This window comes from Mixophyes fleayi, chromosome 2 (genome assembly GCF_038048845.1).
Source record: "Mixophyes fleayi isolate aMixFle1 chromosome 2, aMixFle1.hap1, whole genome shotgun sequence".
Classification (NCBI taxonomy): Eukaryota; Metazoa; Chordata; class Amphibia; order Anura; family Limnodynastidae; genus Mixophyes; species Mixophyes fleayi.
The window spans coordinates 277,222,299-277,366,477 of record NC_134403.1 but is presented as its reverse complement, the minus strand read 5'-3'; the positions used below and the strand labels follow the sequence as shown (position 1 = coordinate 277,366,477).

At 39.1% G+C, this 144,179-nt stretch overlaps 1 protein-coding gene across 1 annotated transcript; it reads right to left on the bottom strand.

The window, feature by feature from the left end:
• Nucleotides 1–29,775: 29,775 nt before the first annotated feature.
• CTTNBP2NL (CTTNBP2 N-terminal like) lies at nt 29,776–99,480 on the bottom strand. Its single transcript, XM_075196251.1, has 5 exons — nt 99,314–99,480; nt 65,835–65,942; nt 41,802–42,032; nt 39,354–39,461; nt 29,776–38,529 (listed from the first exon to the last, which is right to left on the bottom strand). Exons 2-5 carry the CDS (start codon nt 65,931–65,933, stop codon nt 37,066–37,068), a joined length of 1,902 nt encoding a protein of 633 aa, XP_075052352.1. The 5' UTR covers nt 65,934–65,942; nt 99,314–99,480; the 3' UTR covers nt 29,776–37,065.
• Between the last annotated feature and the right edge of the window lie 44,699 nt (nt 99,481–144,179).

Below are 144,179 nucleotides of genomic sequence, written 5' to 3'. Positions count from 1 at the left end.
AATATAAAGGTTAATGTATTGAAAGGTAACATCTCCTTGAAAAAGCACTTCAGGGGTTAAATTCCCCCTCCATGGGGAACACTCAGGAGTTGAGTGAATTAAACTACCATTGTTTCTTCTGTTTGCTCCCTATTGTCCACTAGTGAGATTTACAAACAGCCAGGAGTCGGACCCAGCAGGGGTCACCTGAGGGAAGACACCTGGGGAAGGCAGGGGATGGGGCTGGATAGTGTGAGAAGCCCACAAATAAAGACTTTTTGCAACTCCCCTGGGCAGGAGTTCCCAAGGGGGGATTATAAAGTGATAAAAGAAGCTACCCTGGGAGCTGGACATGTATGTGACTGACTTTGGCCAAGAGGTGATGTTTTGCCAGAGATTCGCTATGGAACATTTCCCACTGGATTTATTTGGACTGAGTTCTTCACTTGTTGGACCTGCTATTGTTAAGGAAGCTGTGCTGTGAAACATACAGTCAAGTCCATAAATATTGGGACATCGACACAATTCTCATATTTTGGGCTCTATACACCACCACAATGGATTTGAAATGAAACTAACAAGATGTGCTTTAACTGCAGACTTTCAGCTTTAATTTGAGGGTATTTACATCTAAATCAGATGAACAGTGTAGGAAGTACAACAGTTTCTATATGTGCCTCACACTTTTTAAGGGACCAAAAGTAATGGGACAAACTAAACAATCCTACATCAAACTTTCACTTTTTAATACTTTGTTGCAAATCCTTTGCAGTCAATTACAGCCTGAAGTCTGAAACGCATAGACATCATCAGACGCTGGGTTTCATCCCTGGTGATGGTCTGCCAGGCCTCTACTGCAAATGTCTTCAGTTCCTGTTTGTTCTTGGGGCATTTTCCCTTCAGTTTTGTCTTCATCAAGTGAAATGCATGCTCAATCGGATTCAGATCAGGTGATTGACTTGGTCATTAAAAAACTCTGGTTGCTTTTGCAGTATGCTTCAGGTCATTGTCCATCTGCACTGTGAAGCGCCGTCCAATGAGTTCTGAAACATTTGACCAAATATGAGCAGATAATATTGCCCGAAACACTTCAGAATTCATCCTGCTTCTTTTGTCAGCAGTCACATCATCAATAAATACAAGGGAACCAGTTCCATTGGCAGTCATACATGCCCACACCATGACACTACCACCACCATGCTTCACTGATGAGGTGGTATGTTTTGGATCATGACCAGTTCCTTTCCTTCTCTATACTCTTCTCTTCCCATCACTCTGGTACAAGTTGATCTTTGTCTCATCTGTCCATAGGATGTTGTTCCAGAACTGTAATGGCTTTTTTAGATGTTGTTTGGCAATCTGGTCTTCCTGTTTTTGTGTCTCACAAATGGTTTACATCTTGTGGTGAGCCCTCTATATTCACTCCTGTGAAGTCTTCTCTTGATTGTTGACTTTGACACATATACACCTACCTCCTGGAGAGTGTTCTTGATTTGGCCAATTGTTGTGAAGGGGTTTTTCTTCACCGGGGAAAATTTCTTCTGTCATCCACCACAGTTGTTTTCTGTGGTCTTCCGGGTCTTTTGGTGTTGCTGAGCTCTCCGGTGCATTCTTTCTTTTTAAGAATGTTCCAAACAGTTGATTTGGCCATACCTAATGTTTTTGCTATCTCTCTGATTGGTTTGTTTTTATTTTTCAGCCTAATGATGGCTTGCTTCACTGATAGTGACAGCTCTTTGGATCTCATATTGAGAGTCGACAGCAAGATTCCAAATACAAATGTCACACCTAGAATAAACTCCAGACCTTTTACCTGCTTACTTGATGATGAAATAATGAGGGAATAGCCCACACATGTCCATGAAATAGCTTTTGAGTCGATTGTCCCATTACTTTGGGTCCCTTAAAAAGTGAGAGGCACATATAGAAACCGTTGTAATTCCTACACTGTTCACCTGATTTGGATGTAAATACCCTCAAATTAAAGTTGAAAGTCTGCAGTTAAAGCACATCTTGTTAGTTTCATTTCAAATCCATTGTGGTGGTGTAGAGCCCAAAATATGAGCATTGTGTCGATGTCCCAATATTTATGGACCTGACTGTATCTCATTGGATTTATTTGAACTGATTTCCTCACTTGTTGGACCGGCTATTGTTAAGGGTGCCGTGTTGTATTTATTCCTGTTCTGCAGAATATTTTTTCTCTAATACCGTGTCTGAGTGATTTGGGAACCACGTATCTTCACAAGCAGTTTAATAAATATACCCCAAGGTGCTTTCGTCAGACCTTTTGATATGAGACCCAGTTATTCTTACAGGATTCTATGATCTGTATATAACCTTCCCCAATCCTGATCTCCCTGTACCTCAAGGCATGGCATTTAAAAGCACCAAGAACTGCCCCATAGTAATTGGTGTTTATGATACCAGTTAATATCCAAACAAAAACACAATGGACACAATATTATACTTTAAATGAACTTTATTTAACAGATTTACGAAAAACAAATAATATTCTATTTCTATAACACTTTTCATAGTTACAACACTGTAAATGGTATTTGAAAATATCTGAACACTCAATAAAAAAGTTGCAAAAAGAATTCCCCCAAAGCTCCCTCATTTAAAACAATAGATGAAATCTTCTTTCTCTATACTTCCCTTTCATGTGCTTATGTGTCTTGATCAGTTGTGATTATAGTTTGAGATGAAAATACTGTATCACGCGCCCTAGAAAATGTATCAATTTTCCTTGAAGTATGTACCCGTTATCCTTGTAGCTTGCTGGTCCCTTTACTGCCTTTCCTTGTAATCTCTGTTAGTAAAATAAAAACTCCCCCAAACTCCTTGTTTATCTCTTCAGTAGACTCTTAAATCAAGAGGGAATATCTTTCTTCTTTCTCAATACTTACCCTTCCTGTGCTTAAATGTTTTAAGTCGTTGTGGCTGTACTTGGAGATCAAGAAAACTGTGTCACCGGCCCTAGAAAATGTACCAATTTTCCTTGAAGTATGTACCCGTTATCCTTGTAGCTTGTTGTTCAGCCTGGTCCCTTTGCTGCTTTTCCTTGAAGTCTGTTAGAAAACAAAAAACTCCCCCAAAATCCTTGTGTATGTCTTCAGTAGACTCTTAATTATAGATGGAATATCTTTCTTCTTTCTCTATTCTTACATTTCCTGTGCTTAATTCAATGTTTTGAGCAGTTGTGGTTGGTTGTACTTGGAGATGAACCGGCCCTAGAAAATGTACCAATTTTCCTTGAAGTATGTACCCGTTATCCTTGTAGCTTGTTGTTCAGCCTGGACCCTTTGCTGCTTTTCGCACTTCCATAGGGCTCAACTACAATTTTGAAATTGGCTCCTTCCTCTAAACCCACCCAGCTGCTGGAGCCCGCTAAAAACACCCCTGCCCTTATTGCTTCATACCGTATGCTTTCTTCCTCCTCCGCCATCTGCACACGTCTAACCTATCCCTCTTTTAGACCTATCTCACCATTCTACCTCCACAACCTCCCTCCTCCCACCAGTTTACACACTACCTTCATCCCCTTCTCCCCAGCCCCCCACCAACACCTCCCTCCCCTTCTCACCCCACCTACACCTACACCTCCCTCCCCTTCCCACCCTGCCCCCCACCAACACCTCCCTCCCATTCTCACTCCGCCCCCCACCAACATCTCCCTCCCCTTCTCACTCTCCGCCCCCCACCTACACCTCCCTCCCCTTCCCATCCTGCCCCCCACCAACACCTCCCTCCCCTTCTCACTCCGCCCCCCCACCTACACCTTCCTCCCCTTCTCACCCGGCCCCCACCTACATCTCCCTCCCCTTCTCCCCAGCCTCCCACCAACACCTTCTTCCCCTTCTCACCCGGCTCACTAAGACCTATTTTCAAAATCCTATGTTCAGTAACTGCTGCAGGGTAACCTCCTCCTTTCCTCAGAGCCTTCAGGCTGGCAGGTCTTGCTGCTTTCATCCTGTAGTAGGGAGTGATGTCTTGTGATCAGAAGCTTCCCTTTATATAGGCCAGTGCTTACCATGTTACAATGGCTGTCCTTATGTCAGACATTTGTGATGAAATGGGTGTGGCTGGTGGGTGTGGCCAACATCTTAGATGTCATATGGGTGGGGCTGTTTGAGGTGAGCCCCACCCAAGTTATGTAAGAATAACTTATAGGCTCTTTTAATTGGATAAGGAAGCAGGGAGGGACAAAACCAGAAGGCAAGACTGCACCTTAAAGCAGAAATACCACATAGGTTGTGTTTTTTTTAAAGGTACCTTTAAAACTTGCATCTGGAAAAACATGTTCATTGTATTTCATACATGAATAACTTTCAGAAATTGTTATAGCAGGTGCTCTCTGTATTGTATATTTATCATTGATATGGTCACTATGATGGTTTTTGTATTGAAATGTCAGGTGGTGGTTTTCCCTTATTGACCTTTTCCTTAATTCTCATTGCAGCTGCTCACCTCTGTTTTATATACAGAGAAATCCCATCTGATTGACTGACCCTCTTCTCAAGTGGCAAATAGTGAGCAAATAGAGTCTAAGGGCTAGATTTACTAAGCTGCGGGTTTTAAAAAGTGGAGATGTTGCCTATAGCAACCAATCAGATTCTAGCTGTCATTTTGTAAAAGGTACTAAATAAATGAAAGCTAGAATCTGATTGGTTGCTATTGGCAACATCCCTACTTTTTCAAACCCGCAGCTTAGTAAATCTAGCCCTAATAAAGAAGGGTAAACGAGGGCTGTTGGCTGAATTTTTATTTCAAGAGTTTATTAGTAATGTAAACAACCTGCAGGAATACCAGGTACTTGCTTCAAGGATAAGTGATACATTTTCTAGTCCTCGTGATACATTGTTTAACTTCACTACAACTCTTCAAAACATATAAGCACGGGAAGGGTAAGTGTAGAGAAAGAAGAAAGATATTCCCTCTTGATTTAAGAGTCTAATAAATAAGTAAACATTGGGTTTGGGGGAATTTTATTTTATTAACAGAACCTACAAGGATAAGTAGCAAAAAGACCTGACTGAAGAACAAGCTACAAGGATAACGGGTACATACATCAAGGATCATTTATACATTTTCCAGGATTCGTGACACATTTTTCTTCTTCAATCACATCTCAAAACATTTAAGCACAGGAAGGGTAAGTATAGAGAAAAGATATTCCCTATTGATTTAAGAGTTTAATAAAGAGGTAAATCACGACTTTAGAAAGGAATTTTTCCCCACTTTTTATAGATCTTCAAATATTTATAAAAGGAAAAAAATTAGAAGAACAGTTGTCATGTACAATTACCGACAAGTTTCCAGACAACACGAGGTTCATGATGTGAATGAAGTAAAAAACTAAAAGTAAAATGTAATTTACAGCATTGTAACCTAAGATTGGTTTTACAGAAATATTATGTTATTTGTATTGTGAACCTATTCAATAAAGTCAATTTAAAGTATTATATTGAGTCTATTGTGTGTTTCTTTAGGCATTAAATGGTATCATACTGTGCAGAACAATTACTATTGGGCAGTTGTTGGTGCATGTAAATGTCATATTTTGAGGTACAGGGAGATCAGTATGCAGTGAAGGGGGGGGGGGGGGGAACCAGGCGACCGTCCCGGAGGAGGGACCGCGCCTGACACCATCCTCTCACTCTTTTGAAGACACTACCCTCTCCTCTGTTCCTCTGCTATCTGGGTGTTATCCATGCCTCTTCCTTCTACTGCCACTTGTGCAACATCTTCAGGATCAGACCCTTCCATCGTTCCTCTGCCTCCTCTCTCTACCAGTCACTACACTGGCTCATTTTACCCTGTTCAAACTCCTCACCCTCACCTGTAAAGCCCTTAACCACCCCCTTCATCCCTACATCATCAACCTCATCACCATCAACACACCCTCCTATCCTCTCCACTCTGTCAACGACTGCTGACTCACCTCTCCATTGATTAACTCTTCTCACTCCTACCTAACTTTCCCATGCTAGTGCATTCCACTCCCAGAAAGACTTTCTCAGTGTATTCCCCATCCATTCCGGTTGCCGGAATGGAGTGCTGAGTGCATTCCCCATCCATTTTGGCTGCCAGAAAGGACGGTTGAGTGCATTCCACTTCGGGAATGGCTTTCTCAGTGCATTCCCCATCCATTCCGGCTGCCGGAATGGATGGCCGAGTGCATTCCACTCCCGGAATGGAGTGCTGAGTGCATTCCCCATCCATCCCGGCTGCCAGAATGATGTACTGAGTGCATTCCCCATCCATTTCGGTAGCCGGAACGGAGTGCTGAGTGCATTCCCCATCCATTCCGGCTGCTGGAATGGATGGCTGAGTGCATTCCGCTCCCGAAAATGCTTTCTCAGTGCATTCCCCATCAATTCCGGTTGCCGGAATGTAGTGCTGAGTGCATTCCCCATCCATTTCGGCTGCCGGAAAGGACGGTTGAGTGCATTCCACTTCCGGAATGGCTTTCTCAGTGCATTCCCCATCCATTCCGGCTGCCGGAATGGATGGCTGAGTGCATTCCACTCCCGGAATGGAGTGCTGAGTGCATTCCCCATCCATCCCGGCTGCCAGAATGATGTGCTGAGTGCATTCCTCATCCATTCCGGTAGCCGCAACGGAGTGCTGAGTGCATTCCCCATCCATTCCGGCTGCTGGAATGGATGGCTGAGTGCATTCCACTCCCTTAATGGCTTTCTCAGTGCATTCCCCATCCATTCTGGCTGCCGGAATGGATGGCTGAGTGCATTCCACTCCCGTAATGGAGTGCTGAGAGCATTCCCCATCCATTCCGGCTGCCGGAATAGAGTGCTGAGTGCATTCCCCATCCATTCCGGCAGCCGGAATGGTGTGCTGAGTGCATTCCCCATCCATTCCGGCAGCTGGAATGGAGTGCTGAGTGCATTCCCCATCCACTCGGCTGCCGGAATAGATGGCTGAGTGCATTCCACTCCCGGAATGGCTTTCTCAGTACTTTCCCCATCCATTCTGGCTGCCGGAATGGATGGCAGAGTGCATTCCACTTCCGGAATGGATTGCTGAATGCATTCCCCATCCAGTCCGGCTGCCGGAATGGAGTGCTGAGTGCATTCCCCATCCATTCCTCTGGCATCGCTCTGAGGGATAAACTTTGAAATAAAAGCGGTGCCAGGGCTAAAAATTATACAGTGTGCCCCCCCTCAGACCCAAAACACTAACTAGCCCACCTACAGCCAGTAAATATCTGTAATTTGTTTGTAGTTTACAAATCAAAATCGGTATGCGGGGGAACACACAGCCATATTTGTGCTCCCAAGTGAAGCCACATATACTACATCCAGCACAAGACTCTATCTGACATGTGCAATGTTATGAAGTTTTCTGAAATCCCCTATCTTTAAAATGGGGCATGTTTTACCAAATTGTAAAAAAACTGTAACTTTCTCAAACTTGTGAACCCTCAAAGGCACTCCTCAGCACTAATAGCTTTCTAACAAAACTTACCGAGTGTCTTTAAACGCCCTGTACACCGACTTACGCTCTCCCCAATAAAACAGAAAAATGGCGACTTTTGCGAAACAGGAAGTGGAAAAAAAACGGCGAGATTTTGAATTTTAGATTGTTCCTAAATTGTCGTTTTTTATTCTTTTTTTTCTGAAATTTCACATAGGCACCTGTGGACAGTTCTCCATTCGCATGTCAAATTTCAGTTTAACAGCTTTAATATGTTTTAAGCTGTAGACCCTCAAACACCATGCCCCCCCTCTCACAGATTCCCTATGGCAAAATGATGTTTTTTACATGTAACCTTAATATAAGGGCACGACTGTGCCCTTATAATATAGTGAAAAGCACGCTCAACAAACAATGCTGACACAGGTATGCTGAATAGAGATGTTTACTTACACCCGTGTTTTGGTTTTGATTTTGGCAAAACCGCCCTCGCATGTTTTGGTTGTGGAGCTATATTTTTTAGAAAAATTGCTAAAACATGCTAAAATCACATAATTTTGCTCTTTTTTTTTTGTTCCCGCATTATTATTAACCTCAATAACACTAATTTCCAGGCAATATTGACCACCTCACAGGTCACAATATTATTTTCATGCACTTTCGGACAAAGACTGCAGTGAGCTGGCTGGATGATAACAGACAGAGCAAAAACACAGCAGTTTATAGCACATCTAGGAAACATTAGCACACAGCAGTGGCAGAAAAAAAAGAATAATGGCGCAAGATGGAATTATCCTCCCTCCCACCCTTATGTAAGATATTGAAGAGGACATGTACAGTTTAACAAAGCAAAACAAGGAGTGCCACTTATGTGGCTGAAGTGCTTGGTTTGTTTGGTCCCCCACAAAATAAGCTACCAATAGCATAGCTGCCTTAAGCTCAACAGTGCTGTCAATGAACTTTACATTATTAAACCATGTCTGCTCGTGCTGCATCTTTAATCTCCTCATCTGTGGATACCTCCCTCTCATCCCTGAAGAACTGCCAAACTTATGTAGACACAGGAATGGATATTACAACTGGAGTGGCATTAGATCTTCTTCAGACAGACTGTGACACGGAACATGTAGGCAGCATGGAATACGTCATGTTGGAATACACTGCATTGAACAGATGTTTAAACCAATTTATAGATGCAGTTAAGGAGACCGTACTTAAATTAAAACACCGGATGAGATCCCAGATTTAAGAAAGCTTGCACACGAGAGATACACTGCACTTCAGCAGAATAATACAGAGGAGGCCCTAAAGCAGGATGATAAATATGTCCAGTTTAAAGAACAGCTAAGAGACCAGAGAAAACAAATGGGTGTGTCATCGGCCCCTGCAGACGAAGATCTGAAAGATGAAGACAAGGAGATCGCCGTCACCCAGAGCACTGCAAATTTCTCTTGTCCTATAACATAGTTGTCACGGGCACTAGGAGTCTTTACCCAGGGATCACCAGGTGATAGGCTTACCAGAGCAGTATAGATGGTAATATGGTACTCTGGTAGCAGGGTGATCACGGAACAGGAAATAGTAGATGATAGAGATGCTCAGGAAAGTCTATGACTAGCAGCACTGGTAATATGGATGTAGTAATACACGAGGAACTGTATGGACAAAGGACACGTGAGGGTAGTCAGTGGTCTGCGGTAGCAAGTTGTACCACTGCTATAGTGAGGAGGAATGTCCAACAGAAACGAGGAGGTGATGAGAGTCAGCGGTCTGCGAATAGCAAGTTGTACCGCTGTCTGAGTGAAGGAATGAAATCCAAGTGGAGGTATCCGGGGAGTCAGTGGTCTGCGTTAGCAAGTTGTACCACTGCTATGTGAGAGGATACTGGAACAGGTGACACAGGAAACAGGGATCAGTGGTCTGCCTCTAGCAAGTTGTACCACTGAATATATATGTGAGGAGGAGCACGGGGAGAGACTGCAATACAGGGGATACACGGGCACCTTAAACTTGATCCACAATAACATGCACAATATATTAATGACTGAACAGCACTGCAATAATAGAAAGTCACTTGAGGTAATCCGGCACAAGATAACACAGTCAATGATGGCAATAGTCTCAGCGGATAGTAAACTCCAGAGGAGAACAAACTCAGTCCAGCAAGATATGCAATACACCAGCACAGTCAATGAGAAGTATGCATACCGTGGTTCAGAAGCAGGCTATCAGACAGGAGTGCAGAGATACCTGAACGGCTGGAGGCCGGCAGGATGCGAAGTCCCTGGAGGGGTGAAGCGGTAATCAAGTAGGTGCAGCGCACAGGTAGGTAGACCAGCAGGGGAACAAATACTCAGGAAGCAGTAGTATGTAGGACTGGACTCCTGGAGGACCCTGAAGAGTAGCGATGATCTAGATGAGATGAAAACAGTGAGGCGCAGATCCGATGCAGACTGGCGAGTAGAGACCAGCGGGAACACGAAGAAGCACGGAGAGCGGGTCAGCTGTTGTAGGACGAGTAGAACTGAGAAGTAGCAGCAGCAGGACTCTGCAGATACACGGAGGTAGCGGATAGCAACCAGCAGGTGCAGCAACGATGAAACACGGGAGAGCAGAGCTGAGCTGGAACTGTTGAGCACGGAGAGTAGCGGATAGGAATCAGCTGTAGCAGTCTCGAGGAAACACGGGAGAGATGAGATGAGCTGAAGACTGAAGCGCACGGAGGCAGCGGATAGGAATCAGCCAAACAGTCACGATGAAACACAGGCGAGTTGAAGTAGATTGAAGACTGTAGTGCACGGAGGCAGCGGATAGGAATCAGCTAACAGTCATGATGGCACACAGGTGAGTTGAAGTAGATTGAAGACTGTAGTGCACGGAGGCAGCGGATAGGAATCAGCTAACAGTCACGATGATACATAGCAGAGTTGAAGTGGCTTGAAGACTGTAGTGCACGGAGGCAGCGGATAGGAATCAGCAACAGTCACGATGATACACAGGAGGGTTGAAGTGGTTAGGAAACCACAGGAGTAGAAGTGGTATGGAAACCACAGGGGTAGAAGTGGTCTGGAAACCACAGGGGTAGAAGTGGTTTGGAAACCACAGGAATCAGCAGCGCTGAATACACGAGGAAACACAGGAACACCTTCAGAGGCTCATGGGGAATGAGACTCCAAGATCAGGCCACGTGGTATTGACCACAGGTGCTTAATATAGGGAGTGTTGCCTGATCTGCCAATTAAGTTAAAGGAACAGGTACTGAAGGGTTTGAAAGGGCTGCGCATGCGCAGACCCTCAGGATGGAGGACGACCACGGTTCCTAAATATACGGGAAGAAGCACTCACAGTCCGGTGAGTGACAATAGTCTTCAATATCTTACTGAGCTTCTAATCAGCCCCAATCCCAAGAAATTTAAATATAGCTAGGTACCCTTGATGGAAAGTGCAGATTACAAACACTTTGTGCAATACTGATGAAACAGCAGCAAAGTGGAAGGTTCGAGTAATACATATACATCTTGTGATCTGGGACAGTTGGAAATAAAGAGTAGGCACCTGTGAAGTGAGTTCAGACACTTCTAGCCTGAGTCAAGTGATTTCCTTAAACTTTTGGAAAAGTAGCTAGAGAAATTAAAGTAGGAGATGAAACCAAGCAATTACGCTATGTAGGACTTGTAGTTCAATTACTTTATTCGCTTCGCCAGGATCTGAGAATTATCAACATATTGAAATCAGATCACTACATTTTGGCAACTGTTTTTTTTTTGGCAAAGGTTTAAGAGCTATGTCTTCTCTTTCTTTCCAACTGACCCAGATCTCAAGAAATGCAATGAGCTCCTGGTCAGCAACCTGACAGCTCAAATGGTACATGACACGACAATGTCTCTTCCCTCTGTTTTTTTGGCAACTGCTGCTAGGAAAAAAACTTAGTTTTCCCAAGACACCCAGTGGTGATGCAGATGAGTCAGCACAAAATTTTGACATTTGGTCTGGTCTAAAAGAATTAGCCAGAAATTGTGATAGCTCTGTCGTAAAAAAGAACTACAAATTCCACAAGGAAGGCCATTACCGGCAATTACATCAGTACAAAGACTTCTGTAATGGTGGATTCCAGCGGGGATGAATTAGTTTTGTATGAGGATGATGTACACAGATGAGGGTGAGGATGATGACAGTGTAGATTGGTAGATTGCAGGTACTGGGATCTAGCTGACATGCAGCAGATGCTGTCTGTGTCCCGAAAAATTTAGGGTAATTTTTGGGAATATGCAACAGCATGTAGGAGAATGCAGCAGCTGCAAGAAAATAGAATTTGAGGGGGAATGTACTTTTGTCCAGCGAAGTAGTCACCTGTGAAAAGAGTGCAGACACGGTTAGTTTGAGTCAAATTATTGCCTTAATTATACTTTTTGAGAAGCAGCTAGAGATATTAAAGGAGGAAATTAAACTAAACAAATCCGCTAACTATATTGTAATTGTAGATTAAGTACTTAATTCACTTCGCCAGGATCAAAGAGCTATCAACATATTGCAATGACTTCTCCTCCTTCAGTTTCTCTGGCAACTGCTTCTAGGAAAAAACTTAGCTTCCCCAAGACAACCAGTGGTGATGCAGATGATTCAGCACAACATTTTGACATTTGCTCTGCTCTAAAAAAATTGCCCAAAAATCGTGACAAATTACATGAGGAAGGCCATTATCAGCAATTACATCAAAGTACACAGACTTCTGTGATGGTGGATTCCAACGGGGATGAATTAGTATTGTTTGATTAAGATGTACACAATGATGAGGGTGAATATGATGACAGTGTGACAGTGCTGAAATCTAGCTCAGAGAAGGGAGCTAGCTGATGCTGGTATGCTTGGAAATATTTTGGGTAGAATGGCATGTGGCAATTTTATGTTTTTCTACAGTAAACTTTCACCTTTATTAGCGAGGTGTTCTTTAAAAAGGTAAAATCTTTTTTTTTACATTTTTGTTTCCCTGATTTAAAACCACTATGCACTCGAACATAGGCTTTAGCAGATGACATAGAGGGATTAGTATCATCATGATGACTGGTGCCAGCAGCTGTTTGGTGCTCCTGGTCTTCTGTGGACTGATGTGAATCCATATCGATGGCACAAAGCAATGTGACTGGAGACTGCAGAGTGGGTGAGCTATGGCACAGTACAATGTAACTGGAGACTTTTAGGAACACTGCCTGCCCTATTATTTCTGTTTCAGCATTGAACATTGCCACCTCTCCTGTTTCTGGGTGAGCTATGGCACAGTACAATGTCACTGGAGACTTTTTAGAACACTGCCAGCCATATTATTTCTGTTTCAGCTCTGAACACTGCCAACTCTCCTGTTTCTGGGCGAGCTATGGCACAGTAGAATGTCACTGGAGGTTTTTTTAGAACACTGCCAGCCTGCTTATTTCTGTTTCAGCACTGAACACTGCCACGTCTCATGCTTCTGGGTGAGCAATTGCACAGTAGAGTGTCACTGGAGACTTTTAAGAACACTGCTAGCCCTCCTCTTTTTCTTTCATTAATAACATTGTCCAACTGCACTAGAGACTGCCAAGAACCCTGCTACCCCTTCTGTGTCTGTCTGTGAAATGGCGCCAGATCTCCGTGGAGGACGGTACTTATAGAATCCAAAACTTGCGAGATCCGGCAATGCAACAATGACGTTTTACCTCGTTTTCAGTTCCGAGGGGGTTGCTCGGCTCGGTACTCGGATCTGCGATGTTCAGGAGGGCTTGGTTTTCCGAAAATCGAACCTGAGCATCTCTAATACTGAACAACTTTGCTGTAGTTTATTTAGGAATGTCAGGATGGTAGAAACAGCAATTCTTGTAGTTCTAGCAATCCACACAAACAAACCAGTTCTGTGCAACCCTGCTGCTAGCTAGACAAATAGTCCCCTCAATAGCCACTGGCCAGTGGCTGGCATTGGTCGCCCCACCAACAAGACAGGTCCAGCTATTTAAGCTTCCTCCACAGCACTAAGTAAATCACACCCCGGTGCTCCACCTGTAATCCTGTGATCTGTGTCTAGTGAAGTGGAAAGTTAACCCTGTAGGCAGCCTGAGCCTGCAGACTCCCTGTGGAACCATGAGTCTTTCCCTTCATGGACAATGGCAAACTGCCCTTTTCTGCCACAAATATCTATATTATTAAAGCATAAACTGGTTTACAATATATGCAGAGCTAGAAAGCCATTCTGCCATTACACTTGTCCAGATGTCAAAAGATGGCTTGATTCAGCATTATTTCAGGCTTATGGCCAACTTGACACTGAATCTTAGAACATGTGCTCCAGAAAATACTTAAGGAAATTTTACCAAGGATGACCATTTAGCAGTCAGAGGAGTTAATGACAATGATTGCATATTGTGACTATGTAACAAAGCAAGTGACATTTTGATACTAGCTAAATCTACATTGCTTAATTCCCTAAAGTGTACTTTTAGTGACTGGATTTGAAAATGTAGATTACATGTGAAACAAAGTTTGATGTGAGTTGTCAGCAGTGTATATTGAAGTTGTGCAAGTTCTCTGCACTCTACAACGTTCTTCATTCTGCATCAAGAGAACTTTTCCTGCAGTGAAACTTTAGAAGTTGGCAGGCTCCAACACACAATCTATGATATATATTATTGGAAGCACATGGCATGTTGTAATTAACCTTCAACTTGTCTCTTGAATGAAACAGCATAGAGAATATATTGCTATTTTTTCAATGAAAAATGCTGAATAGGAATCCTGCCAACTCGTGTAAATCTATGTCTTGTATTGTGGCATAACGATGACACATTTCCCCAGTTCTAATCCAGATGACTTTCTTAATGTATCCAGTATATGTAATGCAGGTAACCTGCCAGAAATATGTATCAGCTAGTGGGAAAGGCATTTATCTTGTAGGCGTAGCTGGAAATAGGCATTAGGCAGGTAAGGGGGCAGCATGACTATGGCGTTATGTTGCTTGCTTAGAATATTTTAGATGAAGCAACCATTATTGGTGCAGTAATCCATTTCAGGTGCATTACTGTGCCTGTTCTGCACAGTTTAGTGGCTACATGGATAAACTTTGTGTACCAAATAGACAAAAGCTGGCATAGATTCACTACATAATTCTGTACCATCTGTAGCTTGGGACACCTAAATCACATATAAATATATATATATATATATATATATATATATATATATATATATATATATATTCTGAAGGTATAACAGAAAACAGTTAGAGAATTAGGGCCTAATTTAGAATTAAGAGCAAATCCAGCTAAAGGATGCAAATTTGTACCATTGCAAATATGTTGCAATAAAAGGGGTATAAATCCACTTATGTATGCAGTGAACATCCCCTGCTTTATATAATATTGGGCAGCTTTATATTTTCATTGAGATTGTGAGTTGAGCTAAGACGAGCTAGCATGAGCTCCTATCGCAATGCTAAATCTGTCACATGGGGAGGCTTATTTATCATGGACAGTGGTGCAAATACTGAAATTGTCCTCAAATTGACAAAGCCTCGACAGGAAAAAAGGCTTTATTAGTCAAATAAATCAAGTATTTTTTTTACATTTCTTAAATTTCTGTTTTTTTTTAAATAAAATGTAATAATTATATTCTTCATTATATTACATTATTAATTTTATTGAATTTGGAACTGGAAGCCCATGGCCTGATTTCCAGTTCTAGTGCATATGCATAAAAAGACCCTGCACTGAACTGATGAGCAGTAAAACTCCTCTGTATGCTGCCGGCCAGGGAGCTATTGCTAAAGCTGGGTACACACTACAGAAATTTCGACCAACTATTTATGCCGAGCGATTTTACATGTGATCGATGGTCTCATCGCTCGGTCCATGGACTGCATACACACTAGCCTTGTTTAGGACGATAAAGGGAAGAGCGGACGTCCCTTTAGCGACTTTTTACAGCCATGTTGTCGTGAGCAATGACTGCAATTTCTTACTCACTGTTGTGGATCGGTCGGAAGTTTATACACACTACACAGCGGAAAGGAGATTGGAACGAAAACATTAAACGGTACGACCAACCAAATGAGGCAATAATCGTCCATTTGGGCAGACTTTCGACCATCATGTCACTGCACACACTGACCCGACTTTTGAACGAGCGGTCGTATGTCGGCTGTTTGAGCTGATTATTGGATGAAAACAGTGTAGTGCGTACCCAGCTTTAGTTGCCCTTGTGATATTTTTTGTTAAATTGCAGAATAGAAGATTTTCTATCCTTGCGATAAGCAGCAATAGAAAATGAGGGGATCTTGTTTCACCCCTTAATGTTTCACGGTATGTGTCTTTTTTATAGATTTGTGATATTGCTTTTTCTTTGGTTTGTACATGACCACTGATGGACATTCTTAAGTAAATTACAAATAGCTAATAGTCTAATAACTAAACTATGTAAAATTGTAAAGACAGCAGGACTCAGTTATGAACACTGCATTTAGGTGCAACATTTGCACTGAGCCACAGGAACCAATCAATTTGCTTGTATCTATTTATTGCATGTTGCATAACGATCTGATTGGTTATTGAGGCTTATTAGTTAGCTATTGATGAATATACAACTGTTAAAGTACATACGGAGCCAAATAGTATGGTAGTATAAGTTAAACATGCAGGATAGACCGTCCCAAGCTGAAGAGTTGAGAAAAATTCATATAAACAATGATGATAATAATATTACAGTAACATATATATATTATATATTATAAACCAGGTGCAAAAGATGCAAATAAAAATATCCCAAAGCATTGAAGACCTGGTTAATTTCTCTATGTGGGTGGAAAGTAGAGGGAAAAGACCAAATGGTCCATGTCTGCCATCAGTCTCTCTGGCTCTCGGCAGCCCTCCTGTGAAGGTTATCAGTGCTGACAGGGCGGCCCTCAGTGGGAAGAAGAGACAAGCAATCTGTGTGTGTTTTCTCATGCTAAGCCTGTTGTATGAAGACTTTTCACAACAACACTCTGGGTTTACATACTTCACAGGCCAAAAGTGTTTACTGTGAAAGGAAGACATTACATTCAGTGTGTCATCGTCACTCTATTCAAACAAACATCAGTGCTTGGCACTTACAGAGGCTTTTGTGGGAAAAACGCTTTTACTTTTTTTTTTTTTTTTGTATAAAGCAATTTCTTGAGAAAGAAGAAAAAAACAGTTTTTAGTGCTCTTAACTCACTTAATGCCGATGCGGTGAATCGTTCATGCACACGTGTCTTGTGAGGATGTACATGCTCCATGTACGTCTGGCAGAATTGTGATTATTACTCATTGTGGTTACTTGACCTAAAAAATGATTTTGTGCCTAATCCAGAATTCCTAAATGTCAAACAAGTCTTTGAGTGGTCTACAAACCTTTCTACATCACTGAAATCACTGCAACATTTTCCATAAATGTGTAATTACAACCTATATATGGTTAAGATAAGCACTGTTTGTTCTTGCTAAAACAAACTCTTTTACAACAAAGGATAATATTTATAAATAGCTATTCAAGTTCATTGGCTAAGGTTTTTTTCTTGAAATATCTTCCCAGGCATCCACTTAATTAAGTCATTTTCTCCTTATCTAACTGCCACAGCTTGAACACCTAATACCCCTGTGGATAGGTCATCTTATCTGTAACCATCCCAAATGTAACACTCAATCACTCACCCCTCACACACTGCAAGGTGACAAATATAAGCTCTCATGGCACTCTCATGTTCCTTCCCTCAAATCATTACTTCCCATTGCTGGCCTACTAATCCTCAGACTAAACAAGCAAAGGATGATGGTCTGCCCCAAAGAGATGGAAGAGGCTTGGTTGGCATTGACTAATTTGCTGTTGGAGACAATCACTTAACTGTTGGGATAAATTAGCCAGATATTGTCAATGCTTTCCTAAATAGTCTGATAGCAAAACTGGTAATTAATGTAGCATCATTAAAGTGTCTTGCTGATGAAATCTAGCATCTTGCAATGTTAAATATATTTTTTGCTCTTTAAAAGGTTTTTCTTTATCAAAAGCTCAAGCAAGTAAAACCTATTTTTAATATATATATTCCATAATAGCATGCATAAGAGAAACAGAAAAAGTTATACAAGTTATATACAAATTAATACAGCACCCATACAACACTGTATATTTAATGCTTATATGCTATAAAATATAATAGAAACAGCCATAATGTAAAAGACAAACGGAGCCCTGCTTAAAGCCAAGTGCTCACAGTTTCATCTGGAATCCACCTGCTCTGTAATAAGCATTGCCCAGGAGACCTGCAGTTACTTGCAGTGTCTAGTTCAAAGCCCGTTTCATTCCTTTGTTCCCAAATACGTTTTACAAGTATTTTATATGTGGCCTTACTCATTTAAATGCAACATCTTTGTAACATATTCACACTAAAGCTGCATTTGAGTGGACACCTATAATGGCTGAAAAGCACTCATGTGGTTTTTGTATGAAAAAAGCATTGGGTTAAAGGTAATGTTGCTTCAGGACAGTACCTTTGTAAAGTTGTTGCTCTGTTTGTCCTGTATACAAATGTTCATAGGTATGTAGCAAAGATTTCCATTTTAATGTCTGTTTACAACAAAGGACTCGGTCAGATTTGTAGTCAGGCCTTGGTATGTCTTACTAATTTTCAGATCACTACTGTATTTCAGTTGGTTCAGTAAACTGTACACATCATCATCATTAATTTATATAGCACCACTAATTCTGCAGCGCTGTACAGAGAACGCACTCATATCAGTCTCAGCCCCAAATAGAGCTTACAATCTAAATTCCCTACCACACACAGAGACTAGGGTCAATCTGATAGCAGCCAATTAACCTACTAGTATGCTCTTGGATTGGGGGAGGAAACCAGAGCACCCGGAGGAAACCCAGGCAAACATGGGGAGAACATACAAAACTCCACACAGATAAGGCCATGATCGGGAATCGAACTCATGACCCCAGTGCTGTGAGGCAGAAGTGCTAATCACTTAGCCACCGTGCTGCTCATAGTTCAGCACCAACCATAATCCACTGAAAACATGTCGGATTCAGTGCAACCAGGTTCCTGTAGATCATGCCCCATTTTTGTGCCAAAAATCCTTAATGTTAGCAGTGATGACATGCTGAATGGACATGCATTATTTGCCTATACAGAGCAGAACCCATACTAACCGTTCTAAACTTTGAACATTAGTCTGTCTACACGTGAAGTGAGAGCTTGAATTTGAATAGCAGCCCAGGTTCCATTGCAGCGGCCGTCAGTGGAGCCTGGGCTGTGTAGTGGGGTCAATATCATCATCATCATCACCACTGGGAGTCACTGCCTCACACTGTTTCTCCTCATAATGTCATAAGGAAAATCAGTGGGAGACAGTGTCACTTGGTCTTCCAAGACCCAGATGAGGTCTCCTAAAATATCATTATCATTATCACCATTTATTTATATAGCGCTGTACAGAGAACTCATTCACATCAGTCCCTGCCCCATTGGAGCTTACAGTCTAAATTCCCTAACATACACAGACAGACACACTAGGGTCAATTTTGATAGCAGCCAATTAACTTACTAGTATTTTTTTGGAGTGTGGGAGGAAACTGGAGCACCCGGAGGAAACCCACGCAAACACGGAAAGTACATACAAACTCCACACAGATAAGGCCGTGGTTGGGAATTGAACTCATGACCCCAGCGCTGTGAGGCAGAAGCGCTAACCACTTAGCCACCGTGCTGCCCAATAGCTTACATCTAAACTTATGTTATTGCATGAAATACCTTGCCCAGCAGGAACAAAAAATACAGATACTGCTTCCATATACGGAAGTAAAATAACTATAAAAAGTATATATATATATATATATAGTATATAGAGGCCAAATCCCCAATACTCTACACATTTAGTATTCCTATAAATCTGGCCAATACAGTATTGAAAACATTGCCAAGATGTTAAAGTAGAAATAAACCCTTGAAAAAATATTGTGACTTATTGTAGTCTCTAGTGTTGCTCTTACTCAAAATTATTCAGAATGTGCTCAATGGACCGTACAAAACTTTTGTGGAATTCTGCCTTATATCTTGTTTGCCTCCTTTTTTACACTGGAAAACTGCAGAAACCTTTGGTATTACCATAGATTTTCTTATCTCTTAATATATGCAGTTGCTCCCGTTCATCAAATTCTGAGAATGCAGAATTGATGTTAATCAGTAAAAAATACCTATTTATCACTTTCAAATATACATCTTACAGGGAGATTTAAAATAAGTGTCATCACTCACTAGCTGCTCCACCATACAGAAAGTCTGGCAAAGTTTCTTTACATGGCCAACACTGACCTCTTGTGGCAATTTAAGAGATATAATGATTTTACCACTTAAGTAAGAAGGTATTAACAGTGACCCAATCATTGTAATAAACCAAGATTTTCCCATTAAAGGGAACAAACGGTGTTGTAATGTAGTCATTAGTGTATATAATATATATATATATACTGTAAATTGTGTGTGTGTGTGGTGTGTAGCCCATTTGTTGGCCAGATAGGACCCACTGCTACTTTACCTCCTGAGTTTTTATGGGATATCATTCTAATTATTTCTCTAAATTTCTTGTGACTTTTATAGAATAATCACCTATGTTATGGTTGTCTATTGCCCTTTAAGTTACAGAGGCAAATTATATCTTTCTTGGATCTGATCCCCTAACATAGTATGTACACAGCTGCAGGCATCTTTCACAAGGTAGATTCTTTTTCTATACAGTCATATTCTCTTTGTACATCTATGTATAGCCACAGTACTGGCACAATAATATTATTTGCTTGTCACTTTTTCGCACTTATGGGATATGGTTTACAGTGCTGTGTACAACTTGACATTATTGACTAGTTTGGCTTATATAGTCCAGTCTATTCTAGAGGAAAAAATGAGGCTTCTTTTCCTTGTGAAACGACTCAAGGCCAATACAGAACTGAACTAGGATCTGTTCAATCGAGTTTCCCTATATTAGAATGTTTTCAGAAGCATGAGTTTCTAATTTTTGGGTCGAGTGCTTTTTAGGATGTGTCTTGTAAAACTTTGTGCTTACGTCCATGTTTGTAGAAACGTTGTTAAAGTAAAATAATTGGATGAAGGTGGTAAGTAATAATTACTGTACACTATAATTAGCTGCAATGCAATGAATACACAACCTAATTATAATCGCAATAATATTTAAAACTTTGTCTATTGTTTTATATAAAATAAAGTGGTAAAAAGGCTAAAATACGTTTTCAACTTACAAATTACATAGAGTTTGGTATGTATCTGTTCGCAATTACATGAGAATGTTTCCAGTGATATTTATGAAGCGTTTGCACTTTGCGAATGCTAGTTATGAATAATATTACTTTTCAAACACTAACAGCCAACTTACAAGGATCATAAGGAATCGGTTTAAACAGGTCCAGATGTGGGAATCTGAAAAAAGGACAAATGGCATAAGAACAATGACCAGAGGAATCCACCAATGCCACGTTGAGTACCTGGGAGTGCAAGACCCTTCACCCAATGAATGAAGACCTTACATCTATAACTGTGTGTCACTGGGGTGTTATTACTTTTAAAACTGCACAGTGTATAAATTGTTCAGACCCCAGAGCTTACTGATTGAAGCTTGTGTATGCGCATATGTATACCAAACTCTGCCTTCTTGCTCTTTGCTAATAAATCTTTTGGAACCATAGCAATCACATCGGAGAATCTTTATTACAGACAAATATACCTTGTTTCTTATGGTGTCTATTTTTACTCCCAAAAACTTCTTATGTTGTGTTGGAACAAGAGGATTTTCTTTCTTGTTCATGACCCATCTGTCTTGCTGCAGCACATTTTTCACCACTGCTAGAATATTGTCCAGATATAGCTATATATTGATGGCCTGTTTACTTAGGTCTGCTACTAAAGTCACTAGTTCTTTAGTGAATGTTCTTGGGGACATAGCCAGCTCAAAATGCAGGCAGATAAATTGAAGATGGTACCCCATTATCCAGAACCTGAGAAATTTCCTGTACTGCACTGCTACAGGAACATGAAAGTAGGCATACTATAGAGTGGGTCCAAACTTCTGAAAATTGCAAAATTCTGTTCCCTGTGTTATTGGGGTCTGCTCCTGATAATAGTCATTGTTGTGAACTTTGACTTGCCTTGCTATCCTTATGTCTGCATGGCCAAAAGGTCTGTTTAGGTGCAGTACAGCAATTCTGTCTGGTACATTGTCTTCTATGCCTATATCATCTTGCCTCCTTAAACTGTTGACGAGATGATGATGGTAGAAATTTCTAGCTCTCTTGTGGTAACCTATTTGATTTTCCACCAGATCTGTGTATCATGGTGTCCAAATTTTCTCCAAAAAGAAGTTTTTATAAGGAAGGCTAGCCAGGATAGTCTTTGACGGGGGTCCATTGCCCATGGCTTTAGCCAGAGGGCTCTCATTGCTATTGCTGCTGATGCCATGGCTCTTGCGAAAAAGAAAACAACAATAGAGTCTAAAGATGCCTCACATACGAATTTTATGCCTCTTTGCATAATTTCAACACTTTCATAATACTTTGGCGGATCACTTTTCCCTGAATATCTGTATTGAGATTTCCACTCCATAACCATAGTAACCACTCCTGACTTTACTGTGGTTCCAGATGAAACATGAGCCTTTATCAAAGAGCTCTCTGCTTTCCTACTCATATGATCCCTTAAAGGGCCACCATCTTCCAATAGAATGGTTGTTCTACTAGACTCACTGGCTATAGCTGCGTCTACTCTTTAGGATTGAGCTCCATTTCTGAGCTTTCTCATCTCCAAATACATCCGCTCTATTCTTCTAGAATTACACTGATGCTTTTCCACGGGTCCATTTTTTATAAATCAATTCATTTAGCTCTTGCTGTGCAAGAAAAAACATAATTTTCTTACCACGCTCTTTTGAAGGGAAAAGTATGAGTTGTGTAGAAACCAACATTTTAATTATTTCCATAGGCACATAGGGGCATATTCAATTGTGCGCGGAGTGCCTCTGGAATGAGTGCGAAGGCACTATGTGTTAGCGCAACATCGCGGATTTCCCTTCGCCCCACATAGGGTTGCCGTAAAACATGCGCAGCCGCAATATTTATTCGATCATCATGGGTAATTAAATATCCTAAGTGTTTAATTTCTCCTGACTTCTTACAAGAAGAATGTTCCAATATTCTTGGAGAATCCCACTCAGCCTATACTTGGTAGGGATTTAGTTCTGCATTGTATACAAATCCTCCTTAGTTAAAAATGACTCTTTGTATCCATGCAATAAGCTCCCTAATGTTATAAGTGGGCAGACTTCTCCCTTAGGTTTGGGAATTTCAGAAAGCACAAAACACTCCATCAGTTTCTGCTGTACAGGATTTTTCACAAGCTACACAAATTATGTGTTGTTGTGTCTAATTTTCATTCTTCCTTTCTCCGGGCTCTACAAGAGAACTGAGAATGGGGAACACCACTACAAAAAACTACACCCCTAACTTAGGGGTTTATCTGGAGTGGGCTTTCTTCAGTGTTTTGGGGTTGTGCTCAGGCTCCATTTTGCTGACAGACATACAGTTACTGTGTTCCAAAAAGACTACCATTGCGATATCCTCTTGTACAGGGAATGCTTTTGCAGCAGTCCCCAGATCCCACTGCCGTTTCCTGGTGCCCAGTGAGGATGCGGTAGGCATGCTTTTCAAAATGTACTTCACATACCAATGCCTCCTTTCAAGGTAGCAGTGCGGGGGTTCTCGGGTCACCAGCCTGACATCAGCTTACCTCATAAGTGGAATGTCACTGGAATCCAGAACTAGGTAATCCCTAGAAAAGTAAGAGACTTGTCCCTAGCTGACTATCAAGCTAGAGAGAAAAAAATATGTGGAGGAAGGAGAGAAGCTGGTTATATACTCAATAAGGGGAGTGTTTTTATAGAATATTAAAGACTATGCGCTCACCTCCTGATGTTGCAGGAGCTGCAATCAGGGCTAGGGATCCCTCCCTAGTAATAACCTAAACAAAGCAAATCCTAATGCGCTCACTGACTCAAGATATCTAAAATAATAATAAACTGTGTAAATATGTGGGATCTGGTGAATATATTAGTATCACAGCGATTGGATGCAACAATTGTTTATTTGTTATTCCCTATACTGATAACTAACATGTAATTACCTATACATAAAACACATCATGAGGATAATGATACAATATTATAAAAATTCCTTTTTAAAAGACATTAAACACTGTAAAATATACAAAAAATACTAACATGTATATATTATTAAAATACTGGCTCAACAATCAAATGATGAACCAGATATTACCATGAATGAGTATAAATAACACTTGAATTGGCTGACAGATTGATAAAACAATAAAAGTGCAATAAATGAATATATATATATATGTATATATATATATATATATATATATATATATATATATATATATGGCAGTCCCAGTAATATAATTGGAGAGTTGTTACAGACACACACAGCTGATTGAACTGTCAGTCCGTGTATCCGACTGGCTCCACATGGAATTGATATGGATACTTGCGTTTTGCTGTACAGAGTTCAGTATTAGATCAGTCCCAAAGTGTCCTGCTGCGTGGTTTTAGGAGTTGTTAGTGTACAGATGTTAAAGCGCTCACAATAGCGGGTGATCGGTCCCGCTATTGATAAGAGGTGGTGACAAGAGCAAGCGTGGAACACGCTTCCAGTACTGACTTCCGGGTGCGAGGTCACATCCGGAATATCCTATTGGCCAATAGATTGGTGTAGGAGGAGTCCCAACGCGTTTCGTCTGATAGACTTTTTCAAGGGAGATGATTCCAAGAGTGGTGGATGTTTATTTATACGGCTCTCAGTTGTTTTACTTGTCGCTGATTGGCTGACCGCATTGTCAATCAGTAAGTTACATAGAGTGTGCTGATGCACTAACTGCGGTAACCCGCTTGTCAATTAATCTGTGGAGCCATGGTGCAGAAATACTAGCCTGGATTCATAGGATTCTCCTTGGCATACATATCTTGATGAAATAGGATGCCTAGATGTTAGTTTGAAATATATGTTGATTGCACAATATGATTAAAGATAATAAGTATATTTTATATTTATCTGTTAAATGGTTGGAAAAGTATGATTCCAAAATTGTTAATATCACATATTTACCACATATATACACGTAATAATAACACATATATATACACATACATGTATCCAAAAAAGATTGCAGGTTTTCAATTAAGGTGTGTATTAATGATAAATACAAGAAAAAGGTGGTGAGCCAGAATGGATGCATATTCAAGTGCACAACGTAGGAAATGACTTTATGCTATATAGAGCACAACCTGGTGGGTATTTCGTAATTATTCTTGATGTATTACATATGGTGGCATCCATATTCTTGTCATGCTAATTGGTGATTAATTCTGTAGCCACCCAACCAATGGGACCAGAGCGGACAAATGGGAGAAAAACGAAGAAGGCGAGTCCTACTGTACTAGGTGTTCTCGGGTAGTCTCCTATCCCGTTACTTACCTAGCTCCGCCTTGCTTGGCTTCCAAGTTCGGATGGATTTGGGCATGGCCAGGGTGGTATGGCCGTAGGTCTCAAGCTATCATGTATCTCCAAATGTAGCGGCTCCAGGCCATCGGCAAGGTGGCACCCAAAAAAAACACCAGTATTCGGAATTTTTTATAGACTCAGGTCTTAGTGCAAGGTAAGATCTAGTTCTACATTAAGTCCATTGGGAGTCAGAGTTTTGTGATAATAAATAGCTTTGGATTCTTCTTTGTTCAGTTTTGTTATTATATTTCCTCCTCTCCAATTTCTAGTTACTTTCTTGATACCGAAAAAAATGGTGCCTAAGTGGTTGCAGTTGTGGATGTGTTTATAGTGACTGGATAGGTGATGGTTTTCAAATCCTATGAATCCAGGCTAGTATTTCTGCACCATGGCTCCACAGATTAATTGACAAGCGGGTTACCGCAGTTAGTGCATCAGCACACTCTATGTAACTTACTGATTGACAATGCGGTCAGCCAATCAGCGACAAGTAAAACAACTGAGAGCCGTATAAATAAACATCCACCACTCTTGGAATCATCTCCCTTGAAAAAGTCTATCAGACGAAACGGGTTGGGACTCCTCCTACACCAATCTATTGGCCAATAGGATATTCCGGATGTGACCTCGCACCCGGAAGTCAGTACTGGAAGCGTGTTCCACGCTTGCTCTTGTCACCACCTCTTATCAATAGCGGGACCGATCACCCGCTATTGTGAGCGCTTTAACATCTGTACACTAACAACTCCTAAAACCACGCAGCAGGACACTTTGGGACTGATCTAATACTGAACTCTGTACAGCAAAACGCAAGTATCCATATCAATTCCATGTGGAGCCAGTCGGATACACGGACTGACAGTTCAATCAGCTGTGTGTGTCTGTAACAACTCTCCAATTATATTACTGGGACTGCCATATATATATATATATATATATATATATATATATACATATATATATATATTCATTTATTGCACTTTTATTGTTTTATCAATCTGTCAGCCAATTCAAGTGTTATTTATACTCATTCATGGTAATATCTGGTTCATCATTTGATTGTTGAGCCAGTATTTTAATAATATATACATGTTAGTATTTTTTGTATATTTTACAGTGTTTAATGTCTTTTAAAAAGGAATTTTTATAATATTGTATCATTATCCTCATGATGTGTTTTATGTATAGGTAATTACATGTTAGTTATCAGTATAGGGAATAACAAATAAACAATTGTTGCATCCAATCGCTGTGATACTAATATATTCACCAGATCCCACATATTTACACAGTTTATTATTATTTTAGATATCTTGAGTCAGTGAGCGCATTAGGATTTGCTTTGTTAAGGGGAGTGTTTTTGTTTGACCAGTTTCTAGCTAAACAAATCAAAAGCAAACCCATGGTAAAGATTGCTATGGAGGAATGAATGTCAGGTGTATTACAGTTTCAAGGCTTTGAGAGGGAGGATATAGCCCAGGAAACAGCATGTATAATGCTCTACGATAGGATACTAGATCTTATACCTTTGACAAGGCCTAGCAAACTGTGAGCGGCTGTGATGTGTAAAAACGGGTGTCAGTGGGAGCAGTAACTACACTCATTTATTGACAGAATAAAACGTGCCCTGGATACTAAACCCTTATTGTTAATAGTAAATATATTATACTTTAGATATTTTCTGTATACATTACATCTATGTGACTGCTTTTGGAGCACTCATTTGGGATCCTGCATAAGAATGGCGAATCATATCCTCATAATGACCATTGACATCCTCTATTGAGTAAGCAGATTTACCTTAGAGAGTTACTCCTGAAGCTTTACCTCATCACAAATGGTGATAGATGTGGTACACACAAAAGAAAAAGTAGCGGAGTGTGAGTAACTAATACTACACGTTATTAGTTTTTCATATAAGTTTATTTTGTGTTGTTAAACACTCCATTGAAAAATACTACCCTATGGGCCTGATTCATTAAGGACTGACTGAAATTTAAAACTTGATCTAGGGCATGCCTTACCCCAACTGTAAATCTGCTATCATATTTTAAATTTACCTTCCCCTCCAATGCAACATGGTTTTGCCAAGGGGAAAAGTTACTCATTTTTTTCTTTACTTTCCTTAACGAATCAGGCCTTGATTATATCTACTTTTCGTTTATTGCATATTTCAAACACGAAAAATGTATTTTGAGACGACATCACGCTGTTCACAAGAGGAACTATATTGGATATGAACTTTGTTATAATTGAACACTTTTTCATTCGAGACTTTTTATGTTATTTTATATCACTTATATTCATTTGTTGTAATGGTGTAGAGCCCAGCTTTGTGTATCACTTTTTTGTATGTATTCAGTTTATTTATAGGGGAAAGTGAAAACCCCTGTCCTCATTGTAGGCTGTCACTCCTAAATAAAGCGCTCCACAATTGTTTTTCTTCTCGATATTACAGAAATGGGTATGTTATTCCTTTTAATGTGTTAAGCAAGCTGGTTTTTGAGAGATGGTGGCCATGAAAGAGGAAGGTTGAAGCTGAAAAGGTTGTCCCTGATAACCTCCATAAGGTTCAGGGCTGCGGAGATAGTCGCAGATTCAGCCCATTTTCTACAATTGCCACAAGTAGCAATAGTAATTTTGCATCCGGTTGTGTTAACTGATCTTGTGGGCACAGAGCTCAATTTGACTTCAAGCACATGAATAATGGTGATGGAAGATGTGTGCCTCATTTCTTCTGCATGTAGTTCACTATGCAGAAGGGTTAGTTGTCCAGATTGGTGGATGGATATTTTGCTTAAGCAAAATTATTTCCCAGACACTTCAAGTCTTTTTTTTTTTTTGCTCTACATTTTCTACACCTTTTTGTTATTACTTTTTGGCACTGTAGAGGTAAATGTGAAGTAAGCTGGAACAGATAAATCATGTTTTAAAATGTTACTGCCCCGTCTAACTTGTCTTTTTCTTCATGTATATATCTATGTTCCTGCATTACACCCTTGTTTGTCCCATGTAAGTTATCGAAATGTGTGTGTAATAAAGCTAGGCAACTAAGGACTGGAGGATTTCTTCCAACGAAAACAGGAGCTGTTATACAGGACTGTTAAATCAAATGATTCTAACCATCCAGTGGCTGTATTAATCCTATACTGGGGTACTTGGAAGACTGCACCATTAATGACAGTTTGAAACATGTTTCCTTCCTTCTACCTGCTGAGATGGATTATGGACAGCACATATGCTTTTTAAACAGTGAGACAATATTTATTTTTTGCTGGTATACACCATTATGTGTAGATTTGGATTTTAATCAGTGAAATAGTTTTTTCTGTGCAATCGTGAAGCCCATTTTCTCTCCCTTTTCTGGGAGAGACTGTGGGGTAAATTTATCAAGCTGATGGTTTGAAAAAGTGGAGATTTTGCTTATAGCAACTAATCAGATTATAGTTATCATTTATTTAGTACATTTTACAAAATGACATCTAGAATCATATTGGTTGCTATAGGCAACATCTCCACTTTTTCAAACCCGAAGCTTGATAAATTTACCCCTGTAGGTTATCCATAAAGTTTTTTTTCTATGTGTTACAGATAATAGGTTCTGGCTTGTTATGTTTTCTTTTTTTTTTAAGGAACAAAAGTTATCTTAGTGTCTTAATTAAAAACCTCAGGTGGATATAGGTGTTCTAATAATAAAATAAATTACTGATATTTATTCCCGTGTCTAGTCAATCGACTATACCAGAATCAGTTTGATATATATTGTTTGAATTTATATAATATTATTTCCCGTTTGTATTATCCCGTTTGAGTTTGCAGTGCTGTGACCATTTATTTTTATTACCTATTATACAGAAGGCAAACACCCAAAGACTGAGTACCTTATTTCACATTTGTGCTTTGGGTAACTGTTATGATACATTTATTATCAGAAAAAAAAATGTTCTATGACATAAAGGTGGGGAATTCAATTAGCCACGATGTTCCTCTGAAAATCGCAGTTGCGCATCTTTTCCGTCACTACGGTACCGCAACATCGTGGCTTTCTCCTAGCACCCCTGATGGAGGGCGAAGAGAAATCCACGTTTTTGCGGTAACGCGGAGTGTCTTCACGACCATTCCAGAGGCATTCCGTGCTTAAGTGAATTTTCTCCAAAGAGCAATGTGACTCAAACAAACAGAAAACGGCTATTAAATCTGCTTTTTAACCACAAGACTCATATTTTTTATGTTTGTTAGGAACTATTTTGCTAAGGATATCTGAAAATATTAGGTTTAAATAATATGCATAAAAGTCTTGTTACTGTTTTAAATCTGTACAACCATAGGTTCTCTTTGTAGCATATAAGAAGCCATTACATGTGCAACACTCACCATTTTGCCTCTCATAATACAGTCACCCGTGAAAGGAGTGATCCCCAGGGGTGGGCTGGCCCGGGTGGCATCGGTACCCCGGGCCGCTCAGTTTTAGCGCCCAGCCGCCCCTGGAATGGAAGATTACCTTACTTTGCCCCGCGGCCGCATTGTGTGTCATGTGATGCGGCCGCCTGTGCGCCCCCAGGGCTGGTATATGCCAGCCCGCGCCTGGTGATCCCTAAATGCAATATGTAAAAAGACCTTTTAGAAAGAAATGAGGAAAAAGTAGTAATTTACACTTTCTTGCTTATATTTCAGAGATGCTAATTAAAAACCCCACAATATCAACTAGAAAAATGTGTAAAATAAATAACAAATAGGTGAGATGGAAGAAAAAATCTTTATTGAGTAACGTTTGATGTATTGCTGTGAACAATTTACAATTATCTAGTGTTATATTTACATCTTGGCCATTACAAAAGGCACTTAACATAATTAATCTCAATATAAATTCACAAAAGCCAGCACAGAGGCAATGTATACTTACACCATCCACCTGGCCTTTATATAAGCCATTTCTATAAAGGCGGAGATAGTGTAATGTAGCATAAACATTTAGAAGAGCGAGTTTTTGTTTTCTAATAAAAATGACTTCTGTCATTGCATAAAGCAATGACGACTCTGAAGAATGACCCTGTATATTTCATAGGCTATTGCAGACTGGGTCTTAGTTCATGTGCTGCACTATTATCCTCGATAGACCAATACTTGGAAGCCAGGCTACCATTCCTAAACTTCTAAAAATACATAATGTGGCACTGCATTGGGTTACAGCATATTTCCAATACTAGGTATGGTAGTCCCAAGCCTGAAACTGCTAAGTGACAAGAATTTAGTATGGAAGGTCCAAGACACTCTATGCAGGTCTGCAATAATTTGGCAGAATTAGGTGAAGAAAACTGCACGTCCAAAGTTCAAATATTGCTATTTATTTCCTACTGTATGTATAGAAAAAACAAATATACAAGAAATACAGGCTGGTACTATATATACACATATCTTTATTATTTTATAACAGTACGTTAAGTGTTATATGTTCCTATACTGATTTTAAAGGTGCAATGCTCCCATTTTGGTGATAAATGTCCTTTTTTGGATCAATCCATATTCCTTCTACTCTGTGATGTGAAATCTTTGGGATACTCTTACAAGAAATGGGGTCCAATAATGCATAGTGCACGCCACTATAACACTGTGTTATGCAGCTTTGTGTACTAGTTATCCAGTTAATCCCCATTATTCCCACAGAATTCCAATTTTCCCAAAATATTAATGCACCTAGAATAACAGATTTAGTGGGAATAGAGTGATCTAAAAAGATCATGCCACATAAACTGGAGATTCATTTACTTACTGCAAAATCTCATCTAATGGTGCATAAGTAGAAAGATATTATGCAGCATAATACAATAGACGTAATTAAACAATGTGCCGCTTTGTGCCATAATTCTGTCCAACTGCTATGACTATTCTACCAAAATACTGGATTGTTGTGTCTGCTCAGTTGTCACCTCCTTTATATTTCTCTTACCTCACTATTCATTTGTCACTTCTTCATTTTTCCTAGTTCCTACTTTTCCCTGGCCAATATCTCAATGCTAAAAAAAAACATTGATGACTCAAAGCACCTTATAGACACATGTAAAAAATAAATAAACACAATTTAATTGTTTCCATTGATGTTTGGTATAAAATGGCAATTTGTATCTTCTCGTACACTCCCCTACATGGAACTGTAATTATTTGTTTGTAAATCACAAAAAGATGAGTACACACCCATATATATATATATATATATATATATATCAATTATTAAATAGACAATGTAATCAAAATTGTGTATATTTTATATTTAAACTTGTATCTAAAGTGCACTGGTCAGAATGTATTTTTTTTGATCATTTCAATTAAATGTAATGCTTAACATAATTTTTTTTAGCTTAGTATTTTCCGCATAATAAAACACATCCAATATGCAAATTGCTCAGCTACGAGCTTTTGAGTTTAGCTGGGCAGTACTCTTCTCTCTACAATATGGGTCCCATCCTCTAATGTACTCAGTATTTGCAAATGTGGGTGAAAGACCTGTACAGTGCACTCAACGTATGGGTGAGCAAGCGCGATATTCCAGTACTGGGATGGGCCTAACGTTTCTGAGGCGACAAATGAAATGACCCTTTCATTTCTTGTATAGACTACAATAAAAATTTGCACTCAAGTTGTGTACACTTCACAAATCTACATATATTTTGTAGAATTACTATATCTACCAATAAGGTAAAATATCATTAATTTATAGATTTGCGTCAAGAAGATTGTTATTGTTTGAATTGATTCCCTTTATTCTGCTGCTCTGTAAAACTTGCTACCTCAGACTCATTACAGATACACCCCTGGAAAGGTTTTCCTCTGATGTGATTTGTGGGGAAAGCCCAAGCAAATGGCAAGGGCTATATGTACAACATATTTTACATTAAGCATTTCCTTTATTTTAAACAATAAAAAGTAATTTTGTTTATAGGCCCATTTTTAGGATGATATCTATTTTATGTAGACTATAGGCCTCATTTAGAGTCGGACGCAATGTGTGTCTAAGATATACATGCAAGAGTAGGAGTGGGAGTGTGCACAAGCTTGCTAGGGTATTATGAGTGGCATGCCACCCCTGTTGCATCTCATTTGTAATACCCTACTGACCTGAGTTGCGTCTTGATCCGTCTAGGGTTGGTTTTGCGGGAAAATGCCCATAGTATCTAAATTATTAACGGTCACGCCTACATAACTCCGTGTTCCACCCATTCCCTCGTACTGAGACGCAAGCTGTCGCAAGTGTACACTGCTTCTGAAAAGCAGACGGAACTGATGCTTACTGCGCATCAGTGGAAATGTGCACAATGGGCCTAAAATGGACTTTACATCCGACTCTAAATGAGGCCCTATATTGGTAGAGCTGAAGTTGTTTTTACTGTGACTTCTCTGCATCAAGCTGTCTTTTCAAGTTTCACTATGCTGCAAAACAATAGCTAGCTGTGTTATATTAGCAGAGCAAGCATCAAGAGTAGAGATCTAGCTGCTGTGCTATAGAAACACACTACACCTGCACACACAGTGGTTCCAAATGAATTATATACTTGGGTTTGAATTGATAACATCCATTACTGAATACTGATCAGTATTTTAAAAACCTACAACAAATAAAATAAAGTTCCTTTAATAACTCCTGCCTTGCATGCTACTTCTGGTATTTTTGCATACATCACACTCATAATGGGTTGAAGACTACTAGAGCAACACAGAAGTGAAATTTAGGCAACATTTAGTAGGTTTCTATTAAAAGTAAGGATTTACACTTACTTCATGAATTAAAATAACATTTAAAATACAAGACATTTCTTATCCAATATTTCAGAAACATTTAACAAAAAAAAACAAAATAAAAGTTCCCTATGCTGCAACAGAGGCATACATAAATGTTCAGTGCATCTCCTAATATACATAATTTATATATTGATACGATCATATATACATATTTCTGTTTCTGCAATCATTTGGTTTGCAAATGTAGCTGTGATGTCATTCAGCAGGAACACACAGAAAGCAAAGGCTCTCCCAGAAAATACTATATGAAACTGAATTCCAACTGAGAATCCATAGCTGTCTGACTGTGAGAACACTTAGCAATATTGTATCCCCGTGACAACACAGTGGTTGTCCTTAGAACACACTTATCTTGGTCTAAATTAGAAATACACATTGTATTTTTGTGCAGTTATTTGGCTATAAAGATACAAAATAATTAATCTGTTTCTATACTTTCCAATTAATATTTATCTCAGTACATACATATATGTAGGTTCAAACTTGTACAGTGGCATATTTATTTTCTGGGAGGTCGTAATGTGGCCACTGCTGATACATCATTTTACATTATTCCCTTTGTGTCGGAGTGTTTTACCTGGTCTCCGAATAATAATAAACCACACAGCAATGGAATGTTAAAGAGGTTTATAGAATGCTTACGCAATATCTAATTTCACAAGATGATTTATATATATATATATATATATATATATATATATATATATATATATATATATATATATATAGTGACTTGCTGAGATTATGGAATGCATTGTTTCCATTAAACGGACATTAGTACGCTAATGAACCACACAGTTAGTATCATGGACCATTAGAGCTTTCTATAGCTTGTTTTCCCTTTTGTGGATAATTTAATCAAATTACTATTAAATTGTACTTTTTGATCTTCCATCTAGTGTTGAATGTAACACATATGGAGGCTGAAAGTAAAATAGACTTTCTATGGTGTTCCTAACACTTGTGTAACTTTTCTGATAGTCTAACTGACAATTTTGCTACAGTTGTTCCTGGGAATAAAGTAATAAAGTAGCAATAAATATGAAACTGTTTATACTACCTCTATGTCAATATTTTTGGAATATTAAAAAAATATATTGTAAATTTCATTTCACATGTCATTAAAATTGTAGCTCAAATTCCATTTTCCTATGATGACAATTCTATTGCTTAGTTAGCTGTGACCATAAAATCCTAAAAGATACTCAATCTAACAGAACCTTTGGATGAATCTATTCTGCTAACGTAATACAAACTTTAAATATCTTATCGTTGCTTTGAATATTACAAGTAGTATGGACATTTTATGATTTGGCATGTATTTTATACGACTTGGCAAATATTAGTAAATATTTAAAGCCATTTTTCCATACGGTAAAAGTACCACTATGGAAAAGCAAAGTCTTATTAAATTAACTACGTATACGATAGGAAACTCATTGCAGGTTACAAAGTCAGAAAGCAGTGACAGGGTGCTGAATGACCTTTCACCTCCAGCCCCGGTATCACATGATTATTCCGTATAGAAGAAACAATGAATTAGTAGGTGAAGTAGATTATGCATTGGTTTGTAAGCAATTTCAGCAAGATTGGTGAAAACACTGATAAAAGCGTGTGTGCATTTTTAAGTGGACCTGTCAGATCCATCATTTTAATAAACTTGATTCCACAAGAATAAATACTTTCTAACTAAACTTAATCTACAGTAAAAATGGCAAACCTCACCTACCTAGTCAATGTCAGCATCTGCTCTCTAATATGCAGTATTAGGTTTAAAATAGAAGAGTTTGGTTGCATGATTATGCATGAATCACTCAGCAATTACATCATCAAAAATTTTCTCATGTACAATGTTGATTATAAAGAAGAAAAAACAAGAGAAAATGTATAATGTGTTCATGCATCATTATACCAATGTGACAGGTCCCTTTTTTTAAAAAAAAATGCAGCTAATTGGATACTGTGTCTTTTCTGCAATAATGATTCATTTAAGGTAACAGTTATATATTCTTTAAGGCACTTGGGGATAACAATTCTTACATGTTATTGTGCAATTATTTCAGGATTTCAGTGCAGTAACCTGTAGTGCAATAATATGACTACAACAGATTTTGGGAAGGGGGTTGCAATTACTTCACATATTTGTTCCTGCATTTATCACTGCAATGGTTTGCCCCAGTCCCGATATGCAGCTAACCCAGCTCTGGTTAAAAACACGCCAGGAGTAGCATAAGCGAGTAAAGGCAGCCTACAGCACAAGAACTTTAGCTGTGAATGGGGCTCTCTCAGGTGTAGTTATCGTAAAAAGGACACAGTGGTAAACATGACCACCCAAGTACTGAATTGAACACTTGGCCTTTTTCAACTCAATCCTAGTCAATGCTAGTCCTGTTTGTCGCAAAACAAGAAGCAGACCTGTCCACTGGAATGTAGAACAAATATTCCAACAGACTACCAGCCACCAGATGTGTGCTGAATTGAAGCAGATCTAGAATTAACATGATTTCTGTCTCACATTTGGTTACTGGCATGGTTCGCCTCCCAAATTATGTAATGCGATGGCCAACAGCAGAACTAAATACATCCGAGACAACAAAATGGTCAATTGAATTTCTATCCTTTTGTCACCTGTCCATTATCCGTTAATGTATGACTGTGCTAAATTTATAGAGCGACCTGGCCACCTGTAATGTATTGTTTAATGAAAACTATTTTGAGTTGCATGCATGGCACATGGAATAAGTAATGGTGGGTTAAGAAATCACAAACTCAGGGTTTTATTTACTTACATGCAAAGGACTTGTGCCTAATGTATATTAATATTTGCCCTTTTTTTATTTTAACCTGGGTTTCTTTTACAAATCTGCAGGGATTAAAGCTGAAAATGTTCTTTTGAGTGCAAACTGCATATCTAGATGTATACAGTTCTTTGATATTAAAGCACCTTTTGTAATACCTTGGCGTAAACCATCACTTTCCCCAAAATATTTATATTATATGTCAGTCTGATAAATTAGATATTTGTTATCAGGTAAAATGTAGTCTTAAGCTCGGCATCAACTGCATGCAGAGCTATCCTTTCTAACTGGTTCCATTTCTCAGCCAACAGCACCACCCTGTGGACACTGGTGGAACTTCATTTACTAAACAAATTAATTTCTTTAAGCGCAACATTTACCTTAAAAAGCTGCAATCCCACGGTAAAAATATATATATTTTTTTTTACATAGATTACGCGTTACTTAGTTGTTCATTTTTCCTTGTTTTTTTCTCTAAGCTGCCATTAATGATTTACAGCTTGTTATAAGTGTCATGTCACCACAGGTACAAGTCATATCTAGTGAGCATACAGTCTTTGGATCGCCTCTCTTCTCAGCAGACACATTCTCATCACAGTCCCACCTCCTTCCTCTGCCATCACATGACCACTGAGGAGCATCCTGACTGGATCTGAATCAGAGATCAAGTTACATTCTCTTGAAAGGGCTTGGGAGCTGAAATCAAATGCTTCCAGCTGGGAGACACTATCTTATAGTGGCAGCCAAGTAGACAGCTACCGCAGAGCAAATTAGAGAAGGAAAAGTTATGAGTACATCCTGGAAAAATGTGAATGTACAGGTTACAAAATTTGCTGTTTTAAAAAAAAAAAAAAAAAAAATCATGTGGGATTGCAGCTTTATTAACAAATAATCTTAAAGGTGGATGACTTTGCCTTAAGTTACTATAAGTGCTTTAAACTCATTGGATAATATGACTTATCATTCAAGGTGAAAAGCCTGGCAATATAATCAATACTGCTTAGTAGCTAGCTTGTCAGAACTTGCTATTCACTTATATCATATATAAATTGAAAAAGCAGCACCACTTTCATTACACAAACACACCCAAACTGTGAAAATCAGGTAGCTGTTGTAAAAAAAAAATCTTCATTTTACCGCCTGTTTTGCACCATCACATTTTCTATCTTGATTTTATCAGCCTTGGTTTACAAAATAGGAAAAGGAAAAGTAAAACTGTATTTAGCTCTTACATGAAATTAAGACTAAAATTATTATGTAGTTTTCTGATAGTTTAAAAGGAAGATAACAAAAATAGTCACTACTTATCATATACCATGTTTTCTACTACCAAAATAAATAACTTAAGTTTGATCATCCTGACTGTATAGATCATCCAGGCATAAACTGGCAAGTTTGACAGCATTTTTAGGTCCACACAATGCAGTAAAAAAAACTAGCTACCAGAAGGTAACATTATTTCAATTTCCTTCCCATTTGTAATAATGCCGTTGTTAGAGCAGTGGTTACTGGACACATCCACTGAAGCTGCCAGTGATGATGGCTGGCTGATTGCTTTGGCTGGTGGAATAGGAGAGGCTGGGGACTGGGCTAGGCCTGGCTTCTTTGGAGGAATGGGTGGAGGGTTCCCTCTTTCCACCCTAGATATAGTAGGGGATTTTATCCCAGGAGACACAGGACTGAGAGGGCTGGAAACTTTAAGAGGGTTCGGAGAGTGGCTTCCATCATTCTTTTGATTGGAAGGATTGGCAAGGGTTCTATAGTCCGTGCCAAATGGTGAGCTGTTGGGAGGTACAGATTTTCCAGAGGTCTGCTGGCTGGTGAAACGGGACAACACCTGAGTGACTGTATTGCGTGCAAGTTGTTTTGCTGCAGAATTATCTGCCAAGGTGGGAGACAAATCCCTAGAAGGAGGGCTCTGGAGTCCAGAAACATGCTGATCGTGTTCAGCTTGAGACTGAAACTTATGGCGTGCAGCATGAAATCGATGGTTGATGCCAACTTGGTATGGTGACTGATAGCTCGGACTGCAAGCTGTACCAATCAGACGTCTTGAGAGGACTGGAGAAGAACATGGAGAAGATGTTAAGGATGAGGCTGCTGTACTGCTGGGAGAGGAGGAAGCTCCACTGGAAGGAACATGGCCTATCATGTGTAGAGGAGATTCTACTCTGACGGGTGAGCTTCCATTCTCAGATAGACTGTCATGACTTGCACCTTTCTCCTTCACACTCTCACCTATATTTAACTTTAAGGTGTGTTCGTTGCTCTGGGTTGATGTGCTACAGTGTCCATTTATTTTTGAGTATGGCTGAGGAATTTTACTAGGAGTTGACAGGGAAACGTTTGCTTTTGTTGAACCATCAGTATTACATTTTTCTTGTTGTACACTCTCTGTCTGGCATGATACTGATGATACCTGTGGCTTCTCCCCTGACACATTTGTGGATATCATCTCATCCAGGTTGGCCTGTAAAGTAGACTCTACGATCTCAGGAGCAGTTTTCAATTCTTTTAAGATTTTTTTTAAGGACTCAAGTTCTTCTTTCAGAGCCTTGGTGCGGTTTTCTTCACGGTTGAGCTTGGCTCTTAGCTGTTCCCTTTCAATGTCAAACTCTGAAAGCTGTTTCTCCACCTGGGCTTCCATTTGCAAGCCACGTTTCTTTTCCAGGGCTAGTTCTTCCTCAAGCTGGTTCACTTTGCTCCTCACCATCTCCAGCTTCATGTTTACGTCTTCCACCCTCTGACCTTCCTCCACGGCTCTGTTGTTCGCTTTTGTACACTCTTTCATAAGAACGGAGGACATCTTCTTGTGGCGAGCTTTCTCTTCATCCAGCTGAGCAGATAATTTTATCTGTTCTTTTTCAAGCTTCTTCACGTGTGACTTTTCAAATTCCAACTGAGGTTGGTGGTGTTCATAGAAAAATGGGGAAAAAACAAAAATAAGTGATTAATGATTTTCCTGACAATGTAATGGTTATGAAAAAATATTTAATTTTTTAGGTACAAAACACTATACAATTGCACATCAGCTGCAATCTTCAGCTCACATATAAATAGATGGCAAGCAACTTAAATATTAATCTAACGTATGTAGAAAAGTAAATAATAAAGTGCATGGAGATTCACATTTAATAACAAACATTTGCTAATCTATAGGTAGATATGTTTTTGAATGTGTATTCTGTCCTATTAATTATGATCGGCAGCTCAATGTGGTGACTGCACGCCATACCTGGACCCTGGCTGACAATGACAGACTCTGGTTCCAGTGGAGTTGCCTTTAGCCAGAACATACAGTTCCTGTGCATATGGTTCAAAGTGACACCTCTAAGGGGAAACCAAGGCTAGACATTTTCAATCGTTATGTGGAAACTAAAATACAGATGCAGCAGAGAGGCTGTAGATAAAGTGTGCCTCCATGCCCTTACACATAAATTATTATACGCGTACTAACAGGGCTTGAAGTAATGTAACCACACTACCATTATGGTCATATAAAGTCACTGTAAAGTCATTATAACAAAGGAAATCATAACCAGGAAGAGAAACAAGGTACGGTGGCACAATGATGAAAGGAGAAGCATAAGAGATGGTGGTTGCTCACAACTGTATTCAAATAATCAGAAAAACTTCTCTCAAATTAATATAACTAAATGCAATCTGATCTGTTCAAGGTCCCTCATCAATTACCTCCTCCTTAATGGAGGAGTTTGTGATTACCTGCTGAGCCAGTCTCTCTCTTTCTTTCTCCAACATGTATGTGACATCATCTCCATCAGCTGCATCCTGAGCATGTCTCCTCCGCTCTTCTTCAAGGTCTAGAATGACCTGCAACACACAAGAGAGAGGTTAAATAGAAACCGGTGTAGCTCTATAGTCCATTACATTTACAGCTTTGCAAATCAGGTAACACTAACAATTCAGTAATATTGTACAATATCTTGTACAAAGATCAGCCAGAAACATCTGGCTTGTATTACATTTATACAGGTTATATAGACATAGGCTATATAGACATTTATTAGATACATTTAGTGGCAGATTAAGACCACCATTGGTCTTGAGCGGCTCTGGGTGGTGTTCAAGCTCTGCAACACATACTTTTTCCCATGTCTAATCACCCACTTCAACTTCATTTTCTAATATATCAGTTTGATGTTGCTGGCATAACTTGCACTAGTGGAAATATACATGGAGCATGTTTCTTTGGAATAATCGAGATCTTGCTTGTGTCCATTATGTAAAATAAACAACTGTTTGCCTCTAAAAACCTAAACACTAGAAGCATTGAGTAACATAGTTATAATGGTTTATTAAGGTTATTACGGAACCTTTACATGTTGCAAAGAGACAATATAAATGCCCTTCAAACATCATTATCTCTGACTCTTATTTTAATATATCCACTGAGAGTCATTTCATAACATTGTACATAGGGGCACAGCAACCAATCAGACATTCACTTTCATAGCCTAAGTTGCACTAGACATATAATACCTAATCACTGATTGGTTGCTATTATTTTATTACAGCTTGGCATTTCTGAGCAATGTTAGCAAATAACCCGTAATGTGTTTTAATGTTTAAATGAAGTAAACTAGTAACTGATCATAAAATCATACACTACATTTATAGAATATAGCAATATATTTAAAAGCCACTAGAGGGACCTCTAATAGAAAAGGTTTGCAATACTGATACATTGAAAAATGAGAAATGTGGTCATTCTATTAGCATTGCTAGAGGGTATAACTAGAAGCTCCTTATGTCCTCATTTTCATACAAACTGTTCATTTTCAAACATTGCTTATTTATGTTCATTAACCCCTTTAGCACTGTAGATGCTTATAATGCATAAGATTAAATTTAATTGTCGCTGCCTGTTTGTGAAGGGGATGTGTTACCAATTTAATATCTTTTTGGTAGGTTTCCCCACTAAACAACTCCATTTAATGGATATGTGCCAACACCAAAGTGATCGGATCACAGAGGCTATTCAAAAAATTACTTCTTCATAAGTAATCTGCTCCAGATATCTGAGGGAGATCATGTGAGAAGACAAAAGATACCACCTCCCCTCACCCATATGCAAAAACCTAAAGGTAAATAAATATTATAGGACATTTTTTATGATTTTATATTTTATCACGAAAAACAAATGTCATTTTGAGAAAGATTAAAAAAACGCTGACATTTAAGTATGCCCTTTTAGATAAACGTTCTACTGTGCAGAGTTCATCTAAACCAAACGCCTCAGAAATAAACAAAGCTGGTTATGTGACATCATACAGTCCTTAACATTCCTTCTGACTTACAAAGCTGCTGAGAGACAAATTGTCAGACTGTGACTTTGAAGCACCAAAGATAGCTTTCTTTTCCCTTAGAGCAAAGAATACATAATACATGTACATATAATCTCAGACATATACACAGTTTTGTTTATTAATGTAGGGGTGAATGCACAGCACACTGATAAGACACAAAAACTCCCAAAAACAAATGGGGCAGATTCAATTCGGCCACATTAGTCTAGGACAGGGGTAGGCAACCTGCAGCTCTCCAGGTGTTGTGAAACTACAAGTCCCAGCATGCTTTACCAGCAGATAACCAGCAGATGGCAAGGCATTGCTGGGATTTGTAGTTTCACAACACCTGGAGAGCCGCAGGTTGCCTACCCCTGGTCTAGGATTAACGCAACGGAAATACTTGTACATTTAATACGGTAACTTTAACCCAGATTTTCACTCGCAGCCCCGAGAGGTGAGAGCAAAAATCAGTGTTAAAATTACCGTACTAACTGTAATACTGCTCACTTTTACCGTACTAATAGTAATACTGCTCACTTTTACCGTGCTAACGGTAATACAGCTCACTTTTACCGTACTAACGGTAAAACTGCTCACTTTTACCGTACTAACGGTAAAACTGCTCACTTTTACCGTACTAACGGTAATACTGCTCACTTTTACCGTACTAACGGTAATACTGCTCACTTTTATCGTACGAATGGTAATAGTACGCAGTATTACCGGCCAAACTGAATTGGCCCCATAGAGCATTTTCACAGATGCCCAAATAAGTTGTTTTTGAATCCTCAGAAAGTGAGACTTCCAGGATACCTAGGTGGAAAGCAGACAAAACAATCACAAATGCAAATTAAACCTTCACCTTTCTGTGTCTGCTTTCAGCAGCAGCCAACTGAGCCAGCATTCTTTCTTGCATGGTCTTGCATTGCTTCATCACCTCTTTCAAGATGAATAGGGGATTGGAACACACAGGGGGCCTCTGTCCATGATTGTCTTCCTTGAGGGTCTCATAATCCCTCTGCAGGGCAAGTAAGGGGTCGCTGATATTGAATTTGCCATAGCGTTCCTCAATGAATCTATCTTTATGCTTCGCCTGGGAAAATAATAATAAGGTATATATATATATATATAAGCAAATGAAAAAAAAACCCAAAAAGAACAAATAAGAACCTTGCACATGTTTAGTGCAGTATTTTCTACCAAGGTGATTCTTTACAACTGGGTGCAGACAGCAACAAGCCAAGACTAGGTATTACCTGACAGACAACACAGTAAGAGGACCCTGTTCACAAGCTTTCAATATTTAGGGAAATAAGAGTTTCATACATGAGGCTAGGGGTATATTTACTAAACTGCGGGTTTGAAAGTGGAGATGTTGCCTATAGCAACCAGATTCTAGCTGTCATTTTGTAGAATGCACTAAATAAATGAAAGCTAAAATATGATTGGTTGCTATAGGCAACATCTCCACTTTTTCAAACCCGCAGTTTAGTAAATATGCCCCTTAGTGTCACTTATTTATACAATAGCAGCTGATGTTGTGTTTGGTGTATCACTGCATGAACTCATGTTTACATTAAACAAGTTATGTCTTTCACTTATAATTAATGGTGTAAGCAATAGCTATTCAACATGTCAAATTGAAGCACTTTTTTTTATTGTATTTGGATTCAGACACATTCTCTATGGTAGTCTGAGAAAAAAAAATCCAGACTAGGAGGGACTGTGGTGAAGTTCTGCCATTAATGTATCATTTTTCCATAAACTCAAGTTACCAGGCTGCAACTTAACACCAAACAGACACATAAAAGTTTCTGTCACAACTACTAGATGAAGTTTTATAGTAATGTATTAAGCATTTAATTTGCGTGAGATTATTAACTTTACATAGGAAAGTCATGAGTATTCTGTGACTGACTAATTACAGTCAACATCACAGAGCAAAATCAGAGAGTTCTCATTTGTAAATGTGCAGTACAAGGCAATGAACACAGTTCCCAGAGTGCACTTCATCATTCATTAATAGCTCAAGATTAGGAATTATAAAAACATTTATCTGCTCTTGAGGCAGTATACATAGTTCCAATACTATGACAAAAATCTAATTTTCTGTTCTGACTGACTAACTATATCTTTTAGTATACTTAAAAGTGGATTTCCCCTTTATATTACTTTAGTTTCTTATTCATGCTATCCTGCAGCTTTTACTAAATATATAGTTTGTGTCAAGTAACTTCCTTCAGTATTTTTTAGCCACATATTTATAATGTGCAGAGTTGTTTATTTGTGTTACCTTGGATATGACACAAAGATAATCTATGGACAGAACTGTATCTAATGCAGAGAAAGCTTTTGTCACAACTCAGGGAACTACCACTGTGCCTGGTATTATAAATACATGGCTAAAACACAGATGGTAGCTATAAAGTAAATGCAATGCATTTATTAAAAGCTGCAGGGGGGCATGTAGAAACCAGTAAATAAAATAAATCAAAATGTGGACACTCTGTTCAATGGCAAGAAGTTGAAGGTTGTTTCCCTGCGATCAAAACTTCTATCAAATAAAAGTTGTAATGAGTCCTTGAAATCTATATTTGAGAAAAATATTAAAGCTACTTTTACATGAACATATTTGTATTTTAGGTTAAGTGGTGTGGTGAAGATGTGTTAACATAATTATTAAAGAACAAGAAAAGCCCTATCTTAGATTAATATATAGCAAAATTTGTGTATCACTGAACTAATAATATACATGAAATAACTGGAATACTCAACCAAATATCCCATGTTCTTTTTCACTTCACAGTAGTAAATTGGCAAGTTATGATGGAGGTGCTTCTTTAATTAAGTAGACAGTGTTTGAGAGACAGAAATGCACTGTATGGGTTGGGCAGTATAGTGGCAAAGTGGTTAGCATTGCTGATTCACAGTTCTGGGGTCATGGGTTCGACTAAAACCAACACACTCTCTGTGTGGAGTTTCTATGTTTTACTCATGTTTGTGTGGGTTTCCTCTGGGTACTCCATTTTCATTCTAGAGTCCAAAAATAAATAAATATATTGCCAATTGAGACTGACAAAATGGACCCTAGTGTGTGTGGTAGGGAATTTAGAATATAAGCTCCAATAGGGCAGGTACAGCTATTTATATGGCGCCACTAATTCGCAGTGCTATGCAGAGAACTCACTGACATCAGTCCCTGCCCCATTGGAGCTTACAGTCTATATTCCCTAACATACACACACACAGACAGAGAGAAAGAGACTAGGGCCAATTTTATACAAACTCCACAGAGATAAGGCCATGGTCAGGAAGCTTATCTCATGACCCCAGTGCTGTGAGGCAGAAGTGCTAACCACAAAGCCACCATGCTGCCCGGTTACTGTATATTCTCTTTACAGCACTGCATAATATAATTGGAGCTAAATAAAAAAGTGGAAATAATAATAATAATAATAATAATAATAATAATAATAATTCTTTGATTCATACACAGGGCCAGTGCCAGTGATGTAATAGTAATACAAGTGCCTGCAGGATAATCTTTTTAACATTTTTGAAATCTTTACCTCCATGGTTCACATCTAAAAATGATTTAGTTGTTCTTTAATGAAAAAATGTTTCAAGAACAAGATAACCGTACTGAGCATTTGTAATGAGTAATGTTTATTGGAACAGTCTTAAAAACAAATCAAAGTGTGTGTGTGTGTGTGTGTGTGTGTGTGTGTGTGTGTGTGTCACTCCACACCCTTATCTTCTCCTGCATTATACATATACTCATTAATTGTTGTTGGTATCCGCCCTGCTCAAATGTTGCATACAGAACTTTGGAACCTATCCTACTGTATTGGTGGGTGTGCCACACTTGTCTTTCATACAGTACATAGTTGTCCAATATACTCTGCTTCAGTATGCAGCTTTCACTTTCTGCCTGTTTTCCCATCTATCAGAGACTTACATTTAATTTTATAGCAGTCTGGTATATTTCACTATGGAGTAAGTTATTCTTTCTGACCAAGTGAACACAACATTAATTTTAAGTCTGAACACCACAATAGTATCAGCAAATAATAAAGGTCACACATTCAAAAGTAGACATTTTCCAGGGATGTGTGATAGTCAATCTGGCGCAAATCTCCCAAATAGTATAAATATTGATTTGTAAGATGCCACAGCGCTCCACAACAGTAAAGAATACCGGATAAAACAGGGACATACAAGGTACACATAATAAATGCACACATGAAAATAAAGGGTAGGGTGGGATCTGCTCCTGACGTTACATTCTGCAAGAGGGCACAGCTAAAACAAGAGGAGCGAGTGTGGCTCAGAATGGAGACCGGGACAGCTATAAGCAGGGCCGGCGGAACACAGTAATCCCCCTCTTACCAGGCTGCCCAGCCAGCCCATCCAGCGCAGGTGCCTTCCTCTTTAGTCTCAGAGAAGGGATCTGAATAGGAGCCTTGATGCGCGAGAACAGTAGAGGATGAGAAAAGAGCCTTTTCACACTGAACGGATAGTGGGAGTGGAGGGGAGAATGTTCCAGAAGTCAAACACTAAAGGAGCTTTTTAATAGGTAGGTAGTGAACCAGTAAAGAACTGTGTCATAAAGGTCAATGGCGTGAAGGCTATGAGGAGAAGAGAATGGGTATGGAGAAGTTACCTTTAGACACTTACTACAGCAATCTCAGTGGAATATTGGTGATATATAAAGATGTATATTATCTCTACATATATATCTGCATTAGAGTGGCAATCCTATTATTGTCCCATTTTTGCAACGTTTTCCCTGGGTGGGTCATGTCTGTTCAACACTGATCAAGACAAATACAATAAAAAATACAGAATAAAATTGAAATAATGGAGATGGCAGGGAGAGTTGGGGATTTCAGAAAAAATATAAAATCGTCATAACTGGCTCAACAGATGAGAAGCTTAGATATGGCATTTAGAGAGAAGAGAGAGAAAGAGATGAGATCTTGTGATTATGAGAACAGGAGAATGGAATGTACAGCAACCACATGCATACTTAGCTACAGTATTTTTTTAATTTAAATAATTGTTTGCATGAATTGATTTAGTAAGCTTGGAGTCTAAAGCAGGCTACATATTCTGCAATCCAGTAAGCCAATTTGTTTCTTGCCTTATTTTCCAATATTGACCATCATGATAACTCATGCCCTGCAAACAATCAGATATAACTAATTAAATCTTAAACAAGTATCACCAGGCCGCCCAATAACTTGTGTAGAGATACCATATTTTTGAAATCTAAAAACAAAAATAAATAAATATATATACACGTTAAAAAGTTAATCATTCCCAGTAGCAAACACTGTTAGTGTCCTTGCAAAATCAGGATGCATGAGAGCACTATTTTTGTGAGTGTCCAAACTGGTGATTGTCCTGGAAGCCCATGTCTGGCATGCTTAAGGATATTACTCAGTACTCTTACAGAGCAAGCATGGGTGTTTATCAGCCAGTTAGCTAGTGTCCATCCCCTTAGTTCTAGCTCTTTCACCACCTTGGGGTAAATGTATTAATGTCCGGATTCTTCAACTCCGGCGTGTTCAGCGTCTTCGGCGATTAAATTTAAAGCGGCGCTGCATTGTAAAGGGAAACTTCCCTTTACAATGCAGCACCGCTTTAAATTTAATCGCCGAAGACGCTGAACACGCCAGAGTTGAAGAATCCGGACATTAATACATTTACCCCCTGGTGGCTGATCCAAGTTCTGATGTGGGCACTTGGATTAAAGTCTCTTAGTAAGCAGTCAGTATAACTATGAACACACACATTGCGATTCTGCCTCTCAAACACCAAGCAAAAAAATCAGTGTCCAATATGGCTACTGTGGGTAGACAAACTGGAGAAGATCCAATGGTTGGCAGGTGATGCTTCTACATGGAAGGTTGGGGTGATTTGCCATGCTTTATTATTCTATCCACCGTAGTGGAACAGTGAGTCAACTAGACACTGAAATATGTATACTTTCCTATTTCCACATTTTTTCAATGCATTCCGTGCCTTTCTCTGATACTTGCAAACACACTATATGCAAGAAAGAATATTGGATGTATATAAAGATTAATGAAACATTATGGAACCTTTAAGTTAGAGTGTCAAGAGGATTTTATGCAACTATTGTTAAAAAAAAAAAATAGGAATTTGCTTTCCTTTTATTTAGTATTTGTTTCTATGTTCTCTACTCCTTATTTTTTTTATTTCATTATGAGATGTGTTTGCTTCGTTGTTTGCTTGCAAAAATAAAAATCAATAAAACCAACTTGATTTAAAAAATAAAATAAAACATTTGTTTTTTCTCGGGTTGAGTGAGCAGATCAGTGCAGGGGGTAAATGTATCAAGCTGAGAGTTTTCCGACCGGTTTGAAAAACCAATCAGATTCTAGCTATCATTTATATTTATCATTCTACAAAATGGCAACTAGAATCTGATTGGTTGCTATGGGTAACATCTCCACTTTTCAAACTCTCTGGAAAACTCTCAGCTTGATACATTTACCCCTAGGTGTCACCATGAGCTGTTAGCATGGTCGGAAGATGACCGCACACAGGCCGATAGCCGTTGTCATCTAATTACTGCTTAGCCTTAAAACCAATGTGGCGGGACACTATGATCATCTACGTAAAATAGTGGTCCTGCATAATTGGTAGATTGCAGTACATAAAGAGATACTAGTAATTAAATAAGGTTGACTGCATTCTATTAAAGATTGCAGTGTGTTTTAATGTTTACTGCTGGTGATACAAGCATAGCTTATCAATTACCATTAATTATTTTTAATGATATTCAAACTTTTTAGCTTCCTTAGTGTGCATAATTCTTACTTGGCATATTCCAAGAATGTTAATTACTGCATCAAATATAGTTGGTCTATGTTTCTGACATTTAATCTGATCCTTTACTATGTAGCATAAAATTAAAGTAATTTGGAATCTTCCCTGCAGAGACTTTTTTGGCCTTTACTGATAGAATTAGTAAGGTTCCTCTAAATCCCTGTGTAGAACAGCGGTGGGCTCAGTTTTCATATAGTGCCCATGACAGACACCCATATGACATGATTTTATCCTATGTATTATTATGGCACCAGGGCATTGTGTTCACACAGACCAAATAGCAAATTAACTCTTTTGCTGCATAGGGCAATATATGTCCTGCATAAACATTTTAAAAAGCACAGACCAGAAAGAAAACAGAAAAAAACAAAACAAAATGGGATCACTATGTTTTGCTTACCAACATAACATACAAGAATGAAGTTCAAGTTCAGCTAAGAGCAGTGACTTTAACTTCAATTACATAGCAGCAAAAAGGTTCATGGGCAGCACGGTGGCTAAGTGGTTAGCACTTCTGATTCACAGCACTTGGGTCATGAGTTCAATTCCCGTCCATGGTCTTATCTGTGTGGAGTTTGTATGTTCTCCCTGTGTTTGCGTGGGTTTCCTCCGGGTGCTCCAGTTTCCTCCCACACTCCAAAAACATACCAGTAGGTTAATTGGCTGCTATCAAAATTGACCCTTGTCTGTGTGTTAGGAAATTTAGACTGTAAGCTCCAATGGGGCAGGGACTGATGTGAGTGAGTTCTCTGTACAGCGCTGTGGTATTAGTGGCGCTATATAAATAAATGGTGATGATGATAATTGGCCAGTTGTGCTGGCAAGAAGGCATCACCCTGCATAGACTGTGATTGATCTGCCATCCATAAATAGTTAACTGCATAGAGATATATAATTAAGCGGTTAATGGAAATAATAAAAACAAATGAGGCCCTTCCCTTTGCATTGTTGAGATTTTTTTTGATAATCAGCAAGACTGGTTGCTCAACATTCTATAGACACTCCACCTTTATGACTTTAGAGTTCATTAACAGGATGAAATGAATCCTGTTTTATGAGTCATTCTACAAAGTTTACCTGCAGTCTGAAAATCCAGGTTGCTTTCTCTAAGCCTTGTAATAAGTTAGGTGGGTGGTGTAGCATCTGTGTATCAGTCATGTGTTCATATATATATAGGCAGTGTATTGGTATACAAACATAATTGTATTGGGATACATGGCCAGTGAATGTATAGACTTTAAGCAGGCAGGTCACCCCTAATTTGTGGACAAATGGCTACAAAAAAAGCTTAATTGCTCTGTCTTGCAATTAATAGAATTATTTTATGCTGCTAGCCAACAAAATCTCTCTTAGAACCAACTGAGAAATATGCACATACACATTTGTATGTATTGGAGCACTCTTGGTTATATATGGGAGAAAATGGGAAAACTATAGATTTATACTTAAGTTCAAAGCATTATGGGGATTATAACAACCACACTGCCTCACGGGTCATAACCACAGCAACAGTGTTAAAAACATTGTCACATGCAAAATAATCATTTAGAAGTGACTGGAGTTTATTGGTCAGTATTTTTATTTACAAACAAATTAATGTTGCTGCAAACCGCATCGTTTATTTAGTACTATGTTTCCAGTTTTTCGGCCCTTCTCAAGTGCACAACAGTAATGAGAATCAGGTGTTACATTCTAACAACTTACCGTCTGAGGTTATGAACCCATCATAACACTCACTGCATGTTCTAGGGTACAACAAACCAAAGCAGGGTTTTATATAATATATACATATATACACACATATATACAGAGAGAGAGAGATGATTCTTGTTTTCTCGTTATTGTTGTGTACTTGAGAAACATGGTGATTTGGAACACTTAAACACATTAACGTGTGGATTATTGGGGAGTACAGCAAAACTACTTTGTTTATACTTTAGTGGAAATGAAATAGCAGTATTACAATTCATTTGTTTATTTAGAATTTTTATTTACGCACAAAAATAATATTAGAATCATAAATTCCTTTGGATGCTGCCTACATTGCTGCAATACAGTAAGTGTGGGTACTTGGACCACTGCTGGAGTTTGGCCATTTGATGAAAAGAACCATACCACATTGCACATTATCCTAATTACCCTGTGGGCTTAAAGTGGAGTTTCCCTGCATTGATACCAATGTTTTTGTATCATGGGAACTGGCAAGCCTATTGAGGTCATGAGACCACAGATAAGTTCCAGATGTAGCTTGTTGTTTTAATAAATATCCTAATGTCTCTTCACTGCAACATACAGACCTACTTTTTAATAAGCCATTCCAGTAGCTCCAAAGTGCTCACCCTTCCCATAGTCATTTATTAGAACAGAACTGTATTCTAAACAATGGGAATTTATGTATAATATGGAACAGACTCAGAAAGATGTAGTTGGCTCGAGCTTTATTTTGGGAGAGACTTGCATTTTGATACACAGAAGGGGACATTACACAAACCTAACAACAGCCAAGGGTAGTTTTACTAAAGCTTCTAAAATAAATAGTGGAGGTGTTGCCCATAGCAACCAATCCAATTTTAACTACCATTTTCTAGAATGTACTAGATAAATGATAGCTAGAATTTGATTGGATGCTATGGGCAACACCTCCAATTTCCCATTTACAACGAGCTCAGTTCCTACTTTGGAATACACATGCTCATTGTGCATCATAAAAAAAAAGCATTTAAAATGCAAGTTCTTATGTGGCTGGCCTGTCATCAACATTATGCATTCTAAATGAGCATTCTAATTTTTGTCCATAATACCAGGAGCAACTACTCAAAATGTGTATCCCAGCAGCACTTTAGCAGTATGTGCTGTGAAGTTGCTTTTGTTCCATAAATAAGAGCAGGGAAGGAAACAAACACAGGTCCTGGAAATGGGAGCAGCACATGTTTCTGTATTATCAGAGAATGACAGGAAGCTACTGGAGATATGAGAAGTGGGAAATTACTTTCACAAGTAAAGTTCTGGGAAACAAACCCAAGCTGGCCTCTTTCTTTTGCCTCAAAGAATTGCTTAATACCCGCACTAGCTAATAAAATATATACACACATTATATATGTGTGTATATATATATATATATATATATATATATATATATATATATATATATATATATATATATATATACACACACATACACACATGCATATATATATATACTCACATATATACACACACACACACACACATACATACATACACACTATATGGACAAAAGTATTAGGACGCTTGACCATTACAACAGGGACTGTAATGACATTGGGCTGGATTTACTAAACTGCAGGTTTGAAAAATTGGAGATGTTGCCTATAGCAACCAATCAGATTCTAGCTGTCATTTATTTACTATATTCTGCAAAATGACAGCTAGAATCTGATCGGTTGCTATAGGCAACATCTCCACTTTTTCAAACCTGCAGTTTAGTAAATATACCCCATTGTGTTCAAATACATTACATGTACTTTAATATGGAGTTGGTCCCCCTTTTGCAGTGATAACAGCTTCTATTCTTCCTGGAAGGCTTTCCACAAGATGTAAAAGTGTTTCTGTGGGAATTTGTGCCCATTCATTCTGTAGAGCATTTATGAGGTCAGGCACTGATGTTAGACGAGAAGACCTGGCTCGTAATCTCTGTTCCAGTTCATCTCAAAGGTGTTCGATGGGGTTGAGGTCAGGGCTCTGTGTGGGCCGGTCAAGTTCTTCCACACCAAACCATGTCTTTGTAGTCCTTGCTTTGTGCACTGGGGCACAGTCTTGTTGGCATAGAAAAGGGCATTCCTCAAACTGTTGCCACAAAGTTGGAAGCATAGCATTGTCCAAAATGACTTGGTATGCTGAAACATTAGTCTTGCCCTTCACTGGAGATAAGGGGCCTAACTCAAACACTGAAAATCAGCCCCATACCATATCCCCCTTAACCAAACTTCACAGTTGGCATAATGCAGTCAGGCAAATAACGTTCTCTCGGCATCCCCAAACCCAGACTCACCCATGTGACTGCCAAACAGAGAGGCGTAATTTGTCAATCCACAAAACACGTTTTCACTACTCCATAGTCAGGTGTCGGTGTGCTTTACACCACTCCATCTGACGCTTGGCATTTGTCTTGGTGATGAGAGGCTTGCGTGCAGCTGCTCTGCCATGGAAACCCAATCCATTAAGTTTCCGCCGCACAGGTGTGTGCTTACATTAATGCCAGTGGAAGTTCAGAATTCTTCAACTATAGAATCAGCAGAGCATTGGCGACTATTACGCACCATGTGCTTTAGCAGTCGTTGACGCTGCTCTGTGATTTTATGTGGTCTTCTGCTTTGTGGCTGAGCTGCTGTTGTTCCTAAACGCTTCCACTTTCTAATAATATCACTTACAGATGACCATGAAATATACAGCAGGGATGAAACTTCATGAACCGTCTTTCTGTAAAGGTAGCATCCTATCACTGTAACACACATGAAGTTACTGAGCCCTTTAGAGCGACCCATTTTGTATCATAATGGAGACTGCATGCATAGGTGCTTGATTTTATACACTTCTGATAATGGGCCTGATTGAAACACCTCAAGGCCAAAACACCTTTGTCAATGCAGTGTGTGTCTGTCTATCTAATATATATATATATATATATATATATATATATATATATATATATATATATATATATATATACACACACACACACACACACACACACACACACACACACATACACATATATATATCTGTATGCATAGTGTAGAATTTTGGCCCTCAAGTTGTGTGAGAATGAGCGTGGTAGGGGTGGATACTGTAGTATTTGGCATTAAGAACAATGGGATTCCTGGCAATTACACTATTGGTTTCAGGTTTAATAGAGTAACCTGTTAAACTATTTAAGGTTTGGGGTTTTTTTCACACAGGAATGCAGCGTTTTAACCATTTGATCAACACAGGTATTTAGCAACATATTAAATCAGTTTGGATAAAACTGGCAGTGAACCAAATTTACTACAAGCGTCCATACATCCTCTATGTTGTAGGTTTCTGTACACAAAATATCAAGATTTATACATTAGTATGCCAATTTCACTAAATGGAAAATACCATGTCATACAGGAAGTATAATGTCAGTTTTGTATTGAATGGTAGCTGAAATACTAACCTGATGTAAAGGGATTGCTATTCAATGGTTAATTTGTTGAGTCCATATTAAATAACTCAATAAAAAAGTAAGTGGTAAGTGCATTAACAGGGAAAAGTCTGTACTCTGAAATGTATAATTTTGGCATACCTGTGTTCTGAAGCATTCGATATGGACCATTATATGGAGTATACTAATATAATTCTTTCTCAGTAAAGGTCACATTTTAGGAATTTAATGGAACTTTCAATATATTACATGTGTTTTACCACCCTTAAACCAATAAAAGGGGTTCAAGATATATTAACATTTCTGCAATCCCACAATGGTCAACTGTTTTTATAAGCTAACAGTATGCAGTACTAGGTATATAAGTGAACTGAGCTGCACACAGAGTCCTTACAAATCGGCTCGGGATAATTGGATAGGCAAGAGAAAATTAAAAAAACATATGGCCTTATGTGTTTGGGAAGGGGGTTGGGGTGACATTAACATAATGTAACTTGACTAATCATTATTGGCCTAACAAACAGAATCATGCTTGCCACATAATCATATGGTGATCTGTTCTACAATGGTACACAAATTATTATACAGGCTGTAGTTGTTACTTTTAGGTTAACATGGAGAAAATTTTGAGTTCCTTAATGGATTACCATGACATAAAATTTTACTGACATCACTATTAAAATAAAGGACTGTGTCCATGATGATGATTATGATGATGATGATGATGATTATGATAAAACTATTAAGATCAGGTTAGACTAAATTAGCCCATAATCCTATAAACATATAGGGCTAGATTTACTAAACTGCGGGTTTGAAAAAGTGGAGATGTTGCCTATAGCAACCAATCAGATTCTAGCTGTCATTTATTTAGTACATTCTGCAAAATGACAGCTTGAATATTTAGTAAATATACCCCATAGTGTTGTAAAACTTGTAATATACTCTCTTTAAAGAACATATCATTTCATAGTAGCATCTTTTTTTTTAACAGTGGAATGGCAAATCACATTATTATCATTTTTAAAAAACACAGTTTTTGTGGTACATTTAACAAACCTTCAAAAAAGAAAAAGTGGAAAAATTGCCCATAGCAACCAAACCAGATTCTAGCTTTCATTTTATAGAATGCACTAGATAAATAATGGGTACAATCTGATTGGTTGCTATTTGCAACATCGCCACTTTTCCTTTTTAGAAGGTGCAAGAAATCTACTTTTGTGTCTCATTTAGAGTTGTGTGTAAATGCATTTTTTCGATGTAAACTTGCACCCTGATGCAAAATAAATGCAATTTGCGTAGACATCATAATGTGGTCTTGATATGTACCTATAAATTAATCCTGGGTGCACATTTCGGAGTTGATGATAAGATAAAGACAAATGCATCTTGGGGTGCACACAGTGGTCAAAGTGGAGGTGAATATGGTGGTATGCCATACTACCACTTCTCCTATTGTCTTCATTGTAAAACTATCAAATTCCATACCCTTACATTCCCATTAAATCTTTCATACCGGCACTTCTAAATGTCTACTTTGACCACTAGGTGCACATAAATTAAAATGTGTGCAAATCACAAGTCAGATGTGGAAATGCAAGTGTTTAGAGTAAAATATGCTTTTCTTTTTTTTTTTACCTGCACATGAGAAATGTCTAAACCTACAACCATGTTACGCTATTTATATGACTGGCTTGCGCCTATTTATGTCCTTAGAGTCAGAACTGGGAACTGAATGGGCGGGTTAACATAGCTCAAGTACACAATAGGCGTGTTTACATACTCATGCTCTCCTTAGAGGCAGAGGCAGAGACAGTGGCAGATATGCCTGACAGGAGGTGTTATTTGTTCTGGGTGCTCTACACCAGGAGCAATTAAGCAGTTAAAATAAAACATATTAAATAAATAAACAACATGCCCCTCCCCAAATAACGCTCAACAAATTGATGATGATGGTGTCTCCATTATGATGCAACATTTACTGATTTATTTTGAATTGCATGCTCAAAACAAATAAGTGCACATATTTTACAACTGCACTTTTAGCTTAAATGTGGTCAACTCTAAGTGAGCCACTAAACAAAAACGAGGGTTCAATGGTTCATATTTGCGTAATGTTATGTTCTGTTCCATCTGTCCATAAAGTTAAAGGACCACAGAACGTAAAATGCAAGCTTATAAATTAAGATATTCGAGATAAATGTTCTGACCATGCGGCATCACTTTCACATTATTATATATCAGTGGACACGTATCTCTGAATAGAATAATATACATTATGCTACTGGAGTGTTTATGTCTACAATACTTTCTTTCACTCCTCTGCAGCAGGATGGCATGTTAAGAACAGTTGTTTCTCTAACACAGTTGCCTGACAGCTTGGCAGGTTCGCTTTGCAGAAATGCACTGTGTGATTCAATAGATTAATGCAAAGGGGCATGGCCAGTGATGTCACAGCAACTAAAATCACTGCATTCTCAGCTCCCTTACCTATATCAGATCCCTATGGTACGCTATCATAGATATTTTGGAGGAGTTGGCTGTAGTGAAGAGAGGAATAAACAGTTTCATTTTTTAAGAAGGCTGCAGCGCTTAGCATTGAACAATGTATTTTACTTTTTATCTCAAAATACCAAGTTTAGTCATCCTTTAAGAATACTGAAGAACACCTGTAGTGATCTACGCCAATAGGGGTCATGTACAAAGGTGTAAAAATGCGGCCCTGCAGCACAAATGCTGTTATGTGATGTCATACACCAATATTTGCAAGAATATGCTTGTATGAACAGAGTTTTGCAATGCTAAGAGTGTCAAGCTGGTGGCCTCTCCAATGCTGTAAAATAATGTTCCTTCTAGAGGGAGAAGCTGGGCAAATCAGGGTGTTTCTTGTGGAACACCTGCCAAATACAGTGTCTCACTCTGCTCTCACATGCAAAAACAAGATTTTCTACTGTGGGGCAATATATTTATGCAAGCTGTAAGCACTGGCAATTGTGCTTTAAGAGGGGATTTCCAGGGGGAAGCACAGTCTCTTTCCACCAGCAAAATTATTTTTACAATTTTGGAGGTGGCAGAGGTCAGGTCACTGCCTATACTTCTAAAAGAACAGCTTTTGCGCCAAGAAGGCTAAGTTTACACATGGAAACACATTTGAGGCACAAAAATATCAATGTAATAAAACATTGAAATGTACTATACACATGTACAAAGATAGCCTTACTGCTTCCTTACTCCTATGAATCCATAACCAAGCACGGACAAGCAGGGCCTGATTCATTGAGGAATGCAAAATTAATGTATTGTGCATTTTTTGTTTTAAAATCGTGGCCCCACGCGTCTGTATTTAGGTAAAAGCAGATCTCAGGAAATGTCTCATTTAATACTGGTCTAGATACACTGTTTAAAATGGTACTTGCCCTATTTAGACAGACACAATACACTGCAAGACACATCCGATACATGTGGAATATAATGTATAGGCAGAACGCACAGAAAAAAAAAGTATCCAATTATTGTTACATGTTGTTATAGTTTATCTCTGAGGAAACCACAAAACTACTGTGGAGAAACGCGTCACTTACTAATAAGAGACCCAAGAGTGTTCTATATCGCCGGATTGGCTGTATAAAAGTTTTTGATCTTATATTGGACCCAAGCATCAGATCTGTAAAACATTTTGGATCAAGTTTCAAAGAGGGTAAGATCACCATGGTGAGTGAATTTTTGTCCAATATCTAAAGACTTGTACTGCAGCTGTGGTAGGTGGTGTCAGAAGTCACCAACATGGACTGCAAGAGTCAGGCTTCTGAAGTTGACACACAACAACTTCCCATAAGGAGCAGCATTGACCCTCTCCCAAGTCCATAGGTGGTGGCTATATTATATTTATATGTATTCATGAAAAGTTTTGTAGTTTATATATAGATATAAACCTTTCTTTCTTTTGAGTTTGAGACGTACTAGGGGTCAGCGTCCGGTCATATCTTTTTTTGGGTATAGTATTTTGAAATTATTGTTACCTGTTAATAATATAGTAATTAATGACAAAATATCAAAAAAGTTTTTTTTTTCATGAAATGCATTTACTATAATGTTATTAATGTCTACTGTATATAAAATGCATTTTTACAGTTGCTCAAGAGCAAACACGTTATAGTATGCATACGCGACCTACATGACCTGTAGCTGGTGCAAGTGATACGATAGAAAAACAAGTACCTTAGAAACGGCCAAAAGCTTGAATCTGATGCTGCTGAGTGTGCTTCAGCTTGGCACTCCATTACTGTACATTGACTACGTGCATACGCCCCTTCTCCTCCCTGCTCCGCCCATGAAATAGTAGGCTGTCAGAAGTATCATTTGCGTTTGAAGATTAATTGGATGTTCTTGTGTTCACTAAGGTATAGTCTGATTCCGAGCATGCACTGTGCGATTTTTCCTTAGTGAATCAGGCCCATGGTGTTTCAAGAGACCACTTTTAAAGTTGAAACTAATTAAGGGGATGTACCTACAGTCAGAGTAGTCAAGACTTTCACATGGAAATTTTACTTTTTGCACAATGCACATTCACATTTCACATGCAATCTCGCAAGCAGACAGAGTACTTTCTAAACCGGAAAGTAGGCATATACCTCTCTATGCTCTAACAGATGATTAGGCATATTTGTTTATAATTAAACAAGCTGCACTTCTGCATATCATGCAGTTCGTAAATGACCCTTAACTTACTTCAGTTTTCCAAATAGAAAAATAGGACACATTAGGTGACAAATCCAATCTACCCAAAAAATCACAGCTAGGCTGCGCTCCTTCCAACTTCTAAAAATTGGGACCGTTCTCGCAAATCAATAAAATAAAATCAGGAGGTATGTCCTTATTGAGTCCAAAATGACTCTCAACCAGCTGCATAGCAAATTTAAATACAATGACATATCTGCCAATGTATGTGAATTTTAAATGTATATTTGTAAATGTTATTAGTTCTCACATGAATAATCTAATGTCTTAGGTTTAATGAGCTAACACCTGAAATGTTTATAAAATATAAATGTATATATAAAATGGTAAGGTTTTACAGAAGATTTAGGTACACAGCTATTGCAAGCAGTAATAGTAGGCTTTTCCTTGCCCATAACTTAAAAAAACACAATAATCTAAAACCAATAAACTGAATAAGACAAACCTTCTGTGAACCCTGGTGCATCATGGGACTAAAGGGGTGATTGTGGGGTTCAGCTGCTCTTAAATTAGGGGGCTTTAGTACAGGGGATCCCTGCTTATTTGGGGGAGGGATGTTCATTGCCATAACAAGTCTTTTTCATGAAGGTCTCCATAATTAATGTTTTTAGTGAACAGAGCTGTTTTGACAGCAAAAAAAAATGCCAAACAATGCAGTGAATATATCTGGATATTTGAAATCTTTAATCACCATACCTTTAGAAAGTAGTTACAGTGAACTCCTTTCTTTGAGCGTTACCTCCGCTTATTACAATCCGTAATCAGTTTGCAAACACTGATTTGAAATGAGCACTGATTCTACATTACATTTTAATATAAATAAATATGGCAACATATATTTTTTTAACACTACAATCATTTAAGAGCATTTCAATGACGTTAACTAGTGTTCTAAATACATGTAAAATGCCATTATAACAGGAAGAAACAAAAAATCTGTTTAGACAATTCAAAGTCTATATCTAGCCTAAGTGTTTGTCATACAATTTGGATAACTAGGTTGTTCTGAAGCACGGGTCCGAGGTTACAGATATCAGCAAAAGCTGTACGATATATACATCCCTTAATTTCTATGCAAAGTTATATCTATGGAGGTTCTCTTGATGTGTGTTCCATTTGGAACTCAGCTCAAAAAAACGTTTGTATGGATAAGTCTTTATCAATTTACACTAAAATAAATGATGCCGTTTATGGTTTAAATGTATACCATACAGGAAATTGGCAGTGCTACTTTCACAATGAAGTTGTCCCTGCTTTACAGACCCCTCTGGAATAAACAGTTATCAGCAACTGCAAAGCACTGAGAAAATAAGCCAGATCATAGTATTTGGAGTGGGCCAACAGCCAGCACTGTGTGAAAGGCTTTCTGTGCATGGAAATGTCATTGCAGCCAGTATAAGAGAGGTCTTTATGATACCAGACATGGTAAACAGGAAGGGGAGCAGGGAGAAGGGGCCCTGGGAGAGTTCAGTGAGATAGACCTAAAATGAGAGAGGCGCATTATCAAATTTTGACTTTCCAGCTAAAAACGCAATTGTTTTAAATATGTTACCTCCAATAGCAGCTGATGTACAGGTCACTGTAAAACTTCAACTAAAAAAGTCATTGCAAATGGTCTGACTGCATACAGACATTTACCTTATCTAGGACAGTAAATCCTGAGTTTCTCATAGCTATACTTACAGGGCACTGACACTACCCATATTATTGGGTATGCAGAAGCAGAGGCTCAGAATGATGGCATAATGCAAAAATAAAGGCCACTGTGTCTATTTGCTATGGGACGGACACAAACAACAGCCCTTGCCTGCATGAATCGGGGATTGTCAAGGAAATAGCAGCTGTGAAAAACATAAACCTAGTATAAGTGAATACTTAAATATAAAAGGGCAGCACAGTGGCGAAGTGGTTAGCACATCTGCCTCACAGCGCTGGGATCATGAGTTCAATTCCCGACCATGGCCTTATCTATGTGGAGTTTGTATGTTCTCCCTGTGTTTGCATGGGTTTACTCCAGGTGCTCCGGTTTCCTTCCACACACCAAAAACATACTGGTAGGTTAATTGGCTGCTATTAAAAAAAAAAAAAATTTAAAAAATTGACCCTAGTCTCTTTCTCTATGTCTGTCTGTGTGTATGTTAGTGAATTTAGACTGTAAGCTCCAACAGGGCAGGGACTGATGTGAATGAGTTCTCTGTACAGCGCTGCGGAATCAGTGGCGCTATATAAATAAATGATGATGATATAAAAGAAGAAAGAAATATCTACATGTTTTTGACCAGCACAATATCTCTGCAAAACAAATCAGTTCAATACTGCAGTAATACTGCGAGTGGAGATCACAATTCCTGTAATTTAGTAAATAAATTATTCACTTTTTTTCTGTATTTGCAAAGTTAGTTCCATTCTTAATTTTAGATTGTATGACTAATCTCTCACTATGCAAATACAATTGCATACCAATCTCTCCCTTTGTACTCCAATACTCAGTAAGGGCATTTATGAAGTGTGACTGTAAATACACTGTGCGGTGCATTTCTTCTTTTCTTTTGTGCCTAATTTTGTATTGTCTGATACTAGTCAAGATGGCAGCAAGTGTAAATTTGCTTTTGTTTGTGGCGCCCTGCAGTACTGCACCTGCTATTGCTATCAAATACAAAAAAAATCGTTCTTGTGTTGTGGTAAAAGATATGGTGGTAAAAGATATGTCAATGAGCTGCAGGTGGTAACGGGGGGCTTTGGTGTGAGATCAGAAGTCGCCGAATATACTGCAGTATACTATCAGTATGATGCAATCTGCCACATCCAGGCACACTTCATATATGAAACTGCATTTAGAGGCATACAAATACCAATGTAATAAAAACATTAAAATATAGAAATGTGACACAGGAAATAAAAAGATAGCCACTTACTGCCATGGTCTACTTAAGACGTAAATAAGTCTATAAGAGTACATTAGAAAAAAAGTTGTAATTAAGAGAGTGAACCAAATGTGATAGTAGGATCATGAAGGGAAATATTTACATTTTTCCTGGTATGTACATTCAAATTTTACACCAAAGGGGGAATTCAATTCTCCAGGATGTGGCGCTGGACATCTCTGTGATGTCCGGCTGCGCAGATTACCGCTTATTACCTTAAGGGATCTTCACTCATTTCTCTGCACACCTCTATCGGGTGCAAGGGCAAATGAGCGGTGATACATAGCCACGGAGTTCCTTCGTGGACCGTTCCGGAGGCATTCTGCAGCACATCACACAAAATTGAATTTCCCCCTAAGTGTCTGCATAGAAACTACTTTGTGTGTGCATAAAAATCAATTAGGCATATATGCATATGAATGAGGCACTGATCTGTCACATTGTTTCAATTTGTAAATTCTACTAAGTGACTGGTGAAGTCCAGGAGGTTCAGAAGCAATATTTGATACCCTGTGTAAAAGACTGTTTTTGTTATTCCTTATCCCTACCACCCATTCTCCAGCTAGCCACACACACACATACACATACATTACAATCATTGACAAAATCAATCACATTACGCCTACTTTCCTGCTTCCAGAATGAATTCTAAACTCACTAGTGCCCAAAGGGGAAAGACGAGGTTTAGAAAACAGTGCAGCTATGCATCAGACTGTCAATCACTGTTTCTCCACTCAATCCTATAGTGGTATGGTTAGAAGCTACACATGTCAATCATGACAGGGAATCCTTACTTTCAATGTAAGTTTTCAAAGCTCATGACATATCTGTTCACCATAAAGTTAGCATTGTTGAAAAAAAGATAGTTTCATCAAGTTCAACCCTTCATAAATTCTAATTGCGTCGATCCACAGGAATGTACTACTGTATTTACATAGCAACAAAACCCCTATTTTTAATGGAATGTGTTGACATCACTTTACAGATAACACACTTTACAATAAATCATGTACTGTTACTGCATGCCAAATGACAAGGAAGTGTGCCATACGTTCTGTGTCCAAAGCAATTTCTTTTACCAGTTATTACTCAATGGAATACTCAAATACTTACAAGATTGGAAGTTCTAAATGACTGTATAATACTACATCCTTCTCTGATTGTCTGATACTCCAGTTCACAGGCTATCAAAAGAGATCATTAAATACTGTGACAGGTATGAACTAGAAAACCTGAAAAAAATATAGTACTTAAAAAAAAAAAAATCATCTAGGACAGCTACAGCTTACAATTTTCCATGCACGCCACATATTCATATTCATCGTACCCAGACATTTTAAGTGCAAATGAGAATGAAACTTTAACGCCAAATGAGAAAAAATAAAGATGCATATTAAAAAGATTAAATGGAGATTGTGCTCTTTTCACTGTAGTGATGCCGAGAATGTCACCATAAATGACAAGGTGGTTTATTAGCCTTATTTAACAAAATGGTTTATTCTATTTTGAGCACAAGTATATATGTGCATGTGATAACTGTGTTGAATATCAATAAATATATTCTTTTTAACCCTCTGCAGTGCATTATTATCTCTTTGAGTGAGTGTGGTGACCATTGCAATTTTTGGTTTTATAAATAACAAGAGAATTAATGTCATCTTACAGACCATCAATACATCACTACAAATTTCTTCACTAGGAACTCGTGCAGAGAAACCTGATGTTTAGAAGGTCCACGTTTGGCTATATTGCATGGAAAAGCCAGACAAAGACATCTCAGTTTTGCTGAACTGGTCTTTGTGGCTTTTCCCTGGCGGTCTGTCACTCCTGCAGCCGGCCACAGCTCCAGATGCTGATGAAATCACTGCCTAGCACACTAAACACTTCCTATTCTGTGGCTGGTTCAGCCTAACCCACCCTCCTTCCTGTCCTGCATAGGGAGATTTCTTTTTAGAGAGAAAAAAAAAACACAAAAACAAGACATGAATTAACTACTGCTTCACCACTGTAAAGTGCTAGTTGCTTCCAAGTTCATCATAGAATTTGTGCTAAATCAAATATATATATATATATATATATATATATATATATATATATATATATATATATATGATCTTCCCATCAGCCATTTTATCAGAAATGGTCTTTAACTATGGATAAATACCAGAGTGATTAATTAAACTACATATGTTTCCCCGATCTTCTATGATGTGTCAAACGTAATTTGGCCTGCCCGACATAGAAACAAAATGCTACTTTCCGTTACAAGATTGATACATTTGGTCACAATCCCACAAAATTCAGATTTATCTGTGTGAGACCTTAGCAATTAAAGCAATTTCACAAACTAGACGTGAATCAACCCTTACTAAGCAACATAATGCTATTACTAATCTCATAAATGTCATAATTTTTTTTTACAGAAGAATGGATATGGGCAGCACGATGGCTTAGTGGTCAGCATTTCTAACTCCTAACACTAGGGTCATGAGTTTGATTCCTGACCAGGGCATTAGCTGTGTGGAGTTTGTATGCTCTCCCCGTGTTTGAGTGGGTTTCCTCTGGGGGTCCGGTTTTCCTTCCACACTCCAAAAACATACTGGTAGGTTAATTGGCTGCTATTAAATGTATCCTAATCTCTGTGTGTGTATGTTAGGGAATTTAGACTGTAAGCTCCAATGGGGCAGGGACTGATGTAAATGAGTTCTCTGCATGGGCAAATCTATTAGTTTATTTTAGGAGGGGTGAATTAGTCCCCACCCCATTTTTGACATCTAAGGCTGCCTGTGTAATCAGAGCAGCTGGGCAGCACACTCTCCCTGCCTGTCTCTGCCGAATGGACCTGCACATAGTGTGCAGCCGCCGGCAGCAAACCCCTGCTGATCACCCCCGCTGAATCCGCCACTGGTTCTCTCTACAGTGCTGTGAAATTAGTAACGCTATATAAATAGCTGATAATGATGACGAATGGATGCCATCTTACAAATTAATCACTACATAATATATGCTACATTACTCTTGTATCAATTTGCTGCAATTTATCAATATGAAAATATTAAAATAATACCATGTTAGTGTAATCTCACATATTTATGCTAACAGAAATACTACAATTATACAAAGCAAGTGATTTTCCAGTACAGAAAGGTATAATATACCGTAAGCATACAGAATAGTGGCAGAAGGACCAACAACTGAGAGTAAAACAAATATTACTGCATATACAAATACCTAGTATGAATGAAAAAGGAAGTCAGAACACTAGGGTGGGAGCAGGGAGGAAGAATTGTTGAATAAAACAATGTGACCCAGCACTAAAATATATAAAAATGAATAATCTAAGTGGAGCCAAGTACTGAATCTGAGTCTGTTATGTTCTTGTATAGTGATTTGAATTTACATACAATTACAGCATAAAGTGGTCTGTACAACCACAGAACCAATGCTCACACTAACCATGACACATGATCCATGATTGGTCGATTATACTGGTCACTGGTGAGAACGTTCTGCAGTATCTGATCTGGTGCGATCATGTTATACTGGCTAGGGACATGTTCTAAGGGAAGTAGCAACTTCTGTTCATAGAGACTACCATTCACTTCATTACATATGTGGTTTGCAAAATCTGGCTGTATGGATTGTAAAATCTTCTGCGTGGACTTGAAGATGGATATAGGAACCATTCTGAGCATTGCTTCTATATTTATGGTTTTCGCTGGTTATGGAAACAGTATATTTAATCCAAAAATCAGCTTAGTTGCAGTAACTATGATCCTTAGATTTAAATCCCCTTCAATTCACATTTTGCCAATATTTATAACCAAAATATTAAGCTGAACATTAGCATTCGGACCACATGGAATATTATCCAATCAGAGAGTAAATAGAAACTAAGAAAAAAAAAATAACAGCAGGAGTAATTATTACACCACCTGTATCATCCCACATAAGTGCAGTATAAGTGAATGCTTGCGTGATTTAGTTTAGTTGAATATAATCAATCAGTGGTAGGCATCTAAATGATTTGCAAATTTAAACCAATCTTTTATAGCTCAATGAATTAAAATGTACAATATTCAAGTGATAGCAGCTGTAAAAATGGATCAAGTTATTCTAACTTATGGGCCACTGTGGCCGATCACAGCACAGGATGAAAACAAACTCTGTTTTTAACAAGTGGATTTAAATATTTACTGCTCCGAGACCTTATTAAGGCATTTAAATCAGCTTGGAGGTTTAATCTTGGCACACAAGCTTTTTTCTGTCCTGCTAAAGAGCTCAAAGCTTGGCTGCAATTCTGCAAATCGCCCATATTGGGAAGTCAAATCCTTAAATAGAGTGCAGAGAATGTGTGGATAGGTCATTCATATTGGGATGCAAACTAAAAGCAATAAATTAGTGGTACCATTACATATCTGAAAGCTGCAGCTGCATTTAACCAGATACAAAACTGATACATATACCTAATACAGGGATTGTGCTTAGACAAATTTGAAAACAAATCACTTCGACAACAGATAAAATTCTGGTGGAAATTGTTTAAAGGTATGAAATGAATAGAGGAAATCTAGCAATCATAAAAGGGAAATGCAATGACACTGGAAGCAATGTGTCAGAATTAATCACTGGAAGAGAGATCGCACAGAATAGTTCAGTAGATAGATGCCTGATATAGTGAGTAAATAGATTTAAAAGTAAGCGAAATGACAGATTAAGGCCAGCCCATTCTTGTGTCACAAATCAGGTTGAGCAATAATAAAGAACAATTTAAGCAAAGGAATGTAATGATCCACCCATTCCTGTCTGTTTGACGTAAACACGAAATATAGTGCAAAGTTCTATCAAACTGTAAGCATACTTAAAGGGGGTGTCCACCTTGAGAGTACCCACTCTTTGTTAAGTACTGCTTCCACTATAATAATTGGTGGGGGTCCCCACTGTTTACTTTATAGTAGTTGCCAGTCAGGACCAATGGACTTTGGGGGGGAGTTGCAACTTTTCAGTGCTGGAGAATAGGATGGCAATTGGCTTAATGTCCACCAGGTAATAGAGGGCTGAAGTTGAAATGTTTCCATGTTTTATTATTTTTTTGTATTTTATGGCTACGTAATAACTGCATTTTGTAACAGGTGCCAATTTGAGGTCATATTGAGAAAACTATTCAGGACCAGCAAGCATTAGCTTTCACCATTTACACAGAACATACCTTTATTGCCTCAATAACAAGATCTCTGGCTTCTAGTTCTCCTTCTAGGATGCTCAATAGTGTCAGCAATTCAGGTTTGCTGAGTTTTTCTAGATTCATTGTGTTTCCCTAAACAAAGGAAGCAGAGATTAGTACAGAAAATGAATAAGAACATCTACCACAACAGTGAACCAGTTCAATTTATGAAATACATTTCAAATAGGGGGAGATTCAATTTCGGTGGGATGTGTCCTCAGAACATCCGCGGAGAAACATTGCGCCAATGTTCTAGCTGGAATCTCCGCTCATTTTGATTTGCATCCCATAGAGTTGCAAAGAAAAATGATCGGAGATTCCTACCATGATTGCTGGCAAGGTGCGCAGTGCAATGTCCACGTGCCACATCGCCGGCAACTGAATATATCCCATAGAGTTATGTTTGACACCAGTTTTTTCTACACGGATTGATAGTGGTTCAATATCAGTACTCAGTGTAATGGAGAACCCTGCTCTTTCCGAGCCTAACTCTCAGTCTGCATCTTACGCATACGTAAACACATGAGTCTATAGGTCACTCATATCCTGCTGCTGTTTCTGATTATCTGATTGAATACAGTTTGTTCCATCAAAGCCACTTTAAAACTGAGAACAAGCAGGATTTCAAGACTGAAAACAATAAGGTGCTCAGACCCTAGTCAAACTTTAACAATGGGAACCACTAAACCCTAAAACCTAAGTTGTCTCATATAGAGGAATAAGTGGCACCAATCATAAATATAAAAACTAAAGTTTCACTAACTTATGTTTAGTGATGTGCATAAAAGGCTAAATACACCCATGGTTTAATCATTATGACTATGCACATCAGACTTGCCATATGCAAGCATAAAGACTATGTATGGATCCTTTCAGAGCACAAACATTTGTGCTAACAAGCCAACTTACATTATATTAAATCTCTTATCCATTATCGTTTGTGAATATTACAGTATGCCTTTCTATAATAAGCAATTGAACAGAAATGTATTTTCACATCCAACAGCCCAAATCTGTTTTGACCTATTAAATCATTCACAGAACAAACATTTCTCCATATAATGACTAGTTTTTAACACTCACATGGTAATTAGGGCTATATCTACAACAGCAATGACCAAGTTATATTGACTGACACTCTGGAAAGTGCTGTATACTGTGGTACACTATACAAATAAATAATAAAAATAAATGGCAGCAATAGCCCATAATACAAAATGGTGAACCTTATTTAAAATGACACAACTTGCTAATTCAATAAATGTTGTCAATTTAGTAGTAATTACAATTTCAAATTTGTGAGGCAAGGGATCCATTTATTAACAAAGTCACAATTCTTGTTAGAAGTCATATTCAAATGAAAAACAGATCATTAAACAAACTGCAAACGCTGCAAACTATTTCCTACAATATGATTCACTTGACCATAGTCAAATTATGCACATAAAACAACAATGTGATGGTATATTGTAAACTATTAGAATATTATAACTGTCTTTAATGTAATAATAAAGATGGTTTGTGAATGTTTGCTGTCATTTGGTTGGAGTGTCTCATTGTTTTTCTTCTCACTATTAAAATAGAAACTTGCAATCAAACTTTCAGTCAGCATGTACAATGACTATCTCTACAACTTGATTCCAGACATCTGGGTGCGTTTAGAATGTGTCAGTGAACTAGCCAAATAATGAATATACAAAATATTTTTCATACATCAGTTAATAAAGTGAGTAGATGCAAATCAATAAAGGTTCAATACTCAGAGAAAACAAATGTGTATGCAGTATTTAAGTAGACTTAACTATTTCACTTCTTGAGGGCCTTTAATTTGACCTAATTTACTTGTATAGTTACACAGCTTCTGTCACACAAGACTACAAAACACTAAAGTATTGCATCTAATATTATACTCTGACTGTACCTTTCCATTATGATCTATACAGAACAGGAAAATTATCAGATGACATGCAAATGCATGGAGTAAAGGATTGATTTCTTAAAATGCAAAGTGCTGGCATTTTGTAGTCCTGGGTGATATTATCGGACACATTTAACAATGCAGACAAGGCAAAGCATGTCTGTTATCACTGAATTTCCTTTGCTCCCTTTATATATAGCAGAGCATAATTCACTTTGACAGACATGATTACATCAGCCCCAAATCAACAAACTCTGATCTTATAAAAGTCAGTATAAAATAGCCTATTTTACTACAGGACTAGATGGAGTTGTAATGGTTTTAATTTTGTAAGTACAACATTAGGTTATTACATTAGCTAAGTACAAACAAGAACTGTATTGCTGTGTTTGTGCAATCTACAACAAATCACAATTCAATGCTGCACACATCACAAGCCTTTTGCTTCTCATTTTAAAACGTTGCCTCTCCTTCTCCATTATTGTCATAGTAGACCTGCTACATGCTCGTGCTGAATCGCAAACGTCACCAGGAGTTGTTATAATTCTTTCTCACCCTCACAGTTAACACGTGTCCTCTGCAGATCACTTGGGATGAAATTGGATGCCCGTATTACTTTATACTATCTGGATAAAGTCATATTAATTGCCCGGCAATAAAGCAAGTGACATTTCAATATAAACATTTTTTTAAATAAATATATATATATATATATATATATATATATATATATATATATATATATATAATCTAAGTGAAGTGGAAATTTAGATGTGGCAGTATGAAAAATGTAATGGGAATGGTATGTGATAGATATATAGGGAGATTTAGATATTTGAACTCTCTATCTCTCATATATATATATATATATATATATATATATATATATATATATATATACACACACACATATATATATACACACATATACATATATATATATATATATATATGTATATATATATATATATATATATATATATATATATATATATATACACACACACACACACATATATATATATATATATATATATATATATATATATATATACACATACACACACACATATATATATATATATATATGTATATATATATATATATATATATATATATATATATATATATATACACATGTCATAGCAAAATAAAATCCAAAACACTAAACAGATAAATAAAATCATCCAACTATCCACACATTCATTTAACTTCAGAAAATAGTAAACATGGCATCACTCCCAACCAAAGTTGGAAACCAACTACTACATATTCATTTTGAAAACCAGTGGTATAAGGACATTCCTCCCGTATGTGAGACATGGTAAGATGGCTACTCCTAGACTGCTGTCTGCAGTACCTCCATCAAGAGCCAGGCAAACAAGTCCAAACCACATGGAATAAATGTTTGTGTTTCACATGACACAGTCAAAGGCTCTGTGCGTTAAGCAATCTTGAATATATAGCAGTATCTGGCACCTGTTCCAAAACCTCACCCTACTGCTGAATATTCAATGAACCAAAATCAAGCTCCTACGAAATATAAATAAGAGGTCTAAGCACATGGTAATAGATCAGTTTAACTGTATAAAAAAAAAAAAACATACTTTAGCCACCATAAAAATGTTATCAAATTGAGAGACCTATCTATTAGCATTACATGATATATTACCATACAGCTATACTGTAAATGTCAGGAGCTAAGGGAGCCTGGAGTTATTCCACAGTAGGGTTTGAAGTTCAGCTCTAGTTTTCTAGCCCACACTTACAGCCTGCATAGGACCTGTCAGTGTACTTGAGGAAGGAGTTCCTGTACGGATCAAATGCAGCAAGAAGCCAGAGACGTGGACACAGCAGCCTATAGATTGTAGGCTAGGGAAAGGATTTGCCTAAGGAAATAGAACCGTTCAGTTTAGGGAAACGGAAACTGCTAACGGGGCTTCTAATACGCCTCTAGGTCTACCTGTCAAAGCCTATAAATCTGTAATTCCAAATATTCTTATATACTATATGATAATAAATATTTGTGAATGTTAGAAATGATTATGTTATGAAGACTGGATGGAAGAATGCAGATAAGCTTATTTATGCAATACCAGATTGATGTTTATTTCTAAAGCATTTGACAGCAATTTAAACAGAAGCGTGGCACATGTATCTTTTGCTGATCTAGACAGGACCTATGCCAAAAATAAGTTCTTAAGGAGAAAGTTTAACCATAAGTTGTTCTTTTGCAAATTGCAAGTGTCCCTGAAAAGTCATATTAAAACATATGTTAAAAATATGATATTCTGAAGATACCATTAATATTGGAAATGAAAATAGTAGGGGGTGGACAAATAATGTTTTCTTTTTAAATAGTAAAATGTGCAAAGAAATGATTTGCAAAACTTAGGTGCAAGCAGTAATTTTATAGTTCAATTCTCTACCTAACTCCTAGGAGCTCTGAGGGTAAATGTATCAAATAGCTATTTTTGCAAATCGTCGATACCAGGCGACACTTCATGGTAAATTTAAAGCAACAGTAGCTTTAAAGGCAAAACTACTAGGCAAAGTCGCCAGGTATCAGCGATTTGCAAAAATTGTTATTTGATACATTTACCCCCTATTGTCCACTCTACTCTATTTTAATACCACACAAGATCACTGCCCTGTATTAAAGGCATATTGATCGAAAAGATCATTGTTACCACAGTGGAGGCATTGAAAGACCTGTCTAGCTGCATACCATTAACAGGTTTAAAATAAAGAAAAAAAAAAAAGACATTTATATACATAAATATTTATATTAACTCAATAAGCAAAGCAAAGTATAGTAAAAAAAATGTGTCACTAAGGGGGGTATTCAATTGTTAGCCAGAACCGCTAAAATCCCGCGCTCAAAAAATATTACCGTTAATACGGTAATATCTCGCTGGATTACAGCTCGCTGAAATCCAGCGAGTAAATTACCGTATTAACGGTATTTACGCGCAATATTACCGTATTAACGGTAATATTTTTCGAGCGCAGGATTTTAGCGGTTATCGCTAACAATTTAATACCTCCCTAAGTCTTTGATGCAGCATAGTTCCATATGAGCGTGATGGATACCACTTTTAAACCAGTAGAATGCACAATCATTGAAGCCAAGTACCCCATCAGTATATAAGGCAGCACAAACCACATTGATCATAGAGACCAATGGTCCATAAAGCCACCTGCATTATTTAAGCAGTTGCGATGTGGCTCCCACACAAAAAAATCCTCATCAACGTATTAACTAAAGGGTAATAAATAACATAATGAGCCTGATTCATTGTGGAATGTAAGTTCCATTGTGTGCCGTATTCATGAAATTGGTCTGAGCATGCTCAGAAACAAACTTTATGCCAGAGAACACAAAAGTATGTAATTCAAGTTCAAATGCAAATGACACTTCCAACAACCTGCGATTTGAAGGGCTTTATACATCATAATCCAATGAAAAATAAAACCTTCTCTTCTTTCTTCCGTAGTTCAATAGAGGCAATAAGAAACAACATGGGAAACCGATTGTGATTGGCTGGCAGCGAAGGTTGAGTTCCGGCGACTCCCTACATTCATCTCTCAGCCACCAAATTATTTGAAAATTGCCATCCCAACCCCAAATGAATTACTTTGAATTGCCTGGAGCATACTACATGATAAGTATAACTGACAGGTAACACCAACCAGGAAATTCAATTAATTAGTAGAAGGAATCACAATTAGCTGCTCCAGTTTACCCCCGCAAGAGGATATTGGTGCAGGGCTGCAGAAAAACTAGGGATTCCCGCACTTCAAAATTGATCCCAGGGGAGCGAAAAAGGGAGAAACAAATTGGGCAATGCTAAAAATTTCTTGCTTTTTTTTGAGTGACAATGCTTTAATGGGGCACCGATAGCCCCCTAAGATTCAGTTTTTTTCTGCTCTGAAAATCTCTCAAGGGATTTGTGTCTAAAGGATCTAGAACTCACTCCAACAGCCAATTTAAATAATGCCTATGGCATTTTTGCAAGAAGACAAAGGTGCAGTTTTAGTTTATATTATTAAGAATGGTTTTTGTGTAAATAGATTTACTGTGCAGGTAGGCTGTACTCAAGCTGTACTATAGGTGTTAGATTTACAAAACTCAAACAGTATAAGTTTTATGACTTGTACACAGGGGTGGTTTTAAAGTGTCCTCCCACCATAGAGCTTAGGTGTGTTTTTTGCCCGCATCCGTCCCTTCCTCTCTCAAGATGCCACCAAAACTATCATCCATGCTCTCATCATCTCCCGCCTCGACTACTGCAACCTCCTCCTAACTAGCCTCCCCTGCTCCCACCTCGCCTCCCTCCGCGCTATACTCAATGCAGCTGCGAGACTTATCTTCCTCTCACGCCGCTCCTCCTCTGCCTCCCCTCTCTGTCTTGCCTTACACTGACTCCCCTTCCCCTATAGAATCCTTTTCAAACTCCTTACCACCACTTACAAGGCTCTCTCCCAGTCTACTGCCCCTTATATCTCTAACCTCCTCTCCATTCACACTCCTGCCCGCTCCCTGCGCTCAGCCAATGATCGCTGACTCTCCTCCACTCTGATCACCTCTTCCCACTCTAGAATCCAAGACTTCTCCCGCGCTGCCCCCCTTCACTGGAACGACCTCCCTCGCTCCATCCGTCTCTCACCCAACCTGTGCTCCTTCAAACGGGCACTTAAAACTCACCTGTTTCTTAAGGCCTACCAACCATCCACTTAACCTCTCATCTCTTCGGTTCTCCCCTTTGCCTCACTGGCTCCCTTCTGTGCCTGATTCTGTCCACCCTCCCTTAGGATGTAAGCTCGTATGAGCAGGGCCCTCTTTCCTCCTGTCTCCATACCTGTTCTTCCACTCCGTCTCTACTGTATTTGCCTGCCCGGAGTTTACGAAGTATTGGTATTTTATGTTTAATGTTCTGTACTGTTTTGTATGGTCTACTGTTTGTACTGTGTACGGCGCTGCGGAAACCATGTGGCGCCTTACAAATAAACGATAATAATAATAATAATAATATGTCCTTTATTAGTCAATTTTGCATGAAAAAAAAAAAAAAGTAGAACCAGGACAGAATATATGCATTATTTAAACTGAAAATACATGGACACTCGACACCCACCTGAGCGCTCCAACCATCTGGCATTGAATAGAGCAGAAACAGAGCTTGAAATCTGATCATCAATAATCCCTCTTAAGACTGCAGACAAATAAACTTTACAAGAAATGCATGAGCATTGCTTGCACTATTATGTTACTGATCAGACTTCATCCTGTGTTCCTTGTAAAGTACATGTACTCTGCATAGTCATTAGTGATCACTATTTTAATTTCATATTCTGTTGAATTACATTATTGTGACATCATTGTCATACTTACCGACTTTCTTCAGCTCTCTTCCGGGAGCCTGCCAGTGGAGGTGGGCGTGAGGGGGGCGGGGCGGTCAAAATCATGTAATTTTGGGAATCGCAGCGTTTGGGATCTAATTCTGCCCACTTCACTAGGAAGTGCCCCATTTCCTAGTGAAGTGGGCAGAATTCGGGAGATTGCCACTCTCACCCAGGAGTCCAGGAGACTCTTGCAAAATGCGGAAGTCTCCCGGACATTCCAGGAGAGTTGGCAAGTATGATCATTGTGCGGCATATGAAACACCTCCCTTCCTAAAAAGGGTATTGGCTCTGTGCCATATGTGGAAGTGGAAGTGGAAGGGTACTATGAATTCAGTGTGAATACTGTGTGCACAAGCCTCAGGGTCAGGAACCAATATTTGACAGTTGCGGAGAGTTCAGTGCATACCCAACATCTATGTGGCCCAGGTCAAATGGGCCTCCTGCGTAGTTCCACTACTGCTTAAGACTCGCATGGTGATATTGCTTGTCTCATAGATTCAATTAGGTTGACTCAGGCTCTAAAGCTGGACATCACTTAGAATGTAAGCTCTCTAATGAGCAGGGTCCTTCATACCCTTTGTTTTCATGTCTGCATTTATTTTGTCTACCTTGTATGTCCTTACTGTACGGCGCTGTGGAGCACTGTCTATGATAATAATAATAATAATAATAATAATAATAAATGTTACGGTTCAATGCAATCCTTAAATGTAAAAACAAAACAATTTGCAAACTATTAGTTATAATGTCCTATCTATAAGTCACTATTGGACATTAATATCTAACTATTAATATTAATTTTACTATTAATATTAATATTCTATGCTTGCTAAATCTATACAGAATGTTATATGTTCTATTCTTTGTAGATAGCAGATAGTAATGCACTGCATTATCTATCTTACATAATTGTAGGCAATTCAGAAAGAATAGTTTCTGTGATTGATTGGCTTGATAGCCTTCTAAACAACTCATATGCTCAGCTCTGTAAAGACTGCAGATTGTTAGATTCATCAACTGGAGCATTGCCAATAGTTTATCATACATACTTTTGTACTATATCAGAATACTATCATATTTTTATGGTTGGCTGAACAGTTTGTGGTAGGGGAGTGAGACTGGACAATATATTTTATACATTTCTGATAAAAAAAATATATTTTGGTGTAGTTTTGCTTACTACCAGAATTGTGGTGACAATCATAAATTTCGGGTAGTTCTGCTTGACCGCGGGAGAGCTGGGCTTTCTCCTGGATCCCCCCTGGTCCACTTTCTAATGAAGTGGGTGAGATGGTGGCCGCTATGACATGATTTTGCAGTGAACCGTGTAAGTTTTGTCACAGTCACGGAATTCTGCTGCAGGAGGCTGTGGCAAAATTATGAGATTTGTGCCGTCATGCTGCCCTTGCCCTTGACAATTAATCTTCTCATCCGGAATCTCCGAGATTTTTACAGTTGACTAATAAGCTTTTAAATGCAAGACAAGGGACCTTGTATGCTACATGATAGGTGTTTGCCAGTGATTCCCAACCAGTTTGCCATGATACAGTTAAGTATTATAACACCATATTGGAGGTGTCCCCAGACTTTATGGACAATTACTTTAAGATAAACTTTGGCGTTATAATTGAACCATATATCAATTTTAAACAAAATAAATAGAATAAAATAAGTAGCTGGAACTCAATTTGTTTTTCAGTCATACTCCTATTCATCCTCAATTCTGTTTTTATTACAATACTTTAACAATGGTGAGTCATGGGAAAAAAATAAAGGTATGTGGCATCTGTGTTAGTAGGTGTGTCAGAAACCAATGATCTAAGGAGTAGTTTAGTATCACTCCTTTATGAACAATGAAGAGAGGATGAGCACAAATAAATTATTTTATCTGTTCTAATACATAATGGTTTGGATACATAATTGTAGCTATTATGGAGTGTTTATCCTAATAATATTTGTAGTGACATATTATTTATATTTGGAATAATTAATAAAGTTTGCCCGTGATATTATAGTATAATATTGCATATTTTAAGATTAACTCGTAATATATATTCCCAGAAATATTCCATTTTATTTCACTGCTTCTGCAGAACTAAATACAGTGCAGCCAATGAGTTATAGAAAACAGAGAGGCAAGATGATCCAATTCGTTTATAGCCAGATACTCATGAGGATGTGGAAAATGACTGCATAATGACCAATAGAAAAATCCTCATTGACCAAATGCTAATTTAATAAATATTTTTTAAATACTTAAATTTTTATTGTCAAACAATTCTGAACAACGGTTGCCAGAAAAGGGAAAAATCATGTGGCCTGTGAGCGAGTCTGGCAGATAATTATGTATTGTTATGCTCTGTAGATTATATATACTGTATATATAGGGTAAAAACAAAAGGAGGAAGGGAAAGGTAGGCTGTGTGGGGGACTGAAACTGAAACCAGGATACCCGAGTGGACCAAAGCCAAATTAGTTTAATAAATACTAAAATCAGGCAATTTGGTTTGTACAGGCTTGCAAACATATACAAATTCCGACCTAACATGATAAAGAGACTGTATAATAACTAGTTTCCTATTCTTCCAGAATGACCGGGATACTCCAAAATTTCAGGTATTTCTTCCAGACCCCCTGAAGAGGAGGCCTTTTCCCTGTATCCTGCCCATTTAACAGTGAAGTTTTTGGACGGGGCCTTCGATGACACAATTCGCATCATCTTGGCCCAGTGTCGCAATGAGGTGGTCACTGCATTGCGCCATGAAAAGATTTGCAGCACCACTTACCCCCCAGAATTTACCCCTGAATTCCCCTCTGGGATCTATTGGAGGGTAGATCATTAAAGCTGGGGAGTATGACAAGAACTCTGCATTTAACAGTGAAAGTAGCAATAGTGGCTTAGTAACTCTACATAGCAGCCTCACTAGTTTCATATATATAGGTATGAGATCCATTACCTATGTTGTGTGGGACAGAGTACTTTACAGGTAAGATTTTTAACCCAATAATTTAGAACACCATGCTTAAATTATACTAAATTACATTTTACAGTTACCCCACTCTTCTCCAATAATGTCCTTTACATTCCCCTATTAGATTGTTTAGCAGCCCTCTTCACAGTGATTTCAGGTTGATTTGTGATTGGAAACATTTGCTATTGAATTGTCTACTGTTAATATTTATATTAGAGGGTGATCTTTTATTATTGACCAATGAGTGACTCAGCCTGTGTGTTATGTCTGTAAATGGATGTTCAATTTGTGTTTGTTTTTCCCTTTATACATTTGTACTTGTAACCTACTTACTGACAGGCACAGATTAAGCAATCATTGGCTTAACTTTTAAATCCATTGGATTAACAATTAGTTATATTGTTATCACACATTTTATACTGAACTGGTATTATGGCACACTGTGACATGCATACCAATTGTGCACTCAACACACTTCAAGGACAGCTACTGCATATAAGTGGTTAAGTCTAAAGTTGGGTACACATCTAAGCAATTACTGTGCCGATCACACAATTCACAACTGTTTGTTCATATATTGCAAGAGTGTGTACACTCCCACAATCATGTTTTATCATAACAAAGCACATTGCATCTGTTGATTAGGTTTTCTAAATGTTCTAAAAATTGCGATCAACGATGACGGGCAAATGTGGAAGTGTGTACGCACTCACAACCAGCAGCGTAGGCAGAAAAGAATGTGTACAAAGTTACCATCTTTTCAGCAGATGGTTATGAGAAATGAAGATCACAGACATGAAGGTAAATTGTGTAGGTATGTACACATAAATCGGCTTGCTCATCGGGACTTTCAATCGTTGTTGAAATTGTTACAGAAATTGCATCTGAAGTAGATTGCATAGGTGGATACCCAGTTTAAGGAACTCTCTGACTGTTTCTTCACCCTTTAATTTTTTTACCCTTGCTTACACTACCCACGTTCCTAAGTTGATCCTTTTATAAGGCACCAGGGCAGGGAATTAGCCGCACACCAGCCTGTCCTATGCATACAGTGGGTGGGTGTGAAGGCATTAACAGTTTACAAGGCAAACACAAAACAGCTGCAAATTCATATCCAAAATATTTCATGATAATTATTTAGTGACGCCCATTGTTTTATTGAAGTGGGAAATGATTTAAAAACTTCAACTAAACATGATTTTCTGAAAGAGTTTTCAGTCCCTGAGAACAGCTAGCTCATGCCTTGTAGAAACCAAAACTAACTGCATCAGGTGGTAAGGAAGCTGTGATGCTGGTAGTCAGTCAGCTGGAAGGCCAATGATCGCATCTAAAGTGACATATGAGGTAGCAGGGGTTCTGGAGCTGGAGTTTCCAGTGCAACCCAGGCCAACAAATCCACTGCATCGCCTGTAGCAAACCAACAGCTCCTGTGCACCTCCGGCCAAAGTACAAATTAAGAAAAGAACATAATGAAATTCTGGACCTCCTGACGACAGCTCTTAAGGATAGGTTTGATCAGAAAGGTCTCAACACTTGAAGGCCTTATCCTTGATGTGCTGCAGGAAAATGTGCCAAGTGCCTATTCACTGAAGATTTTGATATTGCGAGTATGCATACTCAACTCCAGCTGTTGAAGAATCTGCCCTCCTGCAGTGGTTGCATTGAGAAGCTCAGTAAGGAGTCTGACACAACAAAAGCCCTTCTCTTGGTGCTTTTCATAACTGTGCCTGCTTTAGCTGCGTCATAGGTGGGCACCTCTAGAGCACTTTGCCGCCTATAAACATATCTGAAGTCTACCATGATGCAGAAACGTTTAACGCAGATTCTGATATGTTGTGATGTTCATCAAGAACGCACATCTGCGCTGAACTTGTACTAGGTATTCACAGAGTCTGTAACCAGAAATGAAGAGAGGAAACATATTTTTGGCAAAGTGTAGGAGTAAGTCCTTCATGCTACTTTCTGAAGTCATGGTATCCATTCTAAACGTGAAATTTTTTAAATGATAGATTTTCCTAGTATAACTTCCAAATGTTCTTTAATATAGATTGCCGTAATATAGATTTAATACAAACTGATTGATTTGTTTATTTTAAAAACTCTAAAGTGTTCATTTCATAAACATTTAATAAATAAGCTATATTGATAAGGAACAAATATTCACTTTACCTTTACCCTGAATTTCGTGCGGTGAATCCAGTAACAAACATGAGATATAGCAATTTAAATATATAACACATATCATAATCAGTGATGCAGTGACTATAGACTTAAAAATACTCCCAATGAAATGAAATTAGATTTTCAACTAAATCTGAATAAAAACTTGGTTAATGACAATGAAAAATTTTAATTTTTAAGATGAACAATTGAATTTATCTGTCATTCTAACAGCTATTGTACTAATTGGTAGTTAATATTAATAATACATAAATGCATTGTTAAAGTAAAATAAACAATGAATCTGGGTTTGGCCAAACCCTGAAACCCTGACAAAAATGCACATAGGATTGAGAGTCTTTGAATATACACAGTCAGTCACTGTTACAACTGTCGTAAATGAGATACCAAACGCAAGAAATAGGGCCTTTTGCCCCCCGCTCTCCTCCCCATTAAAATTTTCATTCCTACGCCCCTGCCTATATACTCCCTCACCATTCTCTCCTTGTCACGTATGCCCCAAGCACTCCCTTTCCCCAACTCTCTAGTAGAAGCACTGGACTTCTTCACAGTAACGCCCACCGCTCCTGCTCCTTCTGGAAAGCAACTAGTAACTCCTACACTGGTGCTCTGCACATCATGGAGTGAGCAACATGGGTATTGCAGTACAGCACACTGACTTCCTACACTGGACACAGCACCACATTAACAACTGCTGCAATGCACCATGTGGGAGGAGACACCTCCACCATACAACCCGCATCCACAGTACTGAGGAACTCCATTTTTACTGACACATTGTTCTTATACTCCCTTTTCTAAAGAAGTGAAACTAAATTAAATTAGTAACATCAGTTTCAGATGAAAAAAAATCAGGGAAGAGAAAAAGGGGTAATGTTGCATAAGTATTTGTTTGTGTAGTATAGTACTGACAGATTGCAATTTATATATACGTTTTAACTGTACATTTACTAACAGTTGGCTACCACGTTTCAGACAAATCAATATTTCCACTTTTAATGACTACTCTACTATTCAATGAAATATACAACCAGAGTCACCACCTGCCCTCTAATCTCCCTCACTGTCAATAACACCACAATTTCCTTAGTGTTCCAAGTCCGCTGTCTTGGTGTCATACTTGACTCTGCCCTCTGCTTTATTCCGCACATCCAGACTCTCTTCCAGTCCTGTCGACTCCACCTTAAAAATATTGCCATAGTTCACACTTTTCTTACTCAACATGCTACCAAAATTCTTATCCATTCTCTCATCATCTCCCGTCTTGACTATTGCAACCTCCTGCTATCTGGCATTCCTGACACCAAAAATATCTACACTTTAATCCATCCAAAATGCTGCTGCAAGACTGATCTTACTCTCTCACCGCTCCACATCTGCTGCACCACTTTGCAAAACCCTACACTGGCTCCCTGTGTCCTCCAGAATCAAATTCAAATTACTCACCCTTACCTACAAAGCCCTCAATAACACTATCCCTCCATAAATCACAAATTTAATATCAAAATACTCTCCCTCCCGCCCTCTTAGATTTACCTGTGACCTGCGCCTTGTTTCGTCTCTGGTAACCACAGTGCCGGTGCTAGGGTCCTTGGCGCCCTAGGCATAGTGTGAAAATCACCGCCCCCCCCCTCCCCGTGTGAAAATCGCCGCCCCCCCCTTTAAAAATCGCTGCTGCGCTTCCCTCCTCTCAGCTCCCCTCCCCATGTCTTTCTTTAACTTACCTGCATGAAGCTGCTCCTCTCTGCTCTGTCTTCTCCCCTCCACTCACAGACACTGTCGGGCCATGATGATGACATCATCACGGCCTGTCACTGTCAGTGTGCGGAGGGGAGAAGACAGAGCAGAGAGGAGCAGCTTCATGCAGGTAAGATTCAATAGCCCCTTCCCTCCTCTCCTCCCCGTGGATTTCCGATTTCGAGGCGCCCTGCAGAGCCCGGTGCCCTAGGCAATTGCCTAACCTTGCCTAATGGGAGCGCCGGGCCTGGGTAACCACCTCTCACACCCCCCTACAAGACTTCTCCCGTGCTGCTCCCCACTTATGGAATTCCCTACCACGCTCAATCAGACTTTCCCACAGCCTTCAAATCTTTAGATGTTCTTTGAAAACCCATCTCTTATTTAGAGGTGACCTTATCCTCTATAACACTATTCACACTAATGCACTCTCACAACGATCCCACTCTCCACTCTGAAACACATTTACTCCTCTTGTTTCAGCTGTGCCATCTTCCACTTAGAATGTAAGCTCCCTAATAAGCAGGGTCCTTCAGTCCCTTTGTTTGCATGTCTGCATTTATTTTGTCTACCTTGTATGTCCCTGTTTTATGTATGTACTGTTTTTCCTGCTGTACGGCGCTGCAGAGCACTTGGCGCCTTACAAATCTATGGTAATAATAATAACTCTGTATTACTAAACCACACGTAAAACATATTTTCTGAGACTATTACATGTCTGCCAAAATGTGAAAAAAAGTTGCATGCATACATTTAAAGACAGTAATTAGAATGGATACTAATGGTTGTAGTTTTCTGTTTTCACAGGTAACTCCCATTTAATGTGAAGACATTATTAGTACCACGCTAAAGGCAGTTTAAATAGAGCTGAAGGGATGAAGGTCATTAGACTACAAGTAAAACAATGAAATGGACAGGAACTGCAGTATTCATCTAATAACCTTGCCAAATGCTGTTTGTATAACCCACCAAACAAGGTTAGAAAAGCATTAAATATATCTGGAATCTGTCTGTAAGCATCCTGTGCTCACAAATTTGCCAAACACAGAAAAAAATCTTTTATATTACAAAAAAATAGCTCATAATATTTTGCTCAGTTTAATACAGTTAGAGTACACACATTTTAAGAATTGTTTACATATATATATCCCATTCTGTGGGCTTGTGTGGTCTACCACTTCACGGCTGAGCTGCTGTTGCTCCTAGACTTTTGCACTTCACTATTACAGCACGGTTGACTGGGACAGCTGTGCCGGGGCAAAATCTGATAAACTGACTTGTTGGAGTGGTGGTATCCTAAAACAGTACTACATGAAAGTGTCTGCACTCTTCAGATTTTACTGCTGTTTGACTATGGACATTACATGGCTGTATGCTTTTGTGCACCTGTTAGCAATGGGTGGCTGAAATGGCCAAACACACTAATTAGAAGTCCACGTACTTATGGCTATGTAGAGCATATGTGGTTAAGGATTATGCATCTACAGTTATCAAAATCATCAGGGGTATCTAACATACTCGTAAAAGAGAGTAAATGTATTAATGTCCAAAATGTTTAACCCACTTCTGAAAGTCCTAGAAGATTGGAATACACTACACAAGTTGTGCTAAGGAGCGGTGTGTTTTCATAACCAGTCATAACGCCTTTGTTTGCAGTTCCACATCAAACTGTATTTAGCCATCCCCGTCAATAAGGCTCAGGGGTAGTCCTTCAAAATGGTTGTCATGAACAGGAGGAATCCGAGCTTCTCACACTGACAGTTGTATGTCGCCTGTTCAAGAGCCAGCAACTAAAAGAACCTCCACGCACTGAACCATAGCGGAAGAACTCGTAACTTTGTTTACAAGGAAGCATTAATATCATATATACAAATACAGTGTACATAAAACAGTAATTTAAAACAAATGGAAATTACTTCTTTGGAAAACTCTTGCTTAGAACGAGCAACCTGCTAATTTGTTTCCATTTTTCCACTTACAAGTTTGTAGTTTTAAAAAAGTTATCAAAGTATTCCTGTGAGTTTTCCTCATAAACAAACTGCTCCTAGAACATAACAATTGCACACCTTGGAATCAGCTTATTTAAGAAATATAAAACTTAAAAAAAGAAAAAGAAAAACACAATTACACGCAACAATAAACATCAATTAATTGGACAGATGTTTGTTCACTCCCCTATGTGATACAATAATTATCAGACTTTAACACAGGCTGTGTTCAGTTTACATTTCATTTACTGCTCTCCTAATCTGTCCTTCCTCCTCTTTGTATTTTTATCTTCTAGGGCCCCATTTTCCAGCCACAGCTTGCTGCAAGCACACACCACACTGAGCTCTTTTGTGAATGGAGTCTGAAGCCTGAGGCTACAAAATTAATGCAACTACATTCATGCCCCTGTTGAGCTCAGTCGTGTTTAATGTTTAACAGGTTACAATTACAGTTTGAAAGGTGTAAAAAAGATAAATAAACATAACCTTTTTGCTTTATATTCCCCAAGTGTAAAAGTGAACTTTGCAACATAAACATACATGTAAATATGCCTGTACACACATAAATAAAGAAAACCATATAACACATGAATATATATGCCTCTTACAATGCTATATTCTCTAGGGCATGAGGCTGGTAATGGACTGCCATAAGGAATCCAAATTAGCCTCGTCCACCAGCTGAGGTCAGTGATGCAGAGACACAGCTGTAAGATTATCCCACTTTTTATCCTCCACTTTCATACATGTCACTCATGTGAAAGCAGAAGTCACATAGACTGCATTAGAGTCTTATTTGGTCTGTCAAAGATTTTAAGGTTGAAGGTGTTCAAAATATGGCTGCAGAGTAAAACAAAGAAAAAAGAAGGAGGAATACAGAACTGTAATATGCAAGTGATGGGGGACATGAAGTAACATAAGATGCATAAAATGGTATATAAAAAAACGCAAGACATTACTGAAGTACTTGATGAATTATGTACTTCAATTAATGAATTATGTACTTCAATTAACAAAGTCTCACTGCAAATTAATTGTCTGACCAAATGCGCTGAAACAACAAAACTGAACTTGAACTAATTTACACACCTTACAAAGTGAGAAAAAAATTCATCCCTAGCACTATCACAGATTCAGAAAATGGAAAAATGAGTTTTAGATGGAGTTTAATAAGTTTAAAATTAATACACAATATTATTGGGATCTGGAGTTGCAACGGAACCATGAGGTCCCCCAATGTCTACCGCCATTTGGTGATGTTGACACTTCTGCATCAAGCATGGTCAGCACGCAGCATGTATGAAAAAGAAATGCCTTAGAAAAAGTGAGGAAAGTCCCTTGATATCTGCTGTGGTGAATCAATGCATTACTAGAGTCTTCTCATGCATGCTCATTCATACAGGCAATGTATGGTCCACCAACAACACATTGCAGATAGGAGCCAGGAGTCACTTTGACAATGCAGTCGTTTGAAACAAAGGACTCGTACTGTTTTGACACATGGGGGAAATTCAATTCAACCCCCAACTCCTGCCGGAGCCTTGAGCACTTACAGGTGTTACAGTAAGCAGGGCCGCCTTCAGAAAAAATCGGGCCCAGCACAGGCCCCCGTGCCACCCGGGCCCCCCCCACCCATGAGCGCCCCCCCCCCCCATGAGCGACACATACTTACCTGGGGCCCGCTGCTGGTCTCCGCTATTCTGTCTTCAGCCTGGCTGTCACCGTGACAGCCAGGCACCAGGATCCGATCGCAGGGGTGGAGGATTCATTCCCCCTGCGATCATGTGCTCTGCCTGTGACAGATCACATGATCGCAGGGGGAATGATTCCTCCACCCCTGCGATCGGATCCTGGTGCCTGGCTGTCACCGTGACAGCCAGGCTGAAGACAGAATAGCGGAGACCAGCGGCGGGCCCCAGGTAAGTCTTTGCTGAGCTGTTGTACCGGGCCCCCTGGTGAGCCCGGGCCCGGTACAAGAGTACCCCCAGTACCCCCCTGATGGCGGCCCTGACAGTAAGTAAAACATTGCTAATTTTTGCTTGCACCTCTATGCAGAGCAAGCGAAAATCAGAGATGTTTTACTGCCTTAACTTCTTGCGGAGTCTCATCGTGCGAAGCTCTAGCAGGACATCTCCAGTAACTTAACTACCCCTAATATAATAATGGTTTTAACATGGAGTTCTACTATAATTACAAATGACTCACATAATTTGCAAAAATAGAAAGCTGAAATACTGTATCTACCTACCTTGTTACTGTAAGAGAGAATGTGCACAGCCTGTGAGAAGGTTATTGTTATAATTAAATACTGGACACAAACTAGAAATATTTAGCTGTCAAAAACATAATGGAGATGTTAAAAGTTAATAAACTTTAACATTTGCTTAGATCTAACAAATAAAAAAAACCTTCGTTGTATAATTGTTCATCTATATTCATCAAGAAAACCAGGCATCTTGGTTATGTAAACTTCAGACAGGCAGGGAAAATATATTTAGTTCTTTATATAGGTAAAAATATTTACTCTTTACTTTCTATTTTTATAAATAAGCACAGAAAAACTTCTAATACCCCATTCACACTGCCTAAAAGACCCAGGTTTTTGCAGATACGAGCCCCGACGACCCAGGTCTAAGCTCAGTGTGAATGGGTTCCGGGGGACCTATCTGGGTCGGATGACCCGAGAATTAGACCCGAATCCTTTGGAAGGTTATTCTCGGGTTCGACCCGTATAGCCGCCAGTGTGAACTGTGAGACCCGGTCTCACCGAACAACATTGTAAAGTGAAAAAAAAAAAAAAAGAAAAAAAATCATCACAAGAGGAGTCAATGAGAGCTCCTCTTGTGATGTTGCCATGGAGACAAAGGCAGACCCGTGTTCAGTGTGAACATGGTTTACCCGAATAGTTGCCTGGGTGTCCAGAACTGTTCCCCGGGAATATCCCGGGTTCAAATACCCGGGATATTGCCGGGATGGCAATCTGAAAGTGGTATAAATCTGCTATTAGCCTTAAAAAAGTAAATACTGTAATTGCTCCCATGTTTAACCCTTACAGTAATACAGACAGGATTTAAACATCCAATATGAGCACTAATTTATTATATCAATTGAAACTGTGGCAATGCAAATTAAAATATACCTTTTTTACTTTACCCTAAACATTCAAAGGTGTATTAGGAGTTTCCAATTTGAAGTAATTCCAGCACCTTATTACCTGTTGCTATAGGGACAAAGACTGACAATTAATGCACTGCAGTCTGTTTGTCACACCCTCTGTCTCATCAGTCACAGCCGCCCTGACCTTGGCTCTTGTTCAAGCTCAGAGTTTCTATACCAAGAGCAGAAACAGGGGCTTGCATCACCACTCAGGACTTTACATGTATATGAGCACTGCCAGCCATCTACACCTCCACCCACACTGCTGTGAATCACTGAGGTAGCAAACACCTGGCCTGCAAGGAATAAGTGCAGTATTTATTGATTTGCCCGATAGTCCAATTACTCTGATTTGGCAAACGTTGTGTCTGGTTACAAACAGATCGTCAACCATGTTCATTTATCAACTCATAGAAATGTTTATTATTATTTTTATCAGTGCTCCGCAGCGTCGGACAGTGGAGCTAAACAGGACATACATTGGGCAGCACGGTGGCACAGTGGTTAGCACTTCTGCCTTACAGCACTAGGTCATGAGTTCAATTCCCGACCATGGCCTTATCTGTTAGGAGTTAGACAACATAAATGCACATATTAAAACAAAGAGTATCGAGGGCCCTGCTCATGAGAAAGCTTGCATTCTAATTGGAAAAGAGCCCAGTTAAAACAAGAGAAACATGTACAGCTTAGAGTTGTGAGGGTGCATTACTGTGGGTAGTAAGGTGGGAATAGGATAATCTCTAATGAAAAGATTTCACCATGATGTGTCCATTTCACCTTTATGCTATATTTATTATACTGTGACAGTGTAGAAAATAAATTAAAGAAAAATCAACAGCCCACTACCATTTGAACACTTTTATACAGCATTTACCTTAAGAGTTGTGTATTGCTCTGTATAAAAGGGCATCTAATAAATAGCTCCCCAGGAGATGCAGTATATGATGATCTCACCAAAAGGAGTATAGTGTTATACAGGGAGAAACAGAAGCTTATTCAACTGTAATACAAATTGAATAAAGCGATTTGTACGCTCCATCTATACAGGATTGTCTCAATGGGAGGCTCATGGTACCCTTTAAATTACATAATGACAGAACTGAGCTACAAATTCCATCTTTCAATAGTCTATTTTAATCCCACCACAGTGTTTTATGAAGTGAAAGATGCAACATTAAATGGCTAAAGGGCAGTTAGATATAACACCACAAAGTACAATTAATAATTTAAATGGCATATACAGTATACAAAAAAATGTTCCCTTAGTTAGATATGTGTGCACATGTGGTTAATTTCTGCTCCTTGGTCTATTTCTTAGAGATTCTGGACTAGCCATCCATATGGTAATCTGCTGGTTGTACTATCATGCCTGTGCTCTGGTCTTATAGGACCAAGGACAATTTGTGAGGAGGTTGAATAATACCACATGACCCCCTACCATACTATGGGGGCTACTGAAGGGCCAAGAGCTTCAGGGGATCAGCCAAATATGCCTAACACAAGGGAAACTGAATTTGGTGTCCTATGTTTCAAAATAATTTATAGAGCACAAGAATAATACTGTGCCCCCAGCGCATCAGGGGTATTCCAGTTTAGAGTCACCAGTACCAGGCTAATTACACTCTCACTCTAACATATACTTGTTATTTTTTTTGTTGTAATATCTGATCCCTCCTATCCAAGAGATTTCAGATATAACCATAATGGTCCAAAGTGGCAAGTTACAAGAGTGTGAGCTTCTGAATGGACTAATACTGTGGTCAAGCAAAGAGGTCCTGTGTCTCATTTGAAAATCCCATGGAAATAACCACCACCATTGTATGAGCGCCATGGAAATGGTGGGTTGTATATAATCCCCTCCAAAAGGTGTAAAACCCCTGTAATTATCAACATATTTGATTACATTCATTTGACCCAGTGCTGCCATATTGTTGCTGTATTGTTTGCAATTGTGTGCTTCAATGAAAAAGTGGAACAGGTGAACAAATCACAATAGGACACCCTACAACTACTTGTTTTCAAGAAGCAATAACTTTTAAATATCTCAGACATGGGGGGACCCAAGGTTTTTATGGATTAGAATAACCAATATTTCCTTATAATGGCATTTTGAAACACAGCACACAGAGTAGGGCACCTGAAAATAGTCCAGTTTCACAGAAGACAAGCATTATTCAACCATAATGAAAGGAAAAAGTGTATAGTACATAATGTTATAATCATATAGTTTTAACTTTCCATGTAGAAACTGTGGCCCTTTATATACTGAACACCTGGCTAATATTCTCTGTTCAAGCAACAGTAAAACAACTCTATGTAATCAGGAAGTGTGAACATCCTGGAATCTGAGGGCTCTGGCCTGTGTGCAGGGGAGTTCTCAGCTTCAGGTACAGGAATTACAAAATGTAATTCAACACTGCTTTCTGCGCGGAAAAAGTAAAGCAACATATACTGGCTGCTTTTATAAGACAACAGTTGCACTATACACTTGCATCCAGCAGCTAAAACATGAACCTAGTAATTATTCATTAAATGCTTTTGGAAATCTAATTTATACTAAATAGCGCTATTTAAACAGTGGGGTTTCCTTATGGTAATATAATGTTTTTTGTGAGATATTTGTTGAAGAAAAATTTTAAAAGGTATTTAGTACTTACTATTTACCTGATATGTCAGATTGACATGTAAGGGATTGCAGTGAAGCCCAGACAGGTTTTATTTTTAATTATGCTGATATACCTCTGCTCAGTGCCTTGGCATGCACGATATTCATGATCTATCCTCCTAGGATTTTCAGTTATGTGAAATCTAACTCTGTTGAGGATACCTAAGAATGTATAAGACGTGTTGAAGAGAGGCGCTGAAGTACAACTAACGTAAGTATAGTGTCATACCTCCTGTAGAGTACTTATTACCTTTGTACCAAAGGAGTTTATGGACTCTACACTTTACTATGAACATGCCATTTAGTTAAACTCACACCTAAACTACCTGGAAATACTTATTCTTCAATGAGCTTACGATTTTGCCTATGTGTACAACTAATATTATATTTACTCTCTACAATATCACATGCTGCAAACATTGCTGAATTTATTATGTGTCACTAGGAAAGTATCTCTAGATCTCTGTAAATTGGTTTATAACTCAATGTATTTATTACATTAATTGCAAAGATATGTGGAGGTATATTTATGACACCTTCAAAAAAGGAAGAGTGGATGTGTTGCCCATAGCAACCATTCAGAGTCTAGCTATCATTTATCTAGTACAGTCTAGAAAATGATACTTAGAATTGATTGGTTGCTATGGGCAACACCTCCACTTTTTCTTTTTAGAAGGTTTAATAAACCTACCCCACCCGTAAGCTCTCTCATCTTATAACATTTTAATCAGGGACAGTCCCTGCTTTGACTTATTTCTTATTTATCCAATTGCTGAGTAAATTAAAATGTTACTTAAATTTGTAAAATGAAATAATGTCTGGTATCCAATTAAGAGGAACAGTTTGCATGGCCAAAATATAGTCCTTTTATAAATTTGGCTAGCTTTCATTTTCAGTGACATGTAAATAAAATGATCACAGAAAAGACAACTTTCTGTACACAAACACTTGAAAATGAACACACAGTATTGCACAATACTGTGAGTGAGTATAGCTACACATGCATATCTTATCACATGTACATTAGATTTAGTAAAGAGTACATCTCTCTAGGACATTATAAATCCAGCAATCACATTTATTTTTAGAACTTCATTTTCAACTGGGAGCATAAAACACTTCACAAGCACTAACAGTGCTCCAGTGATGAGAAGCTTTATTCATTCTCTGCATACATAATGGAAATTTCAGCCCTATGACTCTGGGTCAATGAGGAATTCAAGGAAAATAAACATGCAGAGCTCCATTCATGACTAAATATAGCGCTGTGCCATAAGGTTTGAATCAAATGTCCATATTTGCCTGGAAATTAACTGATGCTAAAGTCCTTTACAAGGACAATGGATATATTGGAATCACATTTTGAATCCAGAAATTGACATTAATTTGAGGTATATCGGGACAATTGTGCTGTGAATGCTAGATAAGAAACAATATTGTCTGGTGTTTGTTAATGGTTTTAGAATTCTAGATGACATTACATAGTGTCTTGCCCTTTTATGCTTATGTGTCAGTGGTCAAATTGTGAATTACCCTGCACCCTTGGTCAGCAGTCTATATTAATGGACCCAATATCAACAACTGATTTAATAGGGCTTTAGGAGTAAATTTACTAAAGATGATTTTTGAACAGTGTGACAGAATGTACTGCCTATGCCATCCTGTCTGTTGATGCTGGGAACCGGCTGGGCTTACTTTGCCACCGTTCCCTTTCCTTATCCCAAATGCACCCTCTTGCTGCAGTAGGAGGGGCTTACAAATGCTGCCACCACTGAACTTCTTACCGGCATCCGGGTTTCTTCTGGGTAACGGACGCTGCGAGTGTACCCTGTTACTGGCGTACCTGCGCTGGTACTCCTGATCTCTTATTATGAATCAGAGGTGCTGTGGATGGATCCCCCTTGGCCTATCACACTAAACAGAGCTGCAGGGTAACAGGCAGAGCGGTGGTAACGGAAAAGGTGAAACAGCCGGAGAACGGATTAGATTTGGGGTCTAATCTGCAGGTCACAGGAATACAGCAATATTGAAGATGTTTTCAAGCAGGTCTTTGAAGCAAGTGATGTTTATTTGCTCTCACACTGGTTGAAGATGCCAGTGATCAGGTCAGATGAAACAAGAAGAGCAACTTTTCAATACAAGCCAGTGCTTTTTATACAGTTTGGACACAGGCTATTTTTAGAATAAGGATTCAATGTGTTTACACAAACATGGATTTACATGCATTGCAAAGCCAACAATATTTACACTTATCTATGAAATTCTAGAGATGTGGTGATGTCCTGCATCTGGTTTTCAGATGCAGAGAATCTAGGAGCCAGTGTTAATTAAAAGTTCCTGCATTCAATGTTGGACCTTCACACATCAAAAGATCTAATTAGCATGGGGCCCCTCTTCAGACAGTCCAGAATACACATTCCCAAAGAAAGGTACAAACCTCAAACAAGCCACTTCCCCACATCACAACACACAAAAGACTTTCATTCACAAAGGCTTATTGTATCAGATATATACCTAAGAAATCATGCAATCCCTCTAGCAAAGTTAAAACAAACGAGTTTCTTCCCTGGCCTCAGAAATAAGGATTTCCTATATCAAAATATACACAATATAAAAAATAAGTGCATGTACAATTATATAAAAAGCACCCTGCACTATTTCCTTTCAATAAATTTATACCAGAAGTTATTTATCAGTGATCCAGTCACAAGCAGTTCTAAAACCACCACACATTACCGTTAGTTTTCACCTACAAATCGCTAGATTTACTATCCTTTGGTTGAGAGGGTGAAAACCACTGGCGATTTTTTAATGTGTTAACCGTCTATTGCTACTCAGCACTGGGTACAGTCCTCTAGGTTGGGAATCTCCGCACCAAGTGATGCCTGGGCCAATGTATCGGGCCCCTCCTGGTATCCCTGGCCGATGGGTACCAAGGAAATAGCAAATACTGGTGAAGTGTTTAATAAATTAAACTTGGTGCTCCCATTAGTGAATAATAATATTGCCATCGTGCATAACTGAATTAATTATGCCCCGATTTTTTTCTGCAGTGTAGTGGGGTGAGTCCGCTCCAGATTGGCTGCCCATTTATTAAGTAGGCGGGTTTACTGGACACTAACTCATTTTAGGTTGGGAGCTCCTTAGGAACAATCCATTTCATCTAAAAGGGTTTTTTCCCCACATATGAATTACGGTGGCTCAAGAACAGAAGAATATTATATATAAATATTAATTAATCCCAAATATATTCCCATATTTATTTCTGTTTGAATGTTAAGGAAAAGACAACCATAAATTATACTACACATAAAGTCTTCTATTGTTTGATCGATTTTCACTATTAGTATGAGATTGGACCTCTGATCAATTTGGCCACTCGTGTGGAGGGAGAAAGTGGCTAGATTGCAATGGATAGAAATTGGCTGCACACGCTTCCCTACCACTTATAGGCCAACCAGTGACCTCACGTATGCTGATTGGAGTAATCTGCAATTTCCATCCTGCCTGATCAAATGAAATGAGATCATATTTTAATAATTTAAGACGAGGCCACAAACTATGTCATCGGTGACCAAACTTATCGAAAACTACCAAAGTTAGCCGAGTTAGCTGCTTGTGTCAGGCCAGCACTGGATTATGGTCACAAGAGAAAGAAAAACAAAACAAAAATGTATATCATATATTATGCTACACTAATGTGTACGCCCTAAGAAATGTAGTAAGAAATTCCAAGTATGATAAATGTGGCATAACATACAGTTAGTCAACAAAACGATACTTTGAACTGTCATGGATATACTTTACAAATCTAATCATTAAAAATCACAGTTTAAAAATCCACATAAAGTCCATGCTTTGTTACAGGAAATGGAACAAATTAATATTTCTTGGCAGTGAAGTAAGCCATTTTACGATTTGCAACTATTTTTAACAGTCTATAGATGTCCCACAAACTATCCAAAACATCTACAAAGATCTATTCTCCTTTTTGTTTTGGTTTCCAAAACCCCAAGAATTAGAAGTCCAATGGTGCAAAGGAAGATTTAGGCTTATCTGACATTACTGCCTATTTTTACGCCTCCAGAATCTCTCAATCTCCTATATATAACCCCCTGTCCCTGCGTGTAGTGTTGCGGTGCACGGGTTAGGCAGTGTACCACCTTCGCAGCCCTGGCTAGCTCCTGGACAAGGATGTACACAACCAGAGGGTCCCCGCACATGCAGGTTATTTTTACAAGTATTTTTAAAGATTTTCGGACACAGTTGTGGTAACTGGGTGGTGCAGTGCAATCAGATGTCTCAATAATTTGGGAGCCAGACCATATCTATATTACAAAATAAACACTTTACTTACACTCCTTCACTCCAGCACATTCTTAAACTGTTGCTGTGATAAAGTAAATATGTACAGACAACTCATGTCTCTTCCTCACATTTAAAATGGTGTTTTTTTAGTTCACATTTATCTCACAGCAGTGTTCACTCACCCCTCCTCTGTGGGGGTGCTAACCCTCACTGTTCCTCTGCTGGGATATCATAGCTCCCCCCCCCCCCCCATTCTAAAGTACTTTCTCTCTCGAATCTGTCCCATGTCACTAGTATTATGTCAGTGATGTTATACTTTGGCCCCTAGTGGCAGCAGGTGATGGACCAGCTCCCCAGATTACAAGGGGTGGTCCAGGAACTTCATCCCCTCAGTCCTGGGTCTCTGGTTCTAACTTTCTCTCCACACAGGATCTCATCCCCTCATACCAGCCTTATACTGCTAAACATCATTCCTGGTGTGTCTCCTCTTGGTGGTAGTTCTGGAACACACGTTCAGTCATTGGGAAGTGTCAATAACAACAGAGGGGGTGTTACGTTTAGATATCTAACCTAATAGACAGATGTTTTTAGAGGGAGATAGCAGTACAGTGAAAACAATTTGGCAAATAATGTGATACCCTACTAAATACTAGACAATTATACAAGGGATTAGTGGCATCAATATTTTACTGGGGAAAAAGAGAAAAGGTTAAAAAAATTTGCCAAAATGTCATACATTAATGCCTTTATTTGACAATGCATTATATAGGTTTGAAAAAAAACAATTTATCCCCACTGAGCAGGCTGTGAACGACTTGGTCTGCCATATGCCAAATATATATATATATGCATCAATCTTTTAAAATGTTGTCTTCCATTGGAGTATATGCAAGATAATCCCGTCTGATCAACAGAATATGAGAAAATAGATTAGGAACTAAAACATTGTACATCTATGATATGAGTTAAAGTGTTCTTATACTGTTACTCTATTAAAGACAGAGGGCCTGAGTCATTAAGGAGAGTAAAGCAAAAAAAAAGGAGTAACTTTGTTCCTGGACAAACCATATTATAAGGCAAAGGGTTGCAAATTAGTTTATTATTTTGCATATAAGTTAAATACTTGCTGTTTTTTCTTGTAGTACACGAATACTTGATAACTTATTTTTATACTGAATATAAAATTGATCTAGGACATGCCCTAGCCCAACTATAAATATGCCATCACATTTTAAATTTACCTCCCGCTCCAAGGCAACATGGTTTTGCCAAGGTGCAAAGTTAATGCTTTTTTATGCTTTGCTCTCCTTAGTGACTCAGGCACAGAGTGGGAAAAGAAGTGTTCCTTAAGATAAATGGATATTTGTTCTGAAAAGGATGGGTAAGGGTTTAAGTGCAATTACAGATGCACAACAAGGCTATAACATTTTTAATTACTCAAATGATTCCAGTTTGTATGAATTATATCCTTGTTTATGTCACAGAGGCTGTAGGGAGGAGTAGGCATTTTTACACCTAGAGCGGGAATGTAGGGAAGCTTTCATGTTATGGAACAAAGTACAAAAATGATAAGAAGAGATATATACTTCAAAGTAATTTGTGCCTAAATTCTTGTGCTGCCATACCTGGCATACCTTAGAAGAAACTTTATGTTTAATGCTATTTGTGTTGTAAAAGCAACATTTATAGGATATTCCTGGAAGTGGCAATATTGAAATTTTGAGGAACTTATATGTTTATTAAAGCAACTGCATTTTTACATGGAATTACTTTTAAATACATTTTCTTTTCTAGTATGGTTTAATTTACTCAATTAAACCAATATGTGTGTAATTACATTCCGGACCACAGGGCTGATGCAGAAGTGAGACATACACAATTTTGCACAGGCAGGCTTGCCCCATTCTGGGACTAACTCCAGCCTGCACCTGGAGAGTTGGGACAGGGGAGCGAAGGGGCGGTCTAACGTTGGCAGAGTACAGTAAAGGCGCGTTTACATAAATGCGGCTCCTTCAGACCTGCTGAAACACATATACGCATTTTGGGAGGCGTATATATTGCACTTACTCGCTGCTGCTGCTGTCTTGTCATAAATCAGGCACATAAGCTGCTGATGTGAAGGCAGACGCATCTCAGGATGTGTACGGCTCTACATATTGGTAGAAACACGCTATTGTTCAGTGCTTTACTTAGAGAGAGATTTTACTCACATTTTGAGACCAACCCTGCATGAGCCCCTAAGAGTAAATATATTCAACACTTGATGATATATTAATATGCTGTCACTTAAACTGGAGATGTTATATAAGTTTATTGTACGTTCTTTGATATTATCAAAATATGATGGACTATCGCTAGCTATGTAATCAAATTGAATGTTATGTGTATGGTTTGTGTAAATTGTATATTCCATAGTCTGAAACACTTTTAAAAATGATGAGTTTGAAGAAAAGAAAAAAAAAAGTTTGCATCTGCACAAAATAACACAATCTTATACAGTAATAAAGTTTGATGAACTTTTGTGCTGGGTATTTACCGGTTGGTAACAGAGGATGTCAATACAAAGAGGGCGCATGGTATTAACTATATTAGGCCTATGTCTGTTTATATAACAAAAGGTCACCTATGGAACCAACTGACTGTCAGATTATAGTCTCGACAGTTACAGTGTACTGCAATGCTGACTACTGAATTATCATCTGACTGTCAATTGCATGTGTAGCCAGTCCCTCAGTGGACAGCTGGTTACAGATCATTCAGTCATGGTGCATATGACCTCTCATGTAGCTGAAACTCTGTGTAACATTACAACAGACATAATATATCAGCACTGTCCAAGCATACAATAGTGAGTCATATGTAGGTGCTAAATACAGGGTGGTGTGCAGGTTCTTATGGAAAATATAAATTGTTGGATAGTAGAGGTTATTGGGATTCTAAGAAAAAGACAACTAAATGTGGCTCATGGGTCCTCAATTGGACAACACTGCAATGGAAGGCAAAACTTCAAAATAATCAGGTAAGAATGGGAAGATTTTTGCACAAAGCAGGGATGGCTCACGCTCTGGTTCAATGAACAGGAGCCAGCCGCAACAAATGGAGCAAGAGGGGAGCTGATCAGGTTTCTAACTATGCTTCAGAGTTGGAGCAGAGCTGGCAAAATTTTGTTGAAATCAGAATGGAGCAGAGGTACCTTTCTGGTAGTTTAAAATTTTAAAGTGAAATCTAAATTAGATGAATATTTATATCGAATTAAAAATAGTTAGACAACTCCATATACTCTCTCTAATATATATATATATATATATATATATATATATATATATATATTTATATACATATATATATATATATATATATATATATATATATATATATATAATTTATAGACAAACAGATAAAAGAGGGGCACGTAACATAATACTGATCAAAGAAAAAGTCCAGCAATATGTTCTCCTCAAACACTAGCCTAATTTCAGGCCGCTGCCAATTCCCACGACAGACGGTGAATCTGGAGAATTACCTACTACTCACCTCCTGATGAAGTCCAATGAACTAACGGATGAAATGCGTTGAGGATAGCGATTTTTATTTATTTCATGCTTTATACTGGAGTTATTGTTGTGACCATACTTCCATAGGACAATATAGCTGCATTTCTTTGAAACCACCTTTTGCTGATGGACGCCATAAAGAAACCCAGATAAGCATTTTACTGTTGTTTTTATGTAAGTGTGTTACTTACTTTTTGTGCAATAAATTAATTCACTCTACAGTATCACCCTATGATGGTTCTTTTCTCCACTCTGTGTATTGCTGAGATGTTCCAACAACATCAATAGAGATTTTACCATAGGAGAAGTGCCAAGGGAAAGTTGGAGAAATTGCCTGGTATACAGATAAGCGAAAAAGATTGTTTATTCGGTACGCATATGCACTATTGGAGAGGATTCCTTTTGGGCTTGCATGAAGTTTTCTGCTCACGATTGCCATATCTGTTCACATCGGCACTTTATCTTCTGTGAGACTGTTACGTTCACTAATCTAAGTGATTGTGAATTGTTGCTTCATACTCTTATCTTTACATTTCTCCTAGTACTGTTCACAAACAATACTACACTATTGTGGCGCCCTGTCCCATGTGCTTATATATATATATATATATATATATATATAAAGCTGCATTACTACCTACCACCAAAATGTTCCTAACCAGCTAATTGCCCAGGAGGGGGGGGGGGGGACATCCCAACGCAGACGTTATTTCCTGGGTCTGCTCTGACTGGTCCTCCTGCTCACACTCCATTCACAGTCGCACACATAGCCAAAGTTTTCATCTGGGGCTATGAGAGTAGCCACAGCGCTCCATGATCAACCACTGTATGGAGCATCTACTGGGGTCAATATATCGGAATCAGCAGGTTAGGGAATTTAAGGCAGTAATGCAGCTTTAAATAGGATATATTTTTGCTTATGATTTTGTGAAGCTAGAAAAACTGCCTATAAAAACAGTCTGTAACTGATTATATACATAATACAAGGAACATACAAGGAACATACACACAAAAACCCCATGTAAAACAAAATTTAAATACGGTCATCTCAGTGTATATATAATGCAGCTCACAAAAGCTTTAACAACCAATGCAAACACTGTTCTAAACCCATATATACGCTTATAAACAAATGACAAAAGGAAGCTAGCTTTATAGAAGATATATGTATATTTCGCATGAGTGAGTTTTACCCTAATTCCTTTGCTGGCAGGAAGCCAGATAGGACATCAAGGGTGTGTTGGAAAGATTCATCCAGTGAGAACACTGTAACTCGCTGTCTTATATGTGTCACTCAATTTAACAATTTGTTCGGTATTCAGAACACTAAAAATAGCATAAAAAATAGCAACTCAAAATATGCAGTTTCTGTTGCTATAAAACAAAAGCTCATTTTTTTCAAGAAGTTTGTTAGGCATGAGGAAAACCACAGAAATGTTTACTGCTTATGGATACCGACGGCAAGTGGTAAAACCTATAGGAACATACATTTGATATAAATGAGAAATTTAGAAGGGAAGACTTTGGAGCAATTTCAGTCATATAGCTTGCTGATTCCATCTGTCAGCCTGTATGAAAACTTAATATATGTGTGGGCATCCTCCCACACTCCAAAAACATACTAGTAGGTTAATTGGCTGTCATCACATCACTACTCTGTTCTGTTGGAGGACCTTGATACTTCAACTATTTAAGTTACCTCTCTTTCTGTGGCTTTTTCCTTGACTCGATTACTTTTCTCACATCATGACACTACCTGTTACATGCATCCCTGAACTCTATGACAATAACACGAATGGACAGATTACTTTCCAACCACAAGACTGTGAACATACCAATAATCTGACTGGCTATAGGTTGTTCTATTCCAGCCTAGTACAAAACAAAGGACATGTTGGATGAGCAGAAGTTTAAAATGTAATTACTCAGACCGAGCATACAATCTATCCTATGCAGCGAAATCAACAATTCAACACTTTATCTGAGGGAACCATCCACTGTCTTAGCTCTACTTTTTTAGGTACATCTACCAATAGGTAATGGCTCACTAGCTGGACACGGCATCCTGTTTGACTAGGGAAACCTTTCCCCTTAGTATGACACTGTACGCAGCGCAAAATGCTATTCCACAGTCAACAAACATTTGTTGTACCAAATACTTCATCATAAGCATACACAACATTCACTAAAGAGCAAAACACAAAACTTACATATGAGCTTGACTGCACACTTAATGATTGTGGACTTGGAAGTGAAACATAAAAACATACATAAATAAAACACATTTGTTTTATTCAATCTGCGAAGTAACTGGGGGAATGCATTTTTCTGCATCTGATCTTTATAAATTTAACAAGTCAATAAAAGATAGGTTTTGATGATTGAATCAATTTGTGAACAATTTGTAAGTCCTGAATGCACGATGGTTCTCGCCAAATTGTTAATGCTACAAAATGTACATAAACTGCACGTAATTGAATAAAACAATTGTATGAAGAGCCCTTATATGTTAGTTTATTTTTTTATTCTTACATTATCACAATATTTACTGTTTTCCATTGATAACATTGATGTATTGATGCATTTAGTCAATAAATACTGATATAGACTAATTCCAGGACCACACTTTTCCTTCACATATCCTATCAAAATGTAATGGAATTAACACAGTGTAAATGGTCACTACTATTTTTGTTCTTATTATCCATGCATGCCCAATAATAGCGCTGGGAACTGTAGCCAAACGAACAAAGCTGCATGCAGAGCAACCTGTAACCATCTTAAAGAAAGAAAATCTACTGTAAAGTGTTATCATGGCATCTAAATAAATGGTTTACCAAAAAGATGATAAAAAATAATAAATAATTGATGTGCACTAGTCCCTGGAAACAAAACAATGGGAAACTAATGCTCTAAAATATTATTTGTAACAGCTTTCTAAATTTACCAGCCTGTCAGGGACATATTGGGTAGGTTTCAAAACAACATTTAGCACACATAATGTGCTATGTTCACTGAAAAGACCTCTGCCAAGAAAGCATTTAATAGATCATAAACCTAGCAGAACATCTACTACTGTAGGTAAACATTCACCATCATCAGTCTTTCAGTCGCTTGGTACTGAGTTCTTAAAAACATAATGAATCTTTGTGTTTGTGTGCATAAAAAACTCAAACACATTCTGCTTTCTCCCATATAACGGTTTAACCCCTTTGATCCCGACACAAAAATTGTAGGGTCTTTATGTATGGGTCAAAAACATCATCTGAAATTCAAGTAAACATAGACCACAATGCCAAGGGAAATGTGAATTAATATATAACTGTCCCTTGCAGGTTAAGGCATAGGATAAAACTGATCTCACTTTCACACCACACGCACATTTAGAGAACACTATCAGTTACATTACAGAACCAGTGAGGAGGTACCATCCAGTACACAATATCAACACACAGCAGCAAGCCGGCAAGGCCACTACAAACGAAAATTGCTGCATCACCACCCACTTGAGTGAAGTCTCCCACCCAAAATCCACTCGAGATCCCTGTGATACAAGTAACATTAATATTTGTTACTTACACTTCTCCTCCTTTGTTGCAGAACAGGACACAGTCAGACAATCTCCCAGTGAGGTTTCCTCCCAGCCCTATTCAATCAGGACGGCCCTCTGCTTCATACAGCACCATGTAAACAGCTTGTGGATTGGCTCTCCCCGTCCACCCGAGGTGATTGGGCCGTGCACACAGGGCTGGGATAGGCCACATCCATCCTTCTCCACTAAAGCTCACTAAAGCCCTTTCTCTGTCATTCTGTGGGCAGGAGGCAGCTGACACACGGAGAGGAAACAATGGGAGTAGTTTAGTTTTAACTTATCCTTTCCCTCCCCCCTACCTGACCTCACCGTAGCAGACTAAAACTGACTTCACTGCTGGAGAGAAATAAGACGGACCTCAGCACTGGCTGACATATGGAGAAGTGAAAGGGTTAAAGGTCTAGCTAATTCAGGCCAAAAAAGTTTAATGAGTTTCAGATATGCTATGAAACCTTTCTTTTGCCTTTGTGAGGGATGGATGAGTTTTAGAATTACTGTATGGATCAGTTGCAGAATCTATGTTTAAATGACAAATTATGGCAATGTAAGATGCCCATTTTTATTTTAAATATCCATTTTTTTTATCTTACCAGAATTAATGTATTAAGTTATTAACCTGTCTAATCAGATCCCAGGGCCGTAACTAGGGGTGTGCGATAGGGGCGACCACCCAGGGCACAACGCTGAAGGGGGGGGCGCAGTTTAGGAATATTTTAGGTTCATTTGGTTAAAATTGAGGGCTAGGGGGTGGCATTTGTGCTCTGTTAGATCCTCATAGTTACTTAAATGTAGGCACTTCAATTGTATTCAAATATTTTAGTTCTATTCAATTAGCCACGGAGTGCTTGCAGAACGGTTGCAAAGGCGATGTAACATTGCGGATTTCTGTTTGCTCCCCCATAGAGGTGCAAGGAGAAATCCATGATGTTGAGGTTCTGTGGAACCTGCAAATGTGCGCAGCCTCGATGTTTGGAGGAACATCACAGCTAATTGAAAATGCCTCTAATAGTATAAATACTGTACTTCTAATTCTCTAAAGATATACACTGTTCTTCCTTTGCATTTCTGCTTCTTGCACTCCCATTTTCCTTACCAAATGGTTCACAATACAGTTATATACTAAGGGGCCTATTTATGTAGCACCACATTTTATGAAAGATACTTTTCAATCCTTGTCGCATAGATGAGGATTGAAAGTATCTCATATTTATAAAAAAATCAACACAGGAACAGCCTTTCCGAAAATTGTTTGCAGTCCTCTGCGATGTGGTTTCCAGACTGCTTTGAATCCCCGTGCGCATGCCCCGACCGAAAAGCTTGGGCATGCGCACAGGGATCTGGACTGAAAGACGGTGGGTCACATGATCCCTCCACACATGCGCTGTCCAGCTCTGCTCTTCGGAGAAGAGCTGCTGGCAGTGAAACTTTTCAATAATGTTAATGTACGTCTGCTTGAGCTGGCGTACATTAACATTATTGAAAAGTTAATTTAGTACATTGTTAAATAGCGTTACTGAGCACTCACCATACACTGTTATGGGGAGTGCTCAGTAAAACGATAAGAGATGCAAAGCTGCGATGCTACAATCATAAATAGCAATTTAGTGGTTAATCTGTTGTTTTTCGGATTTTAACAGGTGGGAAAACATTGATAAATAGGCCCCTAAGCATGCCTCTTCAGATCCACGATTGTGCAAAGGGTTGATGGCTGGAGATATATATATATTAGTGTTAGTATAGGTGCTTGTTAATTATAAGGCACCGCTGTAAAAACTCAACAGTGCCACTTTAGCTTGTAGGCTGTTTCAAATCTCCCACTCAAGTTGCATCAATGTTTCAGTTGAACAAGGTGGGCAATGGTCCCTGTGGCAACAGCCATTCCTGGGATTTATCAGCATAGCTCATCCTCCACCATATAGGGGAATCCAATATACTGTAATAGTTGCGCTCTCTTGTTCCATTTCCCGTTGGATTAATTGTTTGAGCTCAATGACACCATATGGTTTACAGTCCAGCAAAGCCTTATGGGGTAATTTATTAGCTAGGAAACTATACACATTTGTGTTATATTTTTATATTTCTTTATCTGTTTTATTTTTGGTATACTATACATCATCATCATTCATTTGATAGCATTTTTATCAGTATTATAAATGTGTTTTAGTAGATATGCCCCCTGGTGGCTAGAATGCTTTATTACATCTTGATTGACCTGTTTGCATTAGCTGATGTGCTAGTACTCAACATATTTTTATATTAACTTTCATGGTTCTTAACATCAGGTATATAGTTAATAATTGTTGTAAATTGTGTGCTCTTACACTTATACCACAGTAATGTACCGCACTACTAATGCTTGTCTGATGTAAAATGTTGTGTGACTGTTGTATAGTTTATCACCTGATTGCATACATTTGCATTGGTTTTTTTTTTATGGTGGGGGAGGTTACATTTTTAAAAGTCTTGCCTAACACTTAAAGACTGCTTGTTAACAGGCAAGTTGGCATGTATATGTGTCATTTTTTTCTCAAGTTTTTGCTTGAAGATATAAATATATAAACCAGCATATATAGAGGTAAATGTATGAATCTCCGGATTCTTCATCTCCGGCGTGTTCAGCCTCTTCAGCGCTTAAATTTAAAGCGGCGCTGCATTGTAAAGGGAAGTTTCCCTTTACAATGCAGCGCCGCTTTAAATTTAAGCGCTGAAGAGGCTGAACACGCCAGAGATGAAGAATCCGTTGATTCATACATTTACCCCATAGTGTGTGTTGGGGGAACTGTTACCTAGGCATCCTTTAGAAATCTCAAAGTGATCTTGTCAGAAAATAATCAGCAATCATGAACACTAATGTTAGATTATACAATAGGATGACTAGTTTGCAGTATAAGTGCCAAGGATTTAGCATTTTTCGTAGAATTACAATTGTCAAGTGCTAATTATAACTATATTGAAATGTTATATAAAAAAAAAAAACACAGCCATATATTGTTTTCGGGTGTGGTTTTACTTCTGTAAAGGAAAAATATGACATTTATTTTAGCCATGTATTCTTATGTTAAATGTACCTGTGAGTGGTGTTGTTAGGGGTTGGCTAGCTCTGGTGTCAATCCTGCCCACCACTTGCACCAACTGCTCGTCAATGCTGGCCAATGCCAAGGGATTGAGGTCTAATTTGGCTGGGGACCACCACCTATCGCCTGAGCATGCCTGCGGTGGTCTCTTATTTTGTCCTTCAGGCAATGCTTATAGCCTTGCCACCTGTGTAAAATGCTGAAAGATAAGAATGTTCCAATGTCTAAAATAACATTTATTCAAGACTTGTGCAGACGTACATACAGATAGAAATGTCTTTGTCCCAGACGTGAAAGACTAATAACATCAAGCTAGACAGTGCTAATACTTCATTAGAAGACTTCTAAAACAAGGTGGCATAGTAGGAGTGATAATATCAAAGTTTTAAAAGTAAGTACAAATGTTGGTCATTCATACCTTTGACAATGATTTTAGGGTAATTACAATTTAAATAGACCTGTACTAGCTATGCAGAGGACAGTATATGAATTAGTGGTCCACACAAAAAAAATTACTGTTTTTTTACATCAATCACCGTTCTACGAATTGGATCCACGGCATTCACCTGCCTGGTGTTTTTTTCCCCCCGTGTACATGATTTTGCTAGGGTGGAGAGCTGCTTGACTTCACGAGCTGAGAGTTTTGGCTGCCTATGCTTTGAGGCTGAAGTAGAGGATTTAGGAAGCTGACTTGGACCTGGCTGTTCTTGATCAAACAGGAGTAAAAAGACTTCATTGCTAACAATACTTAAATGGTCAGGCCTTGTACTCACCAATAATATCCAAGTGGAAGTCTAAGTGAAGGATGAAAAATCACTCAAAATAATTTAGCCCCTCTGTACTCTGAAGTGCTGAATCACAAAATGGCAGGACTGAGCGATTGTCTCTACAGCTCTGATTTAGGGTATGCAGGTGCGTTCTCCTACAATTGCCTATGTATGAGTGGCTAGGCATTGTCACACCCCTAATTGCCTGGAAACGGTTGATTATTGTGAGTAATTGACAGGTGTGTCAAACATGTTACATATGGCATTGAAGGGATTTGCGATTGACGTGCCTACGCCCATGTGTGGACTGAGAACCAATCAGTGTGCAGCATGTTGAAAAGTTTTATTGACTTGCAAACATGCTGCCATGTTCTCCAGTGCCGAGCTGCGGGTACTGACAGCAACAATGGATCGTTTCTTTCAAATTGCGGCTCTATACGCCATAAATGAGGACAAATTACGACTATAGTCCAACTCCAACGGCGGTGGAGCGATCTGTGGAGAAGACAGCCTAAGTTCCTCGCCTATTTGAGGGCTTAGATTGATAGGCGTAAGTTCTCTATTATATTTAAAAATATCATTAATATTATCTTTGGCCTGTTACAAAGCAATGTGGATTGTAATGACCTTCATTGGACAGAGTGCAAAGCCTGCTATTGAATAGTGATATTTCTGAATCAGTATGTGATTAATATAAACCTCCCATGTCAAGTCCATTTGAAAGTGGTGAAGATGGTGTGTTTATTTGTTCAATGATGGTCCATGTGTGGTAGTGATATTTCATATTGCAACCTAACATTATCTGGATGTTTCTATGTATGTGTGTGACAGATAATATTTATATATAAATTAATGTGTCATATTTATTTCAACAGATCACCTATGCCGCCTTAATCAGGGTGCTTGGGAGGAGCCTAAGGAGGAGGAAGCTGAAATCCTGGGTCATTCTGTTCTCTGTTTTCCCCAGCAATTCAGAGGAGGAGCCACAGGTGCTTGCCCTCTGAAGTGTTGTCCTCAGAAAGCCTTCTTTCCCAAATTTGATTTACTCTAGACCTAGTAAAGGTTTGCCAATCCACTGGTGTCTGGCATCATGGGCCTAATAATTTTTTGGGACAACAGGCAACCCCCATACACAATATGTATCTGCATGTGCCTCATAAAAGTTCTATTCCTCTGGCTACTGCTGTATTCATCATACCATGAACCTTTGCCGAGTATTTCACTTCATGTATCAACTCTGCTGAGCTTGGAAAATGTGTGAACTTATTACAATCATAGATCTAGGATATGTTTTATAAAATTAGTAAAGTAAATATTTTAATTGTCATTTTTTTTCCAGCTGATAAAGAGATCCCCCACATTTCAAGTTCACATCCCCCCAGTCCCAGTTTCAGACCCCAATCCAGATTAACCTCCAGTCCACTTCCACCACCCCAGGTTATTCTGAAACAAATTCAAAAAGAACAATGAAAAAAATATATATAAAGCAAATTAAATAAACAAAAAACATACAATATTTACTTAATTTGCTATAGAAAAATGACAACATTTGTATTCTGCGATGTTTGTTACAATAATTTTAATAAAAAAAATATTTAAAAATTGAATGTGTATGTTTGATTAATGTAAAGAAAAGGTGTATTAAGGTTAAACTTAAAACTTGTTAAAGATAAAGGGTGTGTCCTCATCTCCCGATGTGCCCAGACCAGTGTTGAAAGTGATAGGACTCTTCACACAGCCCTGGGGTGGGTGCGGGGGTAATAAAAAAAAATAAAGATTAAATGGTGAAAAATAATAATTTTGTAACTGGTGCACTACAGGTCCCAGCATGCCCAGGCTGCCATTAAGTGTCTTGGCATGCTGGCGGTTGTAGTACTACAAGCACCAGCTTTTAGGCTGGAGGCAAGAATTTTAGTCAATATTTTAATATCAGTACAGAGGAGGGAAATGGGTCTATAAGATTCGGGACATAGAGGATCTTTCCCCGGCTTCAGCAAGACCATTATCAGCGCCTCTGACATTGATGACGGTAATGAACCCAAGTCAAACAAACCATTAAACGCCTCTAGTAATTGCGGAACAAAAAAGTTTTTAAATTTCTTATATATCTCTATAGGAAGGCCATCAATTCCCTGAGCCTTTTGGTTAGGGAACGAGGATTTGGCAGTACCTATTTCCTCAACTGTGAGAGGCGCATTCAAAAGGGAAGCCAAATCCTGAGAGAGACACAGGAGTTTAATGGAGTCTAAATACTCAGTTAATTGAGTGCGTGAGTACTGTACCCTAGGGGTATAAACCTCCTTATAATATTAGAAAAATGTATCGACAATTTCACCCCCCCTAAAAAAATTTACCTGTTGGTTATTATAAATTGCTGGGATAATTCTACTGGACTGTTATTTCCTTGCAAGGCATGCTAAGTAGCTTCCACCCATATCCGCTTCCGAGTATTGACGGTGTTGTGAGAATAGAAGGCGGCGTTTCGACTTGTCAAAGAGATAATCTCTCCATTCTACCTGAGCCTTCGACCATTGGAGACGATCCTCAAGTGTATGTGAGCTAATGTACAGACACTCCAAATCCCTGCAACGTTGTTCCAACTCAGACTCTATTTTTCTATTTGAATTCTTAGTGTCAGAGATATTTTTAATCAGGGTTTCTCTCAAGAAGGCCTTAAATGCATCCCAAAGAACATCCGTGGATGATAAGACTCACCTCAGTACCCATAGTATCCAACCAAAGTGGGTTTAGCTTTCAAAATCTCACTCCTCTATCATTTGTCAGGTCAATGCAGACAAGGACTGGAGAGTGATCCGAAATACCCCTGGACAAATATTCAATAGAGGTAACATATGGAGATAAAGACAGGGAGGGTAAAATCAAATCTGTTCTGGACAGAGTATGATAGCTGGTAGAGTGACATAAGAATTGATGTTTGTCAGGATTTCTATATCTCCACACATCATCTAGGTCCATCTCTTCCACTAAGCGAGAGAAAGGAGTGGTACTACCATAAAGGTGTATATTTGACTCTCGTCAAGTATCTAACACAGTATGAAGGTAATTATTAAAGTCTCCCAGACACACCACTGGGGTGGCCGGAGATAAAGCCATGAAAGAGGAAGCATTACACAAAACATCACTGTTGTATGATGGTGGAATATAAATTGCCAAGATGACAAGCGGAGAAAAGTTAATAACTGTCCTAAGGAACACATATCTGCCATAAAGATCAATTTCCACAAGTTCTATTGTAAATGTTAGAGATTTCCTGACTAAGAAACTCCTCTGGAGTTAGCAGTATGCGTAGAATGATATGCCCACCCACCCACTGATGGAGAACCATTCCATACACATTGAAGAATGATCAACTACCTGAGACATAAGTAAATATAAATGCATTGTGGTGAAAACAACAAAAATACAAGTTAAACTAAGTTGAGTACTTTCCAAATGTAACATTGTTTGGACAGGAGAATAAAGGTTAGAAACGAAGGACCAACTAACAACCCCACCCCCATCCAGTATACTCCCATCAAACTAACTAAGGTATACTTTAACACTAAACGAACCCCTTAAACAATATTACTCTACAACTGAGGAATTATGGAAAAATCCCTTCCAAGGAACTATGAAACGAGGGAGCTGTACAGTCCTAGCTATACCTAGCATGAACCCTCCTATGAATAAGATAGTAGCTGGTCCTCCGCCGCCAGACCTGTAAGACAAAACCTCGATTTCCATTACAAACATTTAAGGCACATATCTTTCTCTCTTCAGTGGATGTCTGCCCAGCCACGCCATTGCCTCCTGTGGTGTGGAGAAAAGTGATGCCCTGTACCTCCACTTGAAGCCTAGCCAGGAACATCATAGAATATAGCAGGTTTAACGCTCTTTATTTTTGTTTAACTGAACTGAATTAAGCTCTGGATTTCTGGACATCTAACACAAAGTCTGGAAATACTGAGATGTTGGTGTTGTCAAATTTCAGAGGGCCCTTCTGACGAATCAATCTGAGGACTGCTTCGCTATCCCTGAAATGAAGAAGTTTTGCTATAAAAGTCCTTGATGGTGAACCAGGTGGAGGTGCTTGAGGTGGTAAGAGATGCACTCTCTACTGCAAATTGGGGTGAAAAGGCTTCTCTTAAGAACTGCTCAATCAGCCATGTTTCCAAGAATTGTTCCAGAGCTGATCCTTCTGCATGTTCCGGCAGACCCACAAAGAGGAGATTCCTTTGTCTCAGGCTGGGAATCTTGTGTAGCAAGTCTCTGCAACTCCCCTTTCACCAGTGCCGATGCATCTTCAAAAGTAGAGATACGATTTTCTGTATTACCAACCTTTTTCTCGTATTTTTTGCAATTCATGCCTCATCAAGGTAATATTAGCTTGAACTTCACCAATTTTATCAGTGACCCTTATTTCTGAGGCTGTAATAGCGGATAACACCTGTTGAATAGACAGTGAATCTACTTAATTTTGTTGGATAGCATCAGAAGGGGATTTGGAGTTAATTGGTAGAGCCTGGGCCTCCCCAGCTGGGGTGGAAGAAGACCGGCGGGCAAAGCACTCAAGTCTAGTCGCAGGTGTATGCCCATGCTTCCCCATTGTTAGACAAGTGAGGAAGCGGAGTCCAAGGCAATATCCATTAGATCAGCCCAGCAATTATGTTTCTCAAGTTATTTCAGCTCCACAGTAGCCCAAATAAATTACTAAGACGGTTAAATTAGGTTTCCATAACAAAGGTGGGCAGATGTTATGGAAAGATGTCACTTATGAAAACTTTTTTTTTTTTTATTTATTTTTACAACGACTGCTTATGTTTGTCTGACCTCTTGGTCACAAGAATATGACAAGTGCTGTGAGCTCAACAGTTAGCCAGTGTCTAACTGAGGATAGGGAACTTAGCTAAGGTACCTCTACTCACTGTTCACCAAATAGATGCTGCTCAAGGGCACTCTAGGATCTTTTAAGCTATTTCACCGAGTCCTTCACCTCGAGCTCAGCCCGTGACAGTAGAGCACACAGAAGCAAGATGGCAGCGGCCCCACCAGCAGAGCCTGCAAAACGAAGCACCCACCCGGGACAGTCTCCAATCACAGATACCTCCCGAGCCAGCCTGAGAAGGTAGGTAGTTTATTTTCTTTTCTTTACCTCTCTGCAAGGAATGATAGTAAAGCAGTGCAAGTCATGACTGCGTGTTATCAGCGCCTTCCAGGTAATATACGCGTCAATGGAGGGGGTATATTAAAAATCACTGAACCTCCGATCCCATCTCCCCACAGCTGGTATTTACTCCGGTGATCTCTGCGCAGCTGGACCTTCCACCGCCAGGTTGCTGCTCAAATTTAGTCCCCGGTCTGAGAGTTGCTGTAGGCCCCTTTCAGCAGCCGCCAGTAAGGTCGCGCAACCGACACTTCTTCCTTATTTAGTTTCTCCACAGGTGGTCTGCAGCATATAGCTTGCCCTCCTTGTGTATCAGGGAGAACTTGGGCAACGGGAACCAGCAGATTTAGGATGTTTACTTGAATGGTGGAGGAGAGTAGGAGAAAGACGTCCTACTCAATGCTATTCCAAGCCACGTCCCCCAAAATATTTACCTTTTAATTACTTTACTGACTACACATATATTATTTGCTTTTCAGACAAGAACCTTGTAAAGAGACACAAAAAGTAGACTCTGAAAATAGTGCAGACATCCAGATAATTGATCTAGGTTCCTGCGTGTCTTTGCTGTCCACACAAATAGAAGTTAACCTGCTAACCCACCTCCTTTTTACTTTGAGAAAATACTCTACTACTTCTTTTTACTAGGGATGTGCACCGGCGACTTTTGGTGTCTCGTGTTTTGTGTTTTGGATTCGGATTTTCGCAATGTTTTGGGTTCGGATTTGTTTCGCAAAACACCTGCCGAAAGGTTTTGGTTCGGATTTAAGGTTTTGGATTAAATTTTTTTTTTAAAAAAAGCATAAAAAGTTCAAAAATCAAGTTTTTGGGCTTATTTTCACTCCTACGCTATTATTAACCTCAATAACATTCATTAACAAGCATTTCCACTAATTTACAGTGTATTCTGAACACCTCACAATATAGTTATTAGTCCAAAACGTTGCAACGAGGTATCTTTCTGGACTGCGTAGTGGAGTGGTCCCCACAATATAATAAGAAAACCATCAACTGGTCTTAATCGCACCAAAAAATGTACCTGGACTGCGTAGAGGAGTGGGTCACCACAATATAATAGGAAAACCATCAACTGGTCTTAATCGCACCATAAAATGTACCTGGACTGCGTAGAGGAGTGGGTCACCACAATATAATTTAAAAACCCTGAACTTGTATGATTCGCACCAATAAATGTATCTGGACTGCGTAGAGGAGTGGGTCACCACAATAAAATAAGAGAACCATCCACTGGTCTTAATTGCACCAAAAAATGTACCTGGACTGCGTAGAGGAGTGGGTCACCACAATATAATTTAAAAACCCTGAACTTGTATGATTTGCACCAATAAATGTATCTGGACTGCGTAGAGGAGTGCACTTTTACTGCTGAATGTGTGAACTTGGTAATATTGCAGTACCAATGGGCTTATACTGCAGGATTGGTTTGGCAAATTTTGTTGTAATTAAAAAAAAATTTAATTAGTTTTTTGTATATTTTTTTTATTAACTTTTTTTAAATTTTTTAAACACTTGGGAATATTGGGGAAATAACTATGCCCCTAGAAGCACAGAGCACGGGACACAGGACCACTGGACTGAACAGGGCACAGCACACAGGACCCAGCAGCACCACTGAACTCAAAATTGACAGAGCACAGCACACAGCACCAGTGGACTGATGCTGCAGAATGTGTGAACTTTGTAATATTGCAGCAGTACCACTGGACTTTTACTGCTGAATGTGTGAACTTGGTAATATTGCAGTACCAATGGGCTTATACTGCAGGATTGGTTTGGCAAATTTTGTTGTAATTAAAAAAAAATGTAATTATTTTTTTGTATTTTTTTTTATAACTTTTTTTTTATTTTTTAAACACTTGGGAATAATGGGGAAATAACTATGCCCTTAGATGCACAGACCACAGGACACAGCACGACTGGACTGAACAGGACACAGCACAGGACCCAGCAGCACCACTGAACTCAAAATTAACAGAGCACAGCACACAGCACCACTGGACTGATACTGCAGAAGAGAACACATCACAGCACAGCACAGAACAGCACAGCACAGCACAGCACAGAACTAAACAGCACAGCACGAGATCTACCAGAACAGAGGACCACCTAACACACCCTCCCTCTACCCTGATCAATGCCCGAGTGAAGATGGCGGCGACTAGCGGGGAATTTATAGGTTCCGAGTATCGCGAGATCCGACAACGGGATTATGACTCGGAGCCTCGCTTTCAAGTTTTCATTTGGCGCCAATACCCCGATCTGTCTCGGATCCGACTCGGATCGGCAACGTTCGGGTGGGCTCGGATTCAGGAAATCCGAGTGCGCTCATCTCTACTTTTTACACTTGTTTTCTAACTGCAGTCACCTGGGCTGAATAAGTTATCCAAAGTATAAGGCAGTTTTTAACATCAGTTTACAAACTTATTATTATCAAAAGAGCCCCATCGCTGGTGAATGTGCGTGTCACCCAGTTCTGTATGAGGAATCCTATTTAACAGTGATCTAAGAATCTAAAGATTGCGTTAGCAGAACAAAAATATTAAAAAATGATTTATTCTTATAATCACACATTTTTTTTTAAGTTGTACAATTTAATGTTTAATTATTAAAATGAATTAAGTAATTTATTAATTCATGTAAAAAAATATATAATAAAAGCTATATATTAAATATAATGTAGTATATGTGTCTTTTCGTTTGTTTTAATACTTTGGGGTTTTTTTTCTTTGTAACTAATGGAACTGTAAGGCCAAAGTTATTGCACATGTACAGAATGACTTAGACTGTCCTAGAAAAGTGATTAGTTACTGGATACTATTACCACTTTAGGCCACTGGTAAGCTGCCTATGCATTATTCTTTTTGTTAAATGTGGGTGATATATATTTTTTATCTCCACAATAAGCTTCAATAACAAAAGACAGTTATCACTGCAATATACAGTTTAGACACCAATCAGCCACAGCCTGCTTAATATTGTGTAGGTCCCCCTTGTGCCTCTAAAACAGCTCTGATCCGTCGAGGCATGGACTTCACAAGACTTCTGAAAGTGACTTATGGTATATTGCACCAAGACGTTAGCAGAAGATCCTTGTCATGTAAGTTGCTAGGTGCCCTTCATGGCTCGAACTTGTTTTTCCAGGCATTGCACAGATGCACGATCGGATTGAGATCTGGGGAATTTGCACTCTTTATTATTTCCCTCAAACCATTCCAGTTTTTGCAGTTTGGCAGAGCTCATTGTACTGCTGAAGAGACCACTGCCATCAGGGAATACCATTGCCATGAAGGGGTGCACTTGGTCTGCAATAATGTTTGTGTAAAGTAACATCCACATGAATGCCAATTTTCCCAGCAGAACAATGCCCACTGCCTTCGCCGGCTTGCCTTCTTCCCATAGTGCAACCTGGTGCCATCTCTTCACTAGGTAAACAATGGACATGCACCCGGCCTTCCACGTGCCCATTGTAGGCGCTTTTCGGTGGTGGACAGGGACCAGCATGGGCATTCGGACAAGTCTGCATGTACAGTGGAAGCTGTGATGCACTGTGTGTTCTGCCACCTTTCTATCATAGCCAGCATTAACTTTTTCAGCAATTTGTGCTACAGTAGCTCTTCTGTAGAATTGGACCAAATGGTCTAGCCTTCGCTCCCCAAGCGCATCAATGAGCCTCGGGCGCCCCATGACCCTGTCACCGATTCACTGGTTGTCCTTTGGACCACTTTTAGTATGTACTGAGCAGTGCATACCGAGAATACCACAAAAGACCTGCTATTGTGTATGTGTGTGTGTATAGTGGAGAGGAGCTGGGAGAAGATTGGAATTCAGAAAGAAAGCAAAGGAGAAGCAGACAAGAAGAGAAAAGAAGAAACGGTAATTACATTACATTAGAGAGACTGGGAAGAGATATGGCTGGAGAGAACAAGGGAGATGTAGCTGGAGAAAATGGTTGAGAGGGGACGAGAAAAAATGGGGAGGGGCTAGAGAAAATGAGGAGAGGGAGCTGGAGAAAACTGTAGATATGGCTGGAAAAAACAGGTGGCTAGAGAAAAGGGGGTGGGGGGAGAGGGCTCTGGAGAGAACAAGGAGGTAGAAGGACTGGGGAGAAATGGGGCTGGAGAGAACAAGGGGGTTGTGAGGAAAGCAACCTTAGCTTGGACAGTGGTTACCCTCTGTGGGATTGAACTCGGGCAGACCAGAATATATCCAAATAAGTTTATATTACACAGCACGACGCCATAAGACATTCACAAGGTACATGTGTCATGTAAAATAACAGTCATGTTGGAATTTTTGGTAAAGGGCATCTGAGTTACCTGTTCAAAATATCCAGTCATATAGCAAATAAAGTCATTGTTCACCATTAATATATGCCAAAGGCTAGAATGATAATATACAGTATATGAAATAACTAGAATGGATATACTTAAATAAGTAAGTCATGATAGGAGGGTGATGCACCTCTAACAGAGCAGACACAATAGTATGACTGATAGCTTGGGAAATTTATCTTTCAGAAATGAAGAGATGGTTCAAACACAGGGGCAGGGGCAGTAATAATAGCTTAAATTACTGCAGTATAGCTTTTTGGCATATACCAGATCCTATTAGGAATCTGTCCTAAAGATGTGGATGAATCTTAAGTTGTCTCTAGAGGAATAGGGACTTTTTAACAAAGCTGCAGTTAAATATGAGGTTAACACTTGGGGCTAGATTTACTAAGCTGCGGTTTTGCAAAAGTGGGGATGTTGCCTATAGCAACCAATCAGATTCTAGCTTTCATTTATTTAGTACGTTCTACAAAATGACAGCTAGAATCTGAATGGTTGCTATTGGCAACATCTCCACTTTTTCAAACCCGCAGCTTAGTAAATCTAGCCCTTAATGTATTTTACCTTTATGGTTGATTTCTGAAAATGTACATTTTGAGTTCTACTTGCCCTTTAAAAACTTCAAAACAGCTCATACCCATTAGTGAGGAGTGGTTATAACTTAGTATTTTCAGACATATTGTGCCTGATTGATTAAGGAAAGTAAGGCAAAAAAAGTTTTCTCCTGGACAAAAACCATGTTACAATGCATATTAGCTTTTTATTTTGCACATAAGTTAAATACTGTCTATTTTTTCATGTAACACAAATACTTGATAGCTTATTTGTACATTGGAATTTAAAGTTGATCTAGGACATGCCCTACACCAAAATAAATCTGCCATCATGATTTAAATTTACATCCCTCTCCAATGCAACTTGGTTTTGCCAAGGTGCAAAGTTGAACATTTTTTTTTGCTTTACTTTCCCTTAATGAATCAGGCCCATTATCTCTTTTTTTCCTATTTCTTCAAAGCTGCACACATATTAATACCGCAATCATTTTATCAAGCCAATCAAATGGACGTGACCTATTTGGAAAGGGGTGTGGTATCATCCAAAATGGGTATAATGTACGTTGGTTGGGGCATAGTTTGTGTGCATCCATATTTTTCAATCAGGAATGTTGGCGATATGACTTTGCCTATGACAAAGTTAAGATGCTGCAGCTGAATAAATAGAGAGATTACAAAGTATGAGTTATTCCAAATACCAATACATCCAGAAGTAGATTATGTTCTTTTTTCATAGAGAAGTTGTACTTCCCCCTGTAACGACTTATGAATATGAATCAGTTCAAACATCAGCACATAGTAGACATGACTAATAAGGAACAAAGTTACTTCTCCATTTTATTTTAATGAGGACTATCAAGGTTGTAGTAGAGCAATATGCACTAACTTAGATACAAAAAGTCTTGCATATACTCCTGACTCAATTGGCATTGTACAAAGGGAAAGTACAGTTAAGATTTCTATAACGTGCACTGATCAGCCACAACATTAAAACCACCTGCATAATATTGTGTAGGTCCCCCTCGTGCCGCCAAACCAACTCCCGCATGTCAAGACATGGACTCCACAAGATCTCTGAAGGTGTTGTGTGGTATCTGACATCAAGTCATTAGCAGCAGATGCTTTAAGTCCTGTAAGTTGTGAGATGGGGCCTCCATGGCTCGGAGTTGGTTTCCCAGCACATCCCACAGAAGTTCAATCGGATTAAGATCTGGGGAATTTGGAGGCCAAGTCAATACCTTGAACTCTTTGTCATATTCTTGACAAAGACTCCTAGTGCCCGTGACAGTAAGATCAGGCCATGACAGACCCAGATACGGAACCTACAGCCAAAGAGATGCTGCAGCATCTGGTCACCCGTGTGGAGCAACAGGATGCTCGCCAACAGCTGTTACTTCAATGTTACCAGTCGTTAGCTTCCCAAGGAACATCTGGACAGACCGTTACAGCTAATGTTGAAGCTCCTGTGCTTTCCTCCGTTTCCCCAGTGCCATCCCAGTTGTCTACGGCTTCCACGCTTCACCTGCCTACTCCGTCAAAATACGATGGAGACCCCAAAACATGTAGGGGTTTTCTTACTCAATGCTCTGTTCATTTTGAGCTTCAACCTCAAAATTTTTCTACCCATCGTTCCAGAGTGGCCTATCTTATTTCATTGTTTTCTGGACAAGCTCTCGCATGGGCTTCCCCTCTGTGGGAGAGGAATGACCCATTATTACAGGATAGTGCCAAATTTATTTCCACGTTCCGAAGTGTATTCGATGAACCAGGTCGTGTCATCTCCGCTGCTTCCAGCATCCTCCGTCTACGTCAGGGTTCTCGTACAGTAGGCCAGTACGTCATTCAATTTAGGATTCTAGCCTCTGAACTTCAGTGGAACACTGAAGCGTTAATTGCCGCCTTCTGGCAGGGGCTCTCCGATAAAATTAAAAACGCACTGACTTCACAAGAAGTACCCTCCTCTTTGGATGATTTGATTTTCCTTTGCCTTCGTGTGGACATGAGGTTTCGTGAGAATGATTCTGAAAAAGTAACTTCTTTCAAAGCGCCTCTTCGCTCGGTACCTCAATTTCACCCAGCTTCATCTCCGGTGATACCCATGGAGATAGGTCGCTCCAAATTAACTTTAGAGGAGAGGGACCGAAGAGTAAAAAATAGACTTTGTATCTATTGTGCTGATTCCACGCATATGCTCAATTCATGTCCCAGGAAATGCCGGGCTCTAACCAATACTGGGGAGATAAGGTTAGGGTTCCTGGAGTCCGCTCCTTGTTCTACGAAATTAAAAGTCTGCGCTTTTGATGTTTCCGTTTCCTTTGCTACCAAATCCTTTAAGTCCCAAGCACTTATTGACTCTGGAGCTGCGGGAAACTTTATTTCTGAATCCCTCGTGAATCAATGGTCCCTACCAGTGATTACTTTAAAGACACCTATTACTGTGACTGCTATAGATGGATCACGTCTCGTCAATGGTCTCATCACCCAGAGTACGTCTCCAGTAACGCTTCAGATTGGTGTGCTACACCATGAAGAGATTTCATTTCTAATTCTTCCTGTAACTACAAGTCCGATTGTATTAGGCCTTCCATGGCTTCAACGTCACTCTCCCCAGATTGATTGGCACTCTTCTCAAGTTACGTCTTGGGGAGCTGAATGTCATCATAGTTGTCTCTCTCAAGTGGTTCCATTCAAAAGACAGCAGTCGTCTATTCCACCAGGTCCTCCTCCACAGGATCCTTCATCTACGGATCTGTGCGATAAGGTTCAGTCCGAACGCCTTCCTCCTCATCGGGCGTTCGTGACGTCCTCGGACGTTGAAGAGGGATCTCATGAGTCATCTTCCAAAACTCCATTCTTAGTGGTTTACGGTCACCATCCGTCTTTTTCGGAATTTCCTGCCCTCCCTCCCACCCAAGTTCCTGCTGTAGAGACTGTTTGTCAGACCTTCAAAAATATTTGGTCTCAGGTCAAAACCTGTTTAAAGAAGACATCTGCCAAATATAAGTCTTTTGCAGATAAGAAGAGGCGGGCTATTCCACCACTAAAAATTGGAGATCGTGTCTGGTTATCTACCAAAAATATTCGTTTGAAGGTCCCATCTATGAAATTCGCTCCCCGTTTTATTGGTCCATATAGGATCATTCAAGTGATAAATCCAGTTTGTTTCAAACTTCTACTTCCTAAGAACCTTCGTATTTCCAACGCCTTCCATGTGTCCTTGCTCAAACCTCTCATCATCAACCGTTTCTCGGCTCCTCCTTCAGCACCTCAGACAGTTCAAGTTCATCAGGAGGAAGATTTCGAGATTACTCATGTATTGGACGCAAAAATTTCGCGAGGAGTTCTCCGTTTCCTCGTTCATTGGAAGGGCTTTGGTCCTGAGGAGCGTTCATGGATCAAAGCTGAAGATCTCAACGCTCCAGCTCTTCTTAAGAAGTTTTATTCCAAAAATCCGGACAAGCCCGGTTCCAGGTGTTCTGTGCCCACCTTTAAAAGGGGGGGTACTGTCACTCACCAGCCTGTGAGTGCTTCTTCCCGTATATTTAGGAACCGTGGTCGTCCACCATCCTGAGGGTCTGCGCATGCGCAGCCCTTTCAAACCTTCAGTACCTGTTCCTTTAGTTAATTGGCTGATCAGGCAACACTCCCTATTTAAAGCACCTGAGTTCCATACCTCGTTGCCTGATCTTGGAGTCTCATTCCCCATGAGCCTCTGAAGGTGTTCCTGTGTTTCCTCGTGTATTCAGCGCTGCTGATTCCTGTGGTTTCCAGACCACTTCAACTCTCCTGTGGTTTCCAGACCACTTCCACGCTCCTGTGTTTCATCGTGACTGTTAGCTGATTCCTATCCGCTGCCTCCGTGCACTACAGTCTTCAGACCATTTCAACTCTCCTGTGGTTTCCAGACCACTTCAACCCTCCTGTGTTTCATCGTGACTGTTTAGCTGATTCCTATCCGCTGCCTCCGTGCACTACAGTCTTCAGACCACTTCAACCCTCCTGTGTTTCATCAGGACTGTTAGCTGATTCCTATCCGCTGCCTCCGTGCACTACAGTCTTCAGACCACTTCAACTCTCCTGTGGTTTCCAGACCACTTCCACGCTCCTGTGGTTCATCGTGACTGTTTAGCTGATTCCTATCCGCTGCGTCCGTGCACTACAGTCTTCAGACCACTTCAACTCTCCTGTGGTTTCCAGACCACTTCCACGCTCCTGTGGTTCATCGTGACTGTTTAGCTGATTCCTATCCGCTGCCTCTGTGCACTACAGTCTTCAGCTCACCTCAACACTCCTGTGTTTCATCGTGACTGTTTAGCTGATTCCTATCCGCTGCCTCCGTGCACTACAGTCTTCAGACCATTTCAACTCTCCTGTGGTTTCCAGACCACTTCAACCCTCCTGTGTTTCATCGTGACTGTTTAGCTGATTCCTATCCGCTGCCTCCGTGCACTACAGTCTTCAGACCACTTCAACCCTCCTGTGTTTCATCAGGACTGTTAGCTGATTCCTATCCGCTGCCTCCGTGCACTACAGTCTTCAGACCACTTCAACTCTCCTGTGGTTTCCAGACCACTTCCACGCTCCTGTGTTTCATCGTGACTGTTTAGCTGATTCCTATCCGCTGCCTCCGTGCACTACAGTCTTCAGACCACTTCAACTCTCCTGTGGTTTCCAGACCACTTCCACGCTCCTGTGGTTCATCGTGACTGTTTAGCTGATTCCTATCCGCTGCCTCTGTGCACTACAGTCTTCAGCTCACCTCAACACTCCTGTGTTTCATCGTGACTGTTTAGCTGATTCCTATCCGCTGCCTCCGTGCACTACAGTCTTCAGCTCATCTCAACTCTCCTGTGTTTCCTCGAGACTGCAACAGCTGATTCCTATCCGCTGCTCTCCGTGCTCAACAGTTCCAGCTCAGCTCTACTCTCCCGTGTTTCATCGTGACTGCACCTGCTGATTTCTATCCGCTACCTCCGTGTACCTGCAGAGTCCTGCTGGCTGCTACTCCTCAGTTCTACTCGTGTCTGCAGCAGCTGATCCGCTCTCCGTGCTTCTCAGTGTTCCTGCTGGTGTCTACTCGCCAGTCTGCATCGGATCTACGCCTCACTGCTTTCATCTCGTCTAGACCATCGCTACTCTTCAGGGTCCTCCAGGAGTCCAGTTCTACATACTGCTGCTTCCTGAGTATTTGTTTCCCTGCTGGTCTACCTACCTGTGCGCTGCACCTACTTGATTACCGCTTCACCCTCCCGGGACTTCGCATCCTGCCGGCCTCCAGCCGTTCAGGTATCTCTGCACTCCTGTCTGACAGCCTGCTCCTGAACCACGGTATGCATACTTCTCATTGACTGTGCTGGTGTATTGCATATCTTGCTGGACTGAGTTGTTCTCCTCTGGAGCTTACTATCCGCTGAGACTATTGCCATCATTGACTGTGTTATCTTTTGCCCGGATAGTTTCTGTGACTTTGTATTATTGCAGTGCTGTTCAGTCATTACTATATTGTGCATGTCATTGTGGATCAAGTTCAAGGTGCCCGTGTATCCTCTGTATTGCAGTCTCTCCCCGTGCTCCTCCTCACATATATATTCAGTGGTACAACTTGCTAGAGGCAGACCACTGATCCCTGTTTCCTGTGTCACCTGTTCCAGTGTCCTCTCACATAGCAGTGGTACAACTTGCTAACGCAGACCACTGACTCCCCGGATACCTTCACCTGGATTCCATCCCTTCACCCAGACAGCGGTACAACTTGCTAAACGCAGACCGCTGACTCTCATCACCTCCTCGTTTCTGTTGGACATTCCTCCTCACTATAGCAGTGGTACAACTTGCTACCGCAGACCACTGACTACCCTCACGTGTCCTTTGTCCATTCAGTTCCTCGTGTATTACTACATATATATTACCAGTGCTGCTAGTCATAGACTTTCCCGAGCATCTCTATCATCTGCTGTCTCCTGTTCTGTGATCACCCCGCTACCAGAGTACCATATTACCATCTATACTGCTCTGGTAAGCTTATCACCTGGTGATCCCTGGGTAAAGACTCCTAGTGCCCGTGACAATTAATGTTTGGAAATATGAGTATGTGGATACAGTTAGTAGTTATCACCTTAAATCCTATCAGCATAATGCACTTTTACACTAAATTCTATACACATTATTGTCCAAACGTAGCAGTGTATCAATGTTATTTGGTTGTCACAGAGTTCTGTTGAAAAAAAAGTTCTTAAAATGGCTGAAGGGGTTCCTGCAGCCGCCCAATGTTTCATTCCTCTTCCCTTCCATTTTGTCTCCCAGTTCCTCATTGGTCAGTTACATGGTGGAAAGGGTCAGGACTCACTAGCTAAGCTGGACATCCTGCCTGTCACGCCTCTTCCTCACTCTGGTTCTCTGAAGCCCTAACGCATGGTGTGTATTGGTAACGTGTCAGTGTTACACGCACCATGTGTGCTGCTGGTCGTCTCATTATATAGTTAAGGCTGTAACAGAAAGCAGTTTGTTCGCCGAAGGGCGAATACTTTTGTGAAATTAAGTTTTAATGTATACCAGTAGAATTTATGGTTATATCTTATGGAAATGTAACCTGTGAGCGCCTCTTGCACACACATTTCTTGGGCTTGATTCATTAAGGATCTTAACTTGAGAAACTTCTTATTTCAGATCCTTAATGAATCAGGCCCCTTCTCTTTTTCTCATTTATGTGTAATTTAATTTTTCTGCAGCATAAATCTCAGTGCAAAACACAGATTCAGAAATATCAATAATCGCCTGTACTCCTTCTAGGGCTGTTGCTTTTATTTTCTAAAAAAAAAATAGTATTAGAATTGTATGAAAATTTATATTGAATTTGGATAGTATACAGTATAAGTAAAAATAGCCAAACTAGCCATTTTTGTGAGCACCAGAAAGAATGGGCAACTTGAGTGTCTGTACAAGGTAAGGATGCAAGCACTTCCATGCCACGCACACCTAATATAACACCCATTTCATCCCAAAAGGCTAGCAACAGGGTAATTTGTAGCTTTATCTTTCTGTATATATATATGTTTCTTTGTTTGGTGGCGGCTTTCTTCCACAGCTCTCAAAGTAAAGCTGCCAAATGTTACATAGTTATTTAGTATTGAAAAAGTAATCTATTAGATCACATAGTGACAACGTGACAAAGTGACAGAGTGACAAATAGTGAAAACATAATTTTTTGGTTGTAAACAATTGTTTGACTGCTGGAAACCTCGCTACAACACGACATAATGACAACTTGACAAAGCAACAAATCTTATTTTCTAAATAGCATTTTTGGTCTATTTACCAAATAATTTGCTAATAGATAAAAACTGCTACACATTACAGATTGGACCTGCGTAATGCCAGGTGACCCTGCTAGTGATTATATAAGTGTAGGATACTTGCCACTAAATGTAGTCACTAATTTACTTTAATGTGTACTGAGTGAACCATCTAGGCCAGGTCTAAACTAGATTTGCGCTTATGTTTTGCGGTTCAGTGGAAAAACCTGTAGGTACACACTGTTTGGAAGAATATCTAGTCCAAATTCTAAATTGTTATCAACAAACCATTGCGGGAACAGCTACCATAATGTATGTATGAATAAAAGAGTAGGTCACTACCTAGAAGTTACTGGAAAAGTTGCATTTATAACATATATGCTGGAAATATTCATTGAGCTACGCTATTCTTAGCACAGGTCTCATTTATTCTTTTTCTACTGCCATGCTTTCCATTTCCTAAAAGTAGAATGTATTGACACATCTTTTATTGTTTCCTCCCCAGCCAGTCTTTGATGTGACATCTGCTTATATTGACTCCATCCAACACCACTGACTTTATACTATTCACAATAGGCTAATATTGGAAAGGGCATTCTAATAGAAATCTCATATTGCTATATAAGCAAAGAAAGTTGGTCACAAGACACCAGACACTATTTTAGACTGTTTACAACAATATCTCATTGCAGGAGTCTCAGCATGTGGAATAATATCAGGGACAGGTGATGGGGGCGGATTAGGAACTTAAATTTGCGTGGAAAAAATTTCTGAAAGTGGCCTCGTGTAGGAGGAACCAAATCAACTTTAGGCAGTGCCAACACAGAAGTAGGTGGTGTTAGCACACCGTTTTCCCTAGTCACATCAATGGTAGGCAAGGCCAATGCAACATACTGGTGTGTTAGGTGGACCTAAGTAGGAGAGGCATTGAACTGATAGGTGGAGCATACACAAGTAGGTAGAGTCAGCACACCAGTGGGTAGCATTGGTTATCTGAGTGGTGCAGCTTAATCCAGCATCAGGTAGTTCCCAGGGTTATCAGTAATGTTATAGTAGTTGAGTCTGGGAATTTGCTGCTAGTTCATGAACCCAGCCACTGTAAGATTGATAATTCTAACTTGGGTTTCATTCACTGTCAATCTCCCACCGCTCAGTATTTGTCATAAATATACCATACAGAGAGCATCCTGTGCTTGCCATACAATACAGATTGCCTCCTAGTGACAACCATACAATACAGACAGCATCCTAGTAACTGATATACAATACAGAGAGCATTCTAGTAACCAATATACAATACGAAGAGCATTCTAGGGACTAATATACATGAGAGCATTCAAGTGACCACCATGCAATACAGAGAGCAACCTAGTGCACGCTATACAATACAGAGAGCAACCTAGTGACCTCCATATAATACAGAGAGCATTCTTTTGACTGATATACAATACAAAGAGAATTGTAATGACTGCCATACAATACAGAGAGCAACCTAGTGATCGCTTAGGGTTCATAAAACTGTACTCAGTGAGCAGGTTTGTGACATCTCAGGGAAATATAAATAAACAACTGTGACTGTTGGTAAAGCGACATGATAGAAAAATAGGAAGTGAGAAATACAAAGCAATGTAGTTAGTAAATGTTGCACTGGGACATACATGTAAAAGCCAGTAACTATATATAATAAGTTATCCGAAGGTGGAAGCACTCTTTTTGCTTTATGCCTGTATTGCACTTGGAAAACATAGGAAAGACAGAGATAATTATTTACTAACTGTGCATTTTAGTGCAACATTTGCACTTACCCATGCCAACCATTCAAACGCTTGCTTTTATTGTCTAATTTGCACTAGACAGTCAAAATAGCTGATCGGTTTTTGCGTTTTAATGCAAATTTGCACCTCTGAGCAATTATTATTATTATTATTATTAATATTTATTTATAAGGCGCCACAAGGCATCCGCAGCGCCGTATAATGAGCAATGTTAGTAAATAGCGCTCACAGTATACAGTAAATGACCTGCGCTGTGCACAATACTGCATTGGAGTGAATCTTGCTGGAGTTGGGGGTTACTCCCTTTGGCACACCAGCTACTTGTTGCAATTGTCTAGACATAGACAAAAATGGTTAATGATGCTTACTTCCAGCATTACCAAGAAGTGGTACTGTGTATATCCACACAGATGCACATACTAGATTACATATTAAGAATCACTATGAATATACAGAACACTGCTAGTGGCACCATGCACATATCCATGTATATATATATATATATATAGTTAGAGCATGCCAAATAATAAAAGTGACGATAAAACATATACCAGGGCTTAATTTGTGCTGTAATTTCTAAGTTGCAAAATGAGAGTTAGAATATGGTTGCTATGGGTTACAGCTTATTTCTGCAAACAGCACCATGTTATTATTCATAAAAACTGGAATTCTTTGGAAATCAGAACCAACTCTTTGCACATTAATGCAAACGACACAACATTGTTCACAAAATCATCAGAATTAAATTATATTCTGTACATAGCCCCATACAATCTCCACACATGAATCTCCACACATTATTACAAGAATTCCCTTATATCCTATTATTTTAATGTAAGGTCAGCACATAGAATTCACAAGAGGAAAGGTAATTATAAAAACTTAATTGCTTGGAATATACATGTACACAATTTTGTCTCCTCCCAGCATGTTCTTCTCTTTCCAGACATTATGTAGATGTGGCACCTGCTAAAAACTGACCTGACACTATTGACTTTATTAGTCAGCAGAAGCAATAGGACATGATGGACTAGATCTACTAAACTGCGGGTTTGAAAAAGTGGAGATGTTGCCTATAGCAACCAATCAGATTCTATCTGTCATTTGTTTAGTACATTCTACAAAATGACAGCTAGAATCTGAATGGTTGCTATAGGCAACATCTCCACTTTTTCAAACCCGCAGTTTAGTAAATATACCCCGATATCTGTTAGATATCTGTAATTCCCATTCAAACCAGAGATGAAGGACCACATTTTGTCCTCTGAGGTTGTAGAAAATCCCCAAAGGTTTCAGATGTGAGCAAATGAACTTTGGAAAATAACAAGATCATCGCTAAACCACATGACACTGATAAGAGCTACTGTAAGTCAGGAAATTCTTCTAGGTTGTTTGTGCTTCTGAGAAATATAGAAAATATTTATGGAGTAGCTTGTTATGTTATACATTCAAAGGGACAGGGAACAAAAATACCTCTATGTGATCTAAAGGTAAGCATATTTCTTTATGCAGATGCTGGTTTATGCATACTTTGTGAAAAATGAAATATGTAAACACTAGATCAAGATCTCATATTCTGATATGAGTTGTAATCGTTCTATTTCTTTAGGCATATTAGGTGTTAAGTTTGTTTAGTGACAACTTCTATATAATATTTGCCTTTTTGCTAAAAATGTTTAATAAAAACTACTTTTAAATCTAACTATACATTGTATTTGTTGTTTTTTCGTTTGTTGTACGACTTTAATTATACATTCTTTCTTATGTATTAACTGCTGATTTTCCAAAAGATATTACAATCACAACTTTCAGGGGCAGTAATGAAACAGGATTTACTATGACCCAGAAATAAACAAGTTTTCAGGATGCAGATAGGCTGATAATCATAATTTCAGAAAAAATAATCCTTTGAATAACACGAGGTCAGCAGTCACAGACTATAGTTCATCTTCAAAGTTCAAGACTAGAGATTGGAATCTAAAGACATAGATACATTTGTTTGGTTCATATTATCTTAGAAGACATGACTTGGCTGGATTAGAATGGTTCAGAAGACCAAAGTGTCTCCTTGATGAAGAAGCAGTTTGCAGATCCTCTTACAAGAGCAATACATTTCTTATATTGATCATTAAAGTGCAGAACTATGTAGTACTATGGTCGGACCTGTATTCAAGGAACAATGAGTTTTGTTTTCAGGTACTAATAGCCAACTAGACCAAAACTGGAGTCGAGAGTTTACATGAATGAGGGATCTATTTATTAAGCTAGTGCAGTGTCAAGCAATGTGCATTGCATATTGAAACAACGCTGTAATTTGTCATGCCAGGACTGCTCTGGGAGCCCTGGCGAAGTCTCCCCTCCTCCATGAACTCTTTTTACCATTTTCCGGCAACCAAACATGTCGGTGAATGGAGGAAGGGCTATGTGTATAGCACTTCCATGGGTGTGAGACCCAGTGAAGCCGGAGACGCTTCAGCTGGATACCATAGCAAATGACATTGAAATGACAAGTAATGCAACCCTGATATGGAGTTAACTTGCTGCAAAAAGTTTTGTTTATGTAATGCCCCCTAGTGGCGTTCGAAGGAATCACACACCCTAGTGACTTATACCGCTTTCATACTGCCACTCCGGCAATATCCTGGGTATATGAACCCGGGATATTGCCGGGGGACAGAGGCTACCACGGAGAGAAATTCCTGGGTAGACCCTGTTCATACTGAACACGGGTATGCCCGGGTCTCCATGACAACATCACAAGCGGAGCTCTGATTGGCTCCTCTTGTGATGTGGTTTGTTTGATTTTTTTTCAACTTTATAGTTGTGTTTGGTGAGACCCAGGTTGAAAAACCCAGGTCTCACCGTTCATAGTGCAAGCGACCCAGGTCAGACCCTAAGCGTGTGAATGTGGTTGCTGCACAGGGGCATGTAATGTGTGCCCTGAATACCCCTGGAGAGAAAGGGGGTATTGCTGCAAGTGGCAGCATGCATACAGTAAAGAGAGCACAGTGGCTTAGTCGTTAGCACTTCTGTCTCATAGCACTGAGGTCATGAGTTCAATTCCCGACCATGGCCTTATCTGTGTGGAGTTTGTATATCATCATCATCATATATTCTCCCCATGTTTCCGTGAGTTTGCTCCGGGTGCTTCGATTTCCTTCCAAACTCCAAAAACATACCGGTAGGTTAATTGGCTGCTATCCAATTGACTCTAGATCTGTGTGTGTGTATGCTAGGCAATATAGACTGTAAGCTCCAATGGGCCAGGGACTGATGTGAGTGAGTTCTCTGTACAGCGCTGCGGATTTAGTGGCGCTATATAAATAGCTGATGATGATGAATATAAGAGAAGAGACCCCTTGAGAGAGGGTTGTAGCAAAGAGTTGTGGGAAACCTAGAGAGGGGCAGAACAAACACTAGAGAACATTGTTATAGCCCATGGGATTTTACCCCTGCTTGCAAAGCTGAGCGCTACACAGAGAAAGGGTCAGAGCTGCAAGTGTGTGTTGGAGATAAACTACACTGTGATTCCTGCCTATGTATACTGGAAACAGACAGAGGCTGAACTGTGTGTAGCTGTGGAACTACTGTGACCAGGAAAACCGGGTATGTACTGTAATAAAATCAGCTGTGCAAGAACTGTGCAGGAGGACTAAGGAGATTTAAGGAGTAAGGATGTAAGGAGTAAGGAGATGTACATGCAAATATATTCATATTGCTCAGTAAGGAGCTGTATACAATTCTCAATTGCTGTAACCATTATAATTATCATGCTGGAGGAAGAGGAGTGTAAATAAAGAATTCAGGTTGTGATAGAGATGGTCTAGCACCAAAATAATTGTGACTTTTATTGCACTGCACGACAAAATTTTTTTTTTACATTCTCTACTATAAAGGGGCCCCAGGAAGTTGTTGTACCAGGGCCCTGAATTTCTCTTGGCAGCCCTGGTGTAACCTATAAGCCTGTAACCTGATATGTTTGGATGCAGTACAACAAGTTGTTGGGGGCATGATGTGAAGACTAATGTAGCTGTAAACTGAAACATATGCAATAACAAAAATGCAATAAATTGGAAAACTAGGATTATCTGAATAATAATTTCTAGTGGTAATAACTGAAATGACAATATCACATAGCAATATCTGAAGACAATAGAAATAGGCAATTCTCCATACAAGTTGGTAGATAAGCAATTCTTAAACAGGGTTGGTACTCTAAATTTTAAGAATGAAGCAGCGTAACAATACCACGGCACTAAATGTATTTTTTGTTTAAATCATGAATGCACACAATTTTACAATAAATTGAATATGGGAGGCATGGATGAATTGGAGAAACTCCCAATCATAAGTGTACATTCTGGACCATAGCATAAGCCTGAATGTAAAGAAATAGAAGATGAAATAGAAATAGAAATGGTAGCAACTCTGAAGAACAACAATATTGAAGAAGAATACTCGCAATACGAAGAAGACACTGATCCGAGTTGTGGTTCCCACAATGGTAAATACGAATAAGATACCAGTTCTATGAGCAACTGGAGATTTCTTGCACACCAAGAAATACTGTCCTTTGGATGGGCACAGGTAAGTTCAATAGAAAAGGGGTGGAGTAGTACCTTGTGCACTAAGCGCTATTAAGTGTAAAGGAAGAGGTGAGGAGTAGTTTCAGCAGTGTAGGCCAATGCATGGCTGTACCTCTGTCTCAAACATGCTGTAAAATGGGCAAATGACCTGATTGTGGTGCAGTGCATAATTACACATGTGGAAAATACCAACTGCCAATTTATCCATGTCAATTCGTTAGGAGTATATGACCTTTTTTATTATAGGATTTTATTTTGTTTTTATTGAGAAAATTCTCCCCTGATGTGTTGAAATATATTTGGTGAAAGACTATAAAGAGAAAGGGATATCCAGATTGATGTGTGATTTCCACAGCCGAATTCTAGTGAGTAGCCCTAATAAAGGGGGCGATGGATTAAGAAGACATTTCTGGACTTTTTTTTAGACATATGAACTCTATGTGGGACTACATTAGATAATTATATGTTTTATTGTATTACACTATTGTGATTTTTCTTTTCCTTTATGTGAAACATGAGAAAAATACTATACGGAACCATCCAGCTACAAAGTGTCATCACAGGCAATATAAGTATACCTTTTTGTTCCCTACATTATCTGTTAGATAGCATAACAGCGCTTGTAAAGTTTCGAACTGTTTTATTTTCTCCTTTATTAATATCTAAAAGAAAAAAAGGAGAAAACCGAGACATCGATCCGGGCACATCACCTTTATTATTGGACTAATAAGCAACAATAAGTGTATCCAGTTAAATATAAATCAATAAAATCAAGAATGTAAAATCTAACAAACCTCTTCTGTAAGGGTGCAAGTGTTTCTACCAGACACAGACTTGTTACAGTAGTGTAACAAGTCTGCACCTCAAAACAATGCCACCAAGGTGTTCCAACCATACAGTCTCTTTCAAGACCACTTTCTCTACCTGGATTTACAGCGCATATATAAATAGTTCTCACTCTCAATATAGGATGAATATATGATGAAGCTTAACATGTAAACATTACATTAAAAGTCCAACCTCCTATCATATTAGAACCATTCTTTCATTAAATTAAAAGTTTCAGTTTTTCACATACAATATTCTTTGGGTTAACCTCAATATGTCTTTAATCCATAATGAGAGTGAGGAGACATCAGAATTGTCTTTATTACATGTGACACTTTTGGCCCTGAGTCATTAAGGAAAGTAAGGCAAAAAAAGGAGTAAATGTTCTCTAGGACAAACCATGCTATAATGCAAGGGGTGCAAATTAGTTTGCACATAAATTAAATACTGGCTGTTTTTTATGTAGCACACAAATACTTGATTGCTTTATTTTTACACTAAAATGTAAAGATCATCTAGGACATGCCGTACCCCAACTATAAATCTATCCACACATTTTAAATGTACCCTCCCCTTCCAATGCAACATGGTTTTGCCCAGGTGCAAAGTTAATATTTTTTTTATGCTTTGCTCTTCTCAATGACTCTGGGCCTTTTGTGTGTTTGAAACTTTGGATAAATATTCATATTTTGCAATACTTTTATTTAAACAGACATAACTTTTTTACACAAGTTACATTTATTTTATACAAGCTTTGACATGGTTATAGTCCCATAGTGGGCTATCTTAGGCTGGGTCACTGGGCCACCTGCATTTTTTTCCCAATAAAATAGGCTGCTGAGTCTTGTCTTGCCCCCCGGGCAAAAATTTGCCAGCCTTCCCCTGTTTATAGGCAGGGTAATTTTATGGGACTGGTAGGCCCACTGCAAATATATCATTGGATGTCTCCTCATTTCTGCCCCCCAATTTCTGCCAATGCTGCTTATCTTTTAATAATTGTGTTTTAAAGTATAACATATCATATCATACTTTTTTCTCTGTATGTGATCCTTTGTGGATAAGCCACACCCTTTAAAGCACCTGCTATGAACCTATAAATTGATTGAGCAACTTCCAATTCTGTTTTACATATCACAAAAAGGTAAAATATTTTTTGCGAAAAGTAACTTGCTTTGTATTTGCAAAATTTACATTCAGACCTCAGGCTCCTTACCCACATATCTATAAAGCTGTGCCGCGGCTGCACAGCTTTATAGATGTGCACGTTATCAATGGTGCCCCCGGAGCTTGGCACCCTAGGCAGCTGCCCAATGCTGCCTAATGGTAGCGCCAGGCCTAAGACTATGAGATATATTTACTAAACTGCGAGTTAGAAAAAGTGGAGATGTTGCCTATAGCAACCAATCAGATTCTAGTTATCATTTATTTAGTATGTTCTACAAAATGACAGCTAGACTCTGATTGGTTGCTATAGGCAACATCTACAATTTTTCAAACCCGGAGGTAACAAATCACCCGGGTATAAATATACCCCAATGACTGATTCTTTTCTGCTTTGCATATTACCTTTACTGTGTATGCTGCGTATAAAACTTCATGTTAGCAGCAGGTCACCATAACTAGATTTAATAGCAGGACTGTTATACACAAGTATATATAGACTGAAGGCCTTGTGAATAGCTGGATATGTCTTACTTATTAGCAAAGCCGCATTTCTTTGGTGCAAAGTCGCACCAAAAAATGCAGGATCCAACTGGAAGGTATCAGGTGGGTCCAATTAAAAGTATAGGTACAAGATACACGTCTTGGATGTCTGACAAGCTGAAAACTTAAAGGAATTAGGCGATGTACCTATAATGGGGAATGCCTCTCTAAAAGTGCCCTCTCTACCCCTACCACAGATATATAATACTGCAAAATTAAATTTCCATGTTTCCACTTGGCCCACCCAACTTCCCCCATTAATGCAATATGTTCAGCCCTGCAGATACTGCTACCTTGGTTTACAAATGGATTTAACCATACAATAGGTAGATTTGCAGAAAAGTAGGCACATAATATGACAAAGGAGCACTTATACTGTTGCACTTTAGAAAATGACTCTGAGAATGTTTGTTTAAAGCAGAACACAATGAGACGTTTCCTGTGTTCTATGTGGAAGCAGAAAATGATGATATTACAGTTTGTAATTTGACCTGTGAGACCCATAAAAATGTGCTGATGTTCTCTTTACAACTGGATTTGTAAGTACAGATCTAAATCCAGGCCTTATCCAAAACCATTTTATAAGTCTTAAGAAAAAGATCTTCATCAACACAGAATGTTACAGATGTCTGATGCATGTGTACACAGCTGCTACTTCTGGATATAGTATATATTAATTTTGCATGCGCTTGGGGTCATTTCTACTATGCTGAAGAATAATATCTTTATTTATTGTTTAATGTTGCACAGCAATAGCAGAGTATTTTTGAACTATGTGACCAATCTTAATCTACAAATTCAAATACATTTTTTAACTGACATAAAAAGTATAAATTACAATTAAAGAATAGTAAATAAAGTATTGGAATACATTTAGCTGTCCTAAGTTGATCTGTTGCAGAGTGTGGTAAATCACAACACTCAGAAGCGCAGGCTATATTACAGTATTATTGTATTTGCTGATGAATTCGGCTCTCTGGGGAGTGGGAGGATGTTGGTAACACCACTGCAGTCCTGTTCATTGTGAGATAGGTTGCCTCAGGGCAAGATGGAAGAAGGAAAGGGGGAGGGGGAGGGAGGAAAATTATTATCCTCAGGAAAGGATTACAAGGGGCAAAATGACTCAGTACCGCAAGTAACTCAATACCAGTTTATCTGCTATACAATATTTTACAGAGGTTGCTCATTATTTTTCCTATTTCAGTTCCTGGTAAGGCTCCTTTATTATAAAAAGTGCCTTGGCATTGATTCATAAGTCAGACTGGTTAAGAATCAATATTACCAATTTTTCACATCAGCTTATAATGTAGAAATAGCAAAATACATGTATAACAGCTGATCAAGGCCAAAAGGAAGATATTTTGCTCATATATCTGTTGCAGGAACAACTAACATTGCATTTAGGTGCAAATGTTGCACTGAACCGCAAACAATCAGCAATTAGCTTTATTATCTCTCACGCAATTTAGAGAACCAAAGCAAGAGTCTGATTGCTTGATATGGTTTAATGCATGGTTGTCCAACCCGCGGCCCGCAGGCCGCATGCGGCCCACCACACCTGTAAATGTGGCCCAGAAGGAGTTTTGGTTGTGGCAAGGGGGCAGCACTGTTAATGGAAAAAAAAAATCCTGCAAAAAAAATAAATGAAAATACTTACCTTGTGGTCACGCGGTCACGTCAGCTGGTACTCCTGCTCCCTCCCTTGTCTCCTCCTCCGTGTGGTGCTCGCAGTGAATGTCGGGCATGATGTCACCACGCCCAACATCCATTGCGGAGCGCAGCACAGAGGAGTCACCCGCACGAGAAGAACAATCAACAGCACAGAATTGGAGAAAAGAAGAGAAGAGGACCGGAGAACAAGCCGATTAAAAGGTAAGTTAAGGGGGATTTTTTTTTATTCTTTCAAGGGATGCTGACAAGTGAATAAAAGTCACCTGGTTCTGGAGCATCATGGACCTTATCTCCCTGCTACATACTTCTACTTGTAATACTAATGGGGCATTATATATTATTCTCTTTGGCCCATTATAAGTTGTTATCCCTTAACTAACATAGTGGTGTCATTAGCAAAACAGGTGACAATTTGGGGTCACTGATGTATATGTCAGGTACCGCAGGCCTGGTCAGGGCACCCTGATATACAATGCCTGGCTTAAATGCACTTTATTGATATTGCATCTAAACAATACAAAAAGTGATTATAGTATAATAACTAGAGAGGATTTTTTGAACAGGGAGATTGAAAGGTAAGTATAGGGGGATTTGAAAAAAAAGTGATATATATATATATATATATATATCACTTTTTTTCTCATATATATATGTTAACTATGTTTTCTATGGTTTTTTGGATGATCAGCTATCGTTATTGTTAGTGTATCTTATGTGCGGCCCAAACCAACTCGTCGTCTTCCAATGTGGCCCAGGGAAGCTAAAAGGTTGGACACCCCTGGTTTAATGCATACTTGCCGACTTCTTGAATTCGACATCTGGGAGCCGCCGGGGGAGAGGCAGCTGGGTGTGTGGGGCGGGGCTCAGCAAAGCACGTCATTTTGGCCCCGCTCCCGCGACATAATGACGCAAACGCGTCATTTTAGCAGCGGGAGGCCGGGTCACATGCCGCGATTCCCTGAGAATCAATGCATTTTGGATCGAATACTGCCCACTTCAATAGGAAGTGGGCAGATGCGGGAGGCGCCATAGTCTCGGAATCCGAGAGTCTCCCTGACATTCCGGGAGAGTTGGCAAGTTTGGTTTAGTGCAATTTTGCATCAGGCAGAAGTTGTTTATAAGGCATAAGAAGTGTGTTTATGCCCCACTATAGCAAAGAGATGTGACTTGACTGTGTTAGTAGTAAATGCATTACCTCATTTATACACAATATAATAATGTAATGAAGTGTCATATGCACAAAGAAAAGACTGTCTTAACAGTTATTAAGTTAAACTAAACGAATTAAATTAAACACAAACATCTGTGGTTTTCCTTTTAAAAATAAAATTTCAATTAATTGACGCTAATAGATGTAGTACTTGATGTAGTATAGATGCAATGCTAATGATTTAAGTATTAGCTGGTGGGGTCAATACAAAATCAGCCAATCAGCAGCGTCTCAATGGTGCAGCTGATTTGCTTTTGTTTATACCAGCCCTTCAGCACCCACAAGAGATAAAAGGTATATGTGCTGATGAGTACACCTCTAATTGTGCCACAAACACATGGACACTTCTTTACTGGACTCAGCCTGTCGCCTCTGTGGGTAGACGCAAGTTAATAATACACAAAAAACTTTTTAAGGATATGCATATGTGTCCACATGTTTGTGCGCATTCGCAGTATGAAAATGCTGATCTTATACAAAGAAAAGAAAAATAATTGACACACTTCCAACTCTAGGGGGGGAATTCAATTGCAAAAAAATCAACGCGAGGTTCCTTCGGAATGACCGTGGGACACATGATGTGGATTTTTTTATTTACAGAAATAACGCTCATTTTTACTCGCACTCCATGGAAGAACGACCAATAATGAATGTTATTTTTTACCATAATAACGGTATAATGCTTGGCCGTGAAGTTCTGAGGAATCTTGTGACCAATTGAATCTGCTCCTAAATGACCTGCTAGGTAGTTAGGTGCAAAAGATGGGTCTTTACCAGGTAATTCAGAGTTTGGAACAAAAATACCTTTAATTATCAACAACAGTAATACAAAATAACACTAGATTATTTAAAATAACAAACCTAGACCCTAGGAAGTGTACAGTCACATCTTCTTACCACATTCTCTGTAGTAGCATAACATAACAATTCACAGTACTTTCACTACAGAAGTTCGATCACCAGCTTGTCACTGTGAACTTTTGGGGGTATATTTACTAAAGTGCGGGTTTGAAAAAGTGGAGATGTTGTCTATAGCAACCAATCATATTCTATTTATCATTTATTTAGTACGTTCTACAAAATGACAGCAAGAATCTGATTGGTTGCTATAGGCAACATCTCACTTTTTCAATCCTGCAGTTTAGTAGATATACTTGGGGGTAAATGTATCAAGCTGAGAGTTTTTGGCGGGCTTAAAAAGTGGAGATGTTGCCTATAGCAACCAATCAGATTCTAGGTGTCATTTTGTAGAATGTACTAAATAAATGATAGGTAGAATCTGATTGGTTGCTATAGGCAACATCCCCACTTTTGCAAACCCGCAGCTTAGTAAATCTAGCCCCAAGTGTTAACCTCATATTTAACTGCAGCTTTGTTAAAAAGTCCCTATTCCTCTAGAGACAACTTAAGATTCATCCACATCTTTAATCTGATTGTTTTTTCAAACCCGCCGGAAAACTCTCAGCTTGATGCATTTACCCCTTGGTGTGGTTCCAACTCTACTTATGTACAGGTGACCACTACAGCAGTATTAGTTCCCTTTATAATACAGGACTTTCCTGAACTCACGCTTGGGTAAATCCAGCTCTCATGGTACAGACTGCCTATCCTTCTACAATTGGTCCAAGGTCTGGGTCTGTAACTTCACTCTGCAGCATATAACTTTCCTGAGTTTCTGTGAATCCATCTCTCAGACGACAGTCTCCCATTCTCTAAGTGATCCTCTATTTCAGCTCTCCTGTCTCCACAGAACAGACCGCAGTTACATGCTGAGCTCTCTTCTGAGCTGCAGATACATGTGGTCACCCACCTTCTCAGTGCTGTAAGGGTTATCCCAAACTCCATGGTATGAACAGCTTGCAAACTTTTACCTCCAAGCCTGTAACTGTTACAAGAACCAAATAAGAGGAAACTTTCATATACGCAACTATCTTCAACTGCATATCCATGCAAATAAATATACATAGTCAAATTGTTAAAGTTTGTTGCTAAATATCGGTTTTATGTTGGCTAAAGTGTCATATATATTATTTGAAAATACTTAAGCTCTTCTCTTAAGACATTGATCAATAATTCCCAACCAGTTTGTCTTTAAATTTTTATGTGTTACATTTTCAGGCACAATGAGTTACAAGAATAGAGTGGTAACATGGAAAACTTTAAAAATATGTACAATATATGCAATATAAATTGTATGTGAACAATATTTTAATTAAATGGGGGAATTCAATCAGCTGAAAGTAACGCGGCCTGCACACTATTACCATTACTACAGTAATAGTGAGCATTATTGCCATTAGTACAGTAATTTTTAATGCTGGTTTTTACCTTAGTAACAGTAATAATGTGCACTATTACTGTAGTAACAGTAATAGTGCACAGGCCATATTACTTTTGAGAGTAATGCGGCCAATTTAATTTACCCCAATATGTAATAATAATAATAATAATAATAATAATAATAATAATTATTATTATTATTATCTTTACATTATTAAAGCACTGACATGTTAGACAGTGCTGTGTCATGGGTCAAACAAATTACATTCAGTGACATGAAACAGAAGCCTAAAAATGGTCTTGCCAAAAGGAGCTTACAGTCTAATTGGTGTGTACTCTTGAAACATAAGATAGTGGAATAATTCACTTGGTTTTTAAATATAGATATATTTTTCCAATAAAAGTGACACCACTTTTATTTATTAAAATATTTTAACACTAGTGTGTCACCAATAATGAATCATTTGGCATGTGTGTTAACAGATGTGTCAACACCAGATGCTTGGGAACTACTGACATAGCCGTCTACTGCAGAAAAGACATGAGAATGACTAAGGGTTGTAGTCTGTAGAAGCAATTTCAGTAATTTTATTGATTGAAGAATTATGGCAATTAAAAAAATTAACCATCCATTATATTAATAGCATGTGACACAGTATTATTTCTCCCTGTTTCTTTATAAAAAGATACAAGCAGTTTATTTATTCTTTACTACAGATATTGGTGACATCTAGTGGTCAAAAATGAGTTGACATTTATTCTAAATACCTAAACTTCTTGAATATTTAGTGCAAGCACATCTGCCTTGGAAGCCAATGACAGGCACATGAAATAGCAAAATAAATGCAGTCTAAATATATCCATTATTGTTATCTCTTTTACACTAGTTATAATGTGTTATTAAATGAGCCTTTCTTGTCTGGTTTTCTAAAGTTTAAACAAATAAATAAACAAAATCTACAAAACTTGGATGTCAAAGCCAGAACAAACTGCACTCTGCTAAACAATAGAGCATGAACAAGACAACAAAATATTTATGCATAGTTCATAAAAATAGGCTGAAGAATATTTTATATTGTCAGTCTGTAATTGAAAATTATGATGGGCCTATTTCCCTAACATCTCTTCAATTTGAAACACTTTTGTTTGTCAATTTAAAATAATAACTTAAGTTCTCTATAATCTCAAGCCCACCAAATAGTGAAAACCAATAATACAGCCAAATGTTGGTATACTTTTATGTCCAATGTACAGAAATTATTAACTGGATAACAAAATTCACCCTTACAGCCTGCAGGTGCCTTAGAACTAGAGATGGGCGGGTCCGGCTCTCCGAGAACCGAACCCACCCGAACTTTGGGTATCCGAGTACCGAGCTGAGCAGCTCGGTACTCTCCCGCCCGTTCCGAATCCAAATCGAGGCCGAACGTCATCGTGACGTCGTCGGATCTCGGGGCTCGGTTCTCGCGATACTTCAACTTTATAAATACACGCCTCCACAGCAATCCATCGCCATTTGACAGAGGGAGAGAGCAGGGTGTAGTCATAGGCTGATTAGAGCAGGGACAAAGAATACAATATTGTTCTTGCAAATGCTCTAACCAAAATCGCTAGTGCAGAGAGGAGGATAGAGGTTTATTATTTTTTCTTAATATTTGGCACTCCCCAGCGCTTTTGGGGTGTCCCCCATAATTGTGCATAAATATTTCTGGCTGTCAAAAGTCATATCTGTCAGCAGTATCTACCAAATAATTTTTAGCACTCCTCAGTGCTTTGGGGTGTCCTCCCTAATTGTGCATTAATATTTCTGGCTGTCAAAAGTCATAACTGTCAGCAGTATCTACTAAATAATTTTTAGCACTCCTCAGTGCTTTTGGGGTGTCCTCCCTAATTGTGCATTAATATTTCTGGCTGTCAAAAGTCATATCTGTCAGCAGTATCTACTAAATAATTTTTAGCACTCCTCAGTGCTTTTGGGGTGTCCTCCCTAATTGTGCATTAATATTTCTGGCTGTCAAAAGTCATATCTGTCAGCAGTATCTACTAAATAATTTTTAGCACTCCTCAGTGCTTTTGGGGTGTCCTCCCTAATTGTGCATTAATATTTCTGGCTGTCAAAAGTCATATCTGTCAGCAGTATCTACTAAATAATTTTTAGCACTCCTCAGTGCTTTTGGGGTGTCCTCCCTAATTGTGCATTAATATTTCTGGCTGTCAAAAGTCATATCTGTCAGCAGTATCTACCAAATAATTTTTAGCACTCCCCAGTGGTTTGCGCTCAGAATGGATTCAAAGCAGTCCACATATGATCTGAATGAGCAACCAGGTTCTGTCACCAGTCCTGATGTTAGTGTTCCCAGTACGTCATCTGGAACTACAAGTCCCAGCCAGCCAGGGTGCCATAAACAGTGTGGGCATGCTGATGCTTGTATAACTACAAGCACCAGCATACCCATGGCAGCCAGGGCATGTTGGCACTTGGAGAACCACAAGTGCCCAAAATAATTTGTAAATTCAAAGTCCCTGCTTGAAATGTCTTCTGTTCTTCTTGGGCAAAAAGCCCCCCTTGTTGCTTGAAGTCTTCAGTTCTTCTTGGCCAGAAGGGCCCCCTTGTTGCTTGAAGTCATCAGTTCTTCTTGGCCAGAAGGGGCCCCTTGTTGATTGAAGTCTTCTTTTCTTCAGCCAGAAGGGCCCCAGATTTGTAAGATCCAATCCGGAACATGCTTGTTTACCAAAAAATAAAAAAGATGAGAGACGCCGCCAGGGCCGGATTTACCATTAGGCAACCTAGGCAATTGCCTAGGGCCCAGCGGTCCCCAGAGGGCCCTCCCAGGGACAGCGGTGAGACCAACCTTTAAAAATGGGCTGCTACTTATGAGCCAGTGCTATGTGCTTGCCCCCCTGGGCTAAAGTCTGCCAGCCAGCCCCTAAATAGGGGTATATGTTATGCTAAAAACTATAGTGCTTTGGATTTTTTCAGGAAGGGGGCCCCAAACCAGTATCTTGCCTAGGGCCCTATGAGGTCTAAATCCGGCTCTGGACGCCGCAAACAGCTTCTACACTGTAGAAGCTCCGACACTGTGGAGGCAGGCACTGAAGTGGCCGGCCTCCACAGTTTCAGTAATGCTGGGGATCTGTTGGATAAACATGCAACATGGAAAAGGGTAAAAATCACATAAGAATTATCTTAATAGATATTAGAATGAAAAGCTTAACAACACCCCCTCCAAAAAAAACCACCAAAAATTGGGTTTCAATTTATAAGATAAGCACATACATTAAAATGCAAATTACATATGAAAATAGAGATGCATTGTTATTGTGTAGCCTATAATATCTTACAAACCTTTAAAGTGTCTATAAAAGAGTAAACTAAAATATAACTCTCAATACAAATAAAAGACCACTATAGAAAGCCACACCAGAAAAATACAGTATAGAGTCCTAACCAACTTCAAGTGTGAATGAAGCAGTCTTTTATAGTGGATTGTAATGAGACAAGTATATGGAGGTGTATGGGCCACTGTGGTGTCAGATGACGAGATCTGATGCTGGGCCTATGCAATGCTGTTTAAGAAAATTTGTTGTTTCCTTTTATACTGATTAAAAAATGTTTGCTTTTATTTCTGATTGTGAATTATTTTCACGACTCGGAGTCAATTATTGGATCCCTTTTCTCTGCCAAGGTAGAACCCGCCCAGGAGCGCAGAGTCTAACGGGTAGGAGGTTTTCACCAGTGACCCCCGCAAGGGGATATGGACTTTGCTGCTCCAGTCCCACAGGTTGCGGTCTCCCAAACGGGTGCTAACAGAGTGGTAGTGGAGCTTAACACAATGGACATAGTAATACAGAATCCCAACACTGGCTAAGAGTCCTTGAATCACAAGTAATAATAGTGCTGAGATATAGTGGCTGAGATATAGCAGGGACTGCAGGACATGGACAGAGCAGGATGGCAAAAGATAATTCAAGGTAATGGCAAACACAGGACTCACGGCAACTGGATCAGGCTGAAGGGATGGAACACCACACGCTACTTCATTTAGGAAACCCTTAGCAACTGCAGGGAGTAAATAGAGCAACAGTTCAACGCTGGATATGATTGATATGGAACTAGCTTATCCAAGTTGGTAACTCACAGCAACAAAGACAAATCACTGATACAGCAATGGTTCAAACGGAGGTAATAGAAGTTTAGGACTAGGCTGATCCACAGATGTAACTCAGTGCAAGGAAACAGAATCACTGACACAGCAACAGTTCAAACAACGAAGATGATAGTATAGAACTAGCTGATCCAAACATAATGATTCATAGCAACTGATGAGTTCAGGTACAGCGGTAGTCCAATAATATAATAACAAGGAAATAGATCTTAGCTGAACTGTAGGTAGCGATTCAACGTAGCAGGTAAGTTACTGGCATAGCAGTAGTTTCCATGTAGATAGATAGAGGCGTTGACGCGTTGATCCCAGATAGTAATCTCGAGCAGCAAACATGAATACGGGTATGACAAGCAGTTCGTACTTAGAGGTAGCGAAGAAGTGGAGTAGAGCCGTGCGTGGAACTACAAATGACAGGTAGTTCGACAGTAGTCCCAATAGCGAAGCAGTAACGATGTTGAGACAGCCAGACAGGAATGAGGGAGTTTAGCCGGAGCAATGAGTACAGGTGTATTAGGCAGTTTGTAATAGCAGTCCACTACGCTGGAGTACAAGGAGTGAAGTTCAGCTGAGCCTTGCGTGGAACTACAAGTGACAGGCAGCTCAGGAGCAGTCCCAGTAGAGAGGCAATAGTGGTGTTGAATCAGCTTAACAGGAGTGAGGGAATTGAGCAATAACAATGAGTACAGGTGTAGCAGGCAGTCCGTGATAGTCGTTCACCACGCTGGAGTAGTAAGGATTGAAGTTCAGCTGAGCCGTGCATGGAACTACAAGTGACAGGCAGCTCAGCAGCAATCCCAGTAGCGAGGCAATAGCGGTGTTGAGTCAGATGGACAGGAGTAGAGGAACTGAGCAATAGCAATGAAGAGTCTAGGTGCGCCAAACGGTAACAGCGAGGAGTACAGCTGGTTCCAAGCATACAGCGGACAACAGGTAAGACAAACCTGAGGAAGCCGGGTTCTAGTAATGAGTGGGTAACACGAAGAACAGGCAAAGAACAGAGGACCAAGGGAAGTTTAAATAGTGCTCCAAAATACCAGAACCAATGAGAACAGGTAGGAGGTCCAAACAAGGTAACAAGGAGCACATGTGCAGTAATGATGTCTCAGAACAAAGTAATAGGTCTAATAACCACTTAGAAGAGGAAGGAAACAGCGCCAGTACCTGTTTATGGGACCGGCGTGTGAGAATTATTCTGATATGCTTTAGCATAGATTTTCATATTTTAATTTTTAAAAAGCAAAACATGGTCCTTTATGTTACTAAGAATGTGTGTGCAATTGTTCATTTAATTAGGGTCATTAACACTTTAGGATGCCACTAGGTCCCGTGTTGTATTGTATGTTTGGTTCAATCTGTAGTATGCCTTACTGGTTAGACAAATGAACTGGCACCAGTATGGTCATGAGTTTGTATTCAGAATGATGCCTGTATCTGTGTGGACTTTGTATATCCCCATGTTTCTGTGGATTTACTCCAATGTGTCACTTAGAGAAGAGTATGCTAGTATATGTTGTGGCGCCTACTATGGCTAGTGTCGTGCATATTTATGATTGTGAATTATTAGCCGCTTCCATATCCAAATATTTAAACTGGGCATGTACTAAGGATTTAGGCAATTAATATTTCATTGTAGAATTGATAATAATAATTTAATTGATTGATTGTTACATTAATTTAAATTATTAAAGTAAAACTGCTTGTTATGAGAGACGTGGATGCTCAGCTTTCTTTCTAGTCTATTTTTTAGTGGTTACATAATACACTTTTCATCAGTGGGTTCAAGAGTTCAATTCCTGACTCATTTTGTGGAATATGGATAAATTGCATGTTGAAAATGGTGTGCAGCTACAATACAGAAAAGCAACTGTTCAAAATAACTTGATTCCAAAGACATAGGAAATATCCACAGATAAAAGCTAAAAAACCTAAGTGCCAAAAAAACCAAACAAAAATTACAATCAATTTAAAGTACAATAATTATTATTATTATTATTATTATTATTATTATTATTATTATTATTACTATATTATACATGAATGATTTTCAATATCTAAATATTTAAACTGTGCATGTACCAAGGATTTAGGGCTCTAATATTTAAAAGTATAATTATTGACATTAATAAAAAATAACAAAGTAAAAAGGCTTGTTATGAAAGAAGCTTATGCTCAACTTTTCCTTCTAGTCTATTTCATCCACTTTCACGTTGGCTTAGTGGTTAGACAATCCACCTTTCAATAGTGAAGTGAGTTTGAATCCTCACCAACGCACTTATCTCTCTGGAATTTATATATCCTCCCCATGTTTGTATGGGTTTCCTATGTGTCCCTTTTGTAAGAGTACGCTTTATTTAAGTTCACACAATTTAGCTAAAATTTTTTAACAAATTAAGCTGTTATGCTTTCATATTATTACCAGCATATTGTTAGCCGTTTTTACAAATATCCATAGACATATCAACCACTTTACATTGCAATTCATTACAATTGTGGTTGAAATGAAAAAAAGTTTTTCTTAAAAAAAAATACACAATGTTTTATGTTTGATATAAATATAAAAACAATTCATAGCATTTCTTCTTAACTATCCGACGGATATCGAGGTAACACCTACTCTACTTAAGTCAGTACAGATACTCTTCTTAACTTTGTACGGATCTCCGCCCATTACATCCCTTTTTTCTTCAGTGTAGAAAATATTCTTAAGTGTACTTAAGAAGGATTTTCATCTTAACTTAAGAAATTCTCAGCTTACACAATGGATTTTCCTTCTTCTCTCCCTTTTCTGGGACAGAACAGGTGTCATTAATTCAATATATTTTTTTTCTTTGCGTACTTTTGCAAATGTGTATTCCACATATGCATTGGAGGTATCCTGCAGTGTCTTGTGTAGTACCGTAGAGCAGACCTACACCTAAATTCATCAGCGCACCTATCTTCAGATCCATTCCTTGTTGAATTTGGGACAGAGCTGTTTTATGTGCTTTTAGAAACAAACGCATGTTTCTCTCAGAATGCATGCATTGATGAATCAGGCCCCATTTGTCCTCTTTTGAGTGTTTTGCCAAAATCAGTCGCCAAATTGTTTTCATATTTTGAAGTAGGCGGCTGCTTTGAATTTATAAGCATATTATAAAGCGATGAGATCATACTTTTTGAGAGTGAGCTGTGATAACAGCTGGACTCAAGTTGAGCCACAGATTTGGCAGTATAAGTCTTGGGGCACGTAGAGACATTATGCCCAATTTGTAGCTATTCCAAGGGTCTTGCCAAATGGAGCCCAGATTTGTGTTGTAGTATCTCCAATGAGGAACAATTGTCCCTAACCAGGACATCAAACACCATTCGAATGAGTTGGGTTAGAGTAGACTTAGGAACTTGGTTCAGTAGTGTCTGGAAGAGGTAGAGCAGCCTAGGCAGCATATTCATTTTAATGGCAATAATATCCTAACAGGATATAAACAGCTTCTGCTACCTGAATAAGTCTAGCTTGATGAATCTTATGATAGGAGGGAAGTTCTCTTTGTAGAGAATATAATATGTGTGAATTAGGTAAATACTCAAAAATTTTATTTTGTTATTTCTCCCCAAAAAGTTGTAATTACTCTTGAGGAGCTCAATGGTAGGGGAATGGAGAAGTAAAGAAAGACCCTCAGTTTCAGAATAATTGATGTTATAGATATAAAATCTTCTAGAGGTTCGGGACTGACATGTGTGGGTAAATTAGAGTACGAAGGTCATAATCAGCAAACAGGGACGGGCTGGGCTGGGGGGCAGGGGGGCTTCGCCCCCCTGGGCCGCTCAGACTCACCCCTGTTAGGGCCGGCCGGCTGCCGGATTCAATTTCCCCGGATTTTTACATGACACGCGATGCGGCCGCGTCATCAACGACGCAGTCGCATCCCGTGTCATGTGATGCGGCCGCCTGCGCACCCCGTCTGAAATCTGCCAGCCCGCGCCTGTCAGCAAACAGGAAGATCTTATAATCTTCAAACCCTATTGAGATGTCCCTAATAGCTGAGGAGAAGTTGAATTCTATGGCAAGTACCTCAATGATGACAGCAAAAACTGGGGGTGAAAGAGGACATCAGCATACAGGCTACAGAAATTGTTGCCAGTGTAGCTCTCTTGAGCATTTGAGTTCCAAATACAGAACTTCCAGTCAGTGGAACGCATATGCGTTCCTGTCACTCACCGGACTGTGAGTGCTACTTCTAAGGTAGCTAGGAACCGTGTCCGTCCATTATAATGAGGTACTGCGCATGTGCAGTCCCTTTTAACCTTCAGTTCTGTTCCTTTAGCTTAATTGGCTGATCAAGCAACACTCCCTATATTAAGCACCTGTGGTCAATACCACGTGGCCTGATCTTGGAGTCTCATTCCTCATGAGTCTCTGAAGGTGTTCCAGTGCCTGCTCGTGTGTTCAGCTGATGCTGATTCCTGTTTGCCGTTTGTGGTTTCCAGACCACTTCTATTCCTCGTGTTCCTAGTGTCTTCAGCAGCTGATTCCTATTCGCTGCCTCCGTATATCTACAGTTACAGATTACTGCAAACTCTCCTGTGTCTCATCGTGACTCCAGCAGCTGATTCCTATCCGCTGCCTCCGTGTATCTACAGTTACAGATTACTACAAACTCTCCTGTGTTTCATCGTGACTCCAGCAGCTGATTCCTATCCGCTGCCTCCGTGTATCTACAGTTACAGATTGCTTCAAACTCTCCTGTGTTACATCGCTACTGTTCCAGCTGATTCCTGTTAGCTACTTCAGCGTGTCTACAGAGTCTGCTCGTCTCAGCGCTACAGTCTGCATTCTACCTGCCGTCAGCTGACCCGCTGCCTTCTGCTTCTACAGTGTGTCCATTTGTGTCAACTTGCCTGTTAGCATCGAGTCTACGCTCCTCGGCTTCCAGCTCTGCTACATCGCTTCAACTCTCCCGTGGTCTCCTGCTGTTCAATTCGATATACTACTGCTTCCTGAGTATTTGTCGTCCTTGCTGGCCTACCTACAGTGCGCTGCACCTACCTGCCGCTTCCATTCTGCAAGGACTTCTCATCTCGTCTGTTCCCTGCCGCTCAGGTATCCCTGCAGCTATCTCTAACAGCCTGCTCATCTGAACCACGGTATGCATACTTCTCATTGACTGTGCTGGTGTATTGCATATCCACCTGGACTGAGTTGTTCTCCTCCGGAGTTTCCATCCTCTGAGCATATTGCTATTATTGACTGTGTTTCCTTTTGCTGTACTATTCTAGTGACTCTGCTTATCTGTGCAGTGCTGTTCATTCATTATTATTATTATTGTGTGCAGTTCAACGTGGGATCAAGTTCAGTGTACCCGTTTAGACTCTGCATTGCATTTATCTCCCCGTGTCCTTCCTCACATATATATTCAGTGGTACAACTTGCTAGAGGCAAACCACTGATTCCTG

Coding starts and splice junctions, on each gene's coding strand:
- CTTNBP2NL (XM_075196251.1), bottom strand. CDS start 65,933: ATGAATCTAGAAAAACTCAGCAAACCTGAATTGCTGACACTATTGAGC. Junction 39,462..41,801: donor CTGAAAGCAGACACAGAAAG/GTGAAGGTTTAA, acceptor TGTGTGTTGCAG/GTCATTCTAGACCTTGAAGA. Junction 38,530..39,353: donor GAGAGAGACTGGCTCAGCAG/GTAATCACAAAC, acceptor CACCAACCTCAG/TTGGAATTTGAAAAGTCACA.